The sequence below is a fragment of the Pristiophorus japonicus genome, chromosome 14 (assembly GCF_044704955.1).
Source record: "Pristiophorus japonicus isolate sPriJap1 chromosome 14, sPriJap1.hap1, whole genome shotgun sequence".
Classification (NCBI taxonomy): Eukaryota; Metazoa; Chordata; class Chondrichthyes; family Pristiophoridae; genus Pristiophorus; species Pristiophorus japonicus.
The window spans coordinates 15,894,578-16,038,756 of NC_091990.1; positions in this window are offsets into that span (position 1 = coordinate 15,894,578).

Below are 144,179 nucleotides of genomic sequence, written 5' to 3' on the forward strand. Positions count from 1 at the left end.
GGATAGGTGGGCTGCATGAGCTGAAGGTCTTATGCCTGAAAATGTTACTATGTTAATGTTTCTTGACACCTTAGAAGTCAGAAAAAACTTGCTGCCAACTTTTAGTACTTCACCTAAATTTTTGTTGGCTCTTAAAGCCAAACAAAGGGTAACCAAATTGGCTCCGTCTCAGTAAGAAATATATCCCTAGAGCCAAATGCCTCTTCAGTTTCAAGTCAAAACCACTTAGTAGGCAACTTTGTTGATTTCTGTTCCTTTTGCGAATGACAGCAAGAGATTTGTGTGTAATCTGCGCAAGTTTAATTTACAACAGCATCAGTGAAATTCTTATCTTCGGTAATTGCAATGAAAAGTTTGTGATCTAAAGAAAATATTTTTGGAGCTAAAGAGTAAATGTTTCTGAAATTAATTCTGTTCAACATTTGAACCTTTTGAGTTGCAGTAATGGATCTGTACACCCGTCTCAGCCATTGGCCGTTTATATGCATGAACTATATTATCTCGAAACAGTAAGGTTCCAAAATCAGCAATGAAATAAATGACAAGATAATGGTCCAGAAATTTGTCTCGGGCAGTATCGGATTGGCTGTCCATTTTGGCGCTGCGTATAACGGGTAGTCGATCCGATACTGACAAGTTTGCATCACCACCTGAGACGAATTTCTGGGCCAATCTGTTTTAGATAATGTTGGTTGAGGAATAAATATTGACCAGGAAAACCAGGAGAACTTCCCTGCTCTTTTTCAAATAGTGGCATGTGATCATTTACAGCCACTTGAGTAGGCAGACGCGACCTCGGTTTAAGATCTCATCCAAAAGACGGCACCTCTGACATTCCCTCAGTACTGCACTGGAGTGTCATCTGAGATTTCGTGGAGTGGGGCTTGAACCCATGACCTTCTAAAACAGAGACAAGAGTGCTACCACTGAGCCATGGCTGACACCTTGAATATTTAAAACTTTTATTAAGTATCAATATTTCTGTAGGATATCAAATTAATTCACTTTCTTACTTGATCACTCACAACACAGTTGCATGATTAAGTCTTTCACTGTTGCTCTGCTGCTTAAGGCTAATTTACAAAAGAAGTCCAATATCAGATCAAATACAGTACAGGATGGAATGGTGATGGTTAGGGTGATGATTATCGGCTATGTCAGAAATGGAGTTTCCATTTTGATTGTTTTGTGGATAGGCAAGATGGCTGTTGCACATGATGGAAATATAATTTCCTTGAGTTTATTGCATGGGTGAGGTTGTCGTTCATTTTCAATGCAGAAGCTGCTATTTTAAAAGAAAGCAATTTAAATGGGAAATCTGATCTCTTTTGAGTCTTTTTCCAACTGAGTTCTGAAACTACTATACCGGTCAAAGCTGTTTGTATGTATAGTTACCTGGGAATAAACTTTTGGGGTTAATTGTCACCTTAGGTATGGGCGGTAAACTGGCAATTACGGATTGATGGCTTGTATGCAATCCACTCGATTTTATTTCCATTGACTTCAATGAAAGTGAAAATCAGGCAGGGTGTATAATGGGCGGCCAATCCACAACCGCCAGCTTTCCGCCTGTGCCAAAATTGAAATTACTCCCATTGTGCCCATCAAAGTAAGGGATATTAGTAGAAGGAATTCAAAAACATCTACTCTTTATGTATTATGTCAGTATCAGTTAGAAATAAAAACAGAAAATGCTGGAAATACTCAGCAGGTCAGGCAGCATCTGCGGAAGAGAAACAGAGTTAACGTTTCAGGTCGATGACCTTTCGTCAGAGTATGCTGCTGAGTATTACCAGCATTTTCTGTTTTTATTTCAGATTTCCAGCATCCGCAGTATTTTGCTTCCATTAGATACAGGTTTGTCTTCACCATAAATAATTTGTCTTCACCATAACATCAGAAGAGCATTCTCAATATATCAGCTCCATTGCCCCAGCATTATTTTGACCTCTTCAAAGAGTCTTCCAAATGAATGTAAATAGGTGTTAATTTGTGGAAAGTTTGACCTTTTAATCGCCTTGCTCTCAGAACATAAATACAACAACAACTTGTATTTACATCGCACCTTTAACATATAAAAATACTCCAAGGTGCTTCATAGAAGCGTAATCAGACAAAGAAGCAGATGTTAGGAGTGGTGAACAAAGACTTGGTCAGAGGTGGGTTTTAAGAAGAATTTTGATGGTTGAAAGGGAGATGGAGTGGCACAGAGGTTTAGGGAGAGAATTTCAGAGTCTAGGGCCTAGATGGCTGAAGGCATGGCTGCCAATAGTGGTGAGAATGGAGCCAGAGACCAGAGTTAGAGCAATGCAGAGTTGTGGGTGTGGGATGTTGTAGGGCTGCAGGTGGTTACATAAATAAGGAGGAGAAAGGCCATGAAGGGACTTAATCATGAGGATGAGAATTTTAAATTGGCAGAGTTGGGCTACCAAGTGAGGACAGGGGTAATGGATGAGCAGGTCTTCGGGGTCAAAATTCCATTTCTAACACCACCCATTACCACCGGCGGGAGGCGGCTAATGGGCAGCAAAGGCCTACCTTCGATGGTAAGCGGTGTCCACGCCTGCGCAGAAATTCAGTCGGCTCTTTGGCAGAGGCGCCAAGAACTAACACTGTGCCGGCTAACGCCACCCACGTGGTGACGTCATCCAGCGTGCAAAGCCTCCTTGGCGCCATTATCAAAATATTTAGTTTGAACGTCGGCCTTCCCGGCAGACGTTCTTACATCCTGAAAAAAGTGGTGAGTAAACAGCGGAACCCGGGCGGAATCGCCCAGAGAGCAAGTAAGTTTTTTTTCTTCATTTATTTCTTAATTTTTTCATTAGTTGTAACAGTGGGGAAGTTTGTGTATGGGTCGGAGAAGTTTGAGTTTTTTAAAATCTTTTCTTCACGTTTTTCTGTTAGCGTGGCGGTGGTCTCCCGTTGCAAAATTCAGTCGGCCTCCTGAGCTCCCGCCAGAGGATGAGTGTACAACGCCACTTTTTAGCGCTGCTCTCTCATCTTTGGGTGAAAATTTGCCAATTTGAGCCTGCACTTAATGCCCAGCGGTGATATCAGAACTCAGGCGGTGATACTGCCTCAAAAATGGCGGTACCAAATTTTGACCCCTTCGTGTGGGATGGTTTATTGGCAGCAATGTTTTGGATAAGCTGTGGTTTATGGAGGGTGGAGGATGGGAGGCTAGCCATTTGAGCATTGGAATAGTTGAATTTGGAGGTGACAAAGGGTTTCAGCTATAGCCTTCCCAGTATTGCTGCCAGAGTTCTTCCAGCAATCACAGTGGTTTAATATTCTAATATTTACAATCAATTATGGAGGAATTTCAATTCAATTTCATTTGAAATACAGTGCAGTTTTGTTACAGGGTTTCAAAATTGGTCATTTTGTTTATTTGATGTTGACAGCGATATATTGGCCTGTCAACTCTCATTAATTCTGAGCAAGACTTACAGATTTTATTAAACAAATGTAACTTATTTCACTACAACTCAAATTAAAACGAAATAAGCCCAGCTTTGTTCATCTTGAATGGATTAGAAATCTGTCTCACTAGTTGCTCTCATAAAATCTTACTGTTGGCAGTGGGCTGGCCTTAACAACTGTGAAGCTGAGATACACTGAATGCAATGTGTATTCTGGGAATGAGGAAAGCGGGAAGGAAATTGCGAGGTCACCAACGGTTAAATTGCATAAAGCTACGAGCTGATCTTCCAAATCATTGAATTTTTTACTTTAGTAGAAAGCAATCACATTTCTGTTGCAATTATTAAATCACACAATAGGATTAGAGTTTCAAACCAATGAGCTTCTCAGGATTAAAGCTGTCAATTTACGAGAAAATGTAAAATTGTCACAGACAACATTTTAAAATGGGGACATCGGGAACAGTCTCCCAATTTTGGATTATATTACAGTCCTCACTTATAATGGAAGTATTCGTACGAACGTGATTTGCCCGGTATACACAATAGCCGGTATAACGTGGTTGAGCCAGATACCTGAAGGAACGTCCTTACTGCCGGATCCTAGACCTGACCAAGGACCCCGAGCTCCACAGAGCCAACCTCATGAAACTGATTAGATAACGTCATGCAAAAGGGGCTAAATTGTTTGGCTGGCCCACTGTAGATGCCTTTGTCCCAGGGGCCAAGACAACAATTCAAGGCATTCTGCCGCTTCTGACCCTGAAAACTTGTGTAACTCACAATAATTTTACAGATCAAGACTGCGAGGTGCGCACGAGCTGTTTCTGCCCAAAATAAACGGAGCGCTTAAGCCGTTATAACAGGCATCTTTGAAATTGATGCTAATGGTTCTCGTTTTTTGGCCGATATAAGCGACTGCCTGCTTTCAACACATATTTTTTAAAGTGGTGGAGACTGAGGGCCTGATATTGATGGCTTTACTGCCCACTGACGCCTGCTGCCGCTGACTGTCGCCAAGTTTTGCTGCTGGTCTCCCCTCTTAGCCATTTTCCACTTGGGCTGGAGCGGGTGGGAGGGGAGTACCGCCGGGAACCGCCCACTGATGTCCTCTGGTGGCCAAGTAGCGTAAGTGGCCACCCGCCTGCCGAGCTGCCAGATTGGTGCAGGTGGGAGTCGGCGGGAGTCGGCACCAACAGCGGGAAGGACCGCTACATGGAGGCTGTTCTAACCCTGACAGTAAGTACAAAGAACGGAAAAAAAAGTTAGTAAACATACTTAAAATGTTATTTTGACAGCGACTTATCTGGATGGGGTCCCCTGAAGGTGTTGCAGTGTTTTTTTTTGCTATGATTTTTATTTGCAGATCTTCAACCCTCCCTGGGCCCAACTCCATCCTCGGCGGCACTTGGGTGGCAAGCGCATTTGCTGTCGAGATTGAGAGTTCCCGCCCGCTGCCGCCCAGATTGACGGCATAAGCAGTTGTTTGGCCGCCGGGTGGTACTGCCACCTCTTTTAGAGGAATCTTCCAGGCAAAGTACAGCCTGGTCTCTCGCCGGCCATTGGCGGTCCTTTGGGCGACACTTGGGCGGGCTCTGGGTTTGACCGAGTTCAGGCCCATATGTTTATGCCTTTCATGCCCCAAGAATAAGGCGGGAAATTTATAGGCAGAATTGTCAGCTATTGGCTTTTGTGCTGCATTGCTGGAGGAGAGCTAGCCAGCAGCACAGTGAACTGACTGCTTCAGCTCATTTGGATAATTATTTTTAGGTCACAGTCCAGCTTTGGCCTTGTGCAGGGAACAAGCCTAGTGGGGGAAGTGTAAAATTTGACTATCGGAATTTCAAATTAAAATAAAGTGGCTGCATAGAAAGGCTTGGACTAATCAGGGACAGTTAGCATGGATTTTGTTGTGTATGGAGAAAGAGTCAGACTGAACACTGAGCTCAAAGTGAAGTGTGACCTTAGTCTGTTATTGCAGGTCTCCACAGTGCCTCTCCAATCTGTGAGGCCTCCTTAAATACCTGTGCTCCCAAAGTATTAAGAAACAATTGATAGTTACTTTGTAATCGCCACAGATTCTGACGGTGCCGTCTCCCTTGAGGTCTGGGACAATAGGACTGGCCCACTCGCTGAACTCGATCAGTGAAATGATGCCCTCTCATTGCAGCCGGTCTAGCTCGATCTCTACCCTTTCTCTCATCATGTACGGTACTGTTCTCGCCTTGTGATGGCTGGGTCGCGCCTCCGGAGTTAGGTGGATCTGCACTTTTGCTCCTTGGAATTTCCCGATGCCTGGTTTGAACAGCGAAGGAAATTTGTGTAAGACCCGGGCACACGAAGTGTCGTCAGTGGGCGATAGCACTCGGACGTCATCCCAGTTCCAGTGTATCTTTCCCAGCCAGCTCCTGCCGAGCAGCGTGGGACCATCGCCCAGTACCACCCAGAGTGATAGCTTGTGCACCGCTCCGTCGTAGGAGACCTTTATGGTTGCACTGCCGATTATAGGAATCAGTTCTTTCGTGTAAGTTCTTACTTTCGTGCGAACTGGAGTTAAGACTGGCTTTGAGGCCTTGTTGCACCAGAACCTTTTGAAAGTCTTTTTGCCCATGATGGACTGGCTCGTGCCCTTGTCCAGCTCCATTGACACTGGGAGTCCATTTAGTTCAACATTCAGCATTATCGGGGGACAATTCGTGGTGAATGTGTGCACCCCATGTACCTCTGCCTCCTCTATATGAGGCTCTGGTTCGTCGTGATCCTCCGTGGATCTGTCCTCCTCTGCAACATGGTGATTTGCAGGTTTAACAGGCTTAGCAGCTCGCCTGCACACTCGTTGGAGGTGTCCCATTGTTCCACAGCCCTTGCAAACTTACTCTTTGAATCGGCATGAATGGAAACGATGATCACCCCCGCAGCGCCAACAAAGTGTTAATGGCCTTGCATTCATCACCCTTGATGGTGGACTCTGAGTCATCTTCGGATGTGCAGCTGCAGATATGTGTGACCTGCCCTGAACGTTGCAATTCGAAAACAACATCACTTTGTTCACAGTACTTGTAGCAGAACTTGTGTGCTGAGAGATTTGCTTCGTATTGTCACTGGTGGCAATGAACGCCTGGGCTATCGCTATGGCCTTACTCAAGTTTGGGATCTCTACAGTCAAAAGCTTGCGAGGTATGGTTTCGTGGCCAATGCCAAGTATGAAAAAGTCTCTGAGCATGTGCTCCAAACGTCCTTCAAATTCGCAATGTCCTGCAAGGCGTCTTAGCTTGGTGACATACCTCACCACTTCCTGGCCTTCAGACCTTTTGTAGGTGTAGAACCGGCATCTCGCCATCAGAACGCTTTCCTTCAGATTCAAATGCTCTCGGACCAGTGTGCACAAATCGTCGTACGATTTCTCTGTGGGTTTCGCTGGAGTGAGCAAATTCTTCATGAAGCCATACGTTGGTGCCCCACAGACTGTGAGGAAGATCGCCCTTCGTTTGGCAGCGCTCTCTTCCCCATCTTGCTCGTTGGCCACAAAGTATTGGTCAAGTCGCTCCACAAAAGTTTCCCAATCATCTCTCACTCTGAAAATTTCTCCAGGATGCCCACTGTTCTCTGCATCTTTGGGTTTGCTATCTGTATCTCGTCGCCAGTTGTTGTGTATGGAGAAAGGGTCAGACTGAACACTGTGAGCTCAAAGTAAAGTGTGACCGTAGTCTTTTATTGCAGGTCTCCAGAGTGCCTCTCCAACCTGTGAAGCCTCCTTAAATACCTGTGCTCCCAAGGGATTATGGGATTCCTTGGGACTTCAGGTGATGAGCCCTCTGGTGGCTGTACAGAGTAAATACAATATATAACAGATTTTTTAAGGATAAACAAGAAGAAATAGGAGCAGGAGTAGGCCATTTGGTCCCTCAAGCCTGCTCCGTTACTCAATAAGATCCGCTACTCAATAAGGCTGATTTAATTAAATATTTGGACGATATCACAGAAAGTATAGATAAATGGAATGTGATGGATGTTGTATATATGGATTTCAGAAGGCATTTAATAAGGTTCTACATAGAAACTGAAAATTAAGGCACTTTCTCTTTAATATCACCTGCCTTGAGTTTGTATTTGCTTTTATAACCTTCATTTATACCTGATAAACATCCATTTACCCTCTACTCTTTGCTTTCTGTCCCTTGTAGAATATGAATGGTGGCTTGCCCCAGGGATCTGTGCCAGGACCTCTTTTGATTTTCATTTGGACATAGACACAAGTGGAATGTCGCAGAAGTTTGCTAATGATACCGACGTGGGGGGGTATTGTGAACTGTGATGAAGAAGAATGGATATTATCGGAGGAATGGACAGATTAGCAGAGTGGACAGGTAGGTGTCAGATACAATTCAATATATAGAAATGTGAAGTAGTACATTTTGAAAAAAGAACAGTGAAAGAAAGTATACCTTATACCAGGGAGACAGAAGGAAATAAAATGGAGGCAGAAGCAAAAGATAGAAAGGAGAATAGTAAAAGTGGAGGGCAGAGAAACCCAAGGCAAAAAACAAAAAGGGCCACATTACAGCAAAATTCTAAAAAGACAAGCCTGAAGGCTCTGTGCCTCAATGCAAGGAGTATTCGGAATAAGGTGGACGAATTAACTGCGCAGACAGCAGTCAACGGGTATGACATAATTGGCATCACAGAGACATGGCTCCAGGGTGACCAAGGCTGGGAACTCAACATTTAGAAAGGACAGGCAGAGAAGAAAAGGAGGTGGGGTGGCGTTGCTGGTTAAAGAGGAAATTAATGCAATAGTAAGGAGGGACATTAGCCTGGACAAGGTAGAATCGGTATGCGTGGAGCTGCAGAATACCAAAGGGCAGAAAACGCTAGTGGGAGTTGTGTACAGACCACCAAACAGTAGTAGTGAGGTTGGGGACAGCATCAAACAAGAAATAAGGGATGTGTGCAATAAAGGTACAGCAGTTATCATGGGCGACTTTAATATACATATTGATTGGGCTAACCAAACTGGTAGCAATGCGGTGGAGGAGGATTTCCTGGAGTGTATTAGGGATGGTTTTCTAGACCAATATGTCGAGGAACCAACTAGAGAGCTGGCCATCTTAGACTGGGTGATGTGTAATGAGAAGGGACTAATTAGCAATCTTGTTGTGCGAGGCCCCTTGGGGAAGAGTGACCATAATATGGTAGAATTCTTTATTAAGATGGAGAGTGGCACAGTTAATTTGGAAACTAGAATCCTGAACTTAAGGAAAGGTAACTTCGACGGTATGAGGCGTGAATTGGCTAGAATCGACTCGCAAAGGATACTTAAAGGGTTGACGGTGGATAAGCAATGGCAAACATTTAAAGATCACATGGATGAACTTCAGCAATTGAACATCCATGTCTGGAGTAAAAATAAAACGGAGAAGGTGGCTCAACCGTGGCTAACAAGGGAAATTAAGGATAGTGTTAAAACCAAGGAAGAGGCATAAAAATTGGCTAAAAAAAGCAACAAACCTGAGGACTGGGAGAAGTTTAGAATTCAACAGAGGAGGTCTAAGGGTTTAATTAAGAGGGGGAAAATAGAGTACGAGAGGAAGTTTGTAGGGAACATAAAAACTGACTGCAAAAGATTCTGTAAATATGTGAAGAGAAAAATATTAGTGAAGACAAACGTAGGTCCCTTGCCGTCGGATTCAGGTGAATTTATAATGGGGAACAAAGAAATGGCAGACAATTGAACTAATACTTCGGTTCTGTCTTCATGAAGGAAGACACAAATAACCTTCCGAATGTACTGAGGACAGTGGGTCTAGTGAGAAGGAAATTGTGATAGGGAAATTGATGGGATTGAGGCCGATAAATCCCCGGGGCCTGATAGTCTGCATCCCAGAGTATTTAAGGAAGAGGCCTTAGAAATAGTGGGTGCATTGGTGATCATTTTCCAACAGTTTTTCGACTCTGGATCAGTTCCTATGGACTGGAGGGTAGCTAATGTAACACCACTTTTTAAAAAGGGAGGGAGAGAGAAAGCGGATAATTATAGACTGGTTAGCCTGACATCAGTAGTGGGGAAAATGTTGGAATCAATCATTAAGGATGAAATAGCAGCGCATTTGGAAAGCAGTGACAGGATCGGTCCAAGTCAGCATGGATTTATGAAAAGGAAATCATGCTTGACGAATATTCTGGAATTTTCTGAGGATGTAACTAGCAGAGTGGACAAGTGAGAACCAGTGGGTGTGGTGTATTTGGACATTCAAAAGGCTTTTGACAAGGTCCCGCACAAGAGATTGGTGCGCAAAATCAATGCGCATAGTATTGGGGGTAATGTAATGACGTGGATAGAGAACTGGTTGGCAGCCAGGAAGCAGAGAGTCAGTATAAACAGGTCCTTTTCAGAAAGGCAGGCAGTGACTAGTGGAGTGCCGCAGGGATCAGTGCTGGGTCCCCAGCTCTTTACAATATACATTAACGATTTAGATGAAGGAATTGAGTGTAATATCTCCAAGTTTGCAGATGACACTAAACTGGGTGGCGGTGTGAGCTGTGAGGAGGATGCTAAGAGGCTGCAGGGTGACTTGGACAGGTTAGCTGAATGGGCAAATGCATGGCAGATGCAGTATAATGTGGATAAATGTGTGGTTATCCATTTTGGGGGCAAAAATACGAAGGCAGAATATTATCTGAATGGCGGCAGATTAGGAAAAGGAGAGGTGCAACGAGACCTGGGTGTCATGGTTCATCAGTCATTGAAAGTTGGCATGCAGGTACAGCAGGCGGTGAAGAAGGCAAATGGTATGTTGTCCTTCATAGCTAGGGGATTTGAGTATAGGAGCAGGGAGGTCGTACTGCAGTTGTACAGGGCCTTGGTGAGGCCCCACCTGGAATATTGTGTTCAGTTTTGTTCTCCTAATCTGAGAAAGGACGTTCTTGCTATTGAGGGAGTGCAGCGAAGGTTCACCAGACTGATTCCAGGGATGGCTGGACTGACATATGAGGAGAGACTGGATCAACTGGGTCTTTATTCACTGGAGTTTAGAAGGATGAGAGGGGATCTCATAGAAACGTATAAGATTCTGACGGGATGGGACAGGTTAGATGCAGGAAGAATGTTCCCGCTGTTGGGGAAGTCCAGAATCAGGGGACATAGTCTTAGGATAAGAGGTAGGCCATTTAGGACTGAGATGAGGAGAAACGTCTTCACTCAGAGAGTTGTTAACCTGTGGAATTCCCTGCCATAGAGAGTTGTTGATGCCAGTTCATTGGATATATTCAAGAGGGAGTTAGATATGGCCCTTACGGCTAAGGGGATCAAGGGGTATGGAGAGAAAGCAGGAAAGGGATACTGAGGGAATGATCAGCCATGATATTATTGAATGGCGGTGCAGGCTCAAAGGGCCGAATGGCCTACTCCTGCACCTATTTTCTATGTTTCTATGGCCCCAAGTTTCCACACGCGGCAAAACAGGCGCCCCTCCGAGTTGGGCGCCCGTTTTTCGCGTCGAAAACGGCGCCTGAAAAGAAACGCGTTATTCTCGAGCGCTTTGCAGCTCGATGTCAGCTTGGCGCGGCGCCCGGGGGGCGGAGCCTACCACTCGCGCCGATTTTGTAAGTAGGTGGGGGCGGGTACCATTTAAATGAGTTTTTTTCGTGCCGGCAACCCTGCACGTGCGCATTGGAGCGTTCGCACACGCGCAGTGTGAAGGAAACATTGGCACTCGGCCATTTTTGTAGTTCTTTGCAGCTGTTCATTTTTTATAATTTTTTAATAAAAGCACATTGCCCTTCCATGATCAGCACTGAGGCTTCTTGCAGCAGTGAGAAGGCTGCAGGAAGCCTCAGAAGTTGAGGCAGCCGTTTCCCGACCGCCCCCCCCCCCCCCGTCGGGAACGGCTGCCTCAACTTGTGAGGCTTCCTGCAGCATTCTCCCTGCCTGAAGCACTTTCACACAGGTAGGAACATGGTTTATTTAATCTTTTCTTTGCTTATAAATGTTTATTCAGGTTGGATTTATTTGTATAATATTTGTATAAGTATAAATAAGGATTTATTGTAGAATTTAATGACTTCCCTTCCCCCCCCCCACCTCGTTCCCGACGCCTAATTTGTAACCTGCGCCTGATTTTTTAATGTGTAGACAAGGTTTTTTCAGGCCTACAAAAATCTTCACTTGCTCCATTCTAAGTTAGTTTGGAGTACGTTTTCACTGTGGAAACTTTCAAATCAGGCGTCAGTGGCCGGACACGCCCCCTTTTGAAAAAAAAAATTCTGTTCAAAAGTGAAACTGTTCTAAATGACTCGAACTGCAGAAAACTTAAATGTGGAGAATTCCGATTTCTAAGATACTCCGTTCTCCACCAGTTGCTCCTAAAAATCAGGAGCAAATCATGTGGAAATTTGGGCCCATAGTTTCTATGTTTATACAGCAAGACTCAAAGTGGAGGGATGAAGAAATCTAGTGGTGCAGATACCTAGCTCTTCAAAGATCGCAAGTAGAAAAGGCAAATATGATTTTGAGTTCAATACAAGGGCATTTAATATAAAAGTAAGGAAGTGATGTTGAGTTTGTACAAGACTTTCCTTAGGCCACTGTTGGAGTATTGTGTGCTGTTCTGGGAAACAGGTGCCAAATCAGTGAGTGGCTGGTTTACCTACCGGTTCATGCAGGGGTAATGCCCAAACCAAATTCAAGTTTGGGCCACATTTACATGCCACCAGTGAGTTGTCCAATTAGAAACTTCAATGATAAATCCTTATTATTTCCTATTTAGCAATTTTTCTTTATTTATATCATTCTACTTTATTTCAAGAGCTTTCATTTTAGCTACAAGTACTTTCTGAAAGTCAAAGTGTGTGATACCAGACCATATTTACCCTATTCCTACATCTACACCGTCAAAGAAGTGCAGCAAATACCACCTCCTTTTCATAAACCCACATTGTCTTGGAATAACTACCTTTACTTTTGTCAAGTGCTCTTGAATTATTTCCTTCATAACATTCTTCAATCTTTTTCCTACTATACATTTCAAACTAATAGGTCTATAAATCATGTAATTATGCTTCTAAATCTTTTTAAGAGGAAAATTGGAATAGCAAAGTCATTTCCAGTCATGTGGTACTACCCCTGTATTTAACATAAGCTATAAAAGTTGAGCCAGCCCCCGCCAGTCTCCCCTTGTTTTTGTAAGTATTTAGAGAAACATTCCATCTGGTCTTTTGTGAATATTCAAGCGCTCCAGTTTTGTAATGACAATTTCATTACTAATCTCAGTTTTATCTATGAACTTGGCTGCATACTTATATTTCTTCAAGTAAAAATTCTGGCTGTGTGTTTCCTCTCCTACTTACTTGCCTATTATCTTAGTTTAATGAAATACACAGTTTGCTGAAAACTCTACTATGCATTCAACAAATAACAGTTGCTTGAATTTCTTTCCTTCATAAAATTTAACGTATTTCAACGTCGCTATGCCATTTGCTGGAAGAATATTCAAATACTTATGAGTTTGTAAGCAAAATTCTTATATGTAGATTTTTTACAGACAAGGTCAGCTGGTGTCTTCAGTGATACTAGTTCTAAACAGTAAGAGGTCATCTACTTCTGGGTTGACTTCTTTTGTTCTTAATTTGCCATTTTGTCAAGAATAGTTTGTGGCAAGTTCAAACTTCTGCTTTGTTTGGAATGATAATATTTGCATGAAGAACTACACAACTTTCAACAATCAGAAATATATCAAGATACTCTTCTTGTTCTTGACCTTACTCTCGCTGAAACCAACCATGCAGAGTTTATAAATAAGTATCAAATCCTATTGTGTATACAGCCTTGACAATGTACTTTAGTCGGTTACCAGGGTGCCAACAATCATGCCTTAGATAATTTTTATTCATGTATAAATTAATTTTATTATTGTGTGGTACAGTAAGCTTGCACCCTTTCTCAGGTCATGGTATAATACATGGTATAATTGGTAGGTACATACACTGAGGTCTAATGCTGCTAATAGCTGTACACAATTGGGTAGGATTGCTTAATGACACCCATCTCTGAAGTCTGCATGTTGATGGAATTCTGGCCACAAACATACTTGTGCACATTTTGCTCCCGTCCCCATTTCTAACCCTCTGGCCCAGATATTGGATGCTACTGGAGCTCTGACTGACCTCATACTCTTGGACCTACCACCTGGCACTCATACATGCACGGATTCTCTCCCCATAATAAAAATCAGTTCCTGTAACTCAACATCCCCCAGAAAAGACATATAGGAATAGCACATAGAATGATAAAATTGTACTTATCACTCATAATGTCCCAAATTCCTGCAAAACCAATGAATTACCTTTGAAGTAGTTGCTGTGATTATTTTGGTGTCTGTGGGACATTTACTGCACATGTAATTAGAAAATGGAAATATGGTCCCAACTTCTGCAAAGTCACTCTAAGCCCACAAGGCCAAAGCAAGGTAACCTCAGGACTGACTGCCAAATTGTTAGGCCAATTCTTACAGGTACCAATCAGTGCCTAATGAAACACCACCCGATCCTTCTTTCTCTGTGGCCCGATGTCTCTGGCTGGGAATGACCCCAATATTGTGGATGCTAATAACCCAAATTTGAAAACTAGGCATTTAACTTATTTTTCAATAAAGGAGGAAAATCTGCCTCCCGATTCCTCTGACTAAAGGACCATTTTAATCTAGACCTCCTGGTGATAAACTAACAGAATTGGCCATGCATTTTACATAGGGGAAGATAGGGATGGTCACACCATTTTCAGGGCACGATCACCCTGTTTTCGCTGGGTGGGTGGCCTCAAAATCCCCCCACCCCGAAGTGTCTGATGATTCACATTTTGCTGTCCTTATTTTCTTACTTGCAACAGTGATCTGATTAAAAACATTCTCTTCAGCTTGGATTTTGAAAGTGAACTCAGCACAATATAGAAAACAAACAACAGTAGAAATACCAAGAATTGAACAAGAAAAGGGACTTGTTATCTTTTGACCTTGGAATGTTGAACAGCTGTCAAGGCCAAATTAGAAGAAACAAAATATGTCTTGCAGCTCTCATATAAAACTGAATACAACCATTTTGTTGTCTCCAAATTTGGAACCATTTCCATTTAACTTGTTTTGATTCAGATATCTTTCTGTAGCCCACTGTAATCCTCTTCACATTAAAAATATACTTACTGGAATAAAATAGAGTTTCCCAGGATGGCAGGTGACGTTTTTCCGATGCGAAGCAGTCTATTTCCAAGGACATCAGTGAAATCAACTAAATTTTACAATGGCATGAAAATATCCATAAACTATCGTGTAAAAACATGAAATGTCAATGGAGAGTTGTCAGACACGAACATGCCTTAAAGACACATCTCATTACAATGTTATGCCACAAAGGTGATCAGAATTTGAATTAGGAGATGTTCTGGACACTAGTTTTTCCAATTGTGTACCAGTTAATAAAAATATCGTAATGTGAACAGGACTAAGAAAATGGTTTTGATGAAGGGTCCCATTTCTCAATCAAATGCTAACAGACTTGCTGGGCATTTCTAGCATTTTGTGTTTTTCATTCTTTTATCAATATTTATGGTTTTCTTTTCATCTTTACTGTAAGAAAATGGTTGGTTGATTCAGATGGTCATATTTATTACTATCTGATTAACACATACTTATCGGTTTACATGCCCCACCTGAGATCATACTGAGACCACTGCTAAATTAATGTAAGTGTTATGTGAAATATTATCTTGAGAAACCCAGAAAATACATATTTTTTGAATGATAAAGGTTGAATTTCTCTTGTCAACATCATAAACAGGGATTTATATCAATGTTTTTTCTTAACCCAATGTGATCCTCATTGAACCAATAGACTTTTCTCCTCATTTGGATTAATTTGAATTTAAATGCCATTGTTTCATGTAAGTGAAGTGACAGGCTTTTGTGATTCCTAACATCTGAAACAGATAGTAAAACTGAATGCACAGTTAAGAAACCACAGACCAAAATGATTGTTTCTGATATTATTTTAACAGGGCACAATCCATTTACTTTAAATGCGTTTCCACTTCTGTTAAAATAGCAGAGAGCAGAATGTTGTACAAATGCATCAAGCGCCTGTAAACCAATTTCACCTGCAGTAATTTCAGGGCTCATGATATGATCTTTGGATTCAGCGATCCAAAACAAAATAGTATTCGCTGACAATACACTCCTGCTGTAGTGCTCCATAAGATTAGTTTGGTTTGTATTCCTCTGATTAACTGAGAGGTACATTTTCTGGATTTTACCCTAGATATTCTACCTACAGGATAGGCTCAAGGAATTGTTTTTTTTCATTGGAGAAGAATATACTTCAACAAGCGAGTCCTAGGTGGGCAGAGGAAATGTTTCAAGGACACCCTCAAAGCCTTCTTGATAAAGTGCAACATCCCCACCGACACCTGGGAATCCCTGACCCACGACTGCCTAAAGTGGAGGAAAAACATCCGGGAGGGCGCTGAACACCTTTATGATGATATACTTTGAGGTGATATGATTGAGGTTTGCTAAATGATGAAGGGAATAGATACTGTTTGGGTGAATAGGTTATTTGAGCTATATGGGAAAATTAGGCAGCATCAGTTTAAAATATAAAAATATTAGATGTTAGGATGTATGTCTATTCACAGAGAGCCATCAAGCTCTGGAATACCAAAACATGTTGTAAGTATGGATTCACTGCAATCCTTCAAAAGGGAGCTGATCGAGTTCCTGAGAGTCAAGGACATCTCAAGTTATAGAAGGTAGGAGATGGTAGCTGTAATTATTGATATGAGTTACTGCTGTGCCTGGAGGTTACCTGATTGCCTTCAAGGGTTGGAGAGGAATTTCCCAGTGTTTTTTTTTTAAGCCTCTCCCAAGAGATTGTGTGACTTGTGGGGTGGGTTAAACGCTGCATCATGTCTGCATTGGATGGGCTTGATGGACCAGTTCGTATTTTTCTGCCCTTTTTTGTATGTTTGTATGTACTTGGCTTCAGCATCACTGACAACTCCTGTATGTGACCTGTATGATTCGGACTGTGCCTTTGCCTGCCTAATATCTGAGATATGTGATAACAGCACACTTGGATAATATCAACGGGATTAGACAAAGTCAACATGGATTTATGAAAGGAAATCACGTTTGACAAACCTACTGGAGTTTTTTGAGGATGTAACTGATAGAATAGATAAGGGAGAACCAGTGGATGTAATGCATTTGGATTTTCAGAAGGCCTTTGATAAAGTCCCACATAAAAGGTTAGAGTGCAAAGTTAAAGCACTGGAGGTAATGTACTGGCATGGATTGAAAATTGGTTAACTGACAGAAAACAGAGAGTAGGAATAAACGGGTCTTTTTCGGGGTGGCAGGCAGTGACTAGTGGAGTACCACAGGGATCAGTGCTTGGGCCCCAGCTATTCACAATGTATATATAAATGATTTGGATGAGGGAATCAAATGTAATATTTCCAAATTTGCTGATGACACAAAACTAGGTGGGATTGTGAGTTGTGAGGAGGATGCAAAGACACTGCAAGGCGATTTAGATAGGTTGAGTGAGTGGGCAAACACATGGCAGATGCAGTATATGTGGATAAATGTGAAGTTATCCACTTTGGTAGGAAAAACATAAAAGACAAAGTATTAGTTAAGTGATGATGGCTTGGGAAATATCGATGTACAAAAGAACCTGGGTGTCCTTGTACACCAGTCATTGAAAGCAAATATGCAGGTGCAGCAAGCAGTTAGGAAAGCAAATGGTATGTTGGCCTTCATTGCAAGAGGATTTGAGCACAGGAGCAAGGATGTCTTACTGCATTTATACAGGGCCTTGGTGAGACCACACATGGAGTATTGTGTGCAGTTTTGGTCTCTTTACCTAAGAAAGGATATACTTGCCATAGACGGAGTGCAGCGAAGGTTCAGCAGACTGATTCCTAGGATGGCAGGACTGTTGTATGAGGAGAGATTGGGTCGACTAGGCCTGTATTCACGAGAATTTAGAAGAATAAGAGGGGATCTCATTGAAACATATAATTCCAACGGGGTTGGACAGACTGGATGTGGGGAGGATGTTTCCCCTGGCTGGGAAGTCTAGAACAAAGGGTCACAGTCTCAGGATACGGGGTAGGAAATTTAGGACCGAGATGAGGAGAAATTTTTCGCTCAGATGGTGGTGAACCTGTGGAATTCTCTACCGCAGAAGGCTGTGGAGGCCAAGTCATTGAATATATTTAAGAAGGAGATAGATAGATCTCTAGACACAAACGGCATCAAGGGGTATGGGGAAAAAGCGGGAATATGGTATTGAGCTAGAGGATCAGTCATGATCATATTGAATGGCGGTGCAGGCTCCAAGGGCCGAATGGCCTACTACTGCTCCTATTTTCTATGTTTCTATGTAAGCAATAAAGGAGCCTTACGATCAAGCAGGCAATCTTGTATTCTGGCTTTTGAGAATGTACTACGTGTCACCATGTGACCTGGTGGGTGGATTGAATATGCACTGCATCAGATTCTCATTGTACCTCCGCACCAAACATGGCAGAGATGCGGCGAATGTTTTATAGTGGAGGAGCGGCGAGAGTTTGTGGCGGAGGAGCGGAGAGACATCGTGGCGGAAGTGCGGCAAATGAGGGTACGGAGCCCAGAAGAGCACAGAGCCCAGGGACAGCACGGACCAGCCCATACTGCGATATGTTTGCGCACTAGGTCCGTGCAACAGAGCAGGTCTCCAGTCGTCCTGGTTAACCCTTGCCACTGGATAAAGGCCTAGCTCTGTCAAGCCCGTGTTGTGGCTGATGTGCAACGGTCACCACACGTTAAAAAAATCCACACACAGGCATCTTCCACCCCTTCAATTGCAGTTCAAGACTCGAATATCGGGTCCTTCATTAAAACATCTGCGAACTCAACCCCAGCATTGAAGCACTGACCACACTCGATCAGCTTCGCTGGGCAGGCCACATAGTTTGCATGCCAGACACGAGACTCCCAAAGCAAGTGCTCTATGCGGAGCTCCTTCATGGCAAACACCTGGGAGTCCCTGTCCAAAGACCGCCCTAAATGGAGAAAGTGCATCCGGGAGGGCGTTGAGCACTTCGAGTCTCAACGCCAAGAGCGTGCAGAAATCAAGCACAGGCAGCGGAAATAGCGTGCGGCAAACCAGTCCCACCCACCCCTTCCCTCAACGACTATCTGTCCCACCTGTGACAGGGACCGTGGTTCTCGTATTGGACTGTTCAGCCACCAAAGTACTCACTTCAGGAGTGGAAGCAAGTCTTCCTCGATTCCAAGGGACTGACTATGATGATGATGATGATTTGGTGTGGAAGCAAGTCATCCTCGTTCGAGGGACCACCTAAAATGATGATGCATCAGATTGAAATGCATGCGGTAAACCAAGAATGTATTTAATATTGATCAGGTAAATGAACAGTATTTAACACAAAACAATAAGTTATAAACTTGCTACACTTCATAATATATCAAAATAATAAAGACTTTTTCCTTGAGCTATCTTTCAGCATATGTTGAACCTTGGAAACGGATGCTCATTTCTTATGTGGTGAGCCATTGTATTGAGGAAAAACTAACTCACTTCCGCTGCTGGTTTTAAACTTGTGAGGTAAACTCAACAACAGAATTATAATGCCAAATTCTGTGAAGGTATACTGAACAGAGTTCATTCACAGAGAGCAGCATTAAATTAGGCAATTAAATTAGGTGGTTAAATCATTGTTGACAATGGCAAGGATGTTCTCCCCTAGTTGATATAGCTGTGATAATTTGAATGAAACACTTCACTCTGCCAACCATCAAAGATACAGCCCAAAGCCTCTGCATCCAGTTGAAATTAACATATTGAGAACACCTTTTGTTTCAACAGAAACCTGTCACAAGCTGAGTGATACACACACATTTCCCTTCAGGAAGCTGTTCTAGATTAAATGTCTATCAAACTGGCTGGCCATTTAGAAACATAGAAACATAGTAAATAGGTGCAGGAGCAGGCCATTCGGCCCTTCGAGCCTGCACCACCATTCAATAAGATCATGGCTGATCATTCCTTCAGTATCCCTTTCCTGCGTTCTCTCCATACCCCTTAATCCCTTTAGCCGTAAGGGCCATATCTAACTCCCTCTTGAATATATCCAATGAACTGGCATCAACAACTCTCTGCGGCAGGGAATTACACAGGTTAACAACTCTCTGAGTGAAGAAGTTTCTCCTCATCAGTCCTAAATGGCCTACCCCTTATCCTAAGATGGTGTCCCCTGGTTCTGGACTTCCCATCATCGGGAACATTCTTCCCGCATCTAACCTGTCCAGTCCCATCGGAATCTTATACATTTCTATGAGAGCCCCTCTCATCCTTCTAAACTCCAGTGAATAAAGGCCCAGTTGATCCAGTCTCTCCTCATATGACAGTCCAGCCATCCCTGGAATCAGTCTGGTGAAACTTCGCTGCACTCCCTCAATAGCAAGAACATCCTTCCTCAGATTAGGAGAACAAAATTGAACACAATATTCCAGGTGGGGCCTCACCAAGGCCCTGTACAACTGCAGTAAGACCTCCCTGCTCCTATACTCAAATCCCCTAGCTATGAAGGACAACATACCATTTTCCTTCTTCACCACCTGCTGTACCTGTATGCCAACTTTCAATGACTGATGAACCATGACACCCAGGTCTCGTTGCACTTCCCCTTTTCCTACTCTGCCACCATTCAGATAATATTCTGCCTTCGTGTTTTTGCCCCCAAAATTGATAACCTCACATTTATCCACATTATACTGCATCTGCCATGCATTTGTCCACTCACCTAACCTGTCCAAGTCATCCTGCAGCCTCTTAGCGTCCTCCTCACAGCTCACACCGCCACCCAGTTTAGTGTCATCTACAAACTTGGAGATATTACACTCAATTCCTTCATCTAAATCTTTAATGTATATTGTAAAGAGCTGGGGTCCCAGCACTGAGCCCTGCGGCAGTCCACTAGTCACTGCCTGCCATTCTGAAAAGGACCTGTTTATCCCGACTCTCTGCTTCCTGTCTGCCAACCAGTTTTGTATCCATGTCAGTGCATTACCCCCAATACCATGTGCTTTAATTTTGAACACCAATCACTTGTGTGGGACCTTGTCAAAAGCCTTTTGAAAGTCCAAATAAACCACATCCACTGGTTCTCCCTTGTCCACTCTGCTAGTTACATCCTCAAAAAATTCCAGAAGATTTGTGAAGCATGATTACTTTTTCATAAATCCATGCTGACTTGGACCGATCCTGTCACTGCTTTCCAAATGCGCTGCTATTTCATCCTTAATGATTGATTCCAACATTTTCAGGCGAACCGGTCTATAATTACCCGCTTTCTCTCTCCCTCCCTTTTTAAAAAGTGGTGTTACATTAGCTACCCTCCAGTCCATAGGAACTGATCCAGAGTCGATAGACTGTTGGAAAATGATCACCAATGCATCCAGTATTTCTAGGGCCACTTCCTTAAGTACTCTGGGATGCAGACTATCAGGCCCCGGGGATTTATCGGCTTTCAATCCCATCAATTTCCATAACACAATTTCCTGCCTAATAAGGATATCCTTCAGTTCCTCCTTCTCACTAAACCCACTGTCCCCTAGTACATTCGGAAGGTTATTTGTGTCTTCCTTTGTGAAGACAGAACCGAAGCATTTGTTCAACTGGTCTGCCATTTCTTTGTTCCGCATTACAATATTCTACCTTCGTGTTTTTGCCCCCAAAGTGGATAACCTCACATTTATTCACATTATACTGCATCTGCCATGTATTTGCCCATTCGCCTAACCTGTCCAAGTCATCCTGCAGCCTCTTAGTGTCCTCCTCACAGCTCACACTGCCACCAAGTTATTTGCTAAATAAACCAAAGTTATTAACTCCTGATGTGCTGATGCTAGTAATACAGAATTCAAATCAATAATCTGATACAATCAAAAAATACATTGTTGTTGCACTGAGCCAATGTTTATATTTTTCAAAATAACAGAATGATTATTATTTTGTAAACTTGAAAAGAAGCCCTAAAGATAAAATTTACCAAGGGAGCTCAAAGCAAATTGCCCCGAATTCTCAATTCTCGATTATGTATGGGAATCATTAACTGAGTGCAATAACAAGGGACATACAAATCAACTGGTAGATCACTTGTTTATTACAAGTAAGAACTGACTAAGAGTAATTTATTTGTATTAAGTCAGAGAGTTACAACTGATTATAATTAGCCACAGCTGGCTAGAGATCTCTTATGTCAATTGAGCCACCACTCCATTATTCATAGGCATCACTAATTAAGGCCTTTAATATCACTTATTACAGATAGGCACCACTAACCAGGGCACTCTGTTATCCACACTGAGCTATCTCTCAATAACAAGTAGACACTGCTAATTTAAAAGATTTGTGCATTGCAAGATGCAAGTAGATAAGGTAGAGGGCATGGACATGTTAGAGTAAGAGGTTTCTGTTTTGTCTATAAGCACTCTAGTAATGACTCCATGAGGTAAGGTATTGCACTTGAACTGTTGTGACATTAGTCCTTTTAATTACAGCTCCTGAATGAGGGTACAGCAAGGTGAGCTCCCTTTTGTACTTGGTTACCTGCTGTGTACTAGGTCTCCACCAGTTGCACCCTCTGGTGGTACAGGCATATTGTATACAGTGTGAAGATACATTCAAAGGTCTTGTGTAACTGTACATTGAGTGTATAGGGTATATATATATACACAACAGTTTCGAAATCAGAATAATAACCTAGAAATGGCTGTAAATCCTTATATTGGTACAAATTGAGCAATACTGACCAGTAATAGAAGAGAACTTGCTTACTGCTCGTTTCCCAACACGAATACAACTGCTGTAAGAAGAATTAGTAGTGCAAAGAGAAAAGCCATGTCTGCCAAGTAACTATACCCACACCAATTTGTCCTTCACTTTCAACCTCAGTATTTCAAATACCATTAATGCCATCTGATGCTGGCTTCTGCTATATTGATACCAATGACCAATAGCTAATCAACACAATATTCAACTGGAGTGCAGGTCATTTATTTCTATTATTATTCAATATATGAAAGTTGGCAGCTTGAGTTGGCATGGAAAAGCTCCTTAATGCTTGTACTTTGTTTCAGGTTTGTGACACCCAACCCACTACTTCTTCCAAGTGATTCCCTTGTAGAAAGTTATTTGTGTCGGATAGCTGCAAGGTTTCACTGACAGCCTGCTCGGATTCTAAAGGCTATTGACCTCATTAGGTTGTACCTTCCAAGGCCCTGCATGTGTGCCCATCAGATCTGGCATTATGCTGGCCAATTGGTGATGCCTGCTTTCACTCACTTCCTTGTATGCTTGGTAACCAAGGAGGAAGAGATATCAATCCCATGAGTAATGTGCCTTTTTTCCTTCAGTCTTTGCAGTAGGCCTTGCAGTGCCTGGTTTATAAAACTGGCTTTCCTCATTCTGTATTGGCCAACTTTGCAACAATTTTGTGAGTAAGTCAGTTGCTTTGCTTTCCCAGTGTTACTTTAGGCAGTCAGCTGCCTCTTAATTGTAGTTCACAGTTACTTCTCCCTTGTAATTGATTGGTGCACTGAGTGGGCAATGCCATCCATTTTTTAGCCCACAGATTAAAATCAGCAATATAGGGAGTAAACTAACAGAAATTCTCCAAGAAGATTTTAGTAACCCACAGTTTACCCATCAGTAGTACATAACAGCAATTTTTAGATAAGTGTAAAAGGCACCGATTGGACAAGTGCAGTACTTAAACAAGTTAAACCTGATTGTGCAGTAAAAAGTTCACTCCATCTTCAAAGGTGACATTAACTAAGCGCAACATAATAACGCTTAGAAATATGTTTCCATTTAAATCGCAATTCATCCATATTACTAAGTGTCACACAATATCAAGCAAATACTACTTTCTTTTAAGTACATAGCAATAATTTAGTTTCAGAGTATTTTCTTGGAAAGTTTCATTTTTATGTTTCATGATCATAGTTTTCATACGGTCCTCAAAATAAAGATGTTTTGATGTAAATACAAATTACTCGGATATTTGTGGGAAGACTAAGGTATGAATAAGGGAGTGTGCAAAAGACCATTAATAACACAGTTGCTGGATCTTGGCTTATTTGAATAATGTGGTTGCTTATCTAAACTTCTTTGAAGAGCAGCAGAGGTATTTTTGCCAGTTAAAAATGTGTTAGAAAAATATTAGAATAGTAATAAGATGGAAAGTATAAGGTGTGGGTGCAGGGATTTAACAATCTAATCCTTTCCGGACTGAAATAACTAATTAAAAAAGTGGGGAAAAAAATGAAAAAATGACCAATGTTATAATTTTTGATAAAATGAGGAAAGTATTTTAAAAGTGTAGTGTTTTGCCTTTCCTTTAACTTCTAAACAACTTTCTTTCTTAAATCTCTACCTTCAATTGGTAATTTATATATTACTAAATAACTACTTTGTAAAATAGCAGGTCATAATACACAAGGAATAGGCTTAGACCACTTTGGCACTGAAGGAATTTGAGCACTAAAGGTATTCTATCCTTTGTGCGGTCAGCAAATGTTCACATGGAGCAAAGTGCACATATGGCAGCCACATTCATGTTTGCGCTCAGATGAATATGGCCTGTGGAGTAGCAAGAAGTACTAGTAGCTATTTTCTTTTATACTTTGCTGCTTTCAGGTCTATTTTATTTTTGGCCTGGGATCTTGCCTTGGAAGAATGACAAAACAAAACTAATAAAAGTGTCCTTTCACCTCTAGGGTCCTCGTCTTGAATCCAACTAAAACTGATGAGATAGAGATTCTATGTGAGAGGTTGCAGCCCCTCTTTCACTATTTGAAGGGATTGCCCCTAAATTTTTGGCTACACTTCAGTCCCACGCTCCTGATCTCCTGATCTTTGCCACCCAAACCGGGGGGGGGGGGGGGCGGCGGCGGGGTAGCGGGAAAGTTGGAAGATCTCCTCGTGGGTCTGCTCCTGGGCCTGGCTAAGGTAGCCATCAACAGGTCCAGACTGGACGCAGCTAATGGGGTTGTTCACTCTGGCTTCCACCGGTATGCTCGTGGCCTTCCGCGAGAGATAGGCGCTGGAGAGACTGGAGTGCATTATCACCCCCGGCAACCAAATTTTAATTTGATTTTATATGTTTTAAAGTCTAATTTATTTTAAATGCTGGTTTTAGTGTCCCCCTCCCCTTTTATGGGGGCACTTGAAAAAAATATGATTTTAGTGCCCAAAAAACCCCCCCAAAAAAACAAAAAAAAATACAAAAAACCCCCCCAAAAAAACACAAAAAAGGGCCTTGAAAAATGTTTGGAGTGTCCCCCAGATCGGGGGGCACGATTTAATGTTTACTTTTTCCTCCCAAAAGAGTTGTTCACTCTGGCTGCCTGCCTCTCTTCTGTGGCTATGTCTGCACCCAAGTGAAGGAGCATGCGATGTCCGTTGGTACGCTTGAGGCCTTCCACAACCACTGGGCATGGGAGGGTCTGGAGTGCATTGTAGACAGAGGAAATAATATTAGGATTTATATGATAAGTTTACTTTGTTTTATTTATCATTTTGATTTTATTGTTTGTGCCTCTTTTAAAAAGGGGGCACTTTTGTTTAATTTGATTTTGAGTAGTGACACATGGGTTACTCAAGTCGGCCAATCAGATGAGGTGATGGAGAATCTCTTGTCTCTGGCCCTTGTATGAAATGAGTTTGGGTTGATTTCAACTAATTTTTTGCTTGGTGGCTATAGCTCGGGTCTAATTGGCACTAAGTTGACAAATTGTCTCAGGCAGGCCATAAGGATCACCAATATGTTTTAAATTTATTTTGCAGTGGTGGGTTTATAGGACTAATTCAAATGGAAGCAGAGTGCTTTGTGTTATGTCAGATAATGGGATGTCCCACAATCCTCGACAGGCAATATTACCATTTAGACAAGAGCAGAAAATGCTGGAAATCTCAACGGGTCAGGCAGCATCTGTGGAGAGAAACAGTTAACATTTCAGGTTGATGACCCTTCGTCAGACCCTTGCCATTTAGATGTTGGAGTTCTAATGTTGAAAACATTTGAAATATCAGTCTTGAATCAACCATGTTCTTTGGGAAAAGAAGTAGCAGGGTTGAGGCTCGGATAGGCAGCTCATGGAATTAAATTGGAATTTGGGATTTTGAATGGTGGCTGATTTTAATTGCAGTCTTGAGAAGGAGAAAGCAATTACCGGATGATTTAAAAGAGTTTTAAAAGTGGTTACTTTTTTTAAAAACCTGGTAGATGTTTTTAAAGATTAACATTATTTTGGAATCAATTGGATCTGATGTCTTTTTTTTGCAAATTTGGGAACCGTTGTATCTATATTTTAAAATAGAGGCCTTTGGTTTCAGAATTAATTTACCAAAATATTTGGATGTTTTTATGGTTTTTAAACACGGACTTGTAATTTTCTGTTTCAGGAAGGTGGCTCAGAAACAACAGTAGACTAGTATGAGGAATGAGAATAACTAGTATAAGGTATGTAGATAATTTGCACAGAAGGTGCATTTGTTTCATATGTCAGTTATGCTGCACAGAGAGTTGATTTAGACTTTGAATTAATATCCACTATGTAGAGTATTTCAGGTATGCAGCCATTGGAAGTGATTCAGTGGACTGTCTGAGATCTTTTAAAATGTCATTGTTAATATTCAAAATTTGGATAATTGAGCGGAGTCCCATTTTTTCCTGGACAATGATGCTGAGGAAAAATCTTAAAGGTGCCATTATACAACCCATTTGAGACTGCCGGCACCAGTCTTCAAAGGCAGCTTTTAAGTTGTATTTAGATAACTAACACATGCTAAAATAGTCAAAGCCAATTTACCTGGAGAGGAGCGATTCAGTCTCTTAAAATGAGTTCATATACATAGATTATTCAAGATGTAATAGCAGAGGTCAACTGCACATACGTGACAGTTCGTGGAACACTTCCAGCGGTGTAAGTGCAGTGGAGCACCTGAAAATGACCTCCGCTCCTGACCCCGCTGAAGTATCTGGGATTGGGGGAAGGTCCTCTCATCAGCATATGGTTGGCATTATGGGAGAACCATAGGTGCCTGCCAGAAGGGAGGTAGGAAAAGTGGCACCGGATAGCCAGTCACCTAGAAACTAGTGCCACCCGCTTAAAAATGTCAAAGGTGCAGCAATATTAGCCCCTTCTAAGCCAAGTGAATATTTCTGGACCCATGTCTGGATATTTAAAGGGTTGATATTATACAATGTCCTCTTTTGTACTATCCAGTTTGCAGCTAATGGTATACATTTTGAATAAATGAATCATGAATGGTTAACTAAGAAGTTTGGTATTTTAAGGATGGAAGCAAATTAATGTATCTATTCAGTGCTGCTGTCTTTGTGGCCACCCTTGGGCAGGAACCCATTTTAAACAAGCTTTCAAGCACAACTGGGAAATCCTGCTAAGTACCTGTATTATTAATAAATACAAATACATCTAGTGTTCCACAGCCAAGAATTGACAGACCTAATCCAACTGTGGAAAGTGAGTTCAGAGAATCAGACTCATGATTTTCTAGGTAAAGCCACTGTTCACTGAAAACTGCAGTGCCTCATAACTAAAATAATTTTCACTTTTATTAATAAAACCATTTTGCTACATTTCTAAGAACTGGGCACCATTTCATACTTATGATACAACAACTTGGTCATTATAATGTTACTTCTATAGTTTCATAGAATCATAGCCACCACCCCTTTTAGGCGATGCATTCCACATCATCATAACTCGCTGCGTTTAAAAATAAATATTCTCATCTTGACTTTTGGTTCTTTTGCCAATTACCTTTGCCAGTATACAATGAAAAGCAAGCATAAAATACCAGTGGATCATTCATAAACGTTAAAATTGCTTGTTAATATGTGATAAATAGAACACTAGATGCGTACCTCGAGTCTCATCGGCGAGAGCATGCAGAAGTCAAGCGCAGGCAGCGGAAGGAGCGTGCGGCAAACCAGTCCCAACCACCTTTTCCTTCAACGACTGTCTGTCCCACCTGTGACAGAGATTGTAATTTCCCGTATTGAACTGTTCAGTCACCTGAGAACTCATTTTTAGAATGGAAGCGAGTCTTCCTCGATTTCGAGGGACTGCCTATGATGATGATATGTGAATACATTGTCAGTAACGATCACTTTTAACCCTTTGAGCATTGCCAATGAGACAATTCATTTCTATAAGACCTAATACATGGCGTTACCTCAGGCTGGCATTCAGTCTTCCATAGGTCAACCTACAAATTGTCTCTTTGCTCCAATTACTATTCAGCTCAAATTTTAGTGTTCCATTCTCCGATTGGCTAAATTTACTTTGCCTTTGGAACGGTTTTGTAACTAATCAGATACCCAGTCTTACTTTCCTGGGCTGTCTACACAGTGCAGGGTGGTGATGCAACATACAAATAGGTTGGATTATTTATACTTAAATTAAAACTAACTTAAATCAAATTTAAAATGTAAAGGCAATAAATGTAACATAGTTTAAATATCAAATATAGAAGAATGAGAAAGAGGGTCAAAATTGTGGTGAACTCTACTGAGGAGGAATTTCTTCACTCAGAGGACTGCGAATCTTTGGAATTCTCCAACCCAAAGGACTGTGGATGGTGAATCGTTGAGTATTTTCAAGGCTGAGATAGATAGATTTTTGGACTCATGGGAAATCAAGAGTTTGGGTAATGAATGGCAGAGCAGGTTTTAGGGGCCATATGGCCTACTCCTGCTCCTAATTCTTGTGTTCCTAGTCTCCTGGACCCCTCTCACCTGTCACAAAGGATATCCTCAGTTACCCAATCCTCAAAGGCACAGCTCCTTTTGTTCCTTCACTCTTCTTTGTCCCCAGCTGCACAGGCTCTCAATTTCTACTCAATCTTTACACAGCCCTTAGCAAACCCAAGGCCATAACCCGTGGAATCTGACCTCCCAGACCTCAACTTCCTAATGAATTCTAGTTCTGTTTTTCTCGATCTGCCTTGGATGCATGTCTCCCAAACAGTTTGTGATAATTCTCAGCCTTAAATGGACAACCCTTTATCCTGAGACTATGTCCCCTAGTTCTCTCCAGACAGGGGAAACAACCTCTCAGCATCTACCCTGTCAATTACCCTCAGAATCTTATATGTTTCAATAAGATCACCTCTCATTTTTCTAAACTCCATAGAGTATAAGCCCAATCTACTCCATCTCTCCTCAATAGGACAACCCTCTCATCCCAAGAATCAATCTAGTGAACCTTCGTTGCACTGCCTCGAAGGCAAGTATATCCTGTTTCAGATAAGAAAACCTAAACTGTGCACAGTACACCAGGTGTGGTCTCAACAAAGCCCTGTACAACTGAAACAAGATTTCCTTACTCTTGTATTCCAACTCTGTTGCAATAAAGGAAAACATGCCATGTGCCTTCCTAATTGCTTATTATTCCTGTATATTAACTCCCTGTGTTTCTTGTATGAGGACACCTAAACCTCTCTGATCACCAACGTTTAATTAGGAGTGAGGGACTTGCAGGTTGAAGGAGAGTGGACTTTCTCTTGTAGGATTGAGGAGGTGAAAATATTCTTTGAGACAGGTGAGAGGGGCTTAGGAATAGGAGAGTTGCAGGTTGCAGCACAGTAATATCTACTGGGACTCATAGTTGCCAGTACTGGTCATAACAGTGTTGGTCAATTTCGGCAGCTTGGAATCAAGTTGTAAGCATAAGGGGTCAGGGATGTCTGCCAAGGTAGTGATGGAAATGAACAATCACACTATTGTGTTTTGCAGAGAATCTGCAAAGCCAGCTTTTCAGCATTGCTTTAAGTACATCACTCTCATTTTTGTTTCCCCAGGTGCGCATGTTAAATTACTTCACCGCAGTTGATCAAGCACTTCCCCATGGAGATCAAGCTGAGGTGGTTCATTGGATGAAGCGAAGCCACAAAGAACCAGGAGAAAGAGATGTACAAGCAGTCAAATAGGATAGAGGCGAGAGCATGGGTACAGGTATGGTTTTTGTTTAATAAAGCCCTAACCTATACGCTCTCGGCAGACATTTAAAATTCTAATAAACAAAAATTATAAATACCGATTGTACATTTTCAGTAGTGTTGCAGATGTATTTTAATAAGGATCCATTAACTCAGAATTTTAAAAATATGCCATTTGGTTGAGGATTTACTTTAAATCATTGTCTTTGCCAATCCACATTATCAGCAAGATCCCTGTTTTTTGTTTTTCATGCAAAAATGGACAGAATTGCAGAATCCAGTCTCCAAAACAACAGTAAGAATCGTTGTAAAATAAAAACCTGGAGGTTTATTGCCTTTCCTTTATCGTCGCTGGGTTGGGGTCCTGGAACACCCTTCCTAGCAGTTCTGTGGGAGTACCTTCACCTCAATGACCTGAAGATGGTTGGGCCTAGGACACTGCCCTAAGGAACTCCTGCAGCCATGTCTTGGGGCTGAGATGATTGGCCTCTGACAGCCACAACTACCTTCCTTTGTATGACTCAAGCCAGTGGAGAGTTTTCCCCCTGATTCCCATTACTCTCTACCACTTCTCTACCATTCTCTACCACAGAAAGTTGTTGAGGCCAATTCACTAAATATATTCAAAAAGGAGTTAGATGTAGTCCTTACTACTAGGGGGATCAAGGGGTATGGCGAGAAAGCAGGAATGGGGAACTTAAGTTGCATGTTCAGCCATGAACTCATTGAATGGCGGTTCAGGCTCGAAGGGCCGAATGGCCTACTCCTGCACCTATTTTCTATGTTTCTATGTTTCTACTTCACTTTTACAAAGGCTCCTTGATGCCACACTCGGTTAAATGCTGCCTTGACGTCAAGGGCAGTCACTCTCGGCTCACCTCGACAACGCCGCTCTTTTGTCCATGTTTGGACCAAAGCTGTATTGAGGTCTGCAGCCAAGTGATCCTGAGGGAACCCAAACTGAGCATTGGTGATCAGGTTATTGGTGAGAGAGTGCCGCTTAATACTACTGTTGACTACATCTTCCATCACACTGCTGATGATTATTGAGAGTAAGCTGATGGGGCGTTAATTGGCCAGATTGAATTTGTCCTGCTTTTTGTGGACAGGACATACCTAGGAAGTTTTCCACTTTGTTGGGTAATTGCCAGTGTTGTAGCTGTACTGGAACAGCTTGGCTAGAGGCGCGGCTAGTTCTGGAGCACAAGTCTTCAGCAGTACAGCTGGAATGTTGTGGGGCTCATAGCCTTTGCTATATCCAATGCGCTCAGCCGTTTCTTGATATCATGTGGAGCGAATCGAATTTACTGAAGACTGGCTTCTCATAGAATCATATAATGGTTACAGCACAGAAGAAGGTCATTAGGCCTGTCGAGGCCATGCCAGCTTTCTGCAAGTGTGCCTCAGCTAGTCCCACAGCCCTCCTCATTCCCCGTAGCCCTGCAAATGTTTTTCTTTCAGGTACTTATCCAACTCCCTTTTGAAAGCTGTGATTTGAGTCTGCCTCCATCACCCTATCAGGAAGGAAGTAACCTTTTATGTGGCACCTGGAACGCGGGCCCTGAAACATTGTGGGCCACCCCGACCTGCGAGAGGACACCACCGCAGGTCGGGAGTATAAGAGCTGGAGTATGCTATTACAACTTGCAGCGCGAGTCGTCCCAAGTGAGCCATCACTTCGAGATGGGCGACTGGGTGACGTCATCAAGGCCCAGGTGGCCAGTTAGAGCGTGGTCAGGAACATCGGCGGGGCCCAGGCACAGCGGAGGAGCGGGAAGGTTGGGGCGGATGAGCAGCAAGAGATCGTGGCGGAGGTGTGGCGAATGATTGAGGCAGAGGAGTGGTGAGAGCTCATGGCTGAGATGTGACAAGAGATGAGCGGTGAGAGATCGTGGCGGAGGTGCGGCGAATGTTTTGTGGTGGAGGAGCGACGAGAGATCATGGCGGAGGAGCAGTGAGAGATCAGCGGCGAGAGATCGTGGCGGAGGTGCAGCAAATGAGGATGTCGGGCCCAGAAGAGCCGAGGGCCCAGGGACAGCACGGGCCAGCCCACACTGTGATATGTGTGCGCACTAGGTCCGTGCAACAGAGCAGGTCTCCAGTCGTCTTGGTTAATCCTTGCCACTGGATAAAGGCCTAGCTCTGTCAAGCCCATGTGGTAGCTGATGTGCAATGGTCACCACACGTTAAAAAAATCCACGCACAGGCATCTTCCACCCCTGGAGTTCAGGACTGGAATATCAGGACCTCTATTGAAACATCTATGAACTCATCCCTTTTGGTGTGGAAGCAAGTCATCCTCGTTCAAGGGATCGCCTATGATGATGATGACTCTACTGAGCACTATCACCATAAGTGGTTCAAGAAGATAGTCCACCACCACCTTCTCAGGGCAACAAATAGTGGCAGCAAATGTGGCCAATATCCCAAGACCAAATAAAATAAATAAGGGCAAAGAGAAGACAGAACAGATGTAAAATTCTTAAAACTTTTTATGCTTTATTAATGCTTGTTCATATTTTATTGTGTTGCTTATGGTGAGTCAGAGGATCTGTTCTTAAGAGCAGCAATGTTATCACCATGCACATGCATCATTATAATAGAATAAATGAAGGGATTAATTATACTTTGCTACCTATAGCTTGCTGCTGAGGTGAAGCTGCATTTAAAATGGCCTGGCCATAAAGGCAACACAGTATAATTGCTGCAAATAGACATGTAGTTATAGACATGTGGAGGGAAGTTTGCCTCTAGAGTAGCTGTTGTTTTTAAATCTCTAGCTCAACCCCTTGAGGGAAAGCCTGGTTATCAAGGTCAGAAGAAACTAGTAGAAAACAATCAACTATCTTTTTCTCTCTTTTTAATTTTTTTATATTACCGTGCTCTTTATTCATTGACGAATTCCCTATTTGTTACTGTTTCAAGAATATGGTATTTGAGCTAATCAGGTGACATACTTTACATGCGTGACACAAGTGTGATGGATATGTTAGATGCAACACTGCTGCTGTATGTGTAGATTAGACTAAAGTTACACTGTTATTTTACATCAATGTGAAAGGGTTTTTGAGAGTACAGTGACAGAAAAGTGAAAGTCAGGTCTTGATGTGACTCTGGGGTACACTAAAGCCAAGCAGTGCAAGACCCCCTCCATTGCAGAGTCTTCCTGGCTGCTGGCTTTGACGAATCCTGGCATGTTTATCTTCTGGTTGTCATTGGGTGTGTAAGTCCCATGCGTTGGGCACCAATATGGATCATAGCACAATATAAAAGCAGCTTATATTAAAATACGCTTGCATAGTAACCTCTTTATACCTTTATTTCACCCAAAATATTAAATTTAACTAAATGGCCTTTGAAAATATATAACAATTTAAAAATAGAAGATCGGCAGGAGGTTCCTCAAGGCTTCTCCTGTTTTGCTGCCGTAACTTAGATGGAAGTTTGGCGGAAAGCCCATTTACTCGCGTAAAAAGGGTTTGCGTCAAAGTTGCGGCGGCGGAGTGAGAGAAGCCACGAGGAAATTCCTGCATGTCGTTGAGAGTCTCTTTTTGCCCCTCTTCGCCAATTTTCTCCCCTTCTCTCCTGAACATGATAGCTCGTGTTGAGCGGCCATTCCAGAGTGACCGCTGTTCACTGCTGAGTCTGTACGTTATCAGCATGGTGTTTGACTGGTGGGAGATCCCAGTCAACCATGATCCTGTCCTTAATTGATAGCCACACGTCCGCACTTTCGATCTGGAGATGGATAGGGGAGTAATTGGATGATCTGGAACCCGAACTAATTATCTTTGCCTTCATTTCTTCCCCCCCCCCCCCCCCCCACACCCAATCAAAAATCCGGCCAAAAATACATGGCTAATTCCACTCATTCTTATTCATCTTACATTTAAAAAGATTATTTTCTTGCAACTAAAGTGTGCAGAAGAAATCTAGATTCTGGTATAAATAAAATCTGCATTGAGAGAGGAATGTTGTGAAGGCAAAGTTGATCTTTTCTTTGCTTATGAAAATACAAGCTTGGTTTACTACACAAGTGTGATCATTGTGCATAATATGAGGGGATTATTTGGTATCAATCAAATGTGGTCTTTTTATAAAAAGATCTAAAACAACATAAACATTAGAACCTTTTTATGAATATTTTTCATGGAATTTTTGGCCAAATTTCAGTGGTCTTTGCATAGTTAGAAAACCAATTTCACCTGTGTGGACTTCAAAAATATAATAAATCAAACTGATGTATTTATTGTGTGCAATTCCTGGTAAAGGTTTTACTTTAATCCTACTCTGGTAAGGTGATGGTGGACAAGGAACTTTTAGACCAAGAAATGGGTTTCTGAAATGGAGGCCGTACTGTACCAATTCTTTTTATACTTGAAGAAGTGTGCTGTGACACATTGCCAGCTTTAATTGTCTTTAAGAATGCTTTTGATTGAAATTTTAACAAAGTGCCTAATCTTTTGGACAAGGTATTTACCCTACTGAAGATGGTTACTACCAAAATTGATGAGTTTCTCTACATTCAGAAATGCATAGGAACTGGTAACTAACGGGAAGAAATTCTGCCCTTTTTTTTGCATCTTGGTCGTCACATGCTGCTCGTGCGAAGAAATGTGTTTGATTTATCAGTTTGTTTTTGCCGCGTTATGACAGAGGCGCAGACCTTTAGAAATGAAAATGTTTAAAGTCAAAGTGTTGCTCCCATCCAAAACTGCAGGCATAGGCTTGTGTTTTCTCAGATTCACTCATTCTGTGGGGACTTTCTGTCTCCATGTCGTTGATGAAAGTCATTTAGGTTGTGGAAAATATATAGTAAATAGTACATATTTATTAGTAAAACTTGTATTGATGCAGCTAATGTTACAAGCTGGTTAGAATAATGTGGGATTTTTTTCACAGAATTGTTGTTTTTTGCAGGAGAAATGCTCAGACTTGTACATTAACAAAAAGTCTCATGTATATGTTATCAATTCCAATTCTAGATCTACCTTTCCTTAGTTTCTTATTTAGTCACGTCTCCTGCCAGCTACAGGCTCTTCAATTCAACTATAGGTTCCCTCATATATACTAATGCCATACCATATGCCTCTCGCTCCTTGGAATGATTTCCACCATTTTGAAATACACTGTTAATGATGACACTTACCAGCAGTCTACCAAAATACCATAAAACTAGAGAAACCAGTTGCCACTGAAGAGCATTTTTGTAAGAAAAGATAATTGCATTCTATTATGTTTTGAATAAGAACAATTGAAGAGCATATGCACGGCAATATTCCTTTCCTGTACATTATTGTGAATTGGCTTGACCCATCATTTTAAACTGTTACAGATTTTTGACACACAGGGGCCGAAATTGCCCACCGCCCAAAACGAGGCACACCTACTGCTTTTTGTTGTTCATTACCGCCGCAATGGATGCAGCGACCATTAGAGGGAAATTCAGCATTTTTGCTGGAAAAAAGGAGTGGAGCAGTATTTGTGTTTGCAATGGTGTGGGTGTGGAGTGGCTGATAGGGCCGCGAAATTCAACCGATTTACTCATAACGAGCCAGCTGCTCCCTGGCCACCTTAAAGTGTAGGGCTTGCAGCTAAGCCCTGAGCACGGAATCAGTTTCTTGTGAAGGTATGGTGCAAGGAGGGCCAGCTGATTCACTGATGTTGAACTTGAGACCCAGATCGACGCTGTCTTCATGAATGCCTGGAGAGAGATAGTTGTGGAGGTCTCGGGGACCTCCATTCATGGCCGCGCCACGACCCAATGCCGCAAAAGGCTCAACGACATAATTCGACTGATGAAAGTGAGTACATGTTCCCCCAACTCCTCACCTTCCATCTGCGAGCCTCACCTTCATCTCGTATTAACAATCTTCACTATATGGTCACTGAAGCACCATTTGATTGGTGAGGCAATGGAGGCTCCCTTTCATGTCAGAGTTACACCTGTAATTAATGGACCCATACTTGCACTAATTGCTGAGGCTTCATGAGACTGTTACTCAGCAACCCTTCTTTGCTTTGCAGGCCAAGGTATCTCACAACCGTTTAGAGCAACTGAGAACTGGTGGGTGCGAGCCAGATATCCAGCAGCTCAGTCACCTTGAAGAACGGTTGCTGCAGCTAGTGAGCCCACATGTTGCCTTCACTGTGGCCGCCAGTCATGTGGATCCCGCTGGGGGCAGCATCGGTAAGTGAAGGCCTTCCTTTAATGCCATCTGTCCCGGAAAGTCCAAGCGCTTACCACGCATTTGCTTATGATTGTTTGCAAGTTGCTGGCTGCATGGTGCAATTTCCTACCTCATGAGATCCCTTGTGCCATTTGATTGCAGATGAGACCTAAAGTGTGAGTCAAAGCCAGGGCGACACCCTTGAAGCCACTGGGAGCCTAAGCCAGGACGACACCCTTGAGCCCATTCTATCTATTGCTGGCACGTCTGATGAGGCCGAGGAAGAGAGGGACATTGCTGGCAGCACTGCGTCACTGCTTCCTACACTCGCACGCGGCAGCTCAGATATTGGAAGTACGTGGTCGGGACAGTTAGACTTAGCAGAAGGGTCTGCACTGGGTGATGCACCGGGGCGCAGTGAGCTACAGCATGGTCAAGGGCAAAGGCAAAGGCAACCTCTAGTGCCATCGCTCCGAGTTCTGCTGCAGAGGACTCAGAAGAGCCCATCGATGTTGGGGCTTACGAAAGAAGGGTGGAGACCATGCATTCCCAGAAGTTGGGGGCAATAGCAAGGGTGCCCGAGAGCCTGTCGCAACTGGTCAGGAATGTGGAGAGGTTGGCCTCCCACGTTATGGACAGCTCTGCGCACACCATGAAGCCCATCATTACCAGTGTGCAGACGATAGTTGACTCCCAGAGTGACCGTGAGGATCCAGCTGTGATGCACGTGTCGTGGGCGATGTGGCAGCTGCCATTACAGCACAGGGGCAAGGGAACGAACATTTCAGTGCTGCTTTGGAGAGGGTGGCCACTACCCTGGAAGCTCAGAATACTCTAATGCTCTAATGCATTCTGGGCAATAGGCCACAGGGCTTCTTACTGCTGTTGTCTCTGGTGGCATCGAGACTGTGTCTGCTCTCATGCAGTCTCATCTGACTGCTGTCATCGCGGCTGGATCCACCACGGTCCACAAGGAACCTTCCTGTGTCACGCCACACCACTGACCTGTGCTCCAGCAGATTGGTGGGGATGGTGAGGTGCTACCCCGGGGGAGTGGGCAGGCTCCTCGGACCAGGATCCTGATGTGCTCTCTCAGGATCACAGCAGTCTAGAGCCGAGACCTGGCACTTCGCCATTGCTGCCAAGCATGTAATCGCCTCAGCCAAGTCCGACTGAAGGCACCGAGGAGGGTGCGGTCCAGTCTGCAGCCGACCCTTCCAGGGCCAGAGCTGGTCGAGCGTGTCCTAGAAGAACACCTGTAGCTTCTACACCTGAAACACATCAGCCTTCCCAGACCCATGATGCAGCCACAGGGGAGACACTGCGGCGTAGTTCAAGAATAGGTTTGCGTAAGAGGCTTATAAAGAAATGCACAAGAGTGATAAATGATTGTGTATTTTTTGTGTAATTGTTGTAGGAGGTAGGCACCTTTAGAATATACCAGAACACTAGGCATTAGGCACCTGCTAGATATATCTAACCGCATATAAGTTTAAAGTGGCCACACATAAAATGGCTGCCCAGGCATGATGGGAAATCAGGTAGTCAAGCTGTGAACTGTTGAATGTTCAATGACCGAGCAATAACCCTGTGAGGCCCACTATAGGAATGCCTTGGATGCAGGATAAGAATAATGAGGAGAGAACCCATCTCCCGTATTCAAGGCCATAAACCAATTAATTCCCCAGGAAGAAAGGTTCTCTCACTAGTTCTATCTCCTATAGTAAAGTCATCAATCAGCCCAAGCTGACAATAATCGAACATATGGTTCCCGAGACACGAGGGGAATTCTATTGGGTTAAAAAAACCTATATGTAATCTATAATCGTTGTGATTGGCTTGTGTCCAGCCGTGATGGGCTGTGTAGCTGTAGTAAACTGTTTGTAACTGTTGTAAAACATATAAAGGTGCATGTAACCCTTTATTCTGTGGAGAGAAACCTGGATACGGTCCTGAGTTTTCCTCCCCGCTGAGCGTAATAAAGGCCGCCAGGCGTTGGAACCGACTCTGAGTGTTGAGTGATTCTTCTGAGAAAACACTAACGCTAACAGTAATAAATCTTTATTTTGTGTTTCAATATCTGTGTAGGTCTCTCCTTTCACTGTGGGCAATGATGTGTGAAAGGGCTCATTGTTTTGCCCATGGAGATGCACAGATGAAGAGTCAAGTGTGCGCATGAACTCATAGAATCATAGAAATTTACAGCATAGAAGGAGGCCATTTTGGCCCATCATGTCCGCGCTGGCTGACCAAAAGCTATCCAGCCTAATCCCACTTTCCAGCTCTTGGTCCGTAGCCCTGCAGGTTACGGCACATCCAAGTATTTTTTAAATATGGTGAGACTTTCTGCCTCTTCCACCCTTCCCCCACTACCCTCTGGGTAAAGAAATTTCCCCTCATATCTCCTCTATAGCTCCCCCCAATTATTTTAAATCTCTGTGAGGGAGTGGAATCCCTTGCGATTTCTGAAGATCTCAGGATTGTTCTGTGGTGCCCTCAATGCGACGTAGGTGCAGTCTATGGCGCCCTGAACTCTGGGGAAGCCCGCAATCCTCACGAATCCGGTCTACCGCTCCAACTGTTTCTCCCTGCTCATCTGGAAGGATATGTAGTCCCTCCTCCTCTTATAGAGAGCATCTGTCAACAGACGGGTAAAGCTATGCGCGGCAAACTATGAAATGCTCGAGATGTCTGATGTAGCAGCTTGAAAAGATCCAGTCGCATAGAAATTGAGTGCTATGGTCATCTTGGATGCGACGGTCAGAGCTGTCCTCACCTTTGTTTAAGGCTGGAGGTCTGGCTGCAGGGGATTGCACAGCTCCCTGACAATGTCCTTTCGGAATCATAGTCTCCGGAGATACTGGTCATCCGTCAGGTCCATGTATGAGAACTGCTGTCTGTAGATCCTTGGACAATAAGGCTGTCATGTATCTCACACTACTGTACATAACTGTATCTTACCATGCTATACATGACTGTAACTAGATATGACCTGTAACCACAAGCATACCTTACCACCAGGGGTGCACTTGTAGGAGACACTGCATGCCTGTTCCACACAGGTATATAAAGGCAGATCCCAGGCAAGTGTGGCACTGGAGAGCTGTGAAATAAAGGTGCAGGTCCAGAGTGACCTTGACTTCAGCATATGCCTCGTATAAGTCTGTACTGCAGGGTCAGGACTTTACAGTGGCGACGAGTTACAGGATCACAGAATCCACAGAATGGCTACCAACGGCTCAGATGAAAAATACAATGCTGGAGACAATTGGGAGGACTTTATAGAAAAGCTCCAGCAAAGCTTTGTAACCAAAGACTGGTTGGTTGACGAAAAGGCAGACAAGAGAAGAGCCCATCTCTTGACCAGCTGTGGCTCGAAAACATATGCCTCAATGAAGGACCTGCTGGCACCCGAGAAACCAGCAAGCAAGTTGTTTGAGGAGTTGAGCACACTGGTGAGAGACCACCTGAAGCCAGCGAGCAGCGAACACATGGCCAGACACAGGTTCTACAACTACAGATGCTGTATGGGCCAAAGCATACCCGACTTCGTGGCAGAACTTCGGAGGCTGGCTAGTTTATGTGAGTTCTCCGATGAACTAAGGAAAGAAGTACTGAGAGACTTTTTTTATTGAAGGAATAGGCCACGCAGGCATATTCCGAAAGCTTATAGAGACCAAGAACTTGACCCTAGAGGCAGCAGCACTGGTCACACAGACATTCTTGGCAGGAGAAGAAGAAACGAGGTTGATCTATACTGCAGGTACGACAACTAACGAAACACCGGAACAAGGGGTTCACAGCGTGAAACAAGCCGCTACCCCCACATACAGACAAAGGCAGGAGAGCAGGCCTTCAACAGCAGGCAGTGGCACCAGAAGCCATCAAGGGCCACATGAACGGCCGTTCACACCTCATCAACCCACAATGCGAGCAATCAACTACAGACTGAGAGAAGCTCAAGAGAGATCAGCCAGACGCAGCTCATCCTTCGGAAACAATGGAAGCAGTCTGTGCTGGAGATGTGGGGGAAGGCACTCAACAAGGGGGGTGTCGATTTCAGCATGCTGTGTGCAGAAACTGCAACTATACAGGGCATCTGGCTCGCATGTGCAGAAAAACAGCAGCTCGGCTGGTATACGAATCGGAAGGGTCGGAAAGCAGACCAGAAGACGGTGGGGACAGTACCCGGGACACCGAGGTACAGCGGGTCAACACGATTAATGTCCACTGTTCTTACAACAAGACGCCTCCAATAATCATGAGGGTCCTACTCAACGGGATACCCATCAACATGGAACTGGACCACGGGAGCTAGTCAATCTCTCATGAGCGTCCAACAATTTGAACAGCTGTGGCCGCACAAAAGCAACAGACCAAAACTCACAAGGATCGACACCAAACTAAGGATCTATACCAAAGAAATCGTCCCAGTCCTTGGCAGCGCCATGCTCTCAGTCACATACAAAGGGACGGTGAGCCGACTTCCCCTGTAAATTGTCCCCGGAGATCTCCCACCACTGTTGGGGAGAAGCTGGCTGGCAAAACTAAATTGGAAATGGGATGATGTTCGCGCCATGTCGTCAGAGGAACGGACCTCCTGCTCAACAGTTCTAGGTCGTTTTGAACATCTCTTTCAGCCAGGTGTGGGCACCTTCAAAGGGGCTAAAGTTAAAATCTACATCACACAGGATGCCAGACCGGTCAATCACAAGGCTAGAGCTGTGCCTTTTGTGATGAGGGAAAAAATTGAACACGAACTGGACAGGCTTCTGTGGAAGGCATTATCTCACTCGTGCAATTTAGCGACTGGGCAAGTCCCATCGTCCCAGTCATGAAGCCTGATGAATCTGTACGAATCTATGGGGATTACAAGTCTACCGTAAATAGAGTCTCCCTACAGGACCAATACCCACTGCCCAGAGCGGAGGACCTATTTGCCACATTGGCTGGAGGAAAACTTTTCTCGAAACTAGATCTCACATCTGCGTGTATGACGCAAGAACTGACAGAGTCTAAGCTACTCACTACCATCAACACACATCGAGGCCTTTTTATGTACAATCGATGCCCATTCGGCATCAGGTCGGCGGCTGCTATATTCCAGCGCAACATGGAGAGTCTGCTCAAGTCCATCCCGGGGACAGTTGTGTTTCAAGATGACATACTCATCATGGGCAGGGACACCGACTCCCATCTCCACAATTTGGAGGAAGTACTAAGTCGATTGGATCGGGTAGGCCTAAGAGTTAAGAAATCCAAGTGTCTGTTTCTCGCGCCCGAGGTTGAAATTTTGGGCAGAAGGATTGCCGCTGATGGAATCCGCCCAACAGAATCCAAAACCGAAGCAATTCGTCTGGCACCCAGGCCCCGGTATGTCTCGGAACTGCGCGCCTTTCTTGGGCTACTCAATTACTTTGGGAACTTTATGCAGAACTTGAGCCAGGTAAAAAGCTAGTTCTTACATGTGATGCGTTAGCGTACGGGGTCGGGTGCGTTTTACAGCATGTCAATGATGCGGGTAAATTACAACCCATAGCTTATGCCTCCAGGTCACTTTTGCGGGCAGAGCACGGGTACCGAATGGTGGAGAAGGAGGCGCTCGCGTGCGTGTACGGTGTCAAAAAGTTGCACCAATACCTTTTTCGGGGCCAAGTTCGCGTTAGAAACCGACCACAAACCCTTCACGTCCCTACTATCTGAGTGCAAGGCAATAAACGCCAACGTCTCGTCGCGCATTCAGTGGTGGGCACTCATGCTGGCGTCCTACGACTACACAATAAGGCACAGATCAGGCACAGGCAACTGTGCCGACGCGCTTAGCAGGCTACCCCTGTCGACCACGGAAGGGTCCGACGAACAGGACTGTGAGATGGTCATGGCAATCAATGCCTTTGAATCCACAGGTTCACCCATGATGGCTCGCCAATTCAGAGCCTGGACGACCAGCGACCCCATGTTATCCTTAGTCAAAAGATGTGTTTTAACTGGTGACTGGGCAGAGGCTCGCGATGCCTGCCCCGAGGAGATCAAACCTTTCCATAGGCGCATGCATGAACTATCACTACAGGCAGATTGACTAATGTGGGGCAGCCGAGTAGTTATGCCCTTGCGAGGCAGAGAGGCGTTTGTCCGGGAGCTCCACCGCGAGCACCCGGGGATCGTCCTTATGAAGGCCATAGCCAGATCCCACGTCTGGTGGCCTGGCATTGACGCAGACTTGGAGCTCTGCGTCCGGCGGTGCACCATTTGTGCCCAACTCAGTAATGCCCCCAGGGAGGCCCCCCCTAAGCCCCGGCCCTGGCCCACCAAACCGTGGTCGCAGGTGCATGTAGACTATGCGGGCCCATTCATGGGCAAAATGTTTCTCGTAGTCGTCGATGCATTTTCAAAGTGGATCGAGTGCACCATTTTAAACTTGAGCACCACCTCCACCACTGTGGAGAGCCTTAGAACCATGTTTGCAATGCACGGAATTCCTGACATATTGGTCAGTGATAATGGTCCGTGCTTCACCAGCACAGAATTTCAAGATTTTATAGTTGACCACGGCAAAAGTCACGTTAAGACGGCACTGTTCAAGCCAGCCTCCAATGGCCAGGCAGAGTGAGCAGTGCAAATCGTTAAACAAGGCATGCTAAAAATCCAAGGTCCCACGCTGCAGAGCTGCCTATTGCGACTGCTGCTGGTTTACAGATCTCGTACGCATTCACTGACTGGGGTTCCCCCCGCGCAACTCTTGATGAAACGGACCTTAAAGACTAGGCTCTCATTAATCCTCCCAGACATGCATGAAATTGTTGAGGCAAAGCGCCGGAAGCTAACTGAGTACCATGACCGAAATTCGAGGGAGAGGTGGAATGAGATAGGGGACAAAGTGTTTGTGCTAAACTATCGCAGGGGTCCCAAATGGCTTGCAGGGACAGTAACAGGCAAGGAAGGAAACAGGCTACTGGTTGTACAAATGGACAATGGCCAAACCTACTGGAGGCATGTAGACCAAGTAAAAAGCAGATTTACCAACAACACTGCAGAACCAGAGGCAGACGACAATGTGGAACTCACACCACACCTGGTGGACAGACAGAGGGAACAACCTGAGGAAAGGGTAGTCTCAATAGACAGCCCAGGCGAGATACCAGCAATCATACTGAACAAAACAGACAGCCCAGGCGAGATACCAGCAATAAAACTGAAAGAAAAACAGGCACCAAGGCAAACAACTGGATCACAACTAAGACGCTCCACGCGGGAGCGTAGACCACCTGAGAGACTGAATCTATAAAGACAATAAGACCTTGGGGGAGGGTGATGTCATGTATCTCACACTACTATACCTAACTGTATCTTACCATGCTATACATGACTGTAACTAGATATGATCTGTAACCACAAGCATACCTTACCACCAGGGGTGCACTTGCAGGAGACACTGCATACTTGTTCCACACAGGTATATAAAGGCAGGTCCCAGGCAAGTGTGGCACTGGAGAGCTGTGAAATAAAGGTGCAGGTCCAGAGTGACCTTGACTTCAGCATATGCCTCGTGTAAGTCTGTACTGCAGGGTCAGGACTTTACAAAGGCCTTCTTCCCCCACGTCTATGTTGGCATCTTCCTATGGCAGCTGCCTCATTGCCTTCTCTCTCCTGCTCTTGCTGCTCCTCATCCTCTGCATCATCATCATCATAGGTGGTCCCTCGAACGAGGATGACTTGCTTCCACATGAGTTCACAGATGTTTCAATGAAGGACCCGATATTCCAGTCCTGAACTCCAATTGAAGGGGTGGAAGATGCCTGTGCGTGGAGTTTTTTAATGTGTGATGACTGTTGCACACCAGCCACCATATGGGCTTGACAGAGCTAAGTCTTCATCCAGTGGCAAGGGTTAACCAAGATGACTGGAGACATGCTCTGATGCACGGACTTAATGTGCACACATATCGCGGTGCAGGCTGACCCGTGCTGCCCCTGGGCCCACGGCTCTTCTGGACCCCGTACCCTCATTCGCCGCACCTCCGCCATGATCCCTCACTGCTTCTCCGCCACGTTCTCTCGCTGCTCCTCCGCCACAAATACATTCGCCGCATCTCCGCCACGATCTCTCTCCACACTTCCGTATCAAACATTCGCTGAACCTCCACCGCAATCACTCGCCGCACCTCCGCCATGATCTCTCATCGCTCCTCCGCTCCGACCTTTCCGCTCCTCCGCTGTACCTGGGCCCCGCCGATGTTCCTGCCCATGCTCCAAACGGTGACCTGGGTTTTGATGAAGCCATCCAGTCGGCCACTTCGAAATCGTCGCATACTTGTAGCAGCTGGCACTGGAAGTTGTAGTGGTATGCTCTTTTATATACCCGATCTGCAGTGGTGTCCTCTCCTAGGTCGGGGGGCCCTCTGTAACCTGCTGCTGGCAAGCATCTGCCTCCTGTGCATCCTGCCTTCTGTCCACCTCGCCCACTAGCTGGTGCGGGGGGTCAGCGTACCTGACCTTTCTCCTGACGGCAGGTCCTTCCTGGGCCACCTCTCTGGGTTCAGGTCTGTCACCATCTCCATGGCCTTCTGCATGTTTGGCAGCCATGTGCGTGGCGTCCCTTGCCCGCTACAGTTGGAATCAGCGGCGCCTTCTCCTGCATGTCTCCTTGCCGCGCACAATGTGAAGGAGGCATTCTGTTGCCAGCACTGCCCCCATTTAGTTCTCCTCCGCAAGCTGAGCCTCCAGAAAGATGGCTCTCTGTTGTTGAGATTGAAGAGCCCAGCCCACTATCACTCAATCCTGCTCTGAACAAGGCAACTGGCAAAGTTTTGAAAAGGCTGAAAAATCTCGGCAACAAGAATGGTGCTGCTACACGCAACACGCCTTTAAAGGCTGCTGGCGGTCTTGAGTAAGCACTGTGTACTGACCCAAAAACCTGTCGTTGGCACCGACAGGCGGGTGGAGGATTTTGACATGAATTTACCTTCCGAGGCGGCTTCGCTGCGGTTTGCGCTCTGATAATGTCGTTAACGACTCATCTGCAGGAGTGGGGCAGAAGTGCGAGGAATGAGGTGGATCTTCACACCGCAGCAAAAACCCATGAGGGCAATGTCGCGAATGTCGGCCAGTCCGTCGCGATTCAGCGGCCATTCCGCGCCGCCCCATGGCCGCCACTTCCAGGCGGCCAGAGGCTTTATTGGAAGAGGCAATTTTGGCCCCATACTATCGTAAAGAGTGCATGGAAAACATAATTGCAGGTCCAGAATTTTCTGGCAACTTGCCCATTGGAATGGTGCAAATGCATGGCAGATGAAGTATAATGTGGATAAATGTGAGGTTATCCACTTTGGTGGTAAAAACAGAGAAACAGACTATTATCTGAATGGTGACAGATTAGGAAAAGGGGAGGTGCAACGAGACCTGGGTGTCATGGTACATCAGTCATTGAAGGTTGGCATGCAGGTACAGCAGGCGGTTAAGAAAGCAAATGGCATGTTGGCCTTCATAGCGAGGGGATTTGAGTACAGGGGCAGGGAGGTGTTGCTGCAGTTGTACAGGGCCTTGGTGAGGCCACACCTGGAGTATTGTGTACAGTTTTGGTCTCCTAACTTGAGGAAGGACATTCTTGCTATTGAGGGAGTGCAGCGAAGGTTCACCAGACTGATTCCCGGGATGGCGGGACTGACCTATCAAGAAAGACTGGATCAACTGGGCTTGTATTCACTGGAGTTCAGAAGAATGAGAGGGGACCTCATAGAAACGTTTAAAATTCTGTCGGGTTTAGACAGGTTAGATGCAGGAAGAATGTTCCCAATGTTGGGGAAGTCCAGAACCAGGGGTCACAGTCTAAGGATAAGGGGTAAGCCATTTAGGACCGAGATGAGGAGAAACTTCTTCACCCAGAGAGTGAGGAACCTGTGGAATTCTCTGCCACAGAAAGTTGTTGAGGCCAATTCACTAAATATATTCAAAAAGGAGTTAGATGAAGTCCTTACTACTAGGGGGATCAAGGAGTATGGCGAGAAAGCAGGAATGGGGTACTGAAGTTGCATGTTCAACCATGAACTCATTGAATGGCGGTGCAGGCTAGAAGGGCCGAATGGCCTAGTCCTGCACCTATTTTCTATGTTTCTATGTTTCGACAGTGTTCAGTTCATTTTTTAACGCAGAAGACAGAGGAAATTATGGAGTTACATATTGAAACATAAGATTCTGACGGGAATTGACAGGATAAATGCTGAGAGATTGTTTCGCCTGGCTAGAGAGCCTAGAACTAGGGGGACATAGTCAGAGAATAAGGGGTCGGTCTTTTAAGACTGAGATGAGGAGGAATATCTTCATTCGTAGGGTTGTGACTTTTTGGAATTCTTTGCTCCAAAGGACTGTGGATGCTCAGTCGTTGAGTATATTCAAGGCTGAGATAGATAGATTTTTGGATTCTAGACGAATCAAGGGATATGGGGAGAGGGCAGGAAAGTGAGTTGAGGTCGACGATCAGCCATGATCTTATTGAATGGCGGAGCAGGCTCAAGAGGCCATATGGCCTACATCTGCTCCTATGTACACCACTATGCATGCTATGTTGTCATTCCCTGGGATTTTTGTGCTACTCTACCGAAACTAGAATGATTTGTATATAGGCTTTGACATTTCATCATCAAAAATAAATTATTATTCTGTGCATTCTGAAATAGAGCTCTCGAGGTAAGTTCAACATCATTAAATCAATTGGTATGATCTTTGAAAGTATTTATATTAATGTTCAAAATAATTGATTAAAATAAATTACAATCTCCGCTCTTTCTTGAACTCATCAAAACACTTCTTCACCATTGTGTGTTAAGTTTAGTGTATTTTGTGTGCATGGTGTCGGGCACTAAAAGTGTGGGTTTGTTTAAGATGAGACTTTTTCGGTAACTTAAATTGTTAATGTCATCCTTTAAATAAATAATAGGGGGGGAATCTGGTACTTTGAATGTTCCTGAAATACACCAGTTGAGGTGTCCATAACCCAAACAATTTTTCTCAAATGATCAAATTCAGCATAGTGAAAGGGTTCAGTATTCCATGATTCTGGTCAGGTTGATATTGATCTGCTTGATGCAAATGGGATAATCTGTTGGTTGCGCTGCTTTGGAGGTCCCTGATTCGCCATTGTGCTCTCTGCGGCATATTCTGATTACTTTTTCCCCGTTTATTTCAGCTTATTCTGTTAGTAGCAGGATGATTTACGAGCGAGATGCTGTAATATATAATGAATGTCGCCGATTTCACCATTCCAGGAAATTGTATTCTTTTAACATCCAGTTTAGATGATCCTTTTTTGGTTTTTTAATCTTTTCTGCAAATTTTCACTTGTTACTGAGTCTGTAGGAAATCTTTGGGCTGATGAATTTAATGGTACTTAACATAAATCAACTGGATGCTTAACGATAATGGCAGAGTAATAGCTTTTTAAATGGAAATTTACTAGCACCATGAACTTTACCTGATATAAGTTGTTCATTTTCTTTGATATAATATAGCAATTACTTTACTCGCTACCATATAAGCAGCGCAGTTATAAGGCATGCTTATTAGACTCTGTAGACAGATGGGACTTTATAGTCTGGAGTTTGAAACTCCTCAAAGTTTGGAGATTTTAGCTCGATGCCAACTCCTGTATATGGATGGGCTGTTTTCTTCAAGTAAAGTTTTGTTGAACCATAGCCCTTAAGGACTACAAGTTTATTCAGCTATTTACAGACACACTTTGTCCCATAGGCTGTCACACTCGTCATAATAAAGTACCCCGTCTATACACCAGAGATGAATTTTGGTTATTCACAGTGTGAAAGAAATGAAAATTTCCAATGCACATGTTCCTCGAGCTTAATGTACATTATCTTTGGCTGACTCTCCATTTGAGTCTTTGTTCCAGCATTACACTGGCATATTATCAAACATTAATTCTCTACTACATGGTGTTAACATCATGTTTCTTGCCACTAGTAATGCACTTCTGTTAACTGTAAAATAGATTTTTCATAATTCCTTCAAAATGATCTGGGATATGCATACAGTGGGCTATGGACTGGATGGATTATGTATACTTTAACATCAAAAGCATCTTTTATATGCTTAACTTAACAGAACAGACTTCAGTCTACAGAGAGGAAGAATTGAATGTTTGAAAAATTATACATATTTGTATATTTTAGGAAGGAATTGTTACTTTTTTTTTAACTTTGCCACCAAGGCTGAAACCTTTGGCTTGGGTGGTTTTATTTGTGGTGGATTTTCAGGTTAAAACTCTTCGGTCCTGAAATTGGTGGAAGCTAAGTTCTGCACAAGTACTGCCCAAAGGGCCGCTGAGATTCTGATGGTACTTTGGGCGGAAGTTTCATGGAAAAATCTGGGAAATATCGCCCGGCGGCAAAAATGGGACTTACGCCCTGAATCTGGGTGACAGCAGGCGGTAGCTCCCATTCTTGGCGACAAATGCAATCCTCGGCAAAGTATCGGCGAGGATTGAGTCGGGCCCGGGGGAAGGGGGTGGGGGCGGGGACACTGATGAAATTTTAAAAATTCAAAAATTTTTTTAAAAGCACTAGAAATCCTTCAGGGGACACCATCCACCTGAATCCCTGCCAAAAAAATTAAGGAAAGAAGTGGACTAACTTTATTTTGCAGGTCTTCATACTTACCGTTGAGGTTAGACCTGCCTCCGTGCGGCAGTCTTTTCCCCTGCTGCAGTGGAGGACCGCCCGGACCAAACTGGCAACTCGGCGGGCGGGAGGACTCTTACACGCGTTGCATGCTGGTGCACGCTAGCAAACGTCAGCAGGCGGTCCCCAGCGGTCTTCACTCCCCGCCAGCTGGAGACCTGCACCAAACTCTCTTGGAGGGGAGACTGCCCAGAAAACTCGGCAGCAGCGGTTGGTAAGTCCACCAATTTCGGCCTGTTAAGCTCTGATTTTTAAATCCGGGCATGAGTGCAGTGTGGGGAGGACTGGTGCGAGTGAGAAGCTTGGATGCCTTTGGACCATTTTAACTCGCGGACCACATTTTGAGCCGAGGGGAATGATGTGATGGCTTGCGGACTGGAGCAATGGGAGCTGAGGTTGCGGGGAGGGAAAGCTAAGTCTGGGTTAGGGCAGGCCAAACGTTACACTCCTGCGCCTCTTCTGGCCCTGGGTCAAGTTTGTGGCAGTTTTCCCTGGCACGGTCGCCATCATGCGTGATTCATGCAGTCTGGGGTTAAAATAGCACCAGGATCTGGCCGACCACATTGCAGCCTGACATTTGAATATTCACAAGGTTCTCACTTGACTACATTAAAAGCAAAGAGTTAAAATTACGATCAGCAAAGTGCAATGACAACGCGGAGGTAAGGGTGCTGCTGCGATTTTAACCCCCCTCTCCCACAGGCCCATCAAAGTTGTTGGGTTTTTTAGATGCACATTTTTGATGGTTGTTTTTGTATGGGAGAATAGCAAAATAAAATTGGAGTGGAACTGGGAGGTAATTGGCTGCATACAGACTTTGCAGCGTGTAGTCAGGATGTATCGGATTGGTCCATTTCCGAAATGCGGCCTTTTCTAGGTTTCGGAAAGTAATGCTGCTCAATTGGTAGCAATTCCCGCCTGCGTTTGTGTAGAGATCTCTTGTGTCCTTTGGCTGTAGATGTAGAAGCCTTGGTGCTTATTTTCTGAGTTGCAGCTTTCCTTTCCCTGTGGTCAGCTTCTCTGCATGTTCCAGCATTAATAATTTGAGTGTAGGCAAGTCTGTATGATGTGGAGACTTGGTCGCAAGTGGGTTTACTGCGTCTGGTTGGTTGGTTCTCTGGTTGGTTCTCTGTTCTGTTATAAGTGCTCGTGATGTAAAGTTTCTGATGGTGACCATGTATTAAGAAAATTCCTTTCATGATATTATATGGCTTTGGTCAATTTGTGAGGTTTTAGTGGAATATATTTAGAATCTATAACTCTTTTGTTGACAGACTCATTTTAGTTGAAGGCAATTTTCCTCGTAATATGAAATCATTCAACCATATTCATAGTTTCTTTTGCTTGTTAGCCCAAAAATGTTCCGGCTGTTAAAAATGCAGACATGTTCTTAGCCAGTTCCTATTGCTCAAAATCATCATATGAGGCTTTTTTTGCACTAAACTGTCGACACAAATACTGATTTAATGAAAGATTTGACACGTAACTGCACTAAAAATATTGGTGTGGAAATTGCGGTCAGAGGCTTGCCACCCACATACGCCTCTGAACCGCAAGACGACTCCATACTTACCTTGTGTCCCCAGAGCTTTGGTCTCTTGCGGTTCTGGGCCTGCAGGCGTACTCCTGCATAAAGGTCCACGCATCACGGGCGCAGGCAGCTCGCAAACGTCCCTGGGATCACGTGGGCCAGGCCAACCAATGACACAGGGGGATTCCTATTATACCTACGGGGATGAACGGAATCCTCATAAGCATAATAGAAATCATCTAATAATATTTCACAACATTGAAATAAAAATAAATGATCACATGTTCAAAATTAATTAAAATACCGTTTAATTAAACATTTAAAATAAAAATTTAGTTTTTTGAAAAATAAATTTAAACATTTTTAAATGGAATAAAATAACCTAAACTAATTTTAAATGTAAGTGAATGTTTAAATCACTTAAAAACATTTTTTTTTTTAAAAACAGTTGTTTTAACCCTTATGCTGGTAAAAGAAGACCTTATGCCTGCTTTTACTGGGCGTAAGCGTTTCATGGATATTTGCTGATAGCTACTGCCCAGCAAATAGCCCCATGTTGCGCCAGCGAAAGTAAATTTGCAGCAGATGGGGATGATCTGTGGAGGAGAAACTTGACAGTTCGCAAGTTCCGGGTTTTCGCACATGCGCATCGGATGTGGAAACTTGAAACTAGCAGGGCCATTCACAACACTTTATTTTTATTTGTTCCTGGGATGTGGGCATCGCCGGAAAGGTCAGCATTTATTGCCCATTCCTAATTGCCCTTGAGAAAGTGGTGGTGACAACTGAGTCGCTTGTTAGGCCATTTCGGAGGGCAGTTAAGAGTCAACCATATTGCTGTGGGTCTGGAGTCACATATAGGCCAGACCAGGTAAGGACGGCAGGTTTCCTTCCCTAAAGGACATTAGTGAACCAGATGGGTTTTTATGTCAATCCGGTAGTTTCATGGTCACCATTACTGATACTAGCTTTTTATTCCAGAAGGAATTTCAATTCCCCAGCTGCCGTGGTGGGATTTGAACTCGTATCTCCAGATTAATAGTCCAGGCCTCTGGATTACTAGTCCAGTAACATAACCACTATGCTACCGTATCCCCGTACGACGGCGTATACTGTGCCTATGCCGTCATAGGCACTGTAAAATCCAGGCCATTATTCTTTCAAGTGGAATTGTGCATTGTTGCATAAATAAACAAAATGCTAAATGTATATATCCTTCGACACACTTCTGTAAGGGCATCATTTTTCTAGTGGAACACTCGAGAGAAATGGGTACATGTGAAGGAAGTTTGATACTACTGTTTAGACTTACCTGGTCAGTGTGAGGTGAGTTGTATAATGTGGATAAATGTGAGGTTATCCACTTTGGTGGTAAAAACAGAGAGACAGACTATTATCTGAATGGTGACAGATTAGGAAAAGGGGAGGTGCAAAGAGACCTGGGTGTCATGGTACATCAGTCATTGAAGGTTGGCATGCAGGTGCAGCAGGCGGTTAAGAAAGCAAATGGCATGTTGGCCTTCATAGCAAGGGGATTTGAGTACAGGTGCAGGGAGGTGTTGCTACAGTTGTACAGGGCATTGGTGAGGCCACACCTGGAGTATTGTGTACAGTTTTGGTCTCCTAACCTGAGGAAGGACATTCTTGCTATTGAGGGAGTGCAGCGAAGGTTCACCAGACTGATTCCCGGGATGGCGGGACTGACCTATCAAGAAAGACTGGATCAACTGGGCTTGTATTCACTGGAGTTCAGAAGAATGAGAGGGGACCTCATAGAAACATATAAAATTCTGACGGGGTTAGACAGGTTAGATGCAGGAAGAATGTTCCCAATGTTGGGGAAGTCCAGAACCAGGGGTCACAGTCTAAGGATAAGGGGTAAGCCATTTAGGACCGAGATGCGGAGGAACTTCTTCACCCAGAGAGTGGTGAACCTGTGGAATTCTCTACCACAGAAAGTTGTTGAGGCCAATTCACTAAATATATTCAAAAAGGAGTTAGATGAGGTCCTTACTGCTAGGGGGATCAAGGGGTATGGCGAGAAAGCAGGAATGGGGTACTGAAGTTGAATGTTCAGCCATGAACTCATTGAATGGCGGTGCAGGCTAGAAGGGCCGAATGACCTACTCCTGCACCTATTTTCTATGTTTCTATGTTTCTATGTGTTCTTTATGTCTGCGGGTGAACAGTTGTGGACTGAATTTTCAAAGGAACAAGAGTTCAAAGGAACTAGTGTCTGCAGCTAGTGTAGTCTGATTGCACACATGCCCAAGAGGTCAGACTCACTTTGATAGATACCTTTAGAACAGTTTACATGCACATTGTGAAATGTAGCATTATGCTAGATTTAACCTTTTGAAAATTCACACTTTGTGTTCTGATATCACACACTGTTGGTACAGTAAGTTCCTGGAAGGTCAGGGTAATTATGTCCCAACCGCAAAGACAGACTGGGCAATGGAGCTGATGGGAAGCTCTTGTCCTGTGGAGATGTAACTGCAGACCACAGTCATTATTACAAAACATCTCAGCCGCATTAAACACCCGCCACAGGAAAGTCTGAGAAACCAGGCATTCCCAGGGTGCAGCAGACGGTATTGGCGGCGTATTTAAATGGAGGTTGGAAGACCCTACATTGCAGGTCACATTGACTGCAACGGTTGTGCACAGCATGCTGCGTGAAACTCCGACTTGAAAGCAGCACTTTTATTTGCCATTACAGTGCCCTTACAACGTCAATGAGAGAATTAAATGGGGGTATTACTAGTTCACCAGCGTATCATGCTGCATGCCATTGCCAGGCGGTATCAAGCTAGAAGAAGTGCTCTTGGCCATGTCAGACCACGGATGAGGAGAGGCCGAAGACGTCTGGGGAGGAGGGCTTACCTGTGGTGTATGAAATGATACAATGAGCTCCGTACTGTGAGCCACTGACTAGGTGTAACCTGGTCTGTCTTTAATGGCTTCCTGAAGTGACAATACAAAGGTGAAGTTCAGGTTATATACCGGGCCCAGCACGAGTGTACCTATGACCCTAGGACCTCCTGGTGGTGGGCAGACCTTATGTACATCATTCCCCCCTCCAGTTCTTGGCACAAGTCCATATTACAAGTTCAGACGGTCCGGAGCCCTTTGCTCCCTGGTTGACCGTCTCAGTACAATCCCAGTGCTTTCCGAGTTTCTCACAAACTGGGGCTGGGCGTTGACACAGTGGGTTCTTCTGATGGCTGGACGTGAGTTGGTTGGTCGTCTTCCAACTGTTCCAGTTCGTCAGTGTGTCTTAGCTTGATTTGTTCAATGTGTTTCCTGCACATCTGCCCATTCTTGAGCTTAACCATATACACCCGCTTACACTCCTTATCCGTAACATTGCCCGAGAGCCACTTGGGCCCTTGACCATTGTTAAGTACATGGATCATTTACAGATATGTCGCGTGACACTGCGGCGCGGTCATGATACCACTGCTGGTGTTTACGTCGGGTTTCGACATGATCGTTAAGGTCAGGATGGACAAGAGAGAACCTGGTTTTGAGGCCTCTCCATCAATAGTTCCGCAGGCGGGACTCTGGTGAGCGTGTGTAGCCTTGTCCTATAACTGAGCAAAACGTGGGACAGACATGTCTGCAAGGAGCCGTGAGTTACGCGTTTCAAGCTCTGCTTGATGGTTTGAACTGCCCGCTCCGCTTGACCATTGGATGTGGGTTTGAACAGGGCTGTCCTCACATGTTTTATGCCGTTGAGTTTCATGAACTCTTGCAACTCCAGGCTCGTGAAACACGGTCCGTTGTTGCTGACATCGATGTCTGGCAGACCATGTATGGCAAACATGGCTCTCAGGTTCTCAATGGTGGCAATGGAAGTGCTGGATGACATGATCACCCATTCTATCCATTTGGAGTATGCATCCATCACCACAAAAAAACATTTTACCGAGGAAGGGGCCCGTAAAGTCGATATGGATTCTAGACCATGGTTTGGATGGCCATGACCACAGACTGAGCGGAGCTTCCTTTGGGGCATTGCTTAACTGCATGCAAGTGCTGCACTATGCATGCATGACTTTAAGTCCGAGTAAATGCCAGGCCACCAAACATGGGACCTAGCAATGGCCTTCATCATGAAAATACCGGGATCCGTACTATGCAACTCCCGTACACATCTCGCCCTGCTCCTTTCTTGGGCATTACAACACGATTATCCCATAGTAAATAGTCGGACTGGATGGAAAGCTCATCTTTGCGATGGCTGTACGTTTGGTTTCATCACCCATTTCCTTGGGGATGGTTGACCAGTCCCCATTAAGAACACAATGGTTTACAACCGATGGGGTCGGACCCTGGCTGGTCCAGGTCTTAACTTGTTGAGCAGTGACAGGTGACCCTTCACTCTCAAAGGCATCCATGACCATGAGTAGCTCTGCGGGCATTGGCGTTTCCACCTCTGGTGCGGGCAATGGTAACCGGCTCAATGCATCAGCGCAGTTGTCGGTGCCTGGTCTATGGTGAATGACATAATCATAGGCAGATAATGTCAGCGCCCACCTCTGGATGCGGGACGACGCATTGGTATTGATACCTTTATGTTCCGAGAACAACGATATAAGCGGCTTGTGGTCGGTGTCCAGCTCAAAGTGAAGCCCAAACAGGCACCGGTGCATTTTTTTAACCCCATAAACACATGCTAAAGCCTCTTTCTCTACCATGCCGTAGGCTCTTTCCACCTTGACAGGCTTCGAGACGTGTATGCAACTGGTTGTAGTTTGCCTGACTCATTGGCTTGCTGGAGTAGACAGCCGACCCCATAGGACGACGCATCACCGGTCAAAACTAGACACTTGCATGGGTCATATAGTACCAGTAGCTTGTGGGAACACAACAGATTTCTAACTTTCTCAAAGTCTCTGTCTTGAAGTTCACCCCTCACCCAGTCGTCTCCTTTCCTGAGCAGCTTGGCAAAGGCTCTAGTACTGTGCTCAATTTGGGTAAGAAGTTACCGAAGTAGTTGAAAAGACCCAGGAATGAACGCAGCTCCGTCATTCTGGGGCCTGAGTGCATTTTTGATGGCCTCTGTTTTCACGTCTGTTGGCATGCTTCTGTCTGCAGCAATCTTTCGTCCAAGGAATTCGACCTCTGGTGCCATGAAAATGCACTTCGAACGTTTCAGCCTGAGTCCCACTTTGTCCAGACGATGCAGAACCTCTTCCAGATTGTGCAGGTGCTCGACGGTGTCTCGACCTGTGACTAGGATGTCATCTTGGAATACCACGGTTCTGGGGATGGATTTCAATAGGCTCTCCATGTTTCTCTGAAATATGGCCGCTGCCGAACGAATGCCAAAAGGGCACCTGTTGTAAATAAACAGTCCTTTGTGCGTGTTGATGCATGCAAGTTTCTTTGATGATTCAACCAGTTCCTGTGTCATGTAGGCCGACGTTAGATCCAATTTGGTGAATGATTTCCCCCCGGCTAGCGTTGCAAACAGGTCATCAGCTTTCGGTAGCGAGTACTGATCTTGTTTCAAAACTTGGTTGATCGTGACCTTGTAGTCTCCACAAATCCTGACCGTGCCATCGCTCTTTAATACAATGGGGCTGGTCCATTCATTAAATTCGACCAGCGAGATGATCCCCTCGCGTTGTAGCCTGTCCAATTCGAGCTCGACCTTTTCACTCATCATGTGCGGGACCGCCCTGGCTTTGTGATGGATGGGCCTTGCATCTGGGCTGAGGTGAATCTGCACCTTGGCTCCCTTGAAGCTGCCAATTCCCGGTTCAAACAGTGAGGGAAATTTGCTCAGCAATTGAGCACACAAATCATCATCTGCTGATGACAAAGCTTTGATATCATACCATTTCCATTTTATTTTCTCGAGCCAATTCCTGCCAAATAACGATGGGCCATTGCACGGGATAATCTATAATGGTAGATCATGAACTGCTCCCTCGTACGACACTCTTCCTGCTGCACTACCGAGCTCCTTGGTGTAGGTATGCAACTTCGCATTTATCAGACTCAACTTGGGTCTCTCTGCCTTGGTCTCCCACAGCTTTTAGAAAGTCCTCTGGCTCATTATTGATTGACTTGCACCTGTGTCTAATTCCATGGATACCGGCACGTCATTTAATTTTACCTCCATCTTATCGGTTGACTCTTTGTTAGGAACGCATATATGCTATACACTTCCTCCTCGGAGCTCTCAAATGTCTCGGGCTGCATTGCCAGATCCACGCTGAATTGATCATCGTCCATGTGGTGTATCGCAGCTCGTTTGCTCCGCTGCGCATACGTCCGCTGAAGTTGCCGCATCTTTGCACACCCTCCGCATACATACTGCCTGAAGCGGCACTGATTGTTATGTATCTGGACTTATATATACTCTGTACAGCCACGAGAGGGCTCATTCCTCGGAGTCCCAAGATCTCATAATCCTTTGGGAGCACAGGTATTTAAGAGTGCTTCACAGGTTGGAGAGGCACTCTGGAGACCTGCAATAAAAGACTAAGGTCATTACTTTGAGCTCGCAGTGTTCAGTCTGACTCTTTCTCCATACACTGCAACTGACGAAAAGACACAGATAGCGAACACAAAGATGCAGAGAACAGTGGGCATCCTGGAGAAATTCTCGGAGGGAGATGATTGGGAAATTTTTATGGAGCGACTCGACCAATACTTCGTGGCCAACTTCCTAGATGGGGAAGAGAGCGCTACCAAACGTAGAGCGATCCTCCTCACCGTATGGCCTCATGAAGAATCTGCTCACTCCAGCGAAACCCACGGAGAAATCTTACAATGATTTGTGCACACTGGTCCAAGAGCATTTGAACCCGAAAGAAAGCGTTCTGATGGCGAGGTACCGGTTCTACACCTACAAAAAAGATCTGAAGGCCAGGAAGTGGTGAGTTATGTCGCCGAGCTAAGACGCCTTGCAGGACATTGCGAATTTGAAGGACATTTGGAGCACATGCTCAGAGACTTTTTCGTACTTGGCATTGGGCACGAAACCATACTTCGCAAACTTTTGACTGTAGAGACCCCAACCTTGAGTAAGGCCATAGCAATAGCCCAGGCGTTCAGTGACAATACGAAGCAAATCTCTCAGCACACAAATGCTGCTACAAGTACTGTGAACAAAGTGATGTTGTTTTCGAATCGTAACGGGCAGGACAGGTCACACATACCTGCAGCTACACGTCCGCAGATGTATCGGAGTCCACCATCAAGGGTGATGAATGCAAGGCCGTTAACATCTTGTTGGCGCTGCGGGGGTGATCATCGTTTCCGTTCATGCCGATTCAAAGGATACATTTGCAAGGGTTGTGGAACAATGGGACACCTCCAACAAGTGTGCAGGTGAGCTGCTTGGCCTGCTCAACCTGCAAACCACCACATTGCAGAGGAGGACAGATCCACGGAGGATCACGATGAAACAGAACCTCTGATAAAGGAGGCAGAGGTACATGCGGTGCACACATTCACCACGAATTGTCCCCGATAATGCTGAAAGTTGAACTAAATGAACTCCCAATGTCAATTGAGCTGGACACGGGCGCGAGCCAGTCCATCATGGGCAAAAAGACTTTCGAAAGGTTGTGGTGCAACAAGGCCTCAAGGCCAGTCTTAACTCCAATTCTAAGAACTGAGAACTTACACGAAATAACTGATTCCTGAAATCGACAGTGCTACCGTAAAGGTCTCCTACGATGGAGCGGTGCACAAGCTATCACTCTGGGTGGTACCGGGCAATGGTCCCACGCTGCTCGGCAAGATACGCTAGCTGGGAAAGATATGCTGGAACTGGGACGACGTCCGAGCGCTATCACCCGCTGACGACATTTCGTGTGCACAGGTCTTAAACAAATTTCCTTCACTGTTCGATCCAGGCATCGGGAAATTCCAAGGGGCAAAAGTGCAGATCCACTTAATTCCGGGGGCGCGACCCATCCATCGCAAGGTGAGAGCAGTACCGTACGTGATGAGAGAAAGGGTAGAAATCGAGCTCGACTGGCTACAAAGAGAGGGCATCATCTCACCGATTGAGTTCAGCGAGTGGGCCAGTCCTATTGTCCCAGTCCTCAAGGGAGACGGCACCATCAGAAAAGTAACTATCAATCGTTTCTCCCTGCAGGACCAATACCCACTTCCAAAAGCTGACGACCTCTTTGCAACGCTGGCGGGAGGAAAGATGTTCACGAAGCTGGATCTGACTTCAGCCTACATGACGCAGGAACTGGAGGAATCATCGAAGGCCCTCACCTGCATCAACACACACAAAGGTCTTTTTGCTTATAACAGATACATAACACTGATGAGGTTGGTGATTGCCCCTGCAATGCGAACACGTTGAGCTCTGATTTGCGCCCGATGGCGGGCTTTGAACGGCTCCCGTTCTCGCATACACAATCGGGTAGGTCCTCGATGGCGAACTTTGAGTGGCTCCCGGTCTTGCAGACACAGTCGAGTAGGCCCTCGATGGTGAAATTTGAGCGGCTTCCGGTATTTCACACGCAGTCGAGTAGGCCCTGCCATGTGTAGCTCTGCCAGCCGTCGATACAACTTTGTACACAGTACTTGCCGTGGAGTTCCTGTTTTGTCACGATATCTGCTTCGTGCTTTTCTGCGTGGGCATGCAAGCCTGGGCGATGGTGATGACCTTGCTGAGGTCCGGCGTCTCTGCAGCCAGCAGCTTACTTAAGATCGCCTCGTGGTTGATCCCGATCACGAAAACGTCACGCAGCATGTCTTCCAACGCAGGCCCAAATTTGAAAAGGTCCTGCAAGACATCTCAGGTCGGCAACAAATGCCGCTACGTCCGCGTATAGAAGCGATATCTGGATGTGAGGATTCCTTCCGTGGGTTTAAGGTGTTCCCGAACTAGAGCATACAGTTCTTTGTAATCCTTTTCTGTAGGAAGAGTGGGTGAGAGCAGATTCTTGATGAGTGCATAGATCGTGGGGCCACAGAAGGTGAGAAGAACTGCCCTGCACTTCTCTGCATCCTCGTCTTTGTTTAGATTGTTTGCCTCGAAGTGCTGGTCAAGACGATCCGTGAAATCTCCCCAATCCTCTCCCTCATTGAATCTTTTGAGAATTCCAACAGTACTCAATCGTACTGTGCTCACCATACTTTTGCATGGGTTCATATTTCCTCGTTGCCAGTTGTGGTGTATGAAATGATACAATGTACTCCGTACTGTGAGCCAGTGACTAGGTGTAACCTGATCAGTCTTTAATGGCTTCCAGAAGTGACAATAGAAAGGTGAAGTTCAGGTTATATACCGGGCCTAGCATGACTGTACCTATGACCCGAGGACTTCCGATGGTAATGCCCCCTGGTGGTGGGCGGACCTTATGTACATACATTACATCAACCCCCTCGGGTTTACAGGCACCAACACTCATGCCTCGAGCTCTCTGAGGAGCAATGAGTGAGAAGGCAGACCAATTCCTGGACCGCTCTGAAGGCAGTCTTCAATACTCCCCTAAACAGGTATCTGAATTCATTGTGGTGTGCTTGCACAACTTGGCCATCATCAGAGGCCAGGCATTGCCAGTGGGGATTGCGTGTCCACCTCAGGAGGATCAGGATGATGAAGAGGAGCCTGGCGAGGCCCCCACGGGGGAGGTAATGTGGAGATGCTGCCGGACCAAGAGTCGCACGTCGCCAGCTCATAATGGACCGGTTCACCTAAATGGAGGAAACTGAGGGATGGAGCTGATACTGGACTCGCTATGCGCCCCCATAACTGCACATCTTCGGTGAACGTTGGAATGATACACCAGACACCAATGGCAAAGGATGAATCATAAATTTCACTGCAACAAAGTAACACAAACTCACTCCACCAAAATAAAAACATACAATATACAACATGTTCCAGGGCACTGAACAACAATGAAGTCCCTTAAATCAACAAAACTTTTTTAACGCCGTGATTTTAGGCTGGGCGAAAAACTTCCTTGTGTAATGCCTGGTTTTCCGCCCCTGATCATGGAACCTCATTTTTTGCCGAATTTCACAGATGAGGGCGCAAACGTTTCCCAGGCGGTATCTGGATCGCCTCGCCACCATTACCGCCCCGAAATCTCAAAAGCCGAAAATCCTGCCCCTCATTTCCATTTATTTAAGCTACAACATTTTGTTACCAAGTAGTTTACTGTCTGTTTCAGGCCAATGTTAAAACTTCAGAATCAGCCAAGTGTGAATCCTTTGGGGCGAAATCATACTGTGTGATGTTAGCATTTGGGCAATTAATGCATTTTTTAATTAAATTCCTTTTGTCTGCAGTTTTAATGGAGGCGTTAAGCTGTTTAGTTTAAATGGGATAGCTCCTTAATTAACTCGGTCAAAAACATTTCACCAAATATTTTAAATGTTTGTCTGCTGATAGCCCAAGGTGCAATTTCACTTTAACTGTAGTTAGTCGTTAACTTAAGCTGGGTCTAAACTATTGCAATAAGATCAGAATCTTTTCACCCAATTTATTTCTGTTCTTCTCCTGAAGATGCTGACTCATTCTGGGATATGGTTCATTGGGCACCAGTAACTTGTCAAGGTGATTGTTCTTCAGTTGTGAGGCTGGACAGTGAGCATCAGCAGGCTATCTGACAGAGGGGAACATTACAGCTGAGCTGAATCTGCTCTCTACCAGATATCCACTTGTGCTCCTTCCAGCAAAGACCACTTGACATACTGGATAGCTCTCAGAAACAGGAATCCTGATTGATTTTCTGCCTTCATTGTTAGGGTACAGTAAAATAAATTTTACTTTGCATCTAGCATTCCTGTACCGGTCCTGTAGTAGTTGATGTTGTCTATGGATCTGAAGTGTTCTGTGCCCTAGTACTGTTAACCCTCGACGTAATGCATACAAAAATTCTTAACAAAAAAAGCTGCATTATGTTTTTGTAGTTTTGCTCTTCCATCATTTTTCTTTATCTTCTGTTGAACTTGAATATTCCTAAAGCTGAGGAATGAAGGATTGGAACATTTGTCACTATAGTTACCAGGCTATATGCAGAATAGAGCTCTATTTACACTGACCCAACAATGGGCAAACTCTCACCTCTTTTTGTGATGCATGATGGACATAATTCAAACAATGCAACTTAAGCCTAGCCTTTGAGGAGTACTTCATATTGTACAAGTGGGGAGAAACTCCACTTTCCTATGGTCACTTTCTTATGGTGTCTGAATGAGAATATCTATTTATAGTTGATTAATTCCAAATTACAGGCATTTTTGTGCTACCAGAGAGAGCAGACTATCATTGCAGCCATCTGCTGTATGTATTATACTTGTAGAATTGGTACATAGAATCAGAGAAACTTACTGCACGGAAGGAAGTCACTTTGGCCTATCGTGTCCGTGCCGGCCAACAACGAGCTTATCCAGCCTAATCCCACTTTCCAGCTCTTGGTCCACAGGTTACGGCATTCAAGTGCACATCCAAGTACTTTTTAAATATGAGGGTTTCTGCCTCTACCACCTTTTCAGATAGTGAGTTCCAGACCCCCACCACCCTCTGGCTGAAGAAATTTTCCCTCAAATCCCCTCAAAACCTTCTACCAATTACTTGAAATCTACCCCCCTGGTTGTTGACCCCTCTGATAAGGGAAATAGATATATCCTATCCACTCGATCTAGGCCCCTCATAATTTTATATACCTCACATACACATGGTTCAAAATAATCTCTAATAGCTAAATGTGATTTTTTTTTTGGTGGGGTGGGAGAGCGGATTTTGAAATCTTTGGAAAATAATATGAGGAGAGGTGGCCTTGTTCATAGAAACATAGAAAATAGGTGCAGGCCATTCGGCCCTTTGAGCCTGCACCGCCATTCAATAAGATCATGGCTGATCATTCCCTCAGTACCCCTTTCCTGCTTTCTCTCCATTCCCCTTGATCCCCTTAGCTGTAAGGGCCATATCTAACTCTCTCTTGAATATATCCAATGAACTGGCATCAACAACTCTTAGCGGCAGGGAATTCCACAGGTTAACAACTCTCTGAGTGAAGAAGTTTCTCCTCATCTCAGTCCTAAATGGCCTACCCCTTATCCTAAGACGGTGTCCCCTGGTTCTGGACTTTCCCATCATCGGGAACATTCTTCCCACATCTAACCTGTCCAGTCCCATCGGAATCTTATACATTTCTATGAGAGCCCCTCTCATCCTTCTAAACTCCAGTGAATAAAGGCCCAGTTGATCCAGTCTCTCCTCATATGACAGTCCAGCCATCCCTGGAATCAGTCTGGTGAAACTTCGCTGCACTCCCTCAATAGCAAGAACGTCCTTCCTCAGATTAGGAGACAAAAACTGAACACAATATTCCAGATGAGGTCTCACTAAGGCCCTGTACAACTGCAGTAAGACCTCCCTGTTCCTAAATTCAAATCCCCTAGCTATGAAGGCCAACATACCATTTGCCGCCTTCACCGCCTGCTGTACCTGTATGCCAACTTTCAATGACTGATGAACCATGACACCCAGGTCTCATTGCACCTCCCCTTTTCCTACTCTGCCACCATTCAGATAATATTCTGCCTTCGTGTTTTTGCCCCCAAAATTGATAACCTCACATTTATCCACATTATACTGCATCTGCCATGCATTTGCCCACTCACCTAACCTGTCCAAGTCATCCTGCAGCCTCTTAGCGTCCTCCTCACAGCTCACACGCCACCCAGTTTAGTGTCATCTACAAACTTGGAGATATTACACTCAATTCCTTCATCTAAATCGTTAATGTATATTGTAAAGAGCTGGGGTCCCAGCACTGAGCCCTGCGGCACTCCACTAGTCACTGCCTACCATTCTGAAAAGGACTTGTTTATCCCGACTCTCTGCTTCCTGTCTGCCAACCAGTTTTGTATCCACGTCAGTGCATTACCCCCAATACCATGTGCTTTCATTTTGCACACCAATCTCTTGTGTGGGACCTTGTCAAAAGCCTTTTGAAAGTCCAAATAAACCACATCCACTGGTTCTCCCTTGTCCACTCTACTAGTTACATCCTCAAAAAATTCCAGAAGATTTGTGAAGCATGATTTCCTTTTCATAAATCCATGCTGACTTGGACCGATCCTGTCACTGCTTTCCAAATGCGCTGCTATTTCATCCTTAATGATTGATTCCAACATTTTCAGGCGAACCGGTCTATAATTACCCGCTTTCTCTCTCCCTCCCTTTTTAAAAAGTGGTGCAACATTAGCTACCCTCCAGTCCACAGGAACTGATCCAGAGTCGATAGACTGTTGGAAAATGATCACCAATGCATCCAGTATTTCTATGGCCACTTCCTTAAGTACTCTGGGATGCAGACTATCAGGCCCCGGGAATTTATCGGCTTTCAATCCCATCAATTTCCCTAACACAATTTCCCGCCTAATAAGGATATCCTTCAGTTCCTCCTTCTCACTAAACCCACTGTCCCCTAGTACATTCGGAAGGTTATTTGTGCCTTCCTTTGTGAAGACAGAACCGAAGTATTTGTTCAACTGGTCTGCCATTTCTTTGTTCCCCATTATAAATTCACCTGAATCCGATTGCAAGGGTCCTATGTTTGTCTTCACAATCTTTTTCTCTTCACATATTTATAGAAGCTTTTGCAGTCAGTTTTTATGTTCCCTGCAAGCTTCCTCTCGTACTCTATTTTCCCCCTCTTAATTAAACCCTTAGACCTTCTCTGTTGAATTCTAAATTTCTCCCAGTCCTCAGATTTGTTGCTTTTTCTTGCCAATTTATAAGCCTCTTCCTTGGTTTTAACACTATCCTTAATTTTCCTTGTTAGCCACGGTTGAGCCACCTTCCCCGTTTTATTTTTACTCCAGACAGGATGTACAATTGCTGAAGTTCATCCATGTGATCTTTAAATGTTTGCCATTGCTTATCCACCATCAACCCTTTAAGTATCCTTTGCCAGTCTATTCTAGCCAATTCACGCCTCATACCGTCGAAGTTACCTTTCCTTAAGTTCAGGACCCTAGTTTCTGAATTAACTGTGTCACTCTCCATCTTAATAAAGAATTCTACCATATTATGGTCACTCTTCCCCAAGGGACCTCACACAACAAGATTGCTAATTAGTCCCTTCTCATTACACATCACCCAGTCTAGTATGGTCAGCTCTCTAGTTGGTCCCACGACATATTGGTCTAGAAAACCATCCCTAATACACTCCAGGAAATCCTCCTCCACCGCATTGCTACCAGTTTGGTTAGCCCAATCAATATGTAGATTAAAGTCGCCCATGATAACTGCTATACCTTTATTGCACACATCCCTTATTTCTTATTTGATGCTGTCCCCAACCTCACTACTACTGTTTGGTGCTCTGTACACAACTCCCACTAGCGTTTTCTGCCCTTTGCTCCACCCATACCGATTCTACATTGTCCAGGCTAATGTCCTTCCTTACTATTGCATTAATTTCCTCTTTAACCTGCAACGCCACCCTGCCTCCTTTTCCTCTCTGCCTATCCTTCCTAACTGTTGAATACCCCTGGATGCTGAGTTCCCAGCCTTGGTCACCCCGGAGCCATGTCTCCGTGATGCCAATTACATCATACCCGTTAACTGCTGTCTGGGCAGTTAATTCGTCCACATTATTCCGAATACTCCTCGTATTGAGGCACAGAGCCTTCAGGCTTGTCTTTTTAGGGGAAGGATAGCAGTGGCATGCTTGGGAAAGACAATTACAGTAATCGAGAGTAAAGCTGTGGTCACCCTAGGTTAATGATACCAATTTCTTGGATGGAGGAATGAAGGCAGCCTCTGGGAGGTTGACTGTGGTGTGGGAAAGTTAATGTCAATTTTGGGGAGGGAAACTGTGTTGAAGGAACTGGGGAACAAGACAGGATATGAAGGAGTGTATTGAAAGGAATAGTGCAAATAGAGTTTAGCTGTTTCATTGGTTTCTTAAAAGCGAACACCATGCCCCAGTCAGTTTGAACAAATTTAATTACTGCTTTGTGTCAATATCTTGGGGCAGTAAATCTCAGCAAGCCTCAGGTACCAGCATTCACCTTCTGCGCCAATCCAAACATTCCTTCAAATACTTACTGGTTTTCTTGGTTGCACAGTAATGAAAAATGGTATTCACTGAGTCTCAAGTTGTAATCTTCAATGAATAGGGCTTTCTGAATATTTTCGATAGTTCAGCTGTCCAAATTTTCTTCCTCTTTAGCTGCAGAAAAAAAATCAGAGAAGCAAAAATACAGCGGGTCCTCTTGAGAATATCCCGTTATGAAATAAATGGGAGCCTTAAATACAAATATGTAAACAAATTGCAGAAAGCCACCTTTATGCTTGAGAATGGAATCTTTCACTTAAGAAGTCACAAGGGACTCCCCAAACAACGTTCTCAGATCACACTCGTTTAGAGGGCCTCTGGGAGAACCCGAGACAGAGTCTCGTTGTAAAAGACATTATAGGGAAGATTAATAGATTAGAGGTGTGCGTTCTTAAGTTCATGGAATACAAAATGCCGCCTGGTCGGATTTGTTTAACGAGCTACAAGAGTAAGTCTTGTCCTGATTACCAATTCCTCAGGATTAAATGGAAATTTATAAGAAACCTTCAACAGCAACGGTTTCAGTGTAGTCTGACATTCAATCTGTAAGCCCTTGTATTCTTGGAATGTTTTGAACATGCTTCCAGTTTACAGGCCTGAAATATTTCCATTTTGATGAGTGAAATCATTTTGTTCAGTAAATGCCTTCCTATTATCCCTTTTATTCACCCATTCTATATACACCAAGCTTCTCGATGTGCTTTTCTGGAAGTTATAATGCAATGTTTCGATTTGCTTGCTCCCAATGCGTTAAAATTTATCTTGCATACTCTTTAAAAGAAAAATGCTGCATTAAATTTGCCTAATTGTGCACATTTCCCAAGCAAGAGGGGAAAGAGGTGTAACCAATTCTACACTGTAACTGAACACTACGTGATAGATGATAACAGCTTGGCGTAACTCATACTCCAATTCCCTGTCCCATCATGTGGGGCAGTGCTTGGTCTCTGTCCTGTGGCTCCATTCTCACTGAGTTCGGAAATTGACTGTGTTGGGAATCAGGTGAATGAACACATATCCTTTTGTACCAGAGTGAAGTGCACTAGTCTGTCACATCCAAACAGTGGCCCCAACTGCGATCAGCTTATCCAACACAAACTGAGGATTGAATCTGGGACCTTCTGAGATTACTGCTGGACCATATGAATTCATTTTATGTGACTAATGATATTCATAGTGGTGTGATTATTTCACATGGGAAATATATGTGAGGCAGAGAACAGTTATGTTAGAACCTTTTGAATTTGGGGCAGTTAGCTGGCTGATAAGGAAGGGTTCTAACCTCCTAATTTTCCACATGGTTAGCCTTTGGCGTTGGGTATCAGACAGTCCCTCAGCGGAGGCTAGAATATTCCACCGGAAGAGGGAAGGAAGCTATGTTGAAAGATAAATTACTCCAGGACATTTAAACACATCTATTAAAAGAATTTGTATTTGTATGGCACCGTTGATTTTTTTTTCACGATGTCCCAAATGCTTTGCAACTAATAAATTACTTTCAACATGTAGTCACTGTCGATTTGTAGACAAACACCACAGCCAATGTGCACACAGCAAGGTCTCGCAAGCAGCGATGAGATAAATGTCTTGTTCATTTATAATGACTGGATTTTGTTTGATATTGGTTGAGGTTAAATGCCGGTCAGGACACTGGGAGAACTCCACTGCTCTTTTGAATACATAGGATCTTTGACATCCGCCAGATGGGGCCTCCGTTTAATGTCTCACCTGAGAGATGGCACCTTCGACAATTCAATACTTCCTCAGTACTGCACTGAAGGCTCAGCCTATATTACATGCCCCTGGAGTGGAGTTTGAACCCACAACCTTCTGAATCAGAGTGATACCACTGAGTCAAGGTGACTACCATTCAGTTAGGGCTCAGGACAGGAAATTTATCTATGTACCTTCTTGAGTGACAATTAGAGGAAGCCTCAAGGAAAAATAATTTAAAATAAAGATGCAGAAATAAAAACACCACAACAAGAAAACCTTATTCCTCTAGCAAATATTTAAATAAATCTCAGGGTTTTCATGAGTTATGAATATTTCAGTTCAAGTAGAAACAGCATTTTTTACATGCTCATCCATCATTACCTTCTTAAAGAAAGTGCTTTGTTTTGGTTAGTAGTTGAAATGAACCATTATTTTTTTCTTCCCCATAGGTGTTTAAAAATTCTAGATAATTAACACTTCTAATGGCTAGCTGTTCATAGGCTGTAAAACCTGAATACGTTTTTTAGATTTTGGATAGTTACTGATTATTTATACTTCACTAAGATAAAATCAAACTGTTGGAATATACAATAGGCCAGTCAGCATCTGAAAGTGAGAGGGGGAGTTCAGAATTGGGCTAAGACCCAAGATTCTAATTGAGTTGCATCTAGTTGATACATTATTAACATGGAGTGTTGCCCTGGTGTGAAGTGTAGATATTTAAACCCATATGCCAATCAATGAGAAAAAGTAAGGTAGAATGCAATTTGTTCAAAACCAAACAAGTTTACCTTGATTCTGGATTATTAGAGCTCTTTAGAGCACTGATTGCTTTATGCTGTATTTTTTTTACAGCATATTTCATTGATCTATAAAGTCAGAGATCTACGTGCCCGTAGCAAAGTTGTACTCTTCCCCTGGAAGCCTGGGCAAATACTTCTGATCCTAAATCAAACTCCGGTTTTACAAACCATTACTATCCTTTCAATGATTCAACATGTCCTTCACCCCAGAATGTCATAGATACATTCATTTAAATGCTTTTGATGTTGTGATATTGCAACTGAAAAGCTTCGGCACTTCTGGCGAAAGCGCGGTAGAAGGGCTGCAAACTAGGCTAGGACTCAAACCGGATGCTGACCTTGCTTTGGATTCTCCTTAGCCTTTGAGAGTGTGGAGACTGGAGACCATTGACCCAGAGGGGGCAAGTATGTGAGCAGAATCTTCAAATCCTGGAAGTACCCGTGTCACCAGCCTCCTAGAGGCCTAGTGGATGCTTAATGGCACGTATGCTCAGTGAATGGAGGCACACTGATCTCTGGAATTGTGTGGTTCCTGAGGGCAATACTTTCAGGGGTGAGCATAGAAACCCCCCCTCCCAAGACTGAACATTGTTTTGCTGCAACTTATGGCCTCTTTACGATGGCCGCCAGAGATGCTCTTCTAGTGGTGCAGGCGACCATGGGTGGCATGCAAAGGAAGGAACCTGCCTCTGACTCCACAAACTTTGGCCGAGGTCAACGACAAAGGTCCATAGCAGGTGCGGTCCCGGTGTAATTTCTGGGATTGTGGCCATGCGTTTTCAGGGCCTTGGTGATTATTTGAACATAAGACGTATGGAACAAGATTAGGCCATATAGCTGACTTGTTTCTTCTCCAGAATATGAACAATTTCTGTTACATTGACTTGACCCTGCTCCTAAAGGAGGTGAATAATCTCTCTTAAATCTTCCAGTAACAAAGATCAGCAAAAGTAAGTAACCCATTACTGTAAAACAACAAATCAGTGGCATCCAAGCTTGTGGCACAATAATGCCGTCCATCCCCCTTCCTGACTACTGTCTCAGGTGCAACCAAATTGTTCACTAAGTCGGTGCCTTGTTCCTCTCAACAACGAAACCCATGGACTCTGCCACCGCCTTGTTTCTGCCAAAGCTCTAATACATTCACCCTTGTTGGCCTCCCATTCTCCACCTTCCATAAACTCCAACTTCCATAAACTCCAACTTATCAAAACTCTACATTGTATCCTGTCCTGAAGAAAGTCCCTCTCGCCCTTTACCCCAGTCTTTACTGGCCTACATTGGCTCTCAATCTTCCATGCAGTAAATGTACAATCTTTATCTTTATATCCCTCCATAACTGTTTTCCGCCCCCCGCGCCCCACACCACAGCCAAACACATCGTTCTTCTGACTCAGGTCTTTGAGCTCAGCCCCTCCCACCATTAGTCACAGGAACTCCAACCACCGGGACTTTACTTTCTGCATTGCTGCCAATCTCCTCCTTTTTAAAACCTTCTCAAAACCCTTCTCTTTGGCCAAACTTTTGCTAACCCCTACTAATCCCTTCCTAGCTCCACATCTTTTTTTTTCTTGCATCGGGTTATCCTGGAGGCAAACTAATGTTGGTGGGAAAGATTTTCTTGAATATGAACTTTTGACTCGCCTACATTCCAGCCAGTCACATGGTTCTGACAGCCAGTCCACGAGCACTCAGTGTGATTGGAAGAAACATTCTTTGTATGCATTATCATTACTGTCTATTAATAAAGACAAAAAACAAAAGCAGCAAAACACAATAAGATTGATATTAAAATATGGAGTTTGTTTTATAGAGTACTTAATTCTGGAATGTGTTTTTCATGCTCGAGTACCAGTAGGGTTTGTACTGCCAGAGATTTATCCAAACTGCTGTGAAGTGGTTGCAGGCCCTGGATGTAGAGGCAGACATTTTTTTGCTGTATGAACTATAGTTTGTTTGTTTCACAGCTTTTTGAGTTCCACTGTAAACATAGACATGATGGGAATTTACAGTGCCAGTACAGCTTGGACTAGTCTGAATGGCAGCTAGTACATCATGTTTATAAAAAAAAATGATTGATAGGGTGCTGCTGTGGTTTTCCTTGCCAAGGTGAATGGAGGGTTGTGAGCTGTAGATACCAACACTTCAGCTGAAGGGCCAGCTAGAAATTGATGGAGGATAACCAGTGGGTGCTGGAGAGACATCTTGCTTTCAGTGACGAAATTGGCAGAAGCTGTTTTTGGTGTGCAGTGCAAACTATGTCATTGCACCAAAGCAGCAACCTGCTGCCTGCAGCACACACAGATTTGTTGCCGTGACTTTGCACCACACAAATTGGAGCTAGCGAAGGCTGTCCTTGGGTTATGCCTTTGATATGTTTAATAAGTGAAGAGCTTGTTAGTCTCTCAAAGGTTTTTGGCCCGTGATGTGGGTATTTTAATAAAATGTTGGTTTTAGAAAATAAAACTAAACTAGTAATAGGTTCTTCCATTCAAACATTTAAGTTGAAGCTAATGAAATGATTAATTGCATCCCTTCTGATTATCGATTAATGTCGTTTTAAGTGGCAGAATGATGGACAAGGAAAACAAATGGTCACTGGCAATTCTCTAATTGCATTGGCCCACAGTATAAGGGATTCATTATAGTCAACAACTTGCACATACATAGCTTTAATGTAGAAAAAATGTCCCAAGGCAGTTAGTTCACAGAGGCGTGATCCAAAACAAATTGTTGACGAGCCAAAGAAGGAACAAGTAGGGGTGTGACACAAACCTTGGTCAAAGAGGTGAGTTTTAAGGAGGGTTTAAAGTCATCTCCGAAGGAAGAGATAAGGTTGCACGTTTACATTGCAATTGCAGTGTCTGTGCAAAATGATTTTATTTGCATCAGTGCTAAGGTTGTAGTACAAGTCCAGAGACAGGACTCACTCTGCTTCACTTGAGTCAGATCCGGATTTCTTCCAAGCTTCCCGACCACTGCCCTTCACCAGCTCCACTCACCCCACCCACTCCCTCTGCAAGTATCGGGGCAAAGATTTCTGCAATTAGCCAGATCCAGTCATCTGGGGAGGTGGGCATTTCATTTATTGATTAGATAATGCAGAGTAGTCTACAGAGAATGTATTTCTTGTTTATTATATGGTTATGCATCTTCTCATGTAGCAAGACCTGGACAACATTCAGGCTTGGACTGATAAATGGCAACAACAATAACAACTTGTATTTATATAGTGCCTTTAACGCAGTGAAATGTCCCAAGGCGCTTCACAGGAGTATTATGACATAAATAATTTGACACTGAGCAGCTTTAGGCAGGGAGTTCCAGAGCTTGGGGCCTAGGCAACAGAAGGCACGGCCACCAATGATTGAGCGATTATAATCAGGGATGCTCAAGAGGGCAGAATTAGAGGAGCGCAGACATCTCTGGGGGGGAGGGGGCTGGGGACTGGAGGTGATTAGAGAGATAAGGAGGGGTGAGTGTGATGTTATGTATTGATGTGTGTATCATCGTCCTGCGTCCTCGTGGGGGGGGGGGGGGGGGGGGAAATGTGTGATGTTATGTATTGATTTGTGTATCGTCGTCCTGCGTCCTGGTGGGGGGGGGGGGGGAGTGTGATGTTATGTATTGATGTGTGTATCGTCCTGGTACCTTAAATGTAATATAAGCACAATGGTACACCACAGAGGGCGCTGTGGTGGGAAACCTGGAAGTACCTGCAACAGGCAATATAAAAGGCTGACCACCACACTTGAGAGGCACTCTGGAGCTGAACAATAAAGGACGAAGGTCACAGCAGTTAGATTAATACCAGACCATGTGGAGTCAGTGTTTTGTGTGCTCCATACATTACATTGGCGACAAGGAAGTGGACGAACTCCACGTAACCATGGCTACTCTGGGCTCGCTAAAGGATTTTACCGTGGGCAATGATTGGGAGGCCTTTACGGAAAGGCTCGAGTACTACTTCACAGCAAACGACCTGACGGAGGACACGGACGCAATGAGAGAGAAGCGTAAGGCGATATTGCTCTCCAGTTATGGAGATGAGGTTTACTGTCTCGTCAGGGATTTGCTGGCACCCGGGAGCGCCAGAGACAAGTCATACAAGGAGCTGACTGAACTCATTCGTGACCAGTTGAAACCGAAGGAGAGTATCCTCATGGCCAGATACAAATTTTACCATCACTGCAGACCTGAGGGCCAGGATGTCACCAAATATGCTGCGGAACTCAGGAGACTCGCGGCGCCGTGTGATTTTGGCACACACCTTGACGAGGCGTTACGGGACGTTTTTGTTATGGGGATTGGCAACGAGGGCCTCCTTCACAAGCTGTTAGCCACGGAACCCACAGTCACTCTGACAAAGGTCATCGCCATCAGCCGGGCACATATGACCTTGACTTGCAACACCAAGCAAATAATCCACACAGTTTCGAACCCGGCAGGCACTGTCCACAGGATAGCGCCCACCACAGACAAAACTGCAGAACGTGGCTCTGCCCGAGGCAGAGAGCACGGACCTCGGGGTCCTGGAACTCAGAGTCCGCTGAGGGGGGCCAATCAAGCAGCACCATGCTGGCGCTGTGGAGGAAGCCATGGGGCTCACCAGTGCAGCTTTGCGGAGTACACGTGCAATACCTGCCACGTTAAAGGCCACCTTCAGCGTATGTGTAAAAGAAATCGGACTCACTATGTAGCTGAAGAGATGGGGGATGATCCACCATCCAGCGAGGAGCAGGCAGGAGATGATGAGGTGTTGGGACTGTACATGTGTACCGACGATTCGCCCCCAGTGACAAGGGAAGTAAAAATCAACGGAATCCCTGTGAAGATGGAAGTGGACACGGGCTTGGGTCCGTCGTTGATGAGTCTGAGAACTTTTGATAAACTGTGTATTAACCCAACTGCACGGCCCAAGCTGGTCCCGGTCACGGCGAAGCTGCGTACCTACACCAGGGAACTGATACCTGTTCTTGGTAGAGCGATGGTGCAGGTATCCCACGGGGACGAGACGCACGGTTTACCTTTGTGGGTCATTGCAGGCGATGGGCCGACACTCCTCGGCCGGAGGTGGATGGGGACGGTCCGTGGGAGCTGGGAAGACTTCATCACTCCACAGGCTGCTGCTCCCTGGGGAGCTGCCGTGCCCCGGGTCCCCAGAGAGCAGCGCCGACCGAGCTGGAGCTGCAGCCTCAATCCACCCACAGGCAAGCAGAGCAAGCCCCAGGCCCGGACCTCTCACAGAGATCCTGCAGCCTCAGCCTCCACAGGCAAGCAGCCCTGCAGAGAGGGGCCTAGTGGGGAGGGGGGGGGTGAGCCGGCGGGGCGCTGCGGGTGGGGTGCAAGGGATCCAGGATGGCCGGTGGATCGGAGGGGCCCACGCAGAGGGAGAGTTGGGCAGCGGCAGCAGCTGGAGGTTGGCGGCCATGGCGGCCGCAGGGGAGGCCGCTACGGAGGCCACGGGGGAGGCGGCAAGTGCGGCCGCTGGAGAGGCCACGACGGCCGCAGGGGAGGCGGCTACGGTGGCCGCGGGGGAGGTGTCAAGTGCGGCCGCTGGAGAGGCCACGATGGCCGCAGGGGAGGCGGCTACGGTGGCCGCTGGAGAAGCGACGACGACGGCCGCAGGAGAGGCAGCAAATCAGGTGACAGTGGAGGGAAGCAAAGGCTGCGGCGGCGGAGGGCATCCGGAGCAGCAGAGCATCAAAGATGGCGGCGCCCAAGGAGAAGCCTCGTGGAATCCCCCTGCATCAAAGATGGCGCCTTAAAAAGGAAATGCACCCGGGAGTCTTAAAAGGGCCTTACCATGTGGTGGTCCCCACAAAGGACTTCTATAAGGCAGAGCGAGTCTAAAATGAGCTATGTTAATGTGAGATGGCGAATTTATAATAAGAATTAATATTTTAATGCTGAATGGCCACTGTATTTGTGTAAAATAATGGATATGAAGTACAATTAATAATAAGGGCTAACAAGGAAATCAGGGATCCGTTACCAGTCAATAACTAGTTAATGTACCAGATAACATGTACCATACTAATGCACTGTCCATGCCTACCTGCCTTCCGTTGGACAAGTGTGATGTTATGTATTGATATGTGTATCGTCGTCCTGCGTCCTGGTGGGGGGATGTGTGATGTTATGTATTGATGTGTGTATCGTCCTGGTACCTTAAATGTAATAAAAGCACAATGCTACACCACAGAGGGCGCTGTGGTGGGAAACCTGGAAGTACCTACAACAGGCAATATAAAAGGCTGACCACCACACCTGAGAGGCACTCTGGAGCTGAACAATAAAGGACAAAGGTTACAGCAATTAGATTAACACCAGACCGTGTGGAGGCGGTGATTTGTGTGCTACATACACTACAGTGAGGTCATGGAGGAATTTGAAAATAAGGACGAAAATATTGAAATTGAGGCGTTGCTTAACCGGAAGCCAATGTACGTCAGGGAGCACAGGGGTGATGGGTGAGCGGGACTTGGTCCGAGTTAGGACACAGGCAGCCGAGTTTTGGATTGGATCACCTCTCCTTTATGTAAGGTAGAATGTGGGATGCCAGCCAGAAGTGCGTTGGAATAGTCAAGTCTAAAGTAAATTCGCGCCACAAAAGTGCCATGCAATGACCATCTCCAATGAGAGAGAGTCTAACCATCGCCCCTTGACATTCAACTGCATTACCATCCACCAAATTTCCCACCATCAACATCCAAGGGTCACCTTTGACCAGAAACTTAACTGGACCAGCCACATAAATACTGTGACTACAAGAGCAAGTCAGAGGCTGGGTATTCTGCGATGAGTGTCTCACCTCCTGATTCCCCAAAGTCTTTTGACCATTTGCATGGTACAATTCAGGAGTGTGATGGAATACTCTCCACTTGTCTGGATGAGTGCAGCTCCAACAACATTCATGAAGCTCGATACCATCCAGGACAAAACAGCCCGCTTGATTGGCACCCTATCCACCACCTTGAATATTCACTCCCTCCACCACCAGCGCACCATGGCTGCGGTGTGAACCATCTACAAAATGCCCTGCAGCAATTCCCAAGGCTTCTTCGACAGCATCTACCAAACCTGTGACCTCGACCATCTAGAAGGACAAGGGTAGCAGGTGCATGGTAACACCATCACCTCCAAGTCACACACCATCCTGACTTGGAAATATATCGTCGTTCCTTCATTGTCGCTGGGTAAAAATCCTGGAACTCCCTCCCTAACAGCACTGTGGGAGCACCTTCACCGCGAGGACTGCAGCGGTTCAAGCAGGCGGCTCACCACCACCTTCTCGAGGGCAATTAGGGACAGGCAATAAATGTTGGTCCTGCCAGTGACGCCCACATCCTAGAAATGAATAATAAATCGGAATGGTAGCCTAGTGGTTTAGTTATGTTTAGTGTAAGGCCCATGCTTTCGTACGCCTCAGTGAAGATGTTGACTGACTTGGAGTTCAGTCTCTGTATGTGCGCAGACGCAGGTGTCGTCCGCATACTGTAGTTCGACCACAGAGATTGGGATGGTCTTGGATCTGGTCTGGAGACGATGAAGGTTGAACAGGTTCCCACTGGTTCTGTAGTTTAGTTCCAGTCCAGGGGGGAGCTTGTTGAGTGTGAGGTGGAGCATGGCAGCGAGGAAGATTGAGAAGAGGGTGGGCGCCATGACGCAGCCTTGCTTGACCCCGGTCCGGACGTGGATTGGGTCTGTAATGGATCCGTTGGTCAGGATCACGGCTTGCACGTCATTGTGGAGCAGATGGAGCATGGTGATGAACTTTTGGGGGCAGCCGAAACGGAGGAGGATGCTCCATTGTCCCTTGAGTGTCAAAGGCCTTTGTAAGGTCAAAAAAGGCCATGTACAAGGGTTGGTGCTGTTCCCTGCATTTTTCTTGCAGCTGTCGCGCTGTAAAAATCATGTCCGTTGTCCCCCGTAGAGGACGAAATCCGCACCGTGACTCTGGGAGGAGCTCCTCAGCTACAGGGAGAAGACGGTTGAGGAGGATTCTAGCGACGACCTTCCCAGTGGCTGATAACAGGGAGATTCCTCTGTAGTTGCCGCAGTCGGACTTGTCCCCTTTTTTAAAGATGGTCACGATTACTGCATCTCTGAGATCTCCCGGCATGCTCGCCTCTTTCCAGATGAGAGAGATGAGGGCACGCATTCATGTCAATAGTATCTCTCTGACATACTTTGGTGCCTCAGCGGGGATTCCATCCGCTTCTGTTGCTTTGTTGTTCTTAAGCTGGCGGATGGCCTTTTCTACCTCGTGCACGGCTGGGGTTTTGCTGAAATGGTGGCGGGTAGCATGCTGCAAGAGGGAGTCGAGGGCACTCGAGTCAAAGACAGAGTCTTGGTCAAGGAGATCTTCAAAGTGCTCCTTCCAGCAGGTCCTGACTGCCTCGATGTCCTTGTAAGACAAAGGTCCTCCACCAGCCTGACCCCGCCACACAGCACTACCGTACAGTCATCAAGATCCACAGCGCGGCAATTAGGGATGGGCAATAAATGCTGGCCTTGCCAGCGATGCCCACATCCCGTGAATGAATAAAAACATTTTTTTTTAATCATTTGTTTTGCTAGGAAGCATGTTTTTGGATGCTTGTACATTCTAGGTGTTTACTTTTGGAACGTGCAGCTGCCCAAAATAATTTTATCCTAATTAAGGCCGGAATTTTGTGGCAGAAAGCGGGTTGGGGCGGGGGTCCAAGGCTATCCAGGAAATCCGGGAGGCCAGGTTTTCCGCAGGCCCTGCCAACTTTAACGTCAGACCCCATTTGCATGCGAGGCCTCGGTTTCCCGTCCACAGCCAGCCAGATTGAGAGGCTGGCTGGCTGCAGGCGGGTAGGGGAGGGAGGGGTCACGTATGGGCTGGGCCATTAAATGTATCGGGAAGTGGGGGGAGTGGGACAGAGGATGGGGAGGTAGACGATTGGGGGCGCGGTAGAGAGTCGGGCAGAGGATCGTGGGTCGGGGAGTTCGAGACGATTGAGGATCGGGAGGTCAGGCAGAGGATCGGGGGTGGGGGTGGGGAGGGGCGATTGGGGATCTGGGGTCGGGTAAATGATGGGAGGGGGGTTGCGGGGCAGTGGGAAATGGAGGATTATTGGCCGGCCTCAGCAACATGGATGGGGGTGGTGATCAGAGGCCTCGTGAGGGGTTCTCCATGCGCGGGGTGTGGGTTAGGCAGGTGGATCTATGATGTAGGTATAAAGACACTTACCTCCTAAATGCAGCTGTCCTCGCCTTGCTGTAACTGCCGGATTTCACAAATTGTGTGAAACCCGTCCACATGCAGTTAAACACAAAATGGAGGTTAAAGAAAGAGGCATCGAGCCTCATTATAATATTTAAATTGACTTACCGCCCCTTGGAAGCAGGTTGGTCGCCCGCTCCCATCCTGCTTCCTGTCCCGCCTCCGTTAAAACCCATATTTAACAATTTAACTACCCGCACGCTCCACACCCACCCATTTCTTAAGATAAAAATTCCCCTTTTTCGTTTTTACATAAAAGGTACTGTTCCAAAACAAAACGTATTGTTATTGCTTCCTAGTTCACGTCATGTCATGGTACTAATTCGGGCACTGGACATTGCACTTGATCAAGTTGCAATATTTCTTATGTTACACGAGGTATAATTTAGGAGTATCAATCTCGTCTTGATATCCTTTTGACTTGGTGTAGAAATTAACCCGCGCCTGCTGGTTTAAGCTTACAGCTGTAACCTATGTATATTTACTAAGTAGCTGTGAACAAATCAAGATGACCGCACAGATGTAATATTTGAAAAAGAATCGTTGCCAATTTTCTGGAAAATCAATAACGATCAAATAGCTTATTATTAAAAGAAAGTAATTCTGATGGGATTAAAGTGAATGAAATAAAAGCAACAAAAAAATCTAACTGGTGAGGTTTAATTGTTTAACTATAGATGAAGATTCTTTTGAAAAGTGCTGCTTTAATTTTAAATTGATATTCTAAGTGTGTCAGCCATTCAAATGTGCTGTTAACTTAGAATCATAGGGCTCGAACCTCCACTTTTAAGCTTAGCGCCCAAAAATGGGTGTTTAAAAAAAGGGTTTTCAGATCGCTGGCTTCTCACTCATTCTCAAAACACCTAGTTTACATTTTTGAAAATGGGTGTCAGTGCGAGCGATATCAAATGGGCGGTAGCGTTAAATTTTTTTGATCTTCTGACGTAAAGTATGACCGTCCTTAGCAACGGCATGGCAACTCTCAATTCCCATGATTCTGGAGGTCAAGCGTCATTATGACATCTGCAGAAGAGGAGACAGAGAAAGAGGGAGCTCAGAGGGACTGAAAGTGTGGCTGTGGTGTGTGCTTGTCTGGCTGTAGTGGAAGGCACGACGGAGATTCACTAGTAGCAAAAAGTCTACTAAGCACCAAGAACATAGCTTGCACCGAGGTTTTGTCCAACAAATAAGATATAACATGGAAAGGATGGGGGAGGCCCTGGAGTTGGTAGCCAGGAACACTGCTGCCACAGGCTTCCCAGTGGTCCCCGAGCATGGCACTCCAGTCCTAGGTTCCGCACCACCACTGCGAACGACAGATGAGAGCAAGGACCAAGATTCTGCTTCTGCATCAAGAATGTTGCCCCCTCGGCACCCCCCCGCTCCCGTACCCGTGCAACCACCGCATCTGCCTTCATCCCCCCCCCCCCATGAGGCAGCGCCTGAGGAGCTCCTCGGCCATGCGCCATGGAATGAGGAGGAAAAGGGGTAGAGATGGGGAGAAGGAGGAGAGTGGGGAAGGAAAGTGAGGTGCATGTGCGCAGGTGATGGCTGTGTTATATCTCCATCTGGGTGTATGCAATTTGTTGCAATGTATGGGGACTGGGGACTACGTTTCTGCTTTGCCTTTGTATTCTGTGTTGCTGGACATGTTGAACATGTGATTGATGTCAATGGTGGAAAAAGTGGGCTGTGGGGCGGGGGTTGGGTGTTGTTGGCTGTGATACTTATGATTTCAGACCAATGTTGGTATTAAACTTCTGTTATTGAACATAACCTTGTTGCGCATTGTCTCAGATAGCTGGACCGTTACACACTGGTGATTCCTTATCATGAAAGGCTTAAATACAACTTAACATCAACATAATCTTTAACTGGCACCAAGGTGATGGACACCGTCTGAGCTGCACACACACAGCAGTGTGTCAGCGTTGTCACTCACATCAGCGCTCTTTCAGGCAAATCTTTCTGATATTGGCTCCCCACGTAAGATTGGGATTTAACAAATGCCAGCCACACCGCTGACTATCATTCCGGTTAGTTCCACTTTTTATGGGTGGTATTTTGAGCGAGCGATATTGTGGGTGATATGTGTGCGAGGTGGTGAAATTGACGATGGGCTATCTCCATGGCCGCTAGTTTGGGTAAAAATGCTCTTTGTGACAAAAAACAGTGGCCGGGCGTTCATATTGAATCTTGGTGTTAATTCCGTGCGGAAAGTAACGCTGGACGATATTATGGGCATTGATTTCGCCCATTCTGCTGATTCCGCCTCAAAAAAGTGGGCAGCTGGTAATATTTTTTCCCGGTGTTAAACCCATTGGGAAAATAATGCTCGGCGATAAGTCTCCCGTCTTAAATTTTTCTTGCAGCTGCAGACGGATAAAAATCTCGTTAGTTTCTATTTTGTGCCAAAATGGGCGATATATGGGCGATATACGTCATTTCAGTGGTAAAATGGGTGTTAAATGGGCGTTAAGCAGCAAAAAAAGTGGAGGTTGTAGCCCATAGAAGCATAAGAAGAGTGACCATAATATGATAGAATTCTTTATTAAGATGGAGAGTGACACAGTTAATTCAGAGACTAGAGTCCTGAACATAAGGAAAGGTAACTTCGATGGTATGAGACGTGAATTGGCTAGAATAGACTGGTAAATGATACTTAGAGGGTTAACGGTGGATAGGCAATGGCAAGTATTTAAAGATCACATGGATGAACTTCAACAATTGTACATCTCTGTCTGGAGTAAAATTAAATGAGGAAGGTGGTTTGATCATGGCTAACAAGGGAAATTAAGGATAGTGTTAAATCTAAGGAAGAGGTATATAAATTGGCCAGAAAAAGCAGCAAACCTGAGGACTGGGAGAAATTTAGAATTCAGCAGAGGAGGACAAAGGGTTTAATTAAGAGAGGGAAAATAGAGTACGAGAGGAAGCTTGCCGGGAACATAAAAATTGACTGCAAAAGCTTCTATAGATATGTGAAGAGAAAAAGATTAGTGAAGACAAACGTAGGTCCCTTGCAGTCAGATTCAGGTGATTTATAATGGGGAACAAAGAAATGGCAGACCAGTTGAACAAATACTTTGGTTCTATCTTCACGAAGGAAGACACAAATAACCTTCCAGAAGTACTAGGGGACCGAGGGTCTAGTGAGAAGGAGGAACTGCAGGATATCCTTATTAGGCGGGAAATTGTGTTAGGGAAATTGATGGGATTGAAGGCTGATAAATCCCCAGGGCCTGATAGTCTGCATCCCAGAGTACTTAAGGAAGTGGCCATAGAAATAGTGGATGCATTGGTGATCATTTTCCAACAGTCTATCGACTCGGGATCAGTTCCTATGGACTGGAGGGTAGCTAATGTAACACCACTTTTTTAAAAAGGAGCGAGAGAGAAAACAGGTAATTTTAGACCGGTTAGCCTGACATCAGTAGTGGGGAAAATGTTGGAATCAATTATTAAAGATGAATAACAGCGCATTTGGAAAGCAGTGACAGGATCGGTCCAAGTCAGCATGGATTTATGAAAAGGAAATCATGCTTGACAAATCTTCTGGAATTTTTTGAGGATGTAACTAGTTGAGTGGACAAGGGAGAACCAGTGGATGTGGTGAATTTGGACATTCAAAAGGCTTTTGACAAGGTCCCAAAATGAAAGCACATAGTACTGGGGGTAATGCACTGACGTGGATAGAAAACTGGTTGGCAGACAGGAAGCAGAGAGTCGGGATAAAGGGGTCCTTTTCAGAATGGCAGGCAGTGACTAGTGGGGTGCCGCAGGGCTCTGTGCTGGGACCTCAGCTGTTTACAATATACATTAATGATTTGGATGAAAGAATTGAGTGTAATATCTCCAAGTTTGCAGATGACACTAAACTGGGTGGCGGTGTGAGCTGTGAGGAGGACACTAAGAGGCTGCAGGGTAACTTGGACAGGTTAGGTGAGTGGGCAAATGTATGGCAGATGCAGTATAATGTGGATAAATGTGAGGTTATCCACTTTGGGGAAAAAACATGAAGGCAGAATATTATCTGAATGGTGGCAGATTAGGAAATGGGGAGGTGCAATGGGACCTGGGTGTCATGGTACATCAGTCATTGAAAGTTGGCATGCAGGTACAGCAGGTGGTGAAGAAGGCAAATGGTATGTTGGCCTTCATAGGTAGGGGTTTTGAGTATAGGAGCAGGGAGGTCTTACTGCAGTTGTACAGGGCCTTGGTGAGGCCTCACCTGGAATATTGTGTTCAGTTTTGGTCTCCTAATCTGAGGAAGAACGTTCTTGCTATTGAGGGAGTTCAGCGAAGGTTCACCAGACTGATTCCCGGGATGGCTGTTCTGACATATGAGGAGAGACTGGATTGACTGGGCCTCTATATACTGGAGTTTAGAAGGATGAGAGGGGATCTCATAGAAACATATAAAATTCTGACGGGACTGGACAGGTTAGATGCAGGAAGAATGTTCCCGATGCTGGGGAAGTCCAGAACCAGGGGACACAGTCTAAGGATAAGGGGTAAGAAATTTAGGACTGAGATGAGGAGAAACTTCTTCACTCAGAGAGTTAACCGATGGAATTCCCTACCCCAGAGAGTTGTTGATGCCAGTTCATTGGATATATTCAAGAGGGAGTTAGATATGACCCTTATGGCTAAAGGGATCAAAGGATATGGAGAGAAAGCAGGAAAGGGGTACTGAGGTGAATGATCAGCCATGATCTTATTGAATGGTGGTGCAGGCTCGACGGGCCAAATGGCCTACTCCTGCACCTATTATCTATGTTTCTATGTTTCTAGAATGGTTACAGCATGGAAGAAGGTCATTCGGCCCATCGAGCACATGCCGACTCTCATCTAGTCCCACTCCCCTGCCCTTTACCTGTAACCCTGCAAATTTATTTCCTTCAGATACTTATCCAACTCCCTTTTGAAAGATAAGATTGAGTCTGCCTCCACCATCCTTTCAGGCAGTGCATTCCAGATCTTAACCACTCGCTGCATAAAAAAGTTTTTTCTTGCCTCGTCTTTGGTTCTTCTGCCAATCACCTTAAATCTATGTCCTCTGGTTCTCGACCCTTCTGCCAATGGCAACAGTTTCTTGCGATCCACTCTGTCCAGACCCCTCATGATTTTGAACACCTCAAATCTCCTCTCAATCTTCTATGCTCTAAGGAGAATAACCCCAGCTTCTCCAGTCTAGCCACGTAATTGAAGTCCATCATTCCTGGAATCATTATCGTAAATCTTTTCTGCACTCTCTCCAAGGCTTTCACTTCCTTCCTAAAGTGCGGTGCCCAGAATTGGACACAATACTCCAGTTGAGGCCAAACCAGTGATTTATACAGATTCATCATAATTTGAACACTTTTGTACTTTATACCTCTATTTATGAAACCCAGAATCCCGTAAGCTTTTTAACCGCTTTTTCAACCTGCCCTGCCACGTTCAATGATTTGTGCACATATACCCCCAGGTCTCTCTGTTCACGCACCCCCTTTAGGATTGTACCATTTAGTTTATATTTTCTCTCTTTCTATCAAAATGCATCATTTCACACTTTTCTGCGTTAAATTTTATCTGCCACGTGTCCGCCCATTTCAGCAGCCTGTCTGTGTCTTCCTGGTCTATCACTATCCTCCTCACTGTTCACTATACTTGCAAGTTTAGTGTCATCTGCAAATTTTGAAATTGTGCCCTGTACACCCACATGCAAGTCAGTAATATATATCAAGAAAAGCAGTGGTCCTAGAACCAACCCCTGGGGAACCCCACTGAATACTGTGGAAATGTATTTTTATCTAAGCTAAAGAAAACAAAAAGGAAAGTATTAGAAAAGGCCTGGGTTCCGATTCTTCAAGCCCATGTAAAATTAACAGAGGAACTAAATTAATATGTAAAAAAAAAGAGAACCTGATAGTGACTTATGGATTCAAAAAAAATAAAGCTGGCCAACAAAAAAAAGCTTTATTGAATGGAAAGAGACTTTTGTGAATGTCTTGTCTTTGAATGAGAGTGCTTCTGTGTTTTTTTTCTCATGTGTCTGGAAACCTGTTTGGAAAGGTTGTGGAACTGCCTGTTTGTTTTAGCTCCACCCACTTTTTCAAACAGAGTGAAGTTTTTTTTTAACCCTTCATAGTGTTGTCCTGTATGTGGGAAGTTTAAGACATTTTAAGTTAGAAACGCAGATGTGGATTTATTCGGATGAGAAGTTACGGAGCTAGGAAATGCACAAAGGTTAGGTTTGTTGAGACATGGTCCCGGTTTAAAAAAAAGAGAATTTATTTGACACGCTCACTTACTTGTCGAAAGAAGACAAGCAATCATTGATTACATTGGTATGAAAGACATAAATTTAGTCTAGGAGTAAGATAAAGAACGGGGAAGGGAAGTTGTAATGCCTTGGGAAGTTGTAATGCCTTTTTTTTTAAAAGCCTTTGTGGGTCTCTCGAGGCTGCAGGCTGGGGGAGTATGCTTCCATTGTACTTGGTGTAAAATCTTGATGTGAAAATATTTGAATTGGGATTTTGAGATATTTCAGGTGATCTCCTTGATCAACATTTTGGGTGTATTGGAAACATCTTGGGTTTGGAAGCCTTTTAATAAAATTATAAAACAAATACTTTACATTCTGTGATCTGTGAATCACTATAAGCATAAATGAGAAGTCCGTGTAACACACCGATTCTTCCGGTTCAGAAGCCCAATAGTGACAAATGGAGGTTTGTCCAAGACCTACGAGCTGTGAATGTATCTACTATATTCTCACAATGCTTAAAAAAGGATATGGAATGAAGTATCCCGGAATGCTTTCCGGAGTCTTAAGCAGTCCCTCACTTCAGCACCAGTCTTGGGATTACCAGATTACACTAAGACATTCAACTTATTTGTTCATCACAAGTCGGGTTTTGCACAATCTGTTACATGGGGACAGGCAGCGACTGATAGTGTATTTCAGTGCCCAACTAGACCCAGTGGCATGCGGACTACCAGGATGTCTTCCTTTGTTGGCAGCAGCTTATTATGCTATACAACAGGCTCAGACAATAACTCTAAATCATCAAACCGTTTTATATATCCCACACTCTGTCGAGATTTTACTTACTAAATGTGCCACCCCACACCTAACTTCTGTAAGAACCACTAAGTATGAAGTCGAACTGTTATCAAATCCGAATCTTATCATTAAAAGATGTACTACCTTAAATCCAGCCAGTCTACTCCCCACGGAAGAAGACGGCAAACCCCATTCATGTGAAATGGTAACGGAATTAGTGACTAAACCACGTATCAAATTAACAGATGTACCAATGTGTAACCCTGATCTAGTGTACTATGTTGACGGACCAGCCTTACGAAATGATAGGGGCCAACCTAGAGCGGCTTATGCAATTGTAACCTAGTTTAATGTTGTTAGAACAGCCTCTCTTCCAGACTCCTTTTCAGCCCAACAAGCCGAATTGTTTGCGTTAACTCGAGCCTGTATTCTGGCTAAAGGACAAACAGTTAATATCTACACCAACTCCAGGTATGCTTTTGGGGCATCACATGACTATGGACAAATTTGGAAGATTCGTGGGTACCTGACTTCTTCAGGAACCACTATCAAAAATGCAGAACAAGTGGAAAATCTCCTGCGAGCCATTCAATGCCCCTTGAAACTTGTAATTATCAAATGCCAAGCACATACAGGCCAGTCGAATGAGGTGGCACTTGGGAACGCCAGAGCTGATAATGCAGCTATGTCAGCACCTCTGTCAACAGCTCTGTCAAAAGGGGGGTGCAGGTGTCATTGTTCCTACTGAGGAAAAATAATTGTTCAGACCCGCCACCCACTATTAATGACATGCTGGCCTTTCAGACACAGGCCAGTACGGTGGAAGTGGTGACCTGGACAAAGGATCAATGTTATAAAAATCCAGAAGGAATATGGGTTCACCACGATGGCCGCGTGGTGGCGCCCAGATCCTAACTTCCATGGATTGCCCGATGTGTTCATACATTCACACATGCAGGCAAAGGGGGGATGGCAGATTATATCTTGGCAACTTGGTATGCACCAGATATTTTGGCAATTGCAAAACAAATCTGTGAAAATTGTGTTACCTGTCAGACAATGAATCCGGGTAAGACGGAAGAAGTAGAATCTGCCTCCCACCCAAGTCCAGTGGGGCCTTTTGTACATTTACAAATGAATTTTATTGAATTACCTATGTGTATGGGATTCAAGTGTGTATTAGTTATTGTTATTATTAGTTATGTATTAGTTATAGAGATGTGTTCTCTAGATGGATTGAAGCCTTTCCATGTAAAAAGGCCGATGCTACAACTGTTGCTAAATGTTTGTTAAAAGAAATCGTACCGTACTTCGGAATCCCTGCTAAGCTTTCTAGTGATAACGGGTCACATTTCACGGGAACTGTTATAAGAGAAATGTGTAAAGCTTTGCAGATTAATCAACATTTTCATTGCAGTTATCATCCACAATCAGCTGGACTTGTTGAAAGATATAATGGAATGCTTAAAAATAAGCTGGCAAAATTATGCAATGACACTGGACTGAAATGGACAGAACTGCTGCCCTTAGCTTTGATGGTAATGCGATCTGCAACCAACAGAACAACAGGCCTGTCACCGCATGAGATAGTTATGGGACGTCCCCAACAGCTACTTTTTACAGCACCATTTACTGCAAAACAAATGGACATCCACAAAATGGAGGAAAATATGTTGAATTATTGTAATGCACTAACCAAATGTATTTCCAGCTTTCATTCACAGGTAAAGGAAGCTCAAGTCAAGCCAGGGGAACCGGGGAATTCGTTGACATCAAAATCTTTAAAAGAAAAAGCAGTCTACAGCCAAGATTTGAAGGACCATACCAGGTCTTGCTGGCGACTAATACTGCAATCAAGGTAAAGGAAAGAACAACATGGATCCATGCGTCCCATTGCAAAAGGGCACGCGACCAGGAGGAAGGGAATAAGGAACCAGAGGAACAGAAAAAGGAAGACTGAATAAGGAACTGTATAGACTATGGGGACTGATGGTGCTGGGCTTGACAGGGTTTTACTTTGCATTATTGATTATACCAGGGGTACAGACCTGCCACCGAAGGGAACTGCAAGTAAACGTATTTATGGCACTGAGTCATAAGTATGCTCAAGAAAGAAACTTGTCGAGTTGTTGGATATGTTCCCATGTACCTGTCCACTCCGATGGGGGTATTCCCCTGAGATCTGTCCCCTTTAACGAATCATAAATGATAGAATGGTTGATAGTGCAAAATAGGACAAACCTAACCAAGGTGTCAGAACCGAAGGATCTAACAGTATGGAGGTCAGCAGGGTATAAATTTACAGCCTTCCAGGGATGGTACCAGCCCAATTATAATAATAACCGTCAGCCTCCCTTCCTAAGCATTACTCCCAGAATAGGAAATCCTGAGGGTATAATATGCCTAGTGAGTAATGAGACTAAAGGACCAGAAATGGGACGCAGCAAGTGTTCCCAAATGACTAAATGGCAAGCCACAACTAATCCCACTGATGGGAGAAAGATAGCAACCGTTGGCTGGACAATGGTCCATAACAAAGCCCCAGGTGAAGGGTGGGAAGGTGAGACCACTCGAGTATGGATGGCGCGAAAGGACCAGGAGCTGACGTCCTATAATTGCACCTACTTTATTTGTGGCCATAAAGCCAACCCGTGGTTACCAGCCAACTGGACAGGGTCCTGTTACTTAGGATATGTGGTGCCCTTTATCAGATCAATAAAGACTCTAAGGGATGCCTATGGAAGTCATAGAGTTAAATGGGATTTGACATGGCTAAATGGAATATTCAAGGTAATGGTGCCACCCTATGGAATAGCATCAACCGAATGGCAGTTACGGGAACTGGCTAACTTAGTTGAATCAGTAGCCAACGCAACTTCCCAAGCCTTCGAAGGGGTGAATGATGAAATGGTAGCCATTTGAACAGTGGCTCTCCAAAATCGTATGTCCTTAGATTATCTCCTAGCCAAGGAAGGAGAGACATGCGCATTAATAGGTGGAGAATGCTGTACGTATATCCCAGATAAATCAGAAGAAATTGGCAGTCTAGCTGAATGCATTAGGAAAAAGGCAATAGAGTATAAACAGACAGTTGGCCAGGATGGTATCACCTTGTAAGGTTGGGATCCCTCGGGAGATCTGTGGTACAGGGTTTGATCATATTCCTGCTGATAGTCTTCGCCCTATATCTATTATTTGTCTTGGTTAAGTGTTGCTGTGCCAGGGTGGGAAAAACCATGTTACCTACCGAGACCACGGCTAGAGTTATGGTAGCAACAACTACTGAAGGCTCTTGTGTGGAAATGGAAATAGAGAGACTGTACAAGATCAGAATGAATGAAGTTGTCCTTGTGAAGGACAAAATGGGGGAATGTGGAAATGTATTTTTATCTAAGCTGTACCACACGGTATTTTTGTGCCCTTTTTAATATAAAACAAAATGGAGTCCTGGTCCTTCCAGGAATTTCTGCAACAAGCAGTCGGCTTGCATAAACAGCTAAACCTGGCTTGAAATGGCTGATAGCCACCAGGCAGCTGGGAGGAAAGTCCTGCTGAGACAAGTACTCCCCCCCCATGGTGTTCTCCTATGGTCTATACGACACCAGTTCCACTCCACCCCACCCTTTTCGAAGTACTCAAACCACCAGCCATTATCTCTTGTACAGACCTCATCCATTTGATGCAAAAAGATAACTGACCGGGAAACTGGACAATCCTGACACAATGCAAGGCAGGTAATAGCTCATTACTTTTAAGGAGCTCTTTCATAGTGCTCAACAAAAATATATTCCAGTGAAAAAGAAGGGCGGTAAGAGAAGGAATAACCAGCCGTGGATAACCAAGGAAATAAAGGAGAGTATCAAATTAAAAACCAATGCGTATAAGGTGGCCAAGGTTAGTGGGAAACTAGAAGATTGGGAAAATTTTAAACGACAGCAAAGAATGACTAAGAAAGCAATAAAGAAGGGGAAGATAGATTACGATTGTAAACTTGTGCAAAACATAAAAACAGATAGTAAAAGCTTTTACCGATATATAAAATGGAAAAGAGTGACTAAAGTAAATGTTGGTCCCTTAGAAGATGAGAAGGGGGATTTAATAATGGGAAATGTGGAAATGGCTGAGACCTTAAACAATTATTTTGCTTCGGTCTTCACAGTGGAAGACACAAAAACCCATGCCAAAAATTGCTGGTCACGGGAATGTGGGAAGGGAGGACCTTGAGATAATCACTAGGGGATTAGTGCTGGACAGGCTAATGGGACTCAAGGTAGACAAGTCCCCTGGTCCTGATGAAATGCATCCCAGGGTATTAAAAGAGATGGCGGAAGTTATAGCAGATGCATTCATTATAATCTACCAAAATTCTCTGGACTCGGGGGAGGTACCAGCGGATTGGAAAGCAGCTAATGTAACGCCTCTGTTTAAAAAAAGGGGGCAGACAAAAGGCAGGTAACTATAGGCTGGTTAGTTTAACATCTCTAGTGGGGAAAATGCTTGAAGCTATCCGTAAGGAAGAAATAGCGGGACATTTAGATAGGAATAGTGCAATCAAGCAGACGCAACATGGATTCATGAAGGGGAAATCATGTTTAACTAATTTACTGGAATTCTTTGAGGATATAACGAGCATGGTGGATAGAGGTGTACCGATGGATGTGGTGTATTTAGATTTCCAAAAGGCATTCGATAAGGTGCCACACAAAAGTTTACTGCAGAAGATAAAGGTACGCGGAGTCGGAGGAAATGTATTAGCATGGATCGAGAATTGGCTGGCTAACAGAAAGCAGAGAGTCGGGATAAATGGGTCCTTTTCGGGTTGGAAATCGGTGGTTAGTGGTGTGTACAATAAGGAACTGTATAGACTATGGGGACTGATGGTGCTGGGCTTGACAGGGTTTTACTTTGCATTATTGATTATACCAGGAGTACAGACACGCCACCGAAGGGAACTGCAAGTAAACGTATTTATGGCACTGAGTCATAAGTATGCTCAAGAAAGAAACTTGTCGAGTTGTTGGATATGTTCCCATGTACCTGTGCACTCCGAAGGGGGTATTCCCCTGAGATCTGTCCCCTTTAACGAATCATAAATGATAGAATGGTTGATAGTGCAAAATAGGACAAACCAAGGTGTCAGAACCGAAGGATCTAACAGAATGGAGGTCAGCAGGGTATAAACTTACAGCCTTCCAGGGATGGTACCAGCCCAATTATAATAATAACCATAGCCTCCCTTCCTAAGCATTACTCCCAGAATAGGAAATCCTGAGGGTATAATATGCCTAGTGAGTAATGAGACTAAAGGACCAGAAATGGGATGCAGCAAGTGTTCCCAAATGACTAAATGGCAAGCCACAACTAATCCCACTGATGGGAGAAAGATAGCAACCGTTGGCTGGACAATAGTCCATAACAAAGCCCCAGGTGCTGGGACCACAACTGTTTACAATATAAATAGATGACCTGGAAGAGGGGACAGAGTGTAGTGTAACAAAATTTGCAGATGACACAAAGATTAGTGGGAAAGCGGGTTGTGTAGAGGACACAGAGAGGTTACAAAGAGATTTCGATAGGTTAAGCGAATGGGCTAAGGCTTGGCAGATGGAATACAATGTCGGAAAATGTGAGGTCATCTACCTTGGGGAAAAAAAACAGTAAAAGGGAATATTATTTGAATGGGGAGAAATTACAACATGCTGCAGTGCAGAGGGACCTGGGGGTCCTTGTGCATGAATCCCAAAAGGTTAGTTTACAGGTGCAGCAGGTAATCAGGAAGGCGAATGGAATGTTGGCCTTCATTGCGAGAGGGATGAAGCACAAAAGCAGGGAGGTCCTGCTGCAACTGTACAGGGTATTGGTGAGGCCGCACCTGGAGTACTGCGTGCAGTTTTGGTCACCTTACTTAAGGAAGGATATACTAGCTTTGGAAGGGGTACAGAAACGATTCACGAGGCTGATTCCGGAGATGAGGGGGTTACCTTATGATGATAGATTGAGTAGACTGGGTCTTTACTCATTGGAGTTCAGAAGGATGAGGGGTGATCTTATAGAAACATTTAAAATAATGAAGGGGATAGACAGGATAGAGGCAGAGAGGTTGTTTCCACTGATCGGGGAGACTAGAACTAGGGGGCACAGCCTCAAAATACGGGGAAGCTAATTTAAAACCGAGTTGAGAAGGAATTTCTTCTCCCAGAGGATTGTGAATCTGTGGAATTCTCTGCCCAAGGAAGCAGTTGAGGCTAGCTAATTGAATATATTCAAATCACAGATAGATAGATTTTTAACCAATAAGGGAATTAAGGGTTATGGGGAGCGGGCGGGTAAGTGGAGCTGAGTCCACGGCCAGATCAGCCATGATCTTGTTGGGTGGCGGAGCAGGCTCGAGGGGCTAGATGGCCTACTCCTGTTCCTAATTCTTATGTTCTTATGTTCTTATTAATGTTGGGGAAGTCCAGAACCAGGGGTCACAGTCTAAGGATAAGGGGTAAGCCATTTAGGACCGAGATGAGGAGAAACTTCTTCACCCAGAGAGTGGTGAACCTGTGGAATTCTCTACCACAGAAAGTTGTTGAGGCCCATTCACTAAATATATTCAAAAAGAAGTTAGATGTCGTCCTTACTACTAGGGGGATCAAGGGGGGTATGGCGCGAAAGCAGGAATAGGGTACTGAAGTTGCATGTTCAGCCATGAACTCATTGAATGGCGGTGCAGGCTCGAAGGGCCGAATGGCCTACTCCTGCACCTATTTTCTATGTTTCTATGTTTCTATTACCACACTCTCATCGAGTGATGGCCAGCTAGCCAACTAATAACCCTGACAAAAGGAAATATCTGGAAACCATGTCAGAACAAGGATGTAGTAATTAACACTCTATCCCTACTGAATATCTTCCTCCAGTTCAAAAAACAACTGTTCACCACTACTCTCTGTTTCCTGTCACTTAGCCAAATTCATCTCCATGCTGCCACTGTCCCTTTTATTCCACGGGCTTCAATTTTGCTGGCAAGCCTATTACGTGGCACTTTGTCGAACGTCTTTTGCAAATCCATGTACTCTACGTCAACCCTCTCTGTTACCTCATCAAAAACCTCGATCAAGTTGGTTAAACATGATTGCCTTTAACAAATCCATTCTGGCTTTCCTTAATTAATCCACCCCTATCCATGTGACTGTTAATTTTGTCTGTGATTACTGTTTCTAAAAGCTACCCCATTACCGTGGTTAAACTGACTGGCCTGTAGTTGCTAGGTTTGTCACTGCACCCTTTTTTGAACAATGGTGTAACATTTGCAATTCTCCAGTCCTCTGGCACCACTTCTGTATCTATCTAGGATTGAAATATTATGACCAGTACCTCCGTGATTTCCGCCCTCAATTCCCGCAGCATGCTAGGATGCATCCTATCCGCTCCTGGTGACTTATCTACTTTAAGTACAGCCAGCCTTTCTAATACCTCTTCGTTATCAATTTTTATCCTATCAAGTGTCTCCACCTTCTCTATGTCTCACACCAATTTGTGCATAGCAAGGTCCCACAAACAGCAATGAAATAAATAACCAGAATCCGAATGGTGTTTGAACTTGCCGATGACGAGTACGGTTAGTGTTTGTGGTTGAGAAGAGACAAATAAAAGTGAGAAAGGAGCAAATGCTGTGGCACTTTTGTTTGTACACGTGCAATTAGCTAGATTACAGGCTAGGGGCTTGATTTTCCCTATGTTGCCACTTCTGTTTGTGCCCCGGAGGAGCGGTAATGGTGGCGGAGATGGTTTCTGGGCAGGTGGGCAGGTGGGCAGGCGGCCAGCTCCCAGCGCCCCGCCGGTAAATTAGTTGTCAGTTTTGCGGGGGCGCAGAGCAGCACCACCCAGGAGCGTTGAGCTGGCGTGCAACGCCACTGGTTTCAACAGCGCAATTAAATTTGTTGTACGCTGACCCTATAGTGCCCCATAGCGTGCCGTGGTGGGACCGCCTGGAAAACCAGGCGGTCAGAGCTGTCCCGGCAACGGTGAGTGATGGAATTGGTGAATGAGCTAAGTTTGATTGCTTTGTTTAATTTTATTTTTGCGATGTAGCTTATTGTGGGGTGTTTAAGGTATTGGGAATGTTTGTTGTGTTTTTAGGTGAGACTTTTGTTTTGCCACAGTATCCTCTCTTAGGGCACTACGAGGCCAGTTCTTTAGCAGTAGATTTTCAGTTGCGCCCTAAAAGAGGTGTGTAACGCCTCCCTTAGCGCTATGCCCCACACTCGGGGCCCAGCTTCTGAATTTTGCTGACTGAGGCACAAACTGTTCCCAGACGCAAACGTTATCGTCCCGCCGACATTACCGCTACGAAATGAGCAGATCCGAAAATCCAGCCCTATAAATCTGATGTGAGACCAAATATAGGGTGCACAAAGCAGAAAATTAAACAATTTAATATTTTATTCGGTAAAATAAAATCAAGTCTGCACAACAGGCCAATCATCCGGGAAAAGGTGAATACTTGGAGCTAACCCTTCATCTGAAAGAGAATTATACTCATCTGTTGTGCATTTCTACCCTTTTTTGTTTTAATGAACACCTTTTCGTAATACCTGTAATAGAAAGCATAAGAACAAGCAATTTGTCATTTTTTGACCCAACTGTGTTGGAAGCATTGCTGTTCAGACAATTGAATAATTCGGATAACTGCGCATTAAGTTGAATATTGTACGGTATTCATTCAGCAAGAAAGCTGACATAATATGCAATTGCAATAATTATACATCCAGCTCGTGCTGGGAGATAAAATGGTTGGTTTAGCTAAAACTGTGCAGACAAACCATTTCCTATTGCAATATTTCTGCAAACTATTTGTACTAATGCTTTTCTGTTTCTTCTGCGCCCCCCACCCGGCCCGGAACCGGAAGTGGGGCCCCTCAATTGGCCATGTTTGTTCCTCCAAGCCTGCGGGCGGCGGGGAGAGAGAGCAGGCGGGCGATGGCGGGCACAGTCAATCAGAGACACGGTGGCCATTTTGTTAGTACAAATAAGCGCATCCGTATTTCTGACCTATAGTAAGGAATAGAACTATAAAACAAAAATATAAGGAAGATTGCAAGGAACAACTAAATAACAAAAGCTTGCATTTATAGAATACTTTTTTAATGTAGAAAAACATCCCAAGGCCATTTGCAGAGGTTGAGAATAAAAGAACACACCCACCTCAAACAAATAGAAAAGATGTTTTACAATTTTTATCAAAGCTAGCAAAAAGGGCCACGAATACATCTTAAATGATTAATTAGCAATTGATCCATTGCTGGATTTATGAAGCTTGATCCGATAAACAGTCTGCTGCATTTCAAATGAAACCACTGAGTTAATGGATTTTTTTCTCTACAACTATTCCCAAATGACGCACATATATCAAAGCAACTTTAAACTCTGCCTCTGGACAGTAAATAGACTGCAAAGCTAACAAACAATATTATTTGAATGCATAAAAACTTCATGTAATGTCTAAACTTAAAATGCTCAGCCAATGGTAATGAATTTCCTTGTAATAATTTTGCACTAGAATAGCAGGCATAAATGTTGCATTTGCCAAAAAGCTAGTATTAAAATAAAATCACTGCTTGTTACATTGGATATACGGCACAGAAACAGGCCATTCGGCCCAACCAGGCCATGCCGGCGGTTATGCTCCACTCGAGTCTCCTCCCCTCTTTCCTCATCTAACTCTATCAGTATAACCCTCTATTCCCTTCTCCCTCATATTCTTATCTAGCTTCCTCTTAAAAGCATCTAAACTATTTCTATGTGATAATGGCATGGAGATTCTAGTCCAAGTCACTTTGTATTCCCTGTGGTAGCGAGTTCCACATTCTCACCACTCTCTGGGTAAAGAAGTTTCTTCTAAATTCCCTATTTGATTTCTTGGTGACTATCTTATATTTATGGCCTCTAGTTTTGCAGACACATTAAAAAAAACAACAAATATATAAATGATCAACCAATTAATTAATTACTTGGATATTTCATGCTGACAGAGATGAAAGTAGTCTGAGGCTTCCAAGCTGGATGGGCTTAATACTCTTGCCATTCACAAAGTCTTATGCAGTTGAAACTAAAAGTGTAGAAGTCGGTAAATTAAACTGTAGTAAGAGTTAAGAACTAAGGGGCCTAGAAATCCCATGCAGTAAGCTGCATTGCTTTTATGCTCATGGACAATCAGCTTGTGCTGATGGTCTGGAGAGGTATTTTACACCAGAATTTCCTGGGTCAGCTCAGTTGCATATCCATTTTGTTGCCAAAAGAAATGAATTGCCCCAATACTATGCTGAAATTACACTGATAATGGCATGGAGATTCTAGTCAAGTCACTATGTATTCTCTGTAAAGAAATAAAACAATAGTCAATCCAGAATAAGGAAGCTCTCTAGAGAGTATGTAAGGTACAATTACTGATCTGAATTTCAAGATTCATTTGGAAAGATGGCATGAAATATATTTGAGTTTCAGAAGCAGTTAGAGACATATAAAGAAGATAAAATTGTTAAGTTAGATATTACAAATTGGCATTTAAATACCTGCCATATGATTACTATTTAAATGATTAAGGTTTCCGTTTTGAGAATTGTTAGTAAATCCGACGAAAATGCTGGCAGCCAGAGTGAATGGAAACTAGTGTTCAGTAAGCTTTTATGCCAATTACGCTGTGATTTTGCAAGGCCTCCAGTGTTGGCATGCTTTGATGGAGGAAAGTACTATAACACCAATTCTTCGAGCTATACTCGCCGGTAACATTCTTCTAACTACCCTAAATTATCCCTAAAAAAGAAATGCTAATGGGGCGAGAGAGAGATAGCATAGCAGAGCTGTGAATGAACACAAACTGATCATCTGTGGCATTGCTCACGGTAAATCAGACGATGCATTGTTTTATAATGATGTATTCTTCGCTCCTTCTTCTTCTTAGGCTGTCCCTCGGAGTCGAGGATGACTTGCTTTCACACTAATACGAGTTCTCAGGTGACTGATGAGTCCAATGTGAGACCTACTGTCTCTGACACAGGTGGGGCAGACGGTGGTTGAAGGAACGGGTAGGCGGGGTGCTTGGGTTGTTGTGCACTCCTTCCGCTGTTTGCGCTTGGCTTCCGCTTGCTCCCGGCGAAGAGGTGAAGTATTAGCATGTGATGCATTGCTCTGCTACAAAGCTGTTTTACCTGGCCTGTTCCTTTTAAGGCCAGGTAGTCCAATAATTAGGAATCTGAGGTACCTCAGAGCTTAATTGTTTGGTCAGGGAAATTATAAAAAATGTTTGTCAGAAGCACCCACAATTAATTGATTGGCTCTTTTTCTCTTTAATGTTAAGATTGTTTTATATTTGTAACAAAGTGAGATGCACTTGAAGTTTCTTTGCATCCTCCTCACAAGTTACATTCCCACCTAGCTTTGTATCATCAACAAACTTGGATATATTACATTTGGTCCCCTCGTCCAAATCATTGATATAGATTGTGAATAGCCAATGAACTGATTTTAAAAGAGATAGAAAACAATTCTCTCTGCAGAAAGGCCCAATAACATAAAAAATGGACGTGGGAGTCGTTGACAAGGTTGGCATATATTGCTCATTGCCTAGATGACCTGAGAAGCTGATAGTGGTGGTCCACCTTCTTAAACCACTGTAGTCCGTGTTATTCTTTGTGATGGTTTGTGATAACTGTGGGGATTACTAGGCCAATTCAGAAGGCAGTGAAGAGTCCAACATCTTTGACTGGAGTCATATATAGGCCAGACCAGTTATGGACAACAGGTCCACTCCCCTAAAAGACATTAGTGAACCAGCTGGTTTTTATGACAATCTGACAGCTTCAAGGTCACTTTTACTGATATCAGTTTTTTTTAAATTCCAGATTTTTACAACTGAATTCAAATTCTCCAATTGCTATAAAAACATAAGAATTAGGAACGGGAATAGACCATTCGGCCCCTTGAGCCTGCTCCGTCATTCAATAAGGTCATGGCTGATCTTCTACCTCAACTCCACTTTCTCGCCCTATCTCCATAGCCCTTGATTTCCTTAATATTGAAAAATCTATCTATCTCTGTCTTGAATATACTCAACGACTGAGCACCCACAGCCCTCTGTGGTAAAGAACTCCAAAGATTCACCAGCTTCTGAGTGAACAAATTTCTCCTCATCTCAGCCCTATATGGCCAACCCCTTATTCTGAGACTGTGACCCCTGGTTCTCGACTCCCCAGCCAAGGGACAAATCCTTCCTGCATCTACCCTGTCAAGCCCTGTAAGAATTTTGTATGTTTAAATGAGATCACCTCTTATTCTTCTAAACTCCAGAGAATATAGGCCTAGTCTACTCAATCTCTCCTCATAGGACAATTCCCCCATCCCAGGAATCAGTCTGGTGAACCTTCATTGCACTCCCTCTATGGCAAATATATCTTTCCTTAGGTAAGGAGACCAAAACTGTACACGATACTCCAGGTGTGGTCTCACCAGATCCCTATATAATTACAATAAGACAACTTTATTCTTGTACTCAAATCTTCTTGTAAAAAAGGCCAACATACCATTTGCTCTCTTAATTGCTTGCTGTACCCACATGTTAACGTTCAGTGATTCGTGTACAAGGACACCCAGGTCTCTCTGAATACCAACATTTCCCAATTTCTCACCATTTAAAAAATACTCTGCTTTTCTATTTTTCCTATCAAAGCGGATAACTTCACATTTCTTGCCATGTTCTTGCCCACTTACTTAGCCTGTCTATATCCCCTTGAAGTCTCTTTGCACAACTCATTCCCACCTAGCTTTGTATCATCAGCAAACTTGGATATATTACATTTGGTCCTCTCATCCAAATCATTGATATAGATGGTGAATAGCTGGGGCCTAAGCACTGATCCTTGCGGTACCCCACTAGTTACAGCCTGCCAACCTGAAAATGACCCGTTTATTCCTAATCTCTCTTTTCTGTCCGTTAACCAATCTTCAATCCATGCTAATGTATTATCCCCAATCCCATGAGCCCTAATTTTATTTAATGACCTCTTGTGTAGAACCTGATTGAATGCCACTATATTCTCTGAATTGTTAGTCTAGGTCACTGGATTGCTGGTCCAGTAACGTAACCATTGCACTCCCATACCGTATGTTCAGAAGTTTAAACTGCTATGACTATTCAATGGTTTAATTGTTTCTAACCATTGTGCAATTTAAACATAGGACCATCTTTACGTATTTAAATACCTTGAAAACTGTTCTTTATAAGTAAGTCAGTTCTAAACTATATCCTCAAAATGTGCTTTTAACATATACCAGTAGCCTGCTGTGATCTTTAGTGGAAATCTCACATGAATCTAATTGATTGTACAGTATATAATTTTCTTGAAGATACCCAGAAAAAAATAAGATACATCTGAATCCTGGTCAACAGCTCCCACGTGTGGCTCACTTAGCCCACTGACCACACCTTGAGTGAAGACTCTGTGCTGATTTTCTCGCTAGGTCTTTACCACAACCTATGAGAACTTTTCAACCCCATCAGCTTTTATTTTCCCCTCCAATGAATTTTTCTCCTTGTGGAACTCTCCTAGATTTCTCTTTCTGTCTACCCCTTAAAGCCTACTTTTCACCGTTTTCTGTCAACTTGGGGGTAATTTTAACTAGCAGTATTGACTTCAATGGAGAGGAATATCAGGAGGCGTGCATAATGCCTCACCCAAAGTTAGAATTACCGCCTTGTATCTTTGTGTAGGGAAAACATTGATGCAATTTAATGCATCAAACACTGTGTTACATTCATATCATTAATGCTAAATTCCTCCTTTACTCTGAAAATAGGTTCTTCGAATATCAGCGCATGAATTCTGACAACATCCGTATGACATTCTGTTGTTCATTATTTTAATGGAGGCATTAACGCATTTATTTTAAGTGTGACTATGGCAAAGAAATTTCATCCAAACTGATATGCCAATATTTGAAGAGCCTAATTGCGAAGCACTAACTGGTATATGAATAGCAGCATTTATCTTGCCTTCTCTCTTACTCATTCCAGTTGCTGGTGTATTGCATTGTAGACGTTACCCTTTACTTTGAATTTCTCAATTGGGGGAACAAAAGTAATCTGTGACCGGATGCAAATTAACCAAGTTTGTGTCTAGGCACAACAGTAGCTTTGACTGGTGCCAGTCCTGAGTTTATCTTTGCACTATGGTAATGCCAAGTTTCCTGAGGACAGAATTTCATTTGAACACTAAAACAAAGAATGATGCTGAATTATACCACCCACTTCTTTTCCTAAAGGCAGATATTTAATTACAATGGGAAATGCACTTTATAGAATCCTAGAATGATACAGCAAAGGTAGAGGCAACATAGAAACATAGAAACATAGAAAATAGGTGCAGGAGTAGGCCATTCGGCCCTTCTAGCCTGCACCGCCATTCAATGAGTTCATGGCTGAACATGCAACTTCAGTACCCCATTCCTGCTTTCTCACCATACCCCTTGATTCCCCTAGTAGTAAGGACTTCATCTAACTCCTTTTTGAATATATTTAGTGAATTGGCCTCAACAACTTTCTGTGGTAGAGAATTCCACAGGTTCACCACTCTCTGGGTGAAGAAATTCCTCCTCATCTCGGTCCTAAATGGCTTACCCCTTATCCTTAGACTGTGTCCCCTGGTTCTGGACTTCCCCAACATTGGGAACATTCTTCCTGCATCTAACCTGTCTAACCCCGTCAGAATTTTAAACGTTTCTATGAGGTTCCCTCTCATTCTTCTGAACTCCAGTGAATACAAGCCCAGTTGATCCAATCTTTCTTGATAGGTCAGTCCCGCCATCCCGGGAATCAGTCTGGTGAACCTTCGCTGCACTCCCTCAATAGCAAGAATGTCCTTCCTCAGGTTAGGAGACCAAAACTGTACACAATACTCCAGGTGTGGCCTCACCAAGGCCCTGTACAATTGTAGCAACACCTCCCTGCCCCTGTACTCAAATCCCCTCGCTATGAAGGCCAACATGCCATTTGCTTTCTTAACCGCCTGCTGTACCTGCATGCCAACCTTCAATGACTGATGTACCATGTCACCCAGGTCTCTTTGCACCTCCCCTTTTCCTAATCTGTCACCATTCAGATAATAGTCTGTCTCTCTGTTTTTACCACCAAAGTGGATAACCTCACATTTATCCACATTATACTTCATCTGCCATGCATTTGCCCACTCACCGAACCTATCCAAGTCGCTCTGCAGCCTCATAGCATCCTCCTCGCAGCTCACACTGCCACCCAACTTAGTGTCATCCGCAAATTTGGAGATACTACATTTAACCCCCTCGTCTAAATCATTAATGTACAGTGTAAACAGCTGGGTCCCCAGCACAGAACCTTGCGGTACCCCACTAGTCACTGCCTGCCATTCTGAAAAGTCCCCATTTACGCCTACTCTTTGCTTCCTGTCTGACAACCAGTTCTCAATCCATGTCAGCACACTACCCCCAATCCCATGTGCTTTAACTTTGCACATTAATCTCTTGTGTGGGACCTTGTCGAAAGCCTTCTGAAAGTCCAAATATACCACATCAACTGGTTCTCCCTTTCCACTCTACTGGAAACATCCTCAAAAAATTCCAGAAGATTTGTCAAGCATGATTTCCCTTTCACAAATCCATGCTGACTTGGACCTATCATATCACCTCTTTCCAAATGCACTGCTATGACATCCTTAATAATTGATTCCATCATTTTACCCACTACCGATGTCAGGCTGACCGGTCTATAATTCCCTGTTTTCTCTCTCCCTCCTTTTTTAAAAAGTGGGGTTACATTGGCTACCCTCCACTCGATAGGAACTGATCCAGAGTCAATGGAATGTTGGAAAATGACTGTCAATGCATCCACTATTTCCAAGGCCACCTCCTTAAATACTCTGGGATGCAGTCCATCAGGCCCTGGGGATTTATCGGCCTTCAATCCCATCAATTTCCCCAACACAATTTCCCGACTAATAAGGATTTCCCTCAGTTCCTCCTCCTTACTAGACCCTCCAACCCCTTTTATATCCGGAAGGTTGTTTGTGTCCTCCTCAGTGAATACCGAACCAAAGTACTTGTTCAATTGGTCCGCCATTTCTTTGTTCCCCGTTATGACTTCCCCTGATTCTGACATGGCCCATCATGCCTGTACCAGCTCTTTAAAAGAGCTATCCAATTAGTCCCACTCCCCTGTTCTTGCCCAATAGCCCTGCAAATTTTTCCACGACTAGTATTTATCAAATTCCCTTTTGAAAGTTTATTATTAAATCTGCTTCCACCACCCTTTCAGGCAGTGCATTCCAGATCATAACAACGCTGCATAAATTTCCTGTTCAAGTGTCCAAATCATCTGTAGGACGTGCAGATCCTTTAATAAGCATTTTCACACAGCTTTATGTGGTATGGGAGGCTCATCAAGACAAGAGGTGACAAAAAGAAAAACTTTCTGCTTTGCAAAGTGACAGTATCATGCATTTACAGCATCCTAGTAAAGTATAGGTCTGATGCAGTATACATTTCTATATACAATATTGTGATAATAGATGTAGCAGCTCTTTAAATAATGTGCGCTGCCCATGACCTAACTCACACCATCATCCATCACCCCTGTGCTCATTGACCTACATTGGCTTTCAGTTAAGCAACACCTCAATTTTAAAATTCTCATCCTTGTTTTCAAATCCCTCCATGGCCTCGCCCCTCCCCATCTAATCTATTCCAGTCCCACAACCCTCCAAGATATCTGCGCTCCTCTATACTGGCCTCTTGAGCATCCCCGATTTCAATCGCTGCACCATTGGTGGCTGTACCTTCAGCTGCCATGGTCCTAAGCTCTGAAATTCCCTCCCTAAGACTCTCCGCTTCTCTACCTCTCTTTCCTCCATTTGGAGGCTCCTTAAAACAAGGTAAATTAAAGTTTTTATTTTTACATTTTTTTGCAGCGATTACTTAGTTAAGGGTCTTGTAAATGTTTTGTGATTTTTTTTTTTTTTTGTTATTTTTATTTTTGCGTTTTCCTCCCTCCCGGCCTCTCTCACAGCGGTAATCGGCCATGGACTAAAGTTGTCGAGGACCGCGGTTTCCGCTGCGAATCCTCGTGCAATGCCGATTTTTACCGCTGGGTGCATTTTGTGATGAAACTTAGACCTTTTGGCCAGTTTCGTGGAAAAGTCCTGGAAAGACCGTCTGGCGGCAAAAAAACATCTCACGCCATGAGTCTGGGCGGCAGCGGGCGGGAGCTCCCAATCTCGGCGGCAAATGCAATCCTCGGCAAAGTACTGCCGAGGATTGAGTCGGGCCCAGGGAGGTGGGTACACACAAAATTTCAAACTTCTAAAAAATAAAAAATAAAACACTGGAAAACCTTCAGGGGACCCCATCCACCTGAATCGGTGGGGGAAAAAATAAAGAAAAGAAGTTTACAAACCATTTTTTTTCAGGTCTTTATATTTACTGTTGAGGTTAGACCTGCCTCCTCGCGGCGTTCTTTTCCACTGCTGCAGCAGACTCCCGTCCGGCCCAAACTGGCAGCTCGGCGGGCAGGAGGACACTTTTACATATGAGTTGCACGCCAGCGGATGTCAGCGGGCGGTTCCCAGCGGTCTTCCTTCCCCGCCGGCGGGAGGCCTCCACCAAACTCGCTCGGAGGGAAGACCGCCCAGAAAACTTGGTGGCAGCGGGCAATGAGTCCATCAAGTTCGGCCCCATAGTCTTTTATGTCACTGTCCGGTCCTGGCCAGTAAACGGATTCTCTGGCGCATCGAAGAGTGCTTTTGACGCCAGTGTGAGCAGCATGCATGATGAATGTTGAATCTCAGGGTTTTTGGTATGACACAGCGATAGCCTTTGAAGACTATGCCATCCTGTGTTGTGAGTTTGTCACGAACTTTGAAGTATGCATGCGTTTCAGGCGGGCTTTCATGTGTTGTTTCTGGCCATCCCATTGTGATTTGTTGTATGACCAGTTGTAGTGTGGACTCGTTTGCAGTTGCACTTTATATGGTAGTCAGTCTTTGTTTGGAGAGTGGGAGAAAGTCTACCATGTGAATGCATTCCACTGCGATTTCAGTTGGTGATCTCTCCACGTTGTCAAGGTACACATGCGAGAGGGTGTCTGCTGCGTACATTTTTTTTCTGGTTGATACTTTGTTTCGATGTCATATTAGTTGAGCCAAATGAGCAGATGTTGTAGTCGCTTGGGTGCTGCAGATAATGGCTTGCGTCGTATGGCAAACAAAGGTTTATGGTCTGGCCATAGCGTGATCTTGCGACCGTATACATATTGATGGTTTCATTCCATTCCGAAGACTTGAGGGAGCAGCTCCTTTTCGATTTGAGAGTATCGCATTTCTGCTGGAGTGAGTACTCGGCTCGCGTATGCGATTGGTTGTCCCTGTTACAGAAGGACGAACGCAAGACCCTTGCTTGAAGCATCTTCTTGACCTTTGGTTGCAAGTTAGGGGTCAAAGTACTTGAGAATCTGCCACGCGTTGTTTGATAGCTTCAAACGCTTTGTCTTGTTCTTCAGTTCATTTCCAGACCATGTCTTTTTGAGTAAGCCGTCGCAGAGGCTCACTGAGGTCTGAACTATCTGGCAAGAATTTTGTGAGGTACTTTGTCAAGCTGACAAATCGTTGTGACCTCCTGTGGTTTCTGCATTTCATTGATTGTGACCACTTTGCTTGGGTCGGGTTTGAGTCCATCACGAGACAGTATGTGTCCCATGTATTTCACTTGGGAGCTCTTGTATTCGAACTTATCAAAGTTTAGTTTGATGTTTCGCTCTCTGCATGAATTTGAGTAAGTTTGTGTCATGATCATGATTGGCCTCTTTAAGTGTCTCACCACGTTCAGTGATCAAGATATTGTCTGCAATCTTGTAGATTCCATCTAGACCCTCGAGGTTCTGGTCTAGCTTCTGTTGGAAGATTTCCGGGGCAGGGCTCATGCCAAATGGCATTCATTATATTGATATCGTCCCCATGGAGTCTGGAAGGTTGTGAGGTAGGAGGCTCACATTGCAAGAGACTCTCCTTGCAGTCTGTTTTAGTGAAGACCTTTACATTTGACATCTGTGGCAAGATGTCATCAATCACAGGAAGTGGATAGTGTCTGCGTTTCAGGGCATTGTTCAGATGTTGAGGGTCGATACATACTTGTATCTTTTCATTTGGCTTTTGTACAGTCAATAAACTGGATGCCCAATCCGTTAGTTCAACAACTTTTGTGATGATTTGTCGTTCTTCCAAATGATCGCGTTCCTCTTTCAGCATTTGTTTGATCGCTGTTGGTACCCGTCTGTGTGGCACTACAGCTGGTGTTGCTGATTCATTAAGTTCAAGGTGAACTGTCCCTGGCATGTGTCCAAGTCCCTTAAACATATCCGGATACGCATTGTTGACATCAGTTTTTGATGTTAGCGAGATGTTTGCCTTATTCCAGGTGTGCAAATCGCGTGGTTCATTTATCACCGCGATATTCTGATGCTGCACTTGAATCAGTTGTAGCCGTTGAGCAGTGTGTGTGCAATTTGTCCCTCAATGATCACAAAGGGCACAACGTATGTTTGCTTGTTCTTTGTATTTTCCAGTGGCCCATTACAAGTTCCTACCACTGGCATGGTTGCATAAGAACATAGAACATAAGAAATAGAAGCAGGAGTAGACCAATTGACCCCTCGAGCCTGCTCTGCCATTCAATAAGATCATGGCTGATCTGATCCTGGCCTCAACTCCACTTCTCCGCCCACTCCCCATAACCCTTGACTCCCTTAACTTTCAAAAAATATGCCTATCTCCACCTTAATAAATCTATTCAAAGACCCAGCCTCCACAGCTCTCTGGGATAGAGAATTCCAAAGATTCCTGACCCTCTGAAAGAAGAAATTCCTCATCTCAGTTTTAAATGGGCGACCCCTTATTCTGAAACTATGCCCCCTAGTTCTAGATTCCCACATGAGGGGAAACATCCTCTCTGCATCCACCCTGTCAAGCCCCCTCAGAATCTTATATGTTTCAATAAAATCACCTCTCATTCTTCTAAACTCCAATGAGTATAAGCCCAATCTGCTCAACCTTTCTTCATATGACAACCCCTTCATCTCAGCAATCAACTGCTTGAACCTTCTCTGAACTGCCTCGAATGCAAATATATCCTTCCTTAACTAAGGAGAACAAAATTGTACGCAGTACTCCAGGTGTGGTCTTACCAACACCTTGTACAGTTGGAGCAGGACTTCCCTACTTTTATACTCCATCCCCTTGCAATAAAGGCCAGCATTCCATTTGCCTTCCTGATTACTTGCTGTCCTGCATGCTAACTTTTTACGGTTTCATGCACAAGAACCCCCAGATCCCTCAATACTGCAGCATTTTGTAATCTCTCCCCACTTAAATAAAAACATTTTTTTTATTTTTCCTACCAAAGTGGATAACCTCACATTTTCCCACATTATAGTCTATCTGCCAAATGTTTGCCCAATCACTGAGCCTATCTATATCCCTTTGTAGATTCTTTGCGTCATCACCACAATTTGCTTTCCCACCTATTTTTGTATTATCAGCAAATTTGGCTACATTACACGCGGTCCCTTCATCCATTTCATTAATATAAATTGTAAATAGTTGAGGCCCCAGCACTGATCCCTGTGGCACCCCACTAGTTACAGTTTTTCAGCTTGAAAATGGTTGTCATATAGTGACAATGTTGTCTTAGATTTTTTTACCTTTAAGCCATTAGGTAAGTATCTACGAGGTAGCACATTGCGCGTGGCTTCACAATCTATTTGCATTTTTACCATTTGACCTTTAATGGAGAAAGTAGCCATGATCTTGTTAGGATACTTTCTGTCAGCTTTGTCCTCGATTGTGCGGTCAACTTTACCAAGCATCTTTACAGTCATGACTTTGATTTTGATCAGCTTATCTTAGAGTTCCAATATTTCGATCGTAGATGCGTTCGACGAAAGATCGGAAGTCTCCGCTTCTAACACTATATATTTATAGTCTCTTGAACAACTCATAGTTCACTTTAACTCTCTTTATTCTGGAAATCAGTCATCCATGTGCAGTTAAAATGGTGATCCTCATACAGACAGACTCTTTCATAGAAACATAGAAAAATAGGTGCAGGAGTAGGCCATTCGGTCCTTCGAGCTTACACCATTCAATAACATCATGGCTGATCATTCCCTCAGTACCCCTTTCCTGCTTTCTCTCCATACCCCTTGATCCCTTTAGCCGTAAGGGCCATATCTAACTCCCTCTTGAATATATCCAATGAACTGGCATCAACAACTCTCTGCGGTAGGGAATTCCACAGGTTAACAACTGAGTGAAAAAGTTTCTCCTCATCTCGGTCCTAAATGGCTTACCCCTTATCCTTAGACAGTGACCCCTGGTTCTGGACTTCCCCAGTATCCTGCCTCTAACCTGTCCAATCCCGTCAGAATTTTATATGTTTCTATGAGATCCCCTCTCATTCTTCTAAACTCCAGTGAATACAGGCCCAGTTGATCCAGTCTCTCCTCATATGTCAGTCCTGCCATCCCGGGAATCTGTCTGGTGAACCTTCACTGCACTCCCTCAATAGCAAGAACATCCTTCCTCAGATTAGGAGACCAGAACTGAACACAATATTCCAGGTGAGGCCTCACCAAGGCCCTGTTTCTGGCTATTTTGAGTGTAGGAGGACAGCGCAGCTGAGCCAAATCCTAGGTTCACCTTATCCCCACACATGCACCAGGGTCAGCAATTGGGGGAAGGAATCCTAATTGATTGCCCTCACCCCACCCACTGCCTGCTTTCTTCGCTAGGGCACTGAAACCAATCTTAGTGCCTCCACTGCTGCCTTAGTTGAGAGTCTCGACCTCGGCAGAGGTCTGGGATTGGACGTGGAAGCTTCCTCGTCTGCATAGTTTAGTCTCGCACCATGTCCTGCTTTTATCCACAGAGCAATCCCCTGTTTACTTGTTTGCTCATATTTTCATCTGCCAATAAATCCAAAAGCTGCTTTGGCGTATTCGTTGAATGCAACCAAAGATGACTATAAACATTTCCCCTGCTCAATGAAAACAGTCATTTTCAGCCAGTTTGCAAACTATGAATGATGTCTCGATGATATATTTCCCACTTGCACATTTCAGATACCCCTAAAGTGTCCTCTGGCCAGGTACTTGGATATACAAACAATACCTGTCCTGCTCATCCATATTGTAAATATTACCCAACAGGTGTTCCTGGGTCAGCCAATGTCATCAGATTAGCCCATAAGCAAGTTGCTTCACTAGAAACATACCTACTTGTTTTCACTATTTTGGTTCACAACTTCGGTTTGTTCCGCGTTACTGGAGCAAACTTGAATTTGAGGAAAAAAATATTTTTACTTGTACATTGTGCTGTGAAGGAAGGTGAATGTTGTGCGTTTCTATCCACACCACAAGTAGCAACCTTCCAGATGAGATCAGAAGAATAAAACATGTGCACTTTTATAGACAGGCTCTTTAAAAAAATGTATATGTTAATTTTTAAAGAGAGTGTCCGTAAAAGTGCACATGTTTTCAGAGAGCTATATATAGTCTCTCATACTGGAATAAAGCAACCTAATTTACTATACCAGAATGGAGGTTAGTACTTATTCTATCATAAAACTGATTTTGCTAAAAAATCAATCTGCTTCAAGAAATACTGTACAAATTGACTAAAAACAAAATTTGCAACAACATTCATAACCCTGTGTTGTTCTGAACCATGCAGACCTGGAAGGTGATAGGTTACATCTCTGGTCTGTGCTGAGTTATCTGATCACAGCCAGAGTGGCAATAGGGCTGCTACTTGGCCACTGTGCACTTGAAGGAACAGGAAACAATCGCTACTTGGTGGCCCCGTCTGGAAGATCTGTGTATGTGGCTGTCTGGTAAGGATAGCTTAGGAGTGTGTCCTACCCCACTATCAAATAACCCAACTCCCACTGTCTGGGTCCGCACATGGCTGCTGTCATCTGTAAAGTTGTACTTGAGGAAGAGTACAATTTCCGTCACCATCATCATAGGCAGTCCCTCGGAATCGAGGAAGACTTGCTTCCACTCTTAAAATGAGTCCTTAGTTGGCTGAACAGTCCAATACGAGAAACACAGTCCCTGTCACAGGAGGGACAGATAGTCGTTGAGGGAAAAGGTGGGTGAGACAGGTTTGCTGCACACTCCTTCCGCTGCCTGCGCTTGATTTTTGCATGCTCTCAGCGACGAGACTCGAGGTGCTCAGCACCCTCCCGGATGCACTTCCTCCACATCCCAGGTGTCAGTGGGGATGTTGCACTTTATCAAGGAGGCTTTGAGGGTATCCTTGTAACGTTTCCTCTGCCCACCTTTGGCTCTTTTGCTGTGAAGGAGTTCCGATTAGAACGCTTGCTTTGGGAGTCTCGTGCCTGGCATGCGGACAGTGTGGCCCGCCCAACGGAGCTGATCAAGTGTGGTCATGACCTAATTGAATGATGGAACAAGCTCGAGGGGCTGTATGGCCTCGTCCTCTTCCTATGAGTCTGCGCCTTCAAGAGAAGGAAAAATAAAAATAAAAAATTGTATTTTCATCTGCAGATGCAATTTTCTAATTTCTGTTGCAAATGGTGTCTGCATTACTAATAACCATCTAAACTTTGAATCTAACTGAGATATCCAAATATTTGGCGCAATATCTGCCTTGTAGGCTGTTGCAACCATTCTTCCAAAGAGTCGGCGCAGACTCAAATGGGCCGAATGACGACCTTTTGTGCTGTACTATTCTATGGGAATATATCTGGCATTAAAAACAGATATATTGCCTTACTTTCAGAGCTTCTTTCATGGTTGGAACTTGTGGATGTTTCTTGGTTTTGCTGAAAATAAAATAATTGGTTCCAGGCATAGGGGGTGAAATTGCCCCACGCCCCGATCGGGGTTGGTAAGCTTCCGGGGCTGGAAGCACTGCACCTTACGTGGAATTGGACCTTGCGCTCCTCTGGCGCTCGGTGTCCTTTGGGGGCAGTGCTGGAGCAGTAATGCAGCGCTGGTTTCAGCACTAAACAGGTGCTCCACATAGCATTGCTGCGCTACAACGCCCCTCCCCTTCCATTAAAGGGGAGGGCCATTCCGCACTCTGCCGCCACTAGGCCACCAGGGACGCATGAGACTAGGCCAGCAGCCCGGCACCCAGAGTCGGCCGACCAACAACGAAGGCGCCGCGGGAGCAGATGTTGACAGCCGCCCATGCCAGCCCTGTTGCCAGTGGGACACTTGCCCCCGCGGGGCATTAAGGGTGAGGGGTCGCTGTGCACCGGTTATGCGGCGGCCTGGGGCACTAACTGCGGGGCGCGACGCTGCCAGGACAGCACCTTCCAATCTTCTGGATCAATTTCCTGGGAGGCGGTAGCGCCCCCCTCCCTGGGTGAAAACTGCCTTGCGCCCTGTTAATGCCCTTTGGAGGTGCGAGCAGGGCTATAAAAGGGGGCAATTTCAGCCCCATAATCTTTTACAATGAAATTACAGTGTGTAAAATTACATACCCACTGTAGTCCTGATATAACAATCAGCACCCCCAAATCCAAAGGCCTACTCTAATTATTTAAAAGTCTTTTCATAACATATTGTCCTCCTTTTTAAATCTGCTAACAAATCTAGTTCAAATTCTCATTGGGTGATCCTATCTAACATGGCTCCAATCCAGGAATGCTCCCTCGCTGAATATTCCTCATAAAAATTGTTACTAGATGCTGAAGAATATATATAAATCCAATTATCTGATCACATTTATTTAAAAAGTAAAATGAATGGGTTCTTCAAATTTGTAACCTTTATAATTCCATCATTTTTTATAAGATTATTCCTCCTGTCCCTAAATTTCTTCTCGATCTTACTGATAGATGCAGAATTTCTATCTTTACTGCTGTCAATCAAAAACATGTCTGGGCTGAGATCGCCATCGCTTCCTTTCGCATCATCTGCAGAGTGTGTCAAGTATCTGCAGACACTGCAAATATCAGTTGCATTCACCTGAGAACCAATTTGAAAAGCGCAGCAGTCTGCATTTTCGTCCCTTTTTTTGAAGGACAACTTAGCAGAACAGTTACCCTTCCATCAATGTCCTTTGCAATCATAGAAACATAGAAACATAGAAAATAGGTGCAGCAGTAGGCCATTCGGCCCTTCGAGCCTGCACCACCATTCAATAAGATCATGGCTGATCGCCCACCCCAGCACCTCCCCCACCCCACGCCCCCTTCACACCCGCCGACCCCCCCAGCCACAAGGACCACATCCAACTCCCTCCCGAACACATCCACTGAACTGGCATCAACAACTCTCCGCGGCAGGGAACCCCACAGGCCAACAGCTCCCCGAGTGAAGAAGTCTCTCCCAATTCCAGCCCCAAACAGCTCACCCCCCATCCCAAGAGCGTGCCCCCCCCCCCCCCCGGCTCCGGACCCACCCAACACCGGGAACACTCCCCCTGCACCCAACCCGCCCCGTCCCGTCAGAATCCTTCCCAAATGCCGAACACCCCCGGATGTCGAGCCCCCAGCCCCGGCCACCCCGGAGCCACGCCCCCGCGACGCCAACCACACCACATCCACCAACCGCCATCTGCGCAGTCAACCCGTCCACCCCACTCCGAACACTCCCCGCACCGAGGCACAGAGCCCCCAGGCCCGCCCCTCCAACACACTTCACCCTCCCAGACCTCCGTTGCAATGTGGCCCCTCCTGTCCCCCGCCCTGGGTTTCTCTGCCCCCACCTCCACCACGCTCCCCTCCATCCCCCGCCCCCGTCTCCCCTCAGCTTCCCTCTGCCTCCCCACACAGGCTCCCATCTTGGAGGCGGTAACCTTCTGCGGCAGGGAATTTTAGCCCCCAGCGTGAAAGTCCTGCTCCCGCCGCAGAATTGGCCTTACCACCCCTCAATGGAAGCGGAGTGCAATTTCCCACACTCCACTTCCTTTGGGGGCAGTTACCGGGGCACGACTGGATGCTCCTGTGACACTTGGAACTGGTGCTCTCCACTCTCCCATCATGTGACACTTGGAACTGGTGCTCTCCACTCTCCCATCATGTGACACTTGGAACTGGTGCTCTCCACTCTCCCATCCTGTGACACTTGGAACTGGTGCTCTCCACTCTCCCGTCCTGTGACACTTGGAACTGGTGCTCTCCACTCTCCCATCCTGTGACACTTGGAACTGGTGCTCTCCACTCTCCCATCCTGTGACACTTGGAACTGGTGCTCTTCACACTCTCTCCTGTGACAGTTTGAACTGGTGCTCTCCTCTCTCCCGTTATTATGTCCAGTCCTCCGCTGCCTTGGCCACCACTCGTACAGACATGAAATGATCAATCTGCACTCCAAGCTATGTCTCCTAGCAATAGTTCAATCAGCATTCAATCATGAGCCAGTACCTGCCAGCTAGGTCACGTGTTTAGTGAGCCTCCTTGCTTCCATCAGTTGAGCAAATCCAAACTAAAATGGCACAAATGCACGGCTCTGCAGTCTCGGAGCCTCACAAATCATTGCTGGCCTGCAGTACTCAACAACGCAACTTCGGCCAAACAAAGTCTGTTAGGCCACAGGTGTACATTATGAGCCACCCCGACCTGCGAGAGAACATCTCCACAGGCCGGGGCGATAAAAAGAGCTGGAGAATGTCACTGCAGCTTCCAGCGCGAGCTGACACAAATGTGCGACGGCTTCGAGGTGGGCGACTGGGCGACGTCATCAGGACCCAGGTCGCCATTTGGAGCGTGGGCAGGAGCATCGGCGGGGCCCAGGTACAGCGGAGGAGCGGGAAGGTCGTGGCGGAGGTACAGTGAGTGATCGGGGCGGAGGAGCAATGAGGGATTGTGGCTGAGATTTGGTGGGTGATCGTGACGGAGGTTCGGCGAATGTATGGTGCGGAGGTGCGGCGGGAGATCGTGGCGGAGGTGCGGCGAGTGTTTTTGTGGCGGAGAAGCGGTGAGGGATTGCGGCGGAGGTGCAGCGAATGTTTGTGGCAGAGAAGCGGCGAGAGGTCGTGGTGGAGGTGCGGCAAATGAGGGTACGGGGCCCAGAAGAGCCGAGGGCCCAGGGGCAGCACGGGCCCAGCCCACACTGCGATATGTGTGCGTACTAGGTCCGTGCAGTAGAGCAGGTCTCCAGTCGTCCTGGTTAACCCTTGCCACTGGATAAAAGTCAAGCTCTGTCAAGCCCGTGTGGTGGCTGATGTGCAACAGTCACCACACATTAAAAAAATCCACATGCTGGCATCTTCCACCCCTTCAATTGGAGTTCAGGACTGGAACATCGGGTCCTTCATTGAAACATCTGTGAACTCGTGTGGAAGCAAGTCATCCTTGTTCGAGGGATTGCCTATGATGATGATGATGAACAATTAGCCATAAAGGAGTTGTCAATGATCCCAGTTTTCCTGCCCAAGACCAGTATAACATGGCCTGTGCTACTTCCCTGTCCATATTGGATTAAGGTTAATGGAGGCTCAAAGGAGCAAAGTAGAAATGTAACAACCAGGAGTTTAGATTTCATGTTACAAAATACGGGGAAATTAGAGAATGGGGAGTTCTTTTCAATGTATCTGGAGACTACCGTTGACATTGCACAAAGCTGAGATAACAATAACACTTGCTTTATTTAACATCTATAACAACACATTGATGTATCCTCTAGGAATCTATAAAAGCATAGCCATTGGTGTATGAGTAACTGGTCCTAGCTAAGAGGAGAGCTGTGTGAATGATGTGAGAGAGCTCCTCGCTTTGCTGCGAGCTCCTATCATAATACTTGGTGAAGCTGCTACTTTAATAATTGAATAGCATCACCAAGCTTCTTTCATTCATTCTCAGTGATACATTAGTCAGGCACTCTCGTTCCCTTCGGCAAGTCCTTCTGAGATACCTCAAACTACGATCACAGTTGCATCCAAACAACAATAACCAACAACTAATGGCATGTATACCTAGAGGGTAACAATCCTATTAATAGTTAGCGAAGTAAAGCTATATTTGACTGTTTTACTCTCTATTCAGATTGAGAGAAATTGCCAACTGACATGGGTTATGATTGAAATTTAATATGCAACATGAATTTTGTAACAATATGTGATAAATATGGCCCCTGCCCTTTACCACTAATATTAGTAAGTATTTGTAAATTGATGGTCTTGATGTAAAAGGAAAAGAAAGGAAGAGCTTAAATTTATATTGTGTCTTTCATACCCTTGGGTCATCTCAAAGTGCCTTGCAGTCAATGAATTACTTTTGAAGTATAGTCACTGTTATACAAGCAAGCATGGCAACTACTTTATATACAGCAAGGTCTCCCATACAGCAATGGATTGAATGACCAGGTAATCTGCTCTTGGTAATGTTAGTTGAGAGCTAGATGTTCGCCAGATACCAGGAGGCCTCATGACCTTCCAACTCTCAGCTGAACGTGCCACCACTGAGCCAAGCTGAAAGTTATAAATGCAGGTCTCACTTTATGGCTGTATTATCAGTTTCATTTCTTTCAGGGCTCCATCTTTTATTTAAACTATTGTCCTTTTTTAACTGTGTGTTCCAAAAATGTTCCTGCTTCCTCATCTCTCCTGAGATCTGTCTCCTGCTGGGGTGCAGTTCCATGGGTGCCAGCAGCCATCTATCTGATAGATCACCCAACCGGCACCTCTTGTGTGACCCTAAAGAATGAGGGCTCGAAATGTGGTTTCTAACGCCACCCATTACCGCTGGAGAGAGACGGCTATGTGCTTACCGTTGGTGGTGACCAGGTTCCTCAGCTCACGTTAAATGTAGTTGGGCGGTGGGGGGGGGCGGTGCCAAGACGTACTGCTGCGCGCTCTGCTGCCACCCACGTGGTGACATCATCGAGCGTGCAGCGCCCCCTTGCTGCCGTGGCTGTGAAATTAGGTGAGTCCGGTGGCCTTACCGGCAGGCATTCGTGCAGCCTGGGAAAGGTGGCGGGACATTGGGGATCCAGTGCGGAAGTGTGGGTGAGGGAAAGTGTCGGAAACTTATTGTTTCTCACTTTTTTCATCTCGTCTACCATCGGGAAATTCAGTCGGCCTCCTGAGCTACCGTTCCATTGGATGAGTGCGCAATGCCACTTTTAGTGCTGCTCTCTCATCTTTGGGTGGGAAAACTGAATTTGGTAGTTTGAGGCGACACCTACCGCCTGGCGTTAAAATCAGCACTCAGCCGGTGTCACCACGTCAACAACGGCGAGACCGAACTCCCCCCCCCTTGAGTGTTGATGGGCGAGTTCACGGAGGGCAGCAGCACAGCTGTGCCTGATCTGGCACTCCTCTTCAACACACTCTTCAGCAGAGCTCATTGGACATTGGATTGCGATCAGGAGTGGCCATCTCCCTAGCCCCAGGGTGGTGTAGCCAATTGTTGTGGCCCCCTGGCCCAAAAACCTCTGCACAAACCAGGGATCAAACCCAGGAACTTCCTAACCTGGCTCAGTGCATTTGCCAACTGACCCATTGTGGAAACCATCCTAAAATATTGTTGCCGGCCAATTGCATGTCAGCAGCTTCCTTTGTGCTCAAAATCAATAAAGTAATTTTCACTTTAAGTGTGTCATAGTTGTTCATTTGTGTGTAAACTCTGAGATAAAGGCCCGTATTTTGCAGGGCCGATGACGGCATATGCCGCCGTTAGCCTTGTAAAAGGTCCCACAAGTTCCGGTTTAAGTTCTGGGTTTCCGCATACGAGATCTTGTGAGAGCCTGCGCATAGGGCCTGCTTGCACCAGTGTAAGGGTTATTATAAATTTTAAATAAAAAATTTAAAAATAACAAATCATTCACAAACGTTTAGAAACATAGAAACATAGAAAATAGGTGCAGGAGTAGGCCATTCGGCCCTTCGAGCCTGCACCGCCATTCAATGAGTTCATGGCTGAACATGCAACTTCAGTACCCCATTCCTGCTTTCTCACCATACCCCTTGATCCCCCTTGAAGTAAGGACTTCATCTAACTCCTTTTTGAATATATTTAGTGAATTGGCCTCAACAACTTTCTGTGGTAGAGAATTCCACAGGTTCACTACTCTCTGGGCGAAGAAGTTTCTCCTCATCTCGGTCCCAAATGGCCCATCCCCCATCCCTAGACTGTGAGCCCTGGTTCTGCACTTCCCCAACATTCATAAGAACATAAGAACATAAGAACATAAGAATTAGGAACAGGAGTAGGCCATCTAGCCCCTCGAACCTGCTCCGCCATTCAACAAGATCATAGCTGATCTGGCCGTGGACTCAGCTCCACTTACCCGCCCACTCCCCATAACCCTTAATTCCCTTATTGGTTAAAAATCTATCTATCTGTGATTTGAACACATTCAATGAGCTAGCCTCAACTGCTTCCTTGGGCAGAGAATTCCACAGATTCACAACCCTCTGGGAGAAGAAATTCCTTCTCAACTCAGTTTTAAATTGGCTCTCCCATATTTTGAGGCTGTGCCCCCTAGTTCTAGTCTCCCCGACCAGTGGAAACAGCCTCTCTGCCTCTATCCTGTCTATCCCTTTCAGGATTTTAAATGTTTCTATAAGATCACCCCTCATCCTTCTGAACTCCAATGAGTAAAGACCCAGTCTGCTCAATCTATCATCATAACGTAACCCCCTCATCTCCGGAATCAGCCTAGTGAATCGTCTCTGTACCTCTTCCAAAGCTAGTATATCCTTCCTTAAGTAAGGTGACCAAAACTGCACGCAGTACTCCAGGTGCGGCCTCACCAATACCCTGTACAGTTGCAGCAGGACCTCCTTGCTTTTGTACTCCATCCCTCTCGCAATGAAGGCCAACATTCCATTCGCCTTCCTGATTACCTGCTGCACCTGCAAACTAACTTTTTGGGATTCATGAATAAGGAGAGGCCGCGTGGCCTAATGGGAAAGGTGTCCAACTGCGACATTGTCAGATGATTGCAGGTTCGAGTCCTACCGTGGTCAATTAATTCGCTGCGTGAACTGTCATACTCCAAAAGAGTTTCATGAATAAGGACCCCCAGGTCCCTCTGCACCGCAGCATGTTGTAATTTCTCCCCATTCAAATAATATTCCCTTTTACTGTTTTTTTTTCCAAGGTGGATGACCTCACATTTTCCGACATTGTATTCCATCTGCCAAACCTTAGCCCATTCGCTTAACCTATCTAAATCTCTCTGCAGCCTCTCTGTGTCCTCTACACAACCCGCTTTTCCACTAATCTTTGTGTCATCTGCAAATTTTGTTACACTACACTCTGTCCCCTCTTCCAGGTCATCTATGTATATTGTAAACAGTTGTGGTCCCAGCACCGATCCCTGTGGCACACCACTAACCACTGATTTCCAACCCGAAAAGGACCCACTTATCCTGACTCTCTGCTTTCTGTTAGCCAGCCAATTCTCTATCTATGCTAATACATTTCCTCTGACTCCGCGTACCTTTATCTTCTGCAGTAACCTTTTGTGTGGCACCTTATCGAATGCCTTTAGGAAATCTAAATACACCACATCCATCGGTACACCTCTATCCACCATGCTCATTATATCCTCAAAGAATTCCAGTAAATTAGTTACACATGATTTCCCCTTCATGAATCCATGTTGCGTCTGCTTGATTGCACTATTCCTATCTAGATGTCCCGCTATTTCTTCCTTAATGATAGCTTCAAGCATTTTCCCCACTACAGATGTTAAACTAACCGGCCTATAGTTACCTGCCTTTTATCTGCCCCCTTTTTTAAACAGAGGCGTTACATTAGCTGCTTTCCAATCCGATGGTACCTCCCCAGAGTCCAGAGAATTTTGGTAGATTATAACTTAGATTATTTAAAATTAGTTTATGTAAATTTTGGCCCAGATTAAAATATTTAAAATTATTTTTCAAATGTTTAAAATTTTATTGTAAATGCGTAATTAAAGGGACTTTTAATTAAATGGAAACATTTTTTTTTATTAGAATTGTGTAAATTCTTTAACTATTTGGGGATTCCATTGCTTATCATTAGGGGATTCGGTTCGGAAATGACAGCAATGGAATCCTCCTTTCTGATAGGAGGACCTGACCCACATGATCCCAGGGATGCTTCCGAACTGCCTGTGTCCCTGAGATCCGTGGGCCTTCATGCAGGCGCAAGCCTGAAAGGCCAAGATCCGAAGTCGCCAAAGCCCGCGAGCCAGCAGGTAGGTTTGCATTTTTCTGGGGTAGGAGGCAGTTATGCCTCCAACTGCAAATTCCAGCCCATCATATCTCACCAAGAATTATACCTAATTAAATACTGATATCCACTTTAATTTCTCCAACAGTTGCTCTCAAATGCCGAAACACTTGCATTATTCAGACGAGCTGCACTTACTACTCAGACACAGCAGATGGCACTGTTGAGTTAGAAATTATAGGTTATGCCTTTGAGCATATTTCAAAGCTCGTCTATATTACGCCATCCTGGATCAGGAAGGACTATTTTAACGGTTTTTAATTGTGAACTTGTAAATATTAACACTTCTAACATAATTATTTTTACACATCCTGCTAGTCCTTTTCTGCCATTTAGAATTTGCAAGATTTTCACTCATTAACGCATTTTAATCTGCTCAAGGTGCTATTTTTGCTGGTGTTCCCTTAAAGCCCATGTCTACTTTTCATTAAGATTAGTGAGCAAAGGAATATATATCCCTAAGTTATTAACAGATGTGCTCTCTGTATTTTATTTATTCAAGATTTCCAAATATGAAACAATTTAAAAAATAAAATCAAAAATTCTCTTTCATCATCCAAGAAGCCGTGTGTGCCACTTTACAATACATGGAATACATTCACACAGATGATCCAAAAGCTAAGGGGGGAAAAATTGCTAAATTGTGCATAGCGGTGAAAAATACTTGGATCAGTTCTATAGTAACATTGAAGCAGGAGAGGCAGAGCACTATCTGATCTACATGATTAATCATTTTCCGATCCTCCAAATTGCTCTCTCCTCCTGAGATTGCTGACTTGCCCCGTGGTACTGTTTCATCGGTGCCAACAACCTTCAGTAGCCAGACGCCATGCGAGCCAAGATAGCGAGCAGTAAACGGTCATTTGAGGATGGATAGTCGCAGATGCACCTGATCTAGCCCCCCTCCCTTGATGTCTAAATGTGCCGGAAGGCTTCATTACTGTATCTTTACCATGCAAATACTTGGCACACCTTGAGTGGCCTCCTGCAAACACTGATCCATTCCTGCAGCTTCCCTGTTTCTGAACCTCCTTTGGATAGTTGACACATTCCTTCGGAAGAAAGTACTCCAGGGGCTTGAGCACATATGTTAGTTAAGCTGCTACTTCAGGGCAGTTCCAAAGGAGTAGAGGACCCCATGACACCGGGAGTTCTACCAGTGTCCTGGCCTACATTTCTCCCTCGACCAACACCACCAGAAACAGATTAACAGATTCATTATCTCATTGTTGTGAGGGGCACCTTGCTGTGCATGAATTGGTTGCCACATGGGCCTCCATAGCAACAGCGACTGCACTTGAAAAAGTAACTCGTTAGCTGTGCATTGCCTTGGGGCATCCTGAGGATGTGAAAGACGCTATATAAATGCAAGGTCTTTCTATCATAAGAACCTAGACCAGTACAGGACTAGAAAAGGCTATGTAATCCATCTGGCTGACCCCAAATACAGGGAATACTCTCCATTACCTACTCCTTCCGATATCTATCCAATTCTCTCAATGTTGTTTCTATGCTCCACTGCAAGTTCGCCGTCCTGTGTAGATAAATATAAAGTCTGCACCTTTTCTCTTCCAAGCTTGTACCCATGTCTCCTGGTTCTGGAGTTTGTGGCAGTTATTATTGAAGTTTAATTAATCTATTCCCTTAAAGAACTTGAATAAAATCTCCTCTAAGCCTTCTTTTCTTCAGAGTAAACAATCCCTGGGTCTTCAACCTCTCCTTAGGGCTCAATGCCTCAAGCTAACCATCAGTTTGGTTCCCATTTCTGTATTACATAGAAAATAGGTGCAGGAGTAGGCCATTTGGCCCTTTGAGCCTGCACCGCCATTCAATAAGATCATTCCCTCAGTACCCAGTTCCTGCTTTCTCTCCATACCCCTTGATCCCTTTAGCCGTAAGGGCCATATCTAACCCCCTCTTGAATATATCCAATGGCATCAACAACTCTCTGCAGCAGGGAATTCCACAGGTTAACGACTCTCTGAAGAAGTTTCTCCTCATCTCAGTCGTAAAAATCCTACCCCTTATCCTAAGACTGTGTCCCCTGGTTCTGGACTTCCCCAACATCGGGAACATTCTTGCCGCATCTAACCTGTCCAGTCCCTGAGACAAGTTAGCCATTCAGCACATTACATTTATTAGAACAATCAAAATGAACCCCAGGCTTGGGTTCTCTCCATAGCTGTACCAGAATGTTACCAGGGCACCAACAGTTAAATTATGAGGAGAGATTACATAAACTAGGCTTGTATTCCCTGGAATATAGAAGGTGACTTGATTGAGATTTTTAGGATTTGAGAGGAATTGTTACGGTAGATAAAAAAAACTTTTCTGCTGGTGGGGAAGCCCAGGACAAGGGAACACAACCCTAAAATCAGAGTCAGGCCAGCCAGAAGAGGTTAGGAAATACTCCGTCACCCAAAGGGTGCCAGAAGTGTGGAACTCCCTCACACAAAAAGCAGTAGATGTTAGCTCAAATAATAATTATAAATCTGAGATCAATAGATTTTTGCTAGACAAAGGTATTAAGGGATATGGAGCCACGGTGGATGGATGTAACCGGAAAGTATCAGGCCGGGGGAGGTGTCTTCACCTCGGAAACCTGGGTATCCTTGCATTAATACAATAACAGCAACAACAACTTGTATTTATATAGCACCTTTAACATAGTGAAATGTCCCAAGGTGCTACGCAGGAGTATTATGAGATTTAAAAAATTTGACACTGAACCGCATAAGTAGAAATTAGCGCAAGTGACCAGAAGCTTGGTCAAAGAGGTAGGTTTTAAGGAGCGTCTTGAAGAAGGAAAGAGAGGCGGAGAGGTTTAGGCAGGGAATTCCAGAGCTTGGGGCTGAAGGCACAGCCATCAAAGTTGAGTGATTATAATCAGGGATGCTCAAGAGGGCAGAATTAGAGGAGCGCAGACATCTCGGTGGGTGGCGGGGGGGGGTTGAGGGGCTGGAGGAGCTATGGAGATAGGGAGGGGGCGAGGCCATGGAGGGATTTGAAAATAAGGATGAGAATTTTGAAATCACAGCGTTGCTTAACCGGGAACCAATGTAGGTCAGCGAGCACAGGGGTGATAGGTGAGCGGGACTTGGTGCGAGTTAGGGCATGGGCAGCCGTCTTTTTGGATCGCCTCTAGTTTACGTAGGGAAGAATGTGGGAGGCCAGCCAGGAGTGCATTGGAAAAGTCGAGTCTAGAGGTAGCAGAACTACACACAATACTCCAGGTCTGGCTATATGAGCGCCTTGCACACAATCATTCTCACCTGATGCCATTTGTGCTCTATCCCTCTAGCTACTCATCCCAAGGTCCAGCAAACGTTCCTTCCTGCAGCTGCATACTGAAGTGTTGGTTTCAGTGAGTTATCCAACAATACCCCAGATCCTTCTCCTGTCTTCTATTTCCACTCACTGTTTTCTTTTCCTAATCTGATTACCTTGCACTTGTTCTCGTTAGACATCATTTGCCACTCGTCGGCCCATCTTCCCAGCCTCTCCAGATCCCTCTGTGTTTGGGTTGGCTGCCACCTCCAATACGGCATACCCTGACACTTACCGAGTGCCGGCCTATGTGAGAGTGCTTTGGGTGAATTACTCATTGATATTCCTCTGCTCTCTGAGGCAAAGGGCTGAGCTTCTGTTTGGCTCCTGCGACAATGATATAATGAAGATTGGGAATAGAATGTGCAGTGAATTATTGGGATTGACCCATGACCTTCCATTCTGCAGCACAGCTTGATTGAAATAGAGCTGTGCTGCTCTACTGGGAAAGCCCAGTTCGGAAGCCATGTACAGTCAGGAAGTCTGGGTCTACCTCCAGCTGCAGATTAAGTGAAGAAAATGTTGCTTATGATTAAGCACCAGAACCCGCACCAAAAAGTGTAGCAGAATGTTTTTAGCTGTCCGTCACATTAATGGCCCATTGCACTACAGTCTGCCACCACTGTGGTTGAGATCAGTCAACTCAACAGAGACAGGTGATCGAACCCATTATCTCTCTGGTCTATTTAGCTCAGTGATTTTTATCAACTGATCCATCAGGAGAGCCTTTCGCTGTCATTTGTTACAAGAAAAAAATAAGGCAGCAACCCATCTGTTTGATTTGTTGGGATCTGTCCGAGAGAGTTACAGCTGCCTGGCTCACTATGATATCTGTCCCAGTAGCAAACGCTGAAGGAGGGGTGTAAGTAAGTAATAGAGGATAATGAGGGCCTGGGATTGATTGCAAGGCTCCATTCTAATCAGGGAATCAGATGACATTATAAACCGCAGAAGCAAAATTCATTGGTTTAGTACTTACATTTCAATCCCTGGATCAGATCAGTGCCTTAAACTCACTCGCTGGTCTCTTTCAGCATATACACCACTTCAATTTAATGTCGATTATTTATTTATTTTTTTGCCGTCTGTTTTTGGGCAAGTGAGGACTGCTGGAAAACAGGCTGGCTGTCTATTTCAAGTTCATGATATATGATCATGTTTACACAAGGACATTAATAGTTCATGTCATCATCACTAGAAAGAACTTGCACTTATATAGCGCCTTTCGTGACCTCAGGACGTCCCAAAACGCATTACCGCCAACAAAGAACTTTTTGAAGTGTTGTAATGTCGGAAATGCGGCAGCCAATTTGAGCACAGCAAGGTCCCACTATGGATTTATTGAGAAATAAATGGTTAGATGGAGGTTCTCTGTCCAATGTACGTCACTGTACCAAATTACTGGCAAAATCAGGAGAGTCATCCAGAGTGACTTTCTGAAACTCCTTTAGATGCTCAGCTGAGTTTTTGACTATTGATTTGTACATGCTCTTAAAAACTACGGATTACGACTTCCCCCCAATGCCTCGCTGACTATTATTCTACCCAGTGTGGTACTGAGCCATACAGACCAGCAAGCCCAAAGTTCAGTTGGGGGCTCTACAGTTGGTGTCAGTGATCCTGGACTAGGGAAAGGAAAGAACAGTTGAGATTGTTGCTCCTGACTACAGTGCAGTGCCCTTTGCTAGAAAGTGGAGGTATGTGGAGTTCAGGCGAAGACAGGATCAAACTTGGCTGTGATGCCTTCCCATAGTTGAATATCCTACCAACACTCACTGACAATGTATGTCACATATAAGAACATAAGAAATAGGAGCAGGAGTCGGCCATTTGGCCCCTCGAGCCTGCTCCGCCATTTAATAAGATCATGGCTGATCTGATCATGGACTCAGCTCCACTTCCCCGCCCGTTCCCCACAACCCTTTATTCCCTTATCGCTCAAAAATCTGTCTATCTCTGCCTTAAATATATTCAGTGACCCAGCCTCCACAGCTCTCTGGGGCAAAGAATTCCACAGATTTACAACCCTCTGAGAGAAGAAATTTCTCCTCATCTCAATTTTAAATGGGTGGCCCCTTATTCTGAGACTGAGGGCTTCAATTTTCCCCAAGCCTGTTTTCTGGCGTATTTCCAGAGTTGCGCCGCTTATTTAAGTCCAGAAATGTGCTAGAAAAACACGTCCGAACTTTCCCCGATGTTTGTGCTTTAGTCTGGAGCCGCACAGCGTGGCTAGTTGCCTCGGGGGGTGGAAAAAGCAGCCGGCCTTCTGCGCATGCACGGGGGAAAAAATTGACATTCTTGACGTCGCTGAAATGGCGGCACATGCGCAGTATAGCTCCGAGTTGGCAATCGGCCATTTTTAAAGAGCAACTTATGTGTGTGTGCCAGAAGGGGTGCTGTGTTTTGAAAAATCAAAGCTGTATGCAGAAGCAGTGCTGTGTGCGCCTGAGAGCATTTGAAAAAGTGCTGTGTGTGTCTGAGAGCAGAGGTGCCTTCCTGGTTCGCTGTGGCCCCTGACTGAGTGCCGGTCAGTTAGCTCCCTCCCCCATTGAGCCTCTCCCGTTCTTACTTAAAAACTTACTAAAAAAATGTAACTAAATGAGTTATGCTGGTGCAAATTGATTGGGGAAACTGTTTTTTTTAAAAAATTAGGCCAGAAAATGTAGCCCGCTCCAAAAAAAAGTGCAAATACTGGGGAAAATTGAACCCTATGTCTCCTAGTTGTATTTTCCCCTATGAATGGAAATATCCTCTTTGCATCCACCTTGTCGAGCCCCCTCATTATCTTATAAGTTTCAATAAGATCATCTCTCATTCTTCTGAACTCCAATAAGTATAGGCCCTAACCTACTCAACCTATCTTCATAAGTCAACCCCCTCATCTCCGGAATCAACCTAGTGAACCTTCTCTGAACAGCCTCCAATGCAAGTATATCCTTCCTTAAATACGGAGACCAAAACTGTACACAGTACTCCAGGTGTGACCTCACAAATACCCTGTACAGTTGTAGCAGGACTTCTCTGCTTTTATACTCTATCCCTTGCAATAAAGGCCAGCATTCCATTTGCCTTCCTGATTACTTGCTGCACCTCAGGTGGGGTACCAGCAGGCTACAGTCAACTTTAGAGCTGGACCCAAGTGTGTTTATAAGAGATGAGGAAATGTGAAAAAATTCCAGTGAGGACGTCACACCTTCTGAGAAAAATTAACAAAAGTCATCACCATGTAAATATCCAGTGTTTAGGAAAAAAATGCTTGATATGGTGAAAGGATTTTCTAACAAAAGATTTTAATCTTTTGATGAAACTAATCTTTGGACTATATTTTGCTATATGTGCTATATGGTACTTAAAGTAAACCATTTGGCCCATCATGCCTGTGTCAGCACTTTGAAAGAGCTATCCAATTAATCCCCTGCTCTTTCCCCGTACCTCTGCAAATATTTCCCTGTCAAGTATATATCTAATTTCCTTTTGACAGTTACTATTGAATCTGTTTCCACCAGCCTTTCAGGCAGTGCATTCCTGAACATCATAACTCGCGTCAAAAACATTCTCTACTGCTCTCTGGTTCTTTTGCTAATTTTGCGTCCTCTGGTTACTGACACTCAGTCAGTGAAAACAGTTTCTCCTTATTTACTCTACCAGAGAACCTCTGTTAAATCTCCCTTAACCATCAATCGCAGCTTCTCTAGTCTCTCCACAGAATGAAAGTGCCGCATTCCTGTATGATAATATAATAATCTTTAGGGCCATCATTTAATAAGGCTTCTCTCTGCTCCACAGCTCCCCAAGTCCCCAGTTATGCCATGTGAGGAAAGCCAGCTCCAAAACAAACTCTGCACGTACAACAACTTTTTGCTGCTACATTTTTAATGAAACCCCCGACTGTGTCCATGCCCTGTGCTTCTCATCACTGTGTTTCTCCTTGGTATCGGTGTATGCGTGTGTGAAGTACAAGCTATCCTTGTGCTTCTCTTGATATGAGCCTTGAAATTGCACCGTCTGATATTGAATTGCCATTACATATTACATATTACAGTGTCAGTGGCTTTAAAACTTGTGGGGGAAATGCTGGTAACTCTTAGTCAATGTGCAGACAACAACACACAGGGGGGAAGAGGCCAACAGTTAATCCACTGCTCCTATCCTGTAGCACTGATTGTTCCATATATTATGCAAAATGCATTTTAGTTTGGAAATAAACCTGGAAACCCTGGGCTCAATTTTCCCCAGTGATTTGCGCCGTTTATTTGGCCCAAGTTTCCCCAATCAATTTGCACCAGTTAGTTACGATTTTTTTTAGGTACGTTTTTTTTCAGCCAAAGGGGGCGTAACCTGCCACCCGCGCCAACTCTGGCCATTTAGACCTGTTTGGCCAGCTGAGAGTTACTCCAGCGTATGTGGCCTCTGCAGAAAAACCTTCTGGTGAGTTAGGGAAATCGGCGCAGGTAAGGAAATCGGCGCAGGTAAGGAAATCGGCTCAGGTAAGGAAATCGGCGCAGGTAAGGAAATCGGCGCAGGTAAGGAAATCGGCGCAGGTAAGGAAATCGGCACAGGTAAGGAAATCGGCGCAGGTAAGGAAATCGGCGCAGGTAAGGAAATCGGCGCAGGTAAGGAAATCGGCACAGGTAAGGAAATCGGCGCAGGTAAGGAAATCGGCGCAGGTAAGGAAATCGGCGCAGGTAAGGAAATCGGCGCAGGTGAGGAAATCGGCACAGGTGAGGAAATCGGCGCAGGTAAGGAAATCGGCGCAGGTGAGGAAATCGGCGCAGGTGAGGAAATCGGCGCAGGTGAGGAAATCGGCGCAGGTAAGGAAATCGGCGCAGGTGAAGAAATCGGCGCAGGTAAGTGCAGCAGATGCCCGGACAGCAGCAGCAGGAGTGGTAAGAGAGAGTGTGGGGAAGCCTTTCGGGTATAGTTAGGTGCGGGAGAACGGACCGGGAAGGAGGAGGCCACTCGGCCAGAGCTAGGTGTGGGGAGCGGGAGGCCCTTCGGCCTGGGATAGGAGCGGGGCGGGGGGACTTTAATAATTTAATGGAGGTAAGTTGCTGCACAGTATTTGTGCTTACGCAGGTTGCGAGCGGGCTGTATGTTTCATTTTCCAGCCTCAGCCAGCATTGTGTCCCCGGGGGTTACTGTGGCAACCCGATCTTTTTGGCGCAGATCAAGGCTCCCACCCCCAAAACTAAAGGACAGGCTAGACTGCGCCCGAATGAAGAAATCAAACGGGGCAACTTGGAACATTTTTTTTTTGCCGTACATAGGCAGTTTCGCCCCCAAACGCTTAATCCTGAGATTTGGTAAGAAATCACGAGTTGCTTTTTTTTCAAACCTAAACTAATATAGATTGACAGTTCATTTATAAACCTCATTAGTGGCTCTATTTAATCTCAAACATGTCACAGATCTTTATTAAAAAAAACTATATTACTGCACCTGAAAATGCTTTACAAAAAGCTTCAGAAAAATCCAACCCGTTATCACAACGCTGCCATGAATCTCGGTTTCAGGTTATGATGACTAATATTAATTAGTTATATAATTAAGCCTATATATTAATGGCTTGGGCCACCCGCCAGCAGGAAGAGGTGAGCATTCCATCCACTGCCTGCCTGTTTGATGCCTGATGTTCAAATCAAGCCTCAACTCTCCTGTGAGCCAAAACCAAAACCGACGCTGTTATACTTGCTGTGTCTGAGATAGTCCAGAAGTAACAATACGTTTTATCATTGCTTGTGGCCCCCACCATAAACTCTGCTCCTTGTCACTGACTCTATCCTCCCCAGCCACTCATTCAGGCTGAACTAGACAGTGCAAGACCTTGACCTCTGTCTGACCCAGACCAGAGCTCCAAACACCGCATCTCACCCATCACCACAACTTCTTGTTTCTAACTCTGTAACACTGCCACTTTCTGCTCCTACCTCAACATCTGCACTGCTGAAACCCTTTATCTATGCTTTTGTCAATGACAGAATATTTTTTTCCATTGCACTCTTTCTGGTTCTGACTCTCCAACCTCCATAAGATGCACTGTCACTTGTTCTTACCCTTCCAAGCACCAACACAGAATGCAGCACCCTGGGTGGTACAACTAGTGAGTTAGAGGAGCCTGCACAGGTAATTCACTCAGCACATGTGAGCAGGAGAGGACAGTGCAGGAAATTGCCCGTTGGACTCCATGGCCTTGCCCCTCCCTATCTCTGTAATCTCCTCCAGTCCCACAACACCCCTCCCCCCCCACCCCCCGAGATGTCTGCGCTCCTCTAATTCTGCCCTCCTGAGCATCCCTGATTATAATCACTCAACCATTGGTGGTCATCCCTTCAGCTGCTTGGGCCCCAAGCTCTGGAACTCCCTGCATAAACCTCTCTACCTGTCTTTCCTCCTTCAATGCAAGATGCTCCTTCAGGACCAAGCTTTTGGTCACCTGCGCTAATTTCTACTTATGCAGCTCGGTGTCAAATCTTTAGCACATAATACTCCTGTGAAGCGCCTTGAGACGTTTCACTACGTTAAAGGTGCTATATAAATACAAGTTGTTGTTAGAGGGCAAGCCTAGGATCTGGCTGTGCTGGCAATGATTTCTGCTCTCCAGCAATTGCTCAGTGTATTGGACAGCCTGCCAGGGAGCTACCACCATACGAGGGCAGAGATCCCCAGGTTGTTTGGGACAGTGGACATTATGCTGCAGGAAGTAAGGCAGAGTAGGGCGATCCCTTTGGTGATACATGTTAGTGCTTCAACACACGAACACTACAGCAACTAATTTAATACCCATTTTTAACACTGCCAGATGTGGCATCTTTTGGATGAGAGGCAAAGATAAAAGGAGTTCTCGGTGTCCTGGTGAATATTTATCTCTCATCGAACATCATTAAAAAAAAGATTATCTGGTCATTATTACATTGTTGTCTGTGGGAGCTTGCTATGCACAAATTGGCTGCCACCTTCCCTACATTACAACAGTGACTACACTTAAAGTATTTTATTGGCTGTAAAGCACTTTAGGGATGTTCTGAGGTTGTGAAAGGTGCTCTATAAATATGTATTTTTTTGAGAATTTGTTGCAATGCTCAAATAATTTCAGCCTGTGTTACTTAGCTTGTTTTACACCACATTTCCTTGACCTGAATCCTCTGGTTGAGTTGGAGACCCAAGGTGGCACAACTCTGTCTTGTAAATTTGTGGAAACATCTTGGCTGTTGTTGTTCTAGCAGTAACTGTCACAACCTCTTCCATTTTCCATCCTGAAACTTTTTCTATTTTTTGAAAACAAATTGAGACCAAGTGAGTGGATAGGAGGTTTAGATAATGGGAGCTGGCTAATTAGAATTCTACTAGATTTTGAAAGCTGTGAGACTATTCAATGCTTAAAGGGATAACAGTCAAATGATGGTATTTCGTTTAATTTGTACACTAAACCAAAGAAGTACCAATACCATGCTCTGCAAGAGCGTAGATACATTATCATTAACATATTCATTGGTGACAGTGTGGTTGGCTCGGGAACATTTATTTTAAAGCAAATGTGTTATGTATGTAAACATTGTAACCGTGTAAGACTTGCCACCAGACGGCGCAACTGATCCAAGGGTCATCTGCACACCTCGTGCAAGGGAGTATAAAAGGTTGTCTACCATGCTGCTTAGGCACTCTGGAGTTGTATTAAAGAGACTAAGGTCACGTCAGTTTTAGCTCATAGTTCTCAGTCTTGTGGAGTTCTTCCATACTTGCATGTGGTCATGGCTGCTGTTGGTATTTTAGAGAGATTTGTAGAGGGTGATGATTGGGAAGTCTTCGTTGAGCATCTCGACCAGTATTTCGTGGCCAACGAGCTGGATGGGGATGATAAAGCGATCAAATGCAGGGCGATTCTCCTCACTGTGTGTGGGTCCACAATATACGGCCTCATCAAGAATCTGCTAGAACCGGAAAAACCAGCGGAGAAGACATATACAGAGTTGTGTACACTGGTTCGGAACCACCTTAAGCCGAAGGAGAGCGTCTTAATGGCCAGGCATCGCTTCTACACGCACCACCGCTCCGAGGGCCAGGACATGGCGAGTTATGTCGCCGACCTGAGATGCCTTGCGGGAACTTGCGAATTTGCTGGATTTTTGGGAGAAATGCTGCGGGACTTTCTTGTGCTTGGCATCGGCCACGAGGCCATTCTTCGCAAGTTGTTGTCTGCCGAATCCCTAGACCTAAGCAAGGCCGTCACGATAGCCCAGGCATTCATATCCATGAGCGATAATACCAGACAGATATCTTCCCAGCATTGAAGCTCACCGGCAAGTACTGTATAAAATAACGTCGCTAGCAGGCAGAACTGTATATGGCAGGGCCTACATGTCTGCGGCTGCAAGACCTAGGATGATTCAGAGTCCGCCATCAGGCGTGAATGCAAATCCATTAGCAGCATGTTGGCGCTGCAGGGGTAATCATCGAGCCCATCAATGTTGATCCAAGCACTACGTGTGCAAAGGCTGTGAAACAACGAGGCACCTCCAACGAATGTGCAAGAGTGCTGCGACTCACCACGTGGCAGAGTCAGCAGAGGATGATCGATCCGGCACGGATCACGCAGAACAAACAAGAGAGGCAACTCAACCCGAGGAAGAAGTGTATGGGGTACACACCTTCACCACCAAGAGCTCTCCTATCGTGCTGAAAGTCTAATTGAACGGTATTCCGGTATCAATGGAGTTGGACACGAGGGCGATTCAGTCAATTATGAGCCAAAAGGCTTTTGAGAAACTGTGGGGCAACAAGGCACAAAGGCCCAAACTGAGCCCGATTCAGACAAAGCTGTGCACCCACACCAAAGAGCTCGTACCAGTCATTGGCAGTGCGGCAGTTAAGGTATCATACGACGGAGCTGTGCATGATTTATCACTGTGCATTGTACCAGGCAATGGCCCAATGCTATTCGGCAGAAGCTGGCTGGGAAAGATTCGATGGAACATCGAAGCACTATCTTCAGTGGATGATGCCTCGTGCGCCCAAATGCTGAGCAAGTTTCTGTCGCTATTTGAACCAGGCATCAGCAACTTCGCAGGCGCCAAGGTGCAGATCCATCTAATCCCCGATGCAAGGCCCGTTCATCAAAAGGGTCAAGCGGTTCCATATATAATGAGGGAGAAAGTCGAGATCGAACTGAACAGACTTCAACGAGAGGGAATCATATCACCAGTCGAGTTCAACGAATGAGCCAGTCCGATTGCTCCGGTGTTGAAAAGCGATGGCACGGTCAGAATCTGCAGAGACTACAAGGTAACGATCAACCGAGTCTCATTACAAAACCAATACCCGCTACCCAAGGCGGATGACCTGTTCGCAACATTAGCGGGGGGGAGGGGAAGTTGGACCTAACCTCGCCTACATGACACAGGAGCTGGCTGAATCTTCAAAAAGATTGACGTGCATCAACACGCACAAAGGACTGTTTATATACCACAGGTGCCCTTTTGGGATTTGCTTGGCTGCTACCATCTTCCAGAGGAACATGGAGAGTCTGCTGAAATCGGTTCCGTGCACCGTTGTGTTTCAAGTTGACATCCTGATCACCGGTCGTGACACCACCGAACACCTGCACAACCTGGAAGAGGTTCTATGTCGACTAGACAGAGTGGACCTCAGGCTGAAACGCTCTAAGTGTGTTTTCCTGGCACAGAGGTCGAATTTTTGGTGGATAAAGATTGCAGCAGACGGCATCAGACTCATGGACTCAAAGACAGAGGCCATCAAGAATACACCCAGACCATAGAATGTGACGGAGCTGTGTTCGTTCCTGGGACTCCTCAACTATTTTGGTAACTTTCTACCCGGGTTGAGCACTTTGCTGGAACCGTTGCACATGTTGCTACGTAAGGGTGACAACTGGGTTTGGGGTAAATCTCAAGAGACAGCCTTTGAGAAGGCCAGAAACCTACTTTGTTCTAATAAGTTACTTGTACTGTATGACCCGTGTAAACGATTAGTGCTAGCTCGTGATGCATCTTTGTACGGGGTCGGCTGTGTGTTACAGCAAACCAATGTATCGGGCGAAATTCAACCGGTTGCATACACGTCTAGAAGTCTGTCTAAGGCTGAAAGAGCCTACAGTATGGTCGAGAAAGAGGCATTAGCATGTGTATATGGAGTTAAGAAAATGCACCAATACCTATTTGGACCTGAAACCGACCACAAACCGCTCATTTCACTGTTTTCAGAAAGCAAAGGTATAAACACCAATGCTTCGTACCGCATCCAAAGATGGGCACTAACATTGTCCGCCTATGACTATGTTATCCGCCACAGACCAGGCACGGAGAACTGTGCTGATGCCCTCAGTCGGCTACCATTGCCCACTACCGGGGTGGAAATGGCACAGCCCGCAGACTTGCTTCTGGTCATGGATGCGTTTGAGAGTGAGGGATCACCTGTCACTGCTCGCCAGATCAGGACCTGGACCAGCCAGGACCCTGTGCTATCACTAGTAAAAAGTTGCGTCCTCAATGGGAGCTGGTCGGTCGTTCCCGGGGAAATGCAAGTTGAAATTAAGCCATTTCACTGAATGGATGAAATGTCCATCCAGTCGGATTGTCTGTTATGGGGTAATCGCGTGGTTTTGCCAAAAAAAGGCAGGGAAACGTTTATACGTGACCTACACAATACCCACCCAGGCATAGTCATGATGAAGGGTATAGCCAGGTCACATGTTTGGTGGCCCGGCATTGACTCGGACTTAGAGTCATGCGTACACCAGTGCGACATGTGCTCACATTGAGCAATGCACCAAGGGAGGCTCCATTGAGTCTGTGGTCATGGCCCTCCAAACCGTGGTCCAGGATCCACGTAGATTTTGCTGGCCCCTTTCTCGGAAAGATGTTTTTAGTTGTTGTGGACGCTTACTTTAAATGGATTGAATGCGTAATCATGTCATCCAGCACATCCAGTGCCACCATTGAAAGGCTCCGGGCTATGTTCGCCACCCATGGCTTGCCCGACGTCCCTGTCAGTGACAATGGACTGTGTTTCACCAGCTCGGAATTCAACGAGTTTATGACCCGCAATGACATCAAGCATGTTAGGTCTGCCCCGTTTAAGCCCGCATCTAACGGTCAAGCGGAACGGGCAGTCCAAACTATCAAGCAGAGCTTGAAATGCGTGACGGAAGGCTCCTTGCAGACCCGCTTATCTTAGGTTCTGCTCAGCTACCGGACGCGACCCTACTCGCTCACTGGGGCACCCCCTGCAGAATTGTTAATGAACAGAGCACTCAAAACCAGGCTATCCCTAGTCCACCCGGATCTAAATGATCACGTGGAAACCCGACGTCACCGGCAAAACATGTACCACGATCACACGGCTGTATCGCGTGACATTGATGTTAACGACCCTTTGTTTGTCCTTAATTACGGTCATGGTCCCAAATGGGTCATTGGCACTGTCTTGGCCAAGGAGGGGAATAGAGTGTTTATAGTCAAACTATTGACTGGACAAGTGTGTAGAAAGCATTTGGATCAGACCAAACTGCGGTTCACCGACAACTAGGAGCAACGTGAAGAGGACATCATCATCATCGGTCCACCAACACACACCCAACCAGCAATCATCCTCGCTGTTAATCAAAAGGATGAACCCACCATTCCTGTAAAGTCCTTACTCTACAGTATGAAACCACACGAGGCACATTCTGGGGACAAGGTCACTCTGTGACCTGAACTCTTTATTCACAGGACTCCAAAGACGATGACCCTGCGTGGGATCTCCCTTTTTATACCTGTGTGATCAGATAAGGAGTGTCTCCCACAAGTTCACCCCTTGTGGTCAAGGTGTGCATCTAGGTTGAGTGTATACAGTAATACAGTGGTGTTACATTGTTGTTACATACATGACATCACCTTCCCCCCCCCCCCCCAAAGTTGTACTGGGATCATAGGTTTAGTCTTTCAGGTGGTCTACGCTCCCTCGTGGAGCGCCACAGTTGGGGCTCTGGTTGTCGGACACTGACGTGAGTGTCTGTCACCTGTGGTGATTCCGGCCTGTCCGGGCTGACCGCAGGGACTGTGCATTCTTCTGATTGCTCTTGTTGCTCGTTCACTGGCGGTGCGGTGAGCTCCATCTCATGGTCTTCTTCAGGTTCCTCCGTGTCCATGCTGAACCTTTTTTTTGGTCCAGATGCTTACGGCATATCTGACCATTGTTGAGTTTTACCACGATGACCTCATTCCCCTCTTTGTCAATTACAGTGCCCTCAAGCCATTTGGGCCCCATGGTGTGATTGAGGACGAATACAGGATCATTTATTTCTATACATCTCCCCCCCTCGAATTACAGTCATGGTACTCGTTTTGAGACTTGCGCTTGCCCTCAACTATGTCGGTCAGGACTGGATGAATGAGGGACAACCGGGTTTTGAGTGCCCGTTTCATTAGTAGCTCTGCGGGCGGGACCCCCGTGAGCGAGTGTGGTCAGGATCTATAGGCCAGCAGGAGACGCGATAGGCGGCATTGTAGGGAGAGTCCTTGAATCCTGAGCATACCTTGCTTAATGTTTTGCACCGCACGTTCTGCCTGGCCATTGGAGGCTGGCTTGAACGGCGCAGTCCTGACGTGGTTGATGCCATTGCCCGACATAAACTCTCGGAATTCGTAGCTTGTGAAACATGGGCCATATCACTAACCAGGATGTCCGGCAAGCCATGGGTTGCAAAGATCGCACGTAGGCTTTCCACGGTCGTGGATGACGTGCATGAATTCAGAATGATGCACTCGATCAATTTGGAGTACGCATCTACCACAATAAGGAACATCTTACCCATGAACGGGCCCGCGTAGTCAACATGAATGCGTGACCATGGCCTGGTGGGCCAGGGCAACGGGCTGAACGGGGCCTCCCTGGGGGCATTACCCAGCTGGGCACACGTCGTGCACCTGCGAACACAGTGTTCCAGGTCTGAATCAATTCCAGCCCACCAAACGTGTGACCGGGCAATGGCCTTCATCAGCACAATGCCTGGGTGCTCGCTGTGGAGTTCCCTGATGAATGCCTCCCTGCCCTTCTGGGGCATAACCACCCGGCTGCCCCATAGTAGGCAGTCGGCTTGGATGGAGAGCTCATCCATCTGTCTGGAAAGGCCTGACCTTCTCAGGGCATGCTCCATGTGCGGGCGCCCAATCCCCAGTCAGGACACATTTCTTAATCAGGGATAGGTGGGGATCTCTGTTTGTCCAGATTTTGATCTGGCAGGCTGTGATGGGGGAGCCTGCGCTGTCAAAGGCATCGACAGCCATGACCATCTCGGTGCTTTGCTCCGCTGCCCCCTCAGTGGTGGCCAGTGGGAGCCTGCTGAGCGCGTCAGCGCAATTTTCAGTGCCGGGCCGGTACCGGATGGAGTACTGATAAGCAGCCAGCATGAGAGCCCATCGCTGTATGCGAGCTGATGCGTTGGCATTGATAGCCTTGCTGTCTGACAACAGGGATGTTAATGGCTTGTGGTCCGCCTCTAATTCAAACTTCCTACCAAAGAGGTACTGATGCATTTTTTTTACACCATAGACACATGCAAGCGCTTCCTTCTCGACCATCCCATATCCCCGTTCTGCTTGAGAGAGTGACCTGGAGGCATAAGCCACAGGTTGTAGTTGACCCTCAGCATTGCCCTGCTGCAACACGCACCCAACCCCATAGGACGACGTATCACATGTCAGAACAAATTTTTTACAGGGATCGTACAGGGTCAACAACTTGTTTGAACAAAGTAGCTTTCTCACCCGATCAAAAGCCCGTTCCTGACAGTCCCCCCAAAACCAATCACAACCCTTACGCAGGAGCACGTGTAGCGGCTCCAACAATGTTCGGCAGAAAGTTCCCAAAATAGTTCAACAGTCCCAGGAATGAACGCAACTCCGATGTGTTGCAGGGCCTGGGTGCTCGTCGAATCGCCTCTGTTTTGGATTCGGTGAACCGAATCTCATCTGCAGCAACCCTCCTGCCCAGAAACTCAACCTCAGGAGCTAAGAACACACATTTAGACTTCTTGAGTCGCAGGCCTACCCGGTCCAGTCGGCGTAGCACCTCCTCCAGGTTGTGGAGGTGTTCCTCGGTGTCTCGACCTGTGATGAGGATGTCGTCCTGGAATACGATCATTTCTGGAATGGATTTAAGCAGGCTTTCCATGTTTCGTTGAAAAATCGCGGCCGCTGATCGAATGCCAAATAGGCACCTGTTATAAACAAACAGTCCCTCGTGATGGTGGTCAGTAGTTTAGATTCGTCGGCCAGTTCCTGGGTCATATAGGTTGAAGTGAGGTTCAACTTGGTGAACAGCTTGCCGCCTGCCAGCGTGGCGAAGAGGTCCTCCGCTCTCAGGAGCGGGTATTGATCTTGTAGGGACACCCGATTAATGGTGGCCTTGTAGTCGCCACAGATCCTGACAGCCATCCGCTTTTAGGACGGGAACAATGGGGCTCGCCCAGTCGCTGAATTCGACAGGCGAGATGACACCCTCTCTCAACAGCCGGTCCAATTCGCTCTCGATCTTTTCCCGCATCACATACGGCACCGCTCTGGCTTTGTGGTGCACTGGTCTGGCGTCCGGGGTGATGTGTATCACTACTTTAGTGCCTTTGAAAGTCCCAACGCCAGGTTGGAATAGTGAATTGCATTGTTGTAGAACTTGTGAGCAAGAACTTCGCTCCACAGATGACATTGCGTGAACATCCCCCCCATTTCCATTTCATCTCGGCTAACCAGCTCCTCCCCAACAGTGCGGGACCATTGCCCAGGACAATCCAGAGCGGCAGCCGATTCACTAACCCATTGTTTGTGACAGCCAACATTGCACTGCCTAGCACCAGAATGATTTCTTTAGTGTAAGTCCGTAATTGTGTCTCAATACGTGCTAGTTTGGGTCTACTGGCTTTAAGTGGCCATAGCTTCTCAAATTGCTGAACACCCATGAGTGACTGGCTGGCCCCAGTGTCCAGCTCCATGCGTACAGGGATACCGTTTAATAAAACCCTCATCATCATTGGTGGCGTTTTCGCGTATGAACTGTGAATATTCGAGGTGGGTGGGGTGGATTGACCCATCCACCTCCACGGAGGTGTGTGGGGGGCCTGACCCATCCACCTCCATGGCACGAACCTGGTATTGCAGTACTTCCAGGAACGGTGCAGTGGCTCTAGGCCTTTTGGCTAAGAGCATTGGCGCAGAGTGATCCTTGATGTGTGCAAGGTGACCTCTGGCGTTTGTGATTTGACAAAGAATTGGAAAGATTGGCAACGAAAAATTTAAAAAAAAAACTGTGAATATTCGCCACATGGACCCGCTGAACCCCGGCATCCATCGATTTGCCCCAAAAGTCATCCTGCCTTAAAGAACCCTCTTCTGGTCCATCCGCCTCATATATTAGTCTGGTTGCAGACTTCCTGCACATTCGAGCTAAGTGGCCACTGAGATTGCAGTTCCTGCAGACAAACTGTTGAAATCTGCAAGATCTAGCTGAGTGTTTTCCCCCACACCTCCAGCATGAGTTAAAGTTTCCATTGTTGGGAACAAAGGGACTATGGCCAGGCATTCTGTGGAGACTGACCCTTTGACTGCTCTTAAGTACCCTATTAGTGGGTGTCAATGGCCCCATCCCGGGCCGCATTGTACACTGTGAAGGCGTGAATGTCCGTTCAGCCTGCCATTGTCTCTGTTGAAGTCCTACTCTGGGGTCTATTGCTGCCTGGGGAGTGTCGAACTGCCCCTGCCTGCCTGCGGGGCTCTGAGTCGCATTAATGATGTTAACTCCCTGATCCATCGCCGCGTTAGAGGCAGAATTGCGCGCGTATATTATTTTCGTCTCTTCCTCCCCCGCCATGAAAGTTTGAGCCATCAACGCCGCCGCTTCCAAGGTCAAATCCTTGGTCTCAATTCATTTGTGGAAAATTCCTGCATGACCGATGCCCTCGATAAAGAAGTCCCTTAGCATCTCCCCCCTGCAGGCATCTGTGAACTTACAGAGGCCGGCCAGACGCCGGAGGTCCGCTACGAAGTCCGGTATGCTCTGTCCTTCACGACGTCGGTGGGTGTAGAATCTGTGTCGGGCCATATATATGCTACTCGCCGGTTTGAGGTGCTCCCCAATCAATTTGCTAAGTTCGTCAAAGGTTTTGTCCGCCAGCTTTTCGGGTGCTAGTAAATCCTTCATGAGCGCGTAAGTCTTTGGTCTGCAGCTGGTCAAAAGATGAGCCCTTCGCTGGTCGGCCGCTGCATCCTCCAGCCATTCTTTCGTAACGAAGCTTTGCTGAAGCCTCTCGACAAAATCGTCCCAGTCTTCCCCAACACAGTACCGTTCCTCTGTGCTACCGGTGGCCATTCTCGTGGGTCGTGAATTCCTGTTTCTCGTCGCCAATGTAAAGTCCTTACTCTACAGTATGAAACCACATGAGGCACATTCTGGGACAAGGTCACTCTGTGACCTTAACTCTTTATTCACAGGACTCCAAAGACGATGACCCTGCGTGGGACCTCCCTTTTTATACCTGTGTGATCAGGTAAGGAGTGTCTCCCACAAGTTCACCCCTTGTGGTCAAGGTGTGCATCTAGGTTGAGTGTATACAGTAATACAGTGGTGTTACATTGTTGTTACATACATGACAATTCCCAACAGTCCTGTCAGACCAGCCGTGCCACAGTGCAGCAATGGTCCAACCAACTCACCCATGCCAGAGTTTGAACTCAGATGATCAACCAAGGAGCGTAGGGCCCCAGATCATCTCAACTTGTAAATTATTTGTATCAAAGACTTTTGGGGGGGGGGGGGTGATGTTATGTATGTAAACATTGTAACTGTGTAAGACTTGCCACCAGAGGGCGCAACTGTTGGAGGTCCAAGGGTCACCTGCACACCTCGTGCAAGGGAGTATAAAAGGTTGTCTGCCATGCTGCTTAGGCACTCTGGAGTTGTATTAAAGTGACTAAGATCACATCAGTTTTAGCTCACAGTACTCATAGAAACATAGAAACATAGAAAATAGGTGCAGGAGTAGGCCATTCGGCCCTTCGAGCCTGCACCGCCATTCAATGAGTTCATGGCTGAACATGCAACCTCAGTACCCCATTCCTGCTTTCTCACCACACCCCTTGATCCCCCGAGTAGTAAGGACTTCATCTAACTCCTTTTTGAATATATTTAGTGAATTGGCCTCAACAACTTTCTGTGGTAGAGAATCCCACAGGTTCACCACTCTCTGGGTGAAGAAGTTTCTCCTCATCTCGGTCCTAAATGGCTTACCCCTTATCCTTAGACTGTGACCCCTGGTTCTGGACTTCCCCAACATTGGGAACATTCTTCCTGCATCTAACCTGTCTGAACCCATCAGAATTTTAAACATTTCTATGAGATCCCCTCGGTCTTGTGGAGTTCTTCCATACTTAACAAAATGGATGACAAAAACAGTCTTCTTCTGGAATTCAATCTGGAATGCCCATTTAAAGGAGAAAGGTAGTTCTACAGAATCATTCTTGATGGGTATTATTAATGGGCCCAATATTACAGCCCATGATACAATACTGTTCATGGTGTGATATGAAGTCTTGGCTAGGGAGAACAGTAGGTGTATTGCAGTCCATATGGCACAGAAACAGGCCATTCGGCCTAACCAGTCCATGCTAGCGCTTATGCTCCACTTGAGCCTCCTCCCGTCTTTCCTCATCTAAATCTATCCTCATAACCCTCTATTCCCTACTCCCTCATATGCTTGTCTAACCTTCCCTTAAATGCATGTAGGTGGAAGACCACAGTACTCATGATGACAAAGCCCTGTTTGTAGTTGGGTGGGGGGGGGGGGTGGAATTGGTATGAATTAGATGTAAAGCAACAGAGAAGGCAAAATGAAATAAAAATGCGCTACTGGAAATGAACTAACCCCTTTAACAGCTGTTACAGGACACCTTTACACAAAAAGCAAGCTCCTTTGAGATCACCTTTCAAATAGACTGCGGCCACAAGCACCTGTCACCTGCCAGTTGGTTTGGCTTTAATCTCCAGCTCTCCTGATCCCTTGAGTTACGACAGCTTGTTTCATTCTCAACCACCATATTACAGCCTTATTGAGGCCTCCGATGCCCCCTGAGAACCAGCCAGGCAAGCCTGAAATGAGCATATGGTCTGGGTATTCACCTGCAGGAAAGCTGCATCAGAGAGAACCTAACCTTCGCTGAAGGAATGATCCAGAGGTAATAGTGTAGTCAGAAAAAAATCAACATGGATCAGACGTGTATCTTGACACCAGCAAGAGAATTTGTCTTCTATCCTTCTCCTTTCAACCTTGCTGTTGTCCGGCACTGTGTAATTTGGCCTTTCACCCAGGTTTCTCAATAGACACATGATAATGATAACGGGAATGCCTGTGTAAAAGTGTAATTTGATCAATTCTATTGATTCTTTTTAGTTGAAAGTTACTGAGGCTTCATATTCCGTTTTCCACTCAAAGGCTTGGTTTGCTCCAAGTGAACTAGGTAGCAGCACTGACCTACAGTCTGCTCACTTGCTGTCCCTACGGAAGAAGGCTTTGTACAGGTGACAGGCTGTGAAAGGAACCAGATGTCAATGGAAAGATGCAGATCCGGTATCAGTTTATAATGAGTCCGAGGTGCTTGTTAAATCACCTCAAAAAGACTCCCCTTTTCCATACAGAGCAGACGGCCTTGGGTATCATGCGTGATCTGTGTTGAGTTAGGTGATCTTAGCCAACGTCGCATTAATGGTGCTTCCTGTGGGATAGTCAAAAGATCAGTCAGAATTACTGCTCTCAATGCTGCCTGATAGCCTCTACTGGAAAATGTGCTTGTACAGAAAAGACAGCGAGAAATGAACAGGTGATTTTAGTTCGGCAGTGTTCTATCATTCTGCAGAGTCCTTTTAATAACTCCGATTAAAATCCCATAATCTTTAAAGATGTTCAATAAATGTTTGGAGGGGTGGAGGAGATGTGCATAATTTTCATCATAATGATGTCGCTCACTAATGGCACTAACGACTTGTTTTGATACAATTTACATAATCATGTTGCTTATTTGCAAAACAGAAAGGATTTGGCAAACATTTGTTCATGAAGTGTAAAAGTTGTGTTAGAACTCTTGAAGCTGGGGGGGGGGGGTGCGGTTGTAATCTGGGCAGTGGCACAGAAGGGGGGGAGGGGCTCGTATTTGGACTGCCTGTTCATAAAATACTATGAAGGGGTAATTTCATCGTGTAAAATATCAATTATCAGCAGGTACAGGGAGACGGAGTTGTATGGGACTGATCTCTGGGTCCTGGATTCAGACGGTGAGGAAAGAAAATATCTTCTTTCTGCCACCTGCCTTTAGCAATCATTTAAAGTTCCAGTAAAATGGAAATCGTACACAGCCACAATGTTGGAAGTTGAAAGATTTACACTGATGTCGAGTAAATATCTATTCTTTTGTTGCTATTTAACATCTTCTGCAATTTTCCACTTTAGAACCTGCCCTTACCAGCCTCACTAAAGCAATAACCCAACTTTAAATTTCTGCATGAAACCATTTGTCAAACCTTCTCAGTAAGAAGTTAAGGCAAAATAACAACAACTTGCATTTATACAGTGCCTTTAACATAGTAAAATATCCCAAAGCACTTCACAGGAGTCTTTGTCAAACAAAATTTGACAGTAAAGGGGCTTCACTCTGTCGATTGGAGCAGCTGAGAATGCTTGCTGTTGACACTGGGTTTTGAGAAAAAAAATGTTCCATTTGGTCCTCTTGATATCCTAAAGAATTAGTTTTGTTTTTATTTGATATCATCGACAAGTTGATCACAGAGTATACAAATTAAAAATGATAAAGTTAAGAGTAAGAAGGGACATCAGGTGGAACCCTTTCATCGAAAGGGTCATCGAGTTGTAGAATAGGCTATGTGATACTAATTTTCAAGAAGGGTAATGAAACAAACTCGGGTAATTATGGACCCATTAGTCTTACACTGGTAATAGGCAAAATAAAAGATTATGAACAAAGTTGAGTTCCTGTGTAGAAATTTGCCAGTAAATGGCAGAAGGTACAGTTGCTTTCCTTACCAACTTGCTTGACTTTTTTGAAATAACGTCCAAAATGGATAATGGAAATGTCTGTAGTAAAGACTTCTAGTAAACACTCAATAACGTTCCACATGCAAATCTAAGGCAGTGAGTATCCTAGGTTACCTGGGATGTGGATAAGGAATTTGCTGAGAGAAAGTTGTAAGTATTAACGAGAGAGAAAGAACATACATTTTTGTAGCTCCTTTCATGTCCCCAGCACATCCCAAAGCACTTCCAGTGCCAATGAAGTACTTTTGAGGTGCATTTACTGTTAACATGTAAATAAATGCAGCAGCCAACATGTGCACAGCAAGGTCCCACAACAGCAATCAGAGAAATGACCAGATAATCTGTTGGTTTAGTGATAAATGTTAGGCAGGGCTCGAGGAGAACTTTTGGAGCCTTGGAATTTTTTAAATGTCAAACTGAGGCCCTGTCAGTCCTCTCGGGTGAGCATCTGATCTGAAAGGCAGCACTTCTGACAGTGCAGCACTCTCTTAGTATTGCACTGAACTGTCAGCCTAGATTATGTCCTAAATTCTGAAGTGGGGCTTGAACCCACAAGCTTCTGACTTAAAAGCAAGAATGCTACCACTGAGCCAAGACTTGCACCACCGAGTGTTGAGGCTGGGGAGATGTACTGAGTGGAGTGCTCCAGGCATTGCTGCTAGGACCTCCAATGTTTCTGATGTATATTGGTGGCCTGGATTTGGAAACACGTTGTACATTGATTAAATTCACAGATGATACTAAACAGGGAGAGGGGGACAAAGCAGTGAGTGAGGCTGAGGAAACTGCTAAGGAATTAAAGAAGGATCTGGACATTTTTCATATGGCAGGTGAAATTCCATACCTAAGAACATTAGAAATAGAAGCAGGAGTAGGCCATTTAGCCCTTCGAGTTTGTTCCGCCATTCAGGAAGATCATGGCTGATCTTCTACCTCCACTCCACCTTCCCGCCCTATCCCTTAATATCCAAAAATCTGTCGATCTCTGTCTTGCATATACTCAACGACTGAGTATCCACAGCCCTCTGGGGTAGAGAATTCCAAAGATTCACCACCCTCTGAGTGAAGAAATCGCTCCTCATCTCAGTCCTAAATGGCCGACTCCTTTATTCGGAGACTGTGACCCAAAGTTTGGGACTCCCCAATGAGGGGAAGCATCCTCCCTGCATCTACCCTGTCAAGCCCCTTAAGAATTTTGTATGTTTCAATGAGATTACCTCTCATTCTACTAAATTCTAGGGAATATAGGCTTGGTCTACACAATCTCTCCTCATAGGAAATTCCTACCTAATGAATGGTGTTGAGCCAGCTCGAGGTGAGGCTGAAAGAGATCTGGGAATTGATAGAACCAACACTGACCATGTCCGCTCTTTGTAGAGCAGCAAATAACAAGGCAAACAGCTCTACGTTAGAAAATCTCAAGGCCAGCAAAGACACTGGAAGGCTGATCAGGCTTAAAGAAACAGAAGAAGAACATGTTGAAAAGACTTGCTCCAATAGACACCTTGGAGTAGTGGGTGTGATGGTTGATTGTATGACACTGTGAGCAGGAGGCCACAAGACATGGCAAGAGCTGGATGGTATTAAGCTTGAGCTTTGAGGAAGCCACCAGTTTGTCTTTCCCCATGTCTCCCAGCTAACCATGTCCTGGGTGGCCTCCTCAAATGGACTCAAAGGCTTGACATTTCTTGGCTTCCCCCAGTTCGTATCTTTTTTTTATTATGTGTCCTTTCGTTCTGCTGGGAAATAATCTTGAGACGCGAGTTCTCGGGTGATATACAGTGACAGACATACTCAACCTGCAGCCCACCTTGTTACGCAGTAACTCAGCATACAGCTATGATTAAGATGCAAGTGTGACAACAGTTTTAGATGTAAGTTTCAGCCTGTATGTGTGCCATACTGCTGGATAGCCATTCTTGGTAAGCATTCAATGAGTTATCAGGCTGCATGAATTAAAACAGAAAATGCTGGAAATCTCAGCAGGTCAGGCAGCATCTGTGGAGAGAAACATAGAAACATAGAAAATAGGTGCAGGAGTAGGCCATTTGGCCCTTCGAGCCTGCACCACCATTCAATAAGATCATGGCTGATCATTCACCTCAGTACCCCTTTCCTGCTTTCTCTCATACCCCTTGATCCCTTTAGCCATAAGGGCCATATCTAACTCCCTCTTGAATATATCCAATGAACTGGCACCAACAACTCTCTGGGAAGCAGAGTTAATGTTTCGGGTTGATGACCCTTCAGGACTGCATGAATTCTTTGAAGGGACCAGTAGTAAAGGTATAACATGTACTAAGGCCACATTTAGTGCATGCATTCTTGAGACAGATACCTGTTATAACAAAACGTTAAATACCTTGGCACCTTTCCTCAAGCTGTAATATTCTTCCACATATGCCGCAGTCCGGTGGGTATTGATCCTGCCAGCTACTTCCTACCAGGAATCTTGGATGACTCTTCTCTGGGGTGAACACCCTTGAATCCCAATCCAATATTTATCCCTCAATCAACATAACATAAAAAAACAGATTATCTGGGTCATTATCACATTGCTGTTTGTGGGAGCTTGCTGTGCGCAAATTGGCTGCCGTGTCTCCCATATTACAACAGTGACATCACTCCAAAAGTATTTCATTGGCTGTAAAGCGCTTTGAGATGTCCTGTGATCATGAAAGGCGCTATATAAATCCAAGTCTTTTTTCTTTTCTTTGGTCTTGCTCCATCCACACACTTCCAGGACCTCTGTAAATGTGGTCATGCAGGGTCTGGAACCCTCCATTGCACAGCACTACTGCATAGCTTCAAGCATCTTTCCTTTTTGTTCATTTCAATTGGAAGCCATTTATTTGGCCACTGCAGCCCTTTAAATAGCTGTAGCATGGCTTTAGAATTTCTGTTTTGTGCGTGCTCTTACTGGCAGCCACTGTGAGCACCTCTGGAACAGAACATTTATTCAAATCACACATTTCTAGCAGGGCTTCGCAAGATTCACTCCAGAAGCAAACAGAAATTTCACGTTTATATTCTTGCTTTGTAGATACGCAGAATCATCTTATTAATCACAAGTTATCCGCCTTTTAAAAATAAATGTATTCCCAGCCTGTGACGGGTTAGCTGAACTCAGCCAGAGCAAATATTGGGGTGCTACAATTGGTTTCAGTACTCGTGAGCTGGGAAAGGGAAATATCAGCCAGGGGATGCCCCATTCCTAACCACCGCTCAGTGACCACTGTTAGAAAGTATGCAGACATCAGAAGAGGACAGGATTCGGCTCAGCTGTGATGCCTCCACAGTTGAACAGCTTGCTGCCACTCAATTAAAAACAAAATAACCACCTGGGTGAAGTAGGGGCCTTGGAAAATTTACTGCAGCATGAGTCAGCACCTGCTAGAGGAGAAAGAACAAGGGGAGTAAATAAGAAAGAAAAAAAATGTATTCCTAAATGAAGACTGATCTGATTTATGACTTTTAACTTGGGAATCCTAGACACTAATGGGATCAGGAAGCAGGAGCGTTCTAGGTTCTCGCAATATGGTTATTTCACGCTCCGTTGATTAATCGGCGATCGAACACAAGGGCAAAACGCATAGCTTAAACCTGTCTGTGAAAGAGACTGTATCAGTTTACTGCATTCAGCGAGTTGATTCCAATTTCCAGAACTTCTATCCGTCACCTTAATAGGCTGATAAGCAAACAAAGCATTTGGTTCTGTTAATGGAAGCAGGAGAGATTCAATAAAGCTGGGAAGGATGCGCATTTTAATTCTAAACATTACCCTACTCTTACTGGTATTTTCCCAGCCGGTTGATCCTGTATCTCGATGATCGATGGTATGAGCAGTACCCGCTCCCAGGATCTACCGTCTACAACCATTATTCATGTCATTCATGTCTGCTGCTAATATTCTCACAGTGAGAGCGAAATGACATCATGTACCAGAAAGCGCTTGGAGCAGAATCGTCTGTGTATATAAAAAAAATCTATCATTTTTGAAAACTGCTGCAAAAATGTCACAATCTAAAGGGATGCTACACCAGCAGCACTTTATTAAAATAATTGATGAAAATGTTTCTGTTTATGGTACACAGTGGGGATGCTCGATCTCGTTTTTTATCATTACTGTCAATTTGATGTACATTTAGAGTTATCGTCTTCGCACTAATGTATTGTTATGCTATATAGTTCCACATTTATACATTTCAGTGTTCTCTCAAAGAGCGACACTTTATTCTGCCTCTGACCTTTAAAGGGCACCGGCTGGATCTACTTTACACCAATTTACCATGCAGCAACGTAATCACCGTGCACAACGACCCGTTTTCGCTCCGGTGCGACAATTCAGTAGCGCCCCGTGAAGCTGCAGTGTGCAATGACAGCTTCGTGGGGTGCGTACCGGGCTCTAGGCCACTCGCGGGGTGCGGCGCTGACATTTTTTTAACTGGCCGACTTGCCAGTCGCGGACTTCTCAGCTTCATATGGCGGGATCCATGCTGCAACCTGGCGCTCCGTTTCTGTGCCGGGCTGCTGACACGGAACCCCGCTCCCTACTGGTGTAGCGATGGCCGCTGCTTCCTCCTGCAGTCGGCAGCGTGCCCACCCCTTTAATGGAAGAGGAGGGCCCTCTGTTCCTGCCGCCGCTATGTGCCTCTCTGCATAGCACGGGAAAATTCGCGCTGGTTAGCGCCCCGGACCCACTCCTGAGAGGTGC